Below are 144,179 nucleotides of genomic sequence, written 5' to 3'. Positions count from 1 at the left end.
AATACATTAGATTGTTCAATTAAATTCAAACACATAATTGTGTTGAATTTAATTGTCCTTAAAAATAATAACATTTGTGTGTATTTTATATTAATTAACGATTTAATTGAAAAACTTAGTTTCTCACAATTCACAAACTTGAAGAACATACACAAACATGACGAACATAAACCCAAAAAACTAATACAAATCAAATCAAGCAATACCATCAAAGTACAAACCACAGATCTATCAAAATACAACCCCAAAACCTAGGCATATATTTGATGAACTTAAGAACAAATGAATTCAAACCCAAACATATATTTGAAACCCCAATTTCAAATCCAGACATATATTTTAGGGATTTCTCAAACCCAAAAAAATTAAACTCAAATCAACCACTCCACAGATCTCAAACTTTATAAACTTTTTTTTTTTTTTTTGATAAGTAAAATTTATAAACTACCATGGCAATAGCTCACAGTTTTCCTCCACACATGAATATGGGTTTGTAACATTAGCATTACCAGTAAGTAAAAGGAAATGAAGTAATTCAATTCCATGAGAATGAAAACACATATCAAAATTATATTAATTGCAGTATTTACAAACAAACTTATTACGTTACAATATTTAACATCCTGGCCTCATGTTCTAGAATAAGTAAATAGTTTCTTCAAGTTCCCAAACACATATTACCCAAGATTCAAAATCGCTAATATATTCAAGTCACATTATCTTTTTTCTCAACCAGAACAATGTGAAAAATTCATCTTTTACCAATACTATAGCACAAGAAAAAAGAGCACAAATTATCTTAAAACAGTATCTCCACGATACAACAAGCTAAAACACTGGGTAATAGCCATTGCATTAAAACAACCCTTCTCTATATCTTAATTTAAAACAAACCCAACAAAGAAATATCCACATTAACACATAGAAATCAATAATCAATAATGATGGCCAAACTTATCGATGAGCTTGTCGTAGTCGACCTTGCCTCCGCCTTTGTCCAACACTATGCTCCTATCTCCGCCGCTTTTCTATCCATCAATCCCAAGACCCACGACGAGCTGCTACCCACGGCCCCATGAACCCAGGTCCACCCACAGCACCATGACCTCATGCTGATGTCCATCGTAACAACCCAAAATCTCAGATCAACCACCACCAAAACCCAAATCGCAACCTACATGTCACACTTCTCAAAACCTAGACCCAAATCAGTCATGCTCCTCCTCCACAAATCAAAACCCAAACCCATATAGCCACCTTTGTCTCCTCCATTGTCGCAACCGTGACCCAAAGCCCTATCTAAACCAAAGTGTGTGAGAGAGAGAGAGAGAGAGAGAGAGAGAGAGAGAGAGAGAGAGAGAGAGAGAGAGAGAGAGAGAGAGAGAGAAATAAAATCAAATAAAAAGTAATGGAAAAAGTAGTAAGTGATTTTTGCCTTTAATGATGATTCTCGGACTAATAAATCAAGTGGGTGCCATCGTAGCATCTAGGATCTCAGGTGGGTGAGCAAGCGTGAGAGAGCGCGTGGAAGAGGAGTGTTTGATCTGATTTCTTGTTTGATTTTTTGATGAAACTTGTTAGAGTAACGGAAAAATTAGAGGTGGGTTACAGAGCATAAACGGAATGAACCACGGGTGGGCAATGTCAAAAATGAAACCATGGATAGGTAAGTAAAATTCGGACTAAACCACAGGTGGTTAATTTGTAATTATCCCTTTATACTTATAATTTAAAAAAAAAAATCAATTACTATATCATAAAAAATATTAAAATTTTAATTTTTTGTAATATAAAATTTTGTATAAAAAATAAATTTATTAATTAAATACTAAATACCATTCGATTTAAACCAAATTTAATATGCAGGTTAAAAACATTAAAAAAAAAATCAGCTATTAAATTTATATATATATATATATATATATATATAAAAGTTGAAAAGTCAAGCCATAACACATTGACATTTAGACTTGTTGACTTGCGTGGAGTAGACCTCTCATCATAAAAGGCAGAACTGTACATCCTCACCGCTCATCATACCTATCCCCTAAACATCTGAATCCCAAAACATGTGTAGTATGAACACTACAAAAGCTCTTTACATAATACGAATAACATTTGTACCGGCCAGTATTGCCCGAAATTGGTCGGTATGGCTGGTACATGGCTGATACGGCTGATATTTAAACCGGTACGAAACGTTGATGTTTCAATATCGGTATACATACTGGTACAATCGGTACAGGTACGGTATTGACTACCTTGTCACAACAACTAGGATGTGTGGAAATATATATAAAGCCTTCACAAGCGCCAACACAAGGTACATACACACACCAAAAAGCGTTCTTAGTTACTCTGATATTCTATGTTATTCTCTAAGAGCTTCCTTATATTGACTTTGGCATCAGAGACATTATGGCAGACACCACACCGGTGACCACCTTGAGGGAGCCATCTTACCATATTTGCAGAGACAGGAACGAGGACTCAGCTCCATCTGGACGCACCTACAAAGGCTGATGATTTGCACTTCATCACATATCAATTTGTTCACCAGGCCTTCACATTGGATTTTTTGGGAGGGAGGAATTTCAAACTCGACATAGGATTCATTGGCAAAAACACTATAAAAGACCGCGTAGATACGTGTGGATGAAAAAGTGCGTAATATTATTTAAAATGTGTAAAAATGTGTTTAAACTTTCTTGCTAAACACCCTTTACTCTCTTGCAGAACATCTCTGACGAAAAATGCTAAATCCTCAACAACACCACTGATGTCTCTCTCGTACAGTTATTAATAGTTAAGGGTGGCAAGTTGGTGGGTTTGGGTGAGTTTGGGGTGGGTATAATTGGATTGGGTATATAAAACTCATTTACCCAATTAAAACCCATTTAACTAATTCCTTCTAACCCAAATCCAACTTAACCCAATTATTATGGGTAAATCCCAACCTACCCAATTATCCAATTATCAAAATTACCAAAATGCCACTAAAGTAAAAATGACCAAAGTACTCCAAAATCTTCAAAAATGACCAAAATACCCCCAAATTTAGAATTACCAAAATACTTTCAAAACCTAAAAAATGACCAAAATACCCCCAAAAACCTAAAAATGACCAAAATACACTAGAAACCCAAAAAATGACCAAAATATCCCCAAAACCCAAAAAATGACCAAAATACTCCTGAAACCCAAAAAATTACCAAAATACCCCCAAAACCTAAAATTACCCCAAAACACAAAAAATGACCAAAATACCCCCAAAATCCAAAAAATTACCAAAATATCCCCGAAACCCAAAAAATGACCAAAATACTCCCGAAATCCAAAAAATTACTAAAATACCCCCGAAACCCAAAAAATGACTAACGTACTCCTGAAACCTAAAAATTACCAAAATACCCTCAAAACCTAAAAAAAGACCAAAATACACCCAAAACCCATAAAATTACCAAAATACCCCCGAAACCAAAATACCCAAAAAATTATCAAAATACCCCCAAAAACCTTAAAATTACCAAAATACCCCCAGAACCTAAAAAATGACCAAAATACCCCTAAAACCTAAAAATTACCAAAATAATCACAAAACCTACAAAATGACCAAATACCCTCAGGAATCCAAAAAATGACCAAAATACCCCTGAAACCTAAAAATTACCAAAATACCCCCAAAACCCATAAAATGACCAAAATACTAGGGATGACAATTTTTGCCCGACCCGGCCTGGCCCGACCCTAATGGGCCGGATTTTACCCGGTCCGATTAGGAATAGGGTCAGGTATGGGTTTTAAAAACAAAACCCGAAGCGGGTCCAAGTCGGGTCCGGGTTTTATAAAAAAAATCCGAAACTCGACCCGAAACCCGGTTACTGCAAAATTACAAAAAACCCCCTATATATATAGCTATTACTAACCCTAACTAAGTCCCCCATTTTTTTCAGCAACAGCAGCTCATGCCTCCTCAGTCCCTCCCTCACCCTCACACACTTACCCTTTGTCACTCTTACACTCACTCTCATCCCTACATCACTGCCGCCGACCACAGCCCCATTTGTTCCCATGCCTCACTGCCTCAGCCCAGCCACCTCGCTCCCTCCGCATGTCTCCACCGAACCACCTCGTTCTCTCTCTTTTCTTTTCTTTTTGGGGTTCATTTCATCTCAATCATGTAAGTTGTTTTCTCTAATTTTTGGAGGCTTGATTCGGTGGTGGAGGAATGGGTCTCGGCTAGGGTTGGTGGTAATTTGCAACGCTGCTGTTCTGTGATTCAGATGTGGGTGATGTCTTTGGGTATTAATGATGAGAGCAAGGTATTACAATTGTTTTGATTATGGTATTACGGTGATACTAATATTTTTCTATGGGTTTTTTAGTGGGTACAATAAGAACACAACGCAAGGAAGATTTTTTTATTTATTTATTTTAAATATGGGTTTTCTTGTGGGAACTGGGGATGGGTTATTGATTTCATTACTCATTTCCTAATTTTGATTGTAAAAGTTCACAAAATGAGTTGAATTTATATGCAAGTTTCTAGCTGTGATTATTACACCAATTTCGGTTTTTGAAAGTATTATATTTGCATTCATGTAATATAAAAAAAAAAAAATGATATTTTATTGATTCCTTTGAAGAGCTCAGGTAGTTTGAAACAATGATGAATTTGTTAAAAACTCTTTGAATTTCTGTGTTGTATTACTTTGCATACCAAATTCATTGGCAATGGGTCGGCACAGAGGTGATTTTGCAGAGGGAAGAGAGAGGGGGCAAAGAATAAAAGTCCTTTATTCTTCAATTCTTTTTTTGGGCTACAAATTTTTTTTTTTTTTTGGTTGGGCCACGATTTGGGCCTAAATCTGGAAGGGCTTAACGGGGCCCACAGGGCTCGGTTGGGGCGGGTCTGGGCCCCGAAAAAAAATATGTTTAGTAAACGGGCCGGGTCCGAGCCGTGGGTCTTGGCCCGTGGGTTGGGTTCGGGTATGGAAAAACCCGGCCCAAACCCGACCCGTTGCCATTCCTACAAAATACGCTCAAAACCAAAAAATTACCAAAATACCCCCCCCCCGAAACATAGAAAATGACCAAAATACTCCTAAAACCCAAAAAATGACCAAAATACCCCCAAAACCCAAAAAAATGTCCAAAATACCCCCAAAACCTAAAAAATTATCGAAGCCTAAAAATAAACCAAAATAACGCCAAAACCTAAAAATGACCAAAATACCACCGAAACCTTAAAATTGGCCAAAATAACCCCGAAGCCTAAAAATTGACCAAAATAACCTAGAAACCAAAAAATGATCAAAATACCCTCGAAACCTAAAAAATGATTGCAATACCTTGAAACCTAAAAAATGACCAAAGTACCCTTGAAACCTAAATATGACCAAAGTACCCTTGAAACCTAAATATGACCAAAATAACCCCTAAACCTTAAAATGACCAAAATATCCTCGAAATCTAAAAAATGACCAAAATACCCCGAAACCTATAAAATGACAAAAATGCCCCTAAAGCCTATAAGTTGATAAAATTACACCCTAAACCTAAAAAAATTACCCAAATCCCACCTAAAACTAAAAAATGACCAAAATACTCCCTAAACATAAAAAATGACCAAAATACCCCCTAAGCTTAAAAATGACTAAGATAGCTCGGAAACCTAAAGAATGATTGAAATATCCCCATAACCTAAAAAGTTATTAAACGACCTCCAAAACCTATAAAATTACAAAAAAAAATGGCCCCAAAATCTAAAAGTTAACGAAACACCCCTAAAACCTAAAAAATTAGTGACATTCCCTCAAAACCTACAAAATGACTGAAATACTCTTAGAACCTTTAATTTAATGAAAATACCATCGAAACATCCAAAATACCCCAAACCCTTATTTTGGTAATTTTAGAGGCTTCGGGTGTATTTTGTTCATCTTATAGGATTAGTGGTATGTTAGTCATTTTAGATATTTTGAGGGGTATTTTAGTCGTTTTATAGGTTTAGAGGTATTTTGGTCGTTTTAGGGGTTTCAAGGTATTTTTGGTAATTTTAGAGGTTTCAGGTTGTTTGTGGCCATTTTAGAGGTTTTGGGTTCATTTGGGTCATTTCAAAGGTTTAGGGGTATTTTTGTCACTTTATAGGTTTGAGGGTATTTTGGTAATTTTTTAAGTTTCATGGGTATTTTAGTAATTTTTTAGGTTTAGGGAGTATTTTGGTCATTTTATAATTTTAGGGGGGTATTTTGGTCATTTTTAGGTTTCTAGATTATTTTGATCAATTTTTAGGCTTCGGGGTTATTTTGGCAATTTTTAAGGTTTCAAGGATATTTTTGTCATTTTTTAGGTTTCGGGGGTATTTTGTTCATTTTTTAGGTTTTGGGGTTATTTTGGTCATTTTTTAGGCTTTGGGGGTATTTTGCCCATTTTTTAGGTTTCAGAGGGATTTTGGTAATTTTAGGTTTTGGGGGTATTTTGGTCATTTTTAGGTTTTAGGGGTATTTTGGTCATTTTTTCGATTTCAGGGGTATTTTGGTCATTTTTTGGGTTGAGAGGGTATTTTGGTCATTTTTGGATTTCAGGGGTATTTTGGTAATTTTTGGGTGTCGGGGGTATTTTGGTCATTTTCTAGGTTTTGGGATTATTTTGGTAATTTTTAGGTTTTGGGGGTATTTTGGTCATTTTTTGGGGTTCGGGGTATTTTGGTCATTTTTTGGATTTTGAGGGTATTTTGGTAATTTTTAGGTTTTAGAAGTATTTTGATAATTTTCAAGTTTTTGGGGGGGGGGGGGGTATTTTGGTAATTTTCAAGTTTGGGGGTATTTTGGTCAATTCTATGGTTTTGAGGGTATTTTGGTCATTTTGTAGGTTTTGGGGTTATTTTGGTCATTTTTAGGTTTCGAGAGTATTTTGGTCATTTTTTGGGATTCGGGGTTATTTTGGTCATTTTTTGGGTTTTGGGGGATATTTTGGTAATTTTTAGATTTTGGGGTATTTTGGTCATTTTTTAGGTTTTTGGGTTATTTTGGTAATTTTTAGGTTTTGGGAGTATTTTGGTCATTTTTTAAGTTTAAAGGATATTTTGGTCTTTTTATAGGTTTTAGGGGTATTTTGGTCATTTTTAGGTTTAGGTGTTATTTTGGTCATTTTTTAGGTTTAGGTTGTATTTTGGTAATTTTAGTGGTTTTGGGGCATTTTAGAGTTGGGTGATTTGTAGAAATGATAGTTGGATCATAATTGGGTCAATTGGGTACCCAATTAAAACCCAATAAATATTAATGTTAATTGGGTTAATACCCATTTAATTCAATTAATAATTAGGTGAGTTTGAGTCTAACTTAAGTGGGTGGGTTTGGATGGACAAATGAATTTGAGTTGATTTTGCTACCCCTATTAATTGTGTTACATTTCTCTATAATTTTCTTACAGTAATTAATGCCCTTTTAGTTGTCAGAGTCAAAGGTGCGCGTCCCTTCCAGACTGTTTCAAATATAGTTGAATTTCAATTTATTTTGATTTGACCCTTAAGCACTTTTTTAAGATTTATTTAATTTGTTTAGCAAAAAAATATTTATTTTAATTTGTTTTGCCAAAAAAAATATTTATTTTAATTTTTTTAAATTGTAATATAAATGTCAAGAAATGAGTTTTTTTTTTTTTTTTTTTTTTTTTTTTTTTTTTTTTTTTTTAGGGAATGGCAAGAAATGAATTTGCAGCTTGAAACTGCTACTATATTGAAAATTTACCAAAAAAATTTGGTGGGTATATAAAGTAATACATACACCAATAGTTAAAATAGGCCAAATTCCATAATTATACCCTATAAGTTTGGATTAATTGTCATTTTTGTTTATACAATTTAAATTTTGTCATTTTAATAATTAACGTTTAACATTTCTACGAAGATAGTTCTTCCATCCATTGTCATCTACATAATTGCGGTTTGGTCAGACAATAACATAGTATCACATATATGAATAGTTAAACTAAAGGATAAACTTGACATTAGAAATCAACTAAGATGAGATTCTTTTAATAATTGGATCCAACGAATGAAGTTTCTTTAAAACATTTGTTAATAAATTATTTTAAGAAAATTTTGAATTCATTTTTATAGAAAATATTATCAGCCAAGTTATGAACAACGTTTTTTTAAACTAATTTGAAGATAAACTCTTCAAAATTTTGATGTATCTTTATATTGAGTGTCAATTTTAAAAATCTAACCGTTAAATTATATACTCTTATTATATTTTTTATACTTATAAAATAAAAAAATCAATTACCATATCATAAAAAATATTAAAATTTTAATTTTTTGTAATATAAAATTTTATATAAAAAATAAATTTATTAATTAAATAGTAAATAACATTAGATTTAAACCATATTTAATATGCAGGTTAAAAGCATTAAAAAAAAATCAATTATACATTGACATAACACATTGACATTTAGACTTGTTGGCTTGCGTGGAGCAGTGCAGACCTCTCATCATAAAAGGCAGAACTGTACATCCTCACCGCTCATCATACATATCCCCTAAACATCTGAATCCCAGAACATGTAGTACGAACAATACAGAAGCTCTTTACATAATAGCGGAGAGGAAGAGTTTGATTCATCAAAATGACTTCCTTCAATCCTTTCTCTCTTCCGATCATCTTCCTTTCCATGCTTAGCTTCCTCAGCCTTACCGCTCATGCTGCTGACCCTGTTCTTCTCAACACCGTATGTGAAAACTCCACTTACAGCGCCAATAATAGCATCTACCAATCCAATCTAAAGTCCCTCCTTTCTTCTTTCTCCTCCAACGCCAACATCGAATTCTTTTTCACCAACAGTGGCCCAGACACCTCCGACCCCGTCTACGGCCTCTTCGACTGTCGCGGTGATGTCACCCGTCAAGTCTGCCGTGATTGCGTGGAAGCAGGAGTGAAAGAGCTAACCAGCAAGTGCTCAAGAGAAAAAATCGCTATCACATGGTACGATGAGTGCGTTTTACGCTACTCCATCCGGTCTTTCTTTTCCACCGTCGACGAAAGACCGATGTTCGGCTTGTTGAACACGCAGAATGTGACGGATCAGGATAAGTTTAATCAGCTACTGAACGCATCGATGATTGAGTTGTTGATTGAGTTAGCAAAGGAAACCTCGGAAGTTCCAATTGGTATTAAGAAGTTTGGGACCAAGGAAGTGAATATCTCTGCGTTCCAAACACTGTACAGCCTTGTACAGTGCACACCGGACCTGTCCAGCACCGGTTGCAATGATTGTCTTCGGGACGCTATAAAACTTCTTCCTTGGTGTTGTAGTGGAAAGCAAGGGGGCAGAGTTGTTTTTCCCAGTTGCAATATCAGGTATGAATTGTACCCGTTTTACACGATGGCAGCGATAGCACCCATGCCACCTGGACCTCACCCAGCAAAAGGTAAACCGAAGCACGAGCACCCAATTCCAATTTACTGCTTCTCGTTCATTTTTCTTTTTTAAATTAAATTAAATTTATTGTTATTATTATTTTTCTTTGATCAGAGACTGCTTTTCATTCTTGATTATTGCTTATTACTTATTAGACTAGTAGTTCATATTAACTTTATTTATTTATTTATTTTTATGATCAAAGTTTGTAAATTGCTTTTCATTTGGTATTTTTTTTATTAAATCTGAAATTTGATAAATTAAGATTTAAATAGTAATTTCTAATTATATCCTTTATACTTATAGAATTTGAATAAAATTAAAGATCAATAACTATATTATTAATTTAGATATTATCAATTTAGATTTTCGATTTTTATAGTTTTAAATTATGCATAAAATATAGATTTATGGATGAAATGGTAAATAATATTCAATTTGAACAAAATCTGACATGTAGATTAAGAATATAAAAAATATGTAATTTAATAATTAATTTTTAATTGGAGTTTTCTGTTATTATAGTCAAACTTTTTAAGTGATTTCGTGTCTATGAATTTTGTTTTGTCGGCTCCTACCACTTCTCCCTCTTTTACAAAAATCCCGGGGTTTATGCGTTTTTCGGAAACAAAAGTAACTCATCAAGATGCTGGGACCTGGGGTTGAGAGGGCCGAAGAGCACTGAGAGAGACGAAAAGAAGGAGAATCTTTTAGGTTATTTGCCAAGAGAAAATAAAGAGAGAGTGAACAGGAAAATAGTACTAAATGTACTGTTCATTTCAGATAATTACTCACTATTTTTTTTTTAATTTTTTTTATAAAGAAAAAGCCCTCATATCAATCATACAATTATTTATTTTTTTTTTTTATATTTTAAAAATATGTTATTTGAAATATTATATATATATATATATATATTTTTTTTTTACATTATGAGTATGTCAAACACATATTTTCACATCACTTTTTAAATTACAATTTTCATATTATTTTGAACAATAATACTTAAATGCTGCTACCAAATAGACCCTTAACTATTGTGGTATTGTGTGTTTTGTATATGCTGTGCGTCACTTTCACCTTTCTTCGTTAATATTAATTATTTTATTTTATTAAATGTGTTTTTTTAAGGGATATTAAGTGATGTTATGTTTTGGGCTTTCATTGATTTTTCCTTTTCTCTATTATTATTTGCTATTGATATGGGTGTGCATTTAATAATTCAATCCATTAACTCGACAAAAACCAATGCATTACTAAATTTTTTTTAAATAGTTTTTTGCCTTGTGAAAAAAGAAAAAAGAAATAATGATATTAAGTTGACCCATCCCTAAAAAAACCAGGGGTGGGTCATAGATTTTGTAATCAGTTTACGATGATATATTTCTAACCTGAACTTAATTGCTTTGATCCTACTTATGGTACTTCTATTTTCATGGCTTACTTTATAAATCTTTATTTAAGTTTAATTTTTTGTGGCTTACTTTATAAATCTTTATGGCTTACTTTATAAATCTTTATTTAAGTTTAATTTTTTGATGAACAAAAGATATTGTTGGACCGTGAGCTGTGTCATTGTATCTCAAAACTAATTGGTGATAAAAAAGACACTCTCAAATCTTTTATAGTATTTGACATCACGTCTTGCGGGCCTGTTTTTAGAGTGGTTGTAGAAAGTCGAATTGTGGTCTTCCAACAGATATAATTTGATCAAAACTCATTGTACATAACACAGACCACAAAAGACATGTACAACCCAAAACTCAAAATATAAAAAAGGAAAAAACTTATTCCACACAAATTTTTTTACACAGTTTTAAATATAGCTTAAAAAAAAAATTGAAACCATGACTTGAAGTCACGACTTCCAACTTAGAAATCATTTGAGTTATTTTTTGGGTTGTGTGTATTAACAATTTCCAAATGAAATCGTGATTTTGGATTATTGTATTCACCTTTCTAAAGAGTTTAAATTTGCTCGCTGTAGTGATAGCAATTGGGATAGAGATATGGAAGATAAAAAGATTACCATTGGTTTTGTATTCTACATGGGTGATATTGTTTTTACATGGACTATTAAGAAGCAACTGATTGTGACGTTGCACTTGGGAAGCTAAATACATTTATGCTACGAGAAATGCTGGTGCCACACACTTGTGCACAACTTTGTGCCACAACTTGCCACATGGCGAGTTGTGGTTGGTTAGAGTGTGTCCCCACATGGCCCACTAACATACTCTAACCAACCACAACTCGCCATGTAGCGAGTTGTGACACAAAGTTGTGCAAAAGTGTGTGACACCAGCAATGCTCTTATGCTACTTCTAGTTTTTGTCATGCGATTTGCATTAGAAGTTTATTAAAGGAGTTGCATATACCGCAAGCAAAATCTACAAAGATATTTATGCACAACAAGTCAACACTACTTCATGCATAAAATCCATTCTTTCATGATTGAATCACTCACAATGATTCAAGACAATATAATACAAGAAAGGAACTTGAACTTGAGATCATGAATTAATATGATCAGGTTGTAGATATAATGATGTCGGATAGAATATTCAAATTAATTTCTGTAATTTTTATGTATTTTTTGTTATTTTAGGTTTAGGTTATTTATTTCCTTGTTTTAGGTACTTTTAATGTTATTTAGTCAAATTAGGGTTTTATATGCTTTCTTATCCGCCTTAGGGTTTCCTAGCCGCTTTAGGTTTTCTTTTACTATTTAAACGCATTGTAGCCTCCAAAGGCAATTTAGTTTTCAAACTATTATTAATAAACATAGACTTTTTGTCAATTTTCTTCTCTGTTAGATTCTAGTTTTATCACCTTGTGGATTCAAGGAATCTCTCGTAGATTTGAGGTTTATTAGTTTAGTTTCTATCTATCAAAGAGAGCACCGTGTGTTTTTTCTTCAGACTTCCGCAACATCATATAATCACCAAACCAATCATGTTTGATGTATTTTACGATCTACAAACCTTACTAAACTTGACTAGAAAAACAAGTTTAATGGGGGACATTAGATGTTAAACTTGTTTAATTATTTTTTTTTCATTTTTTATTATGATTTTTTTGTATATTAAATAATATTTGAATGAATGCATATGAAAGACTTTCTTGAAGTTATGTGGAAAATTATGAATGTGGGGAGTTTATGAAGTAAACACATCTTGGAGATTTTTGATGTTATGCAATAAATAATGATGGTTAAGAGAGTGCATGGAGGCTATAAAGCCATTCCTTCATCAATTTGCATGCAACAATGAAAGAATTTAAATAAAAGACATGAAGTGTTCTCTACCTCTTTCCTCTTCGTTCTCTTCCACTTTGTGTGCTTTGTGAGTGCGAGTCTCTTTAGTTGAGTAGTGTGTGAGGCTCACTAACTTCGATAAATATTAGAATTAGAAGTGGGTGTGGTGAGGTGGAGTGGGGTGAGTAAGGGCTAGAGTTAAAGTCTCTAAGAGGGAGCTTCATACACATATACACATAGATTAAACTAAAATAAAATTTCTATTTTGTATAAAAAAGAAAAGGAAAAAAAAAAGTGAGTAACTAATCTAAGACTCGAGTATACCAGCCTAGCCAATATGTTCTAATGGTACTTTTAATCTCTTCTATACTGATCAGACGTAATTTATTTATTAGGCAGCACTTCTTGTAACTGACTATTACCTGTTGTGAATAAAACATGATATTGTTTTTCCAGGAGAAGGCAAAATCTCACCGGTAATTATTATCGCCATTGTTGTTACAATTGCTGCCTCTGTGGTGCTAGTCATTCTGGCCTACTGTTTCCTCCGGAGGAGAGCGAGAAAGAAGTCTGATGCTATAAATGAAGAGAGTCCCAAGCAATCTGACGGTTTGCTTAATTGTCATGGTATGCTCATGCAAGTGCTTTTGTGTTCATACGATCATAACACAATCTCCTCATTCTCAATATTATACGTGAAGGAATCCTTTCAATATGGACGTGTTAAGCGGCACTTGAAAAACTATAATACAAATTAGAAATAGCAAATTCCTCTCTATTTGTAGGTTAAACTTCTAGGATGGTTGGTAATTTGTCTGAAAATGATAAAGAATATATTGATTATCTAAAAACTCTCACCTCATCATATCTGCAAACATTGATCTCTGTAATGTTATCTCTCTTATGTTTGTTTATTTTTGGATGTTTAGCTGCAAGTGAAATATCAGCTGATTTAGCTGTAGAATCCTTGCAGTTTGATTTTGTGACAATTGAAGCCGCCACAAACAAATTCTCAGATGAAAACAAGATTGGTGAAGGTGGATTTGGAAAAGTTTACAAGGTATATATAATCGAAACTCATTTCTTGCATTTTTTTTTTTTTTTTTTTTTATATATAACTCAAAATAAGCATACATAGAAAATTTACTGCATATAAATATAATTTTTTTTAGAAAAATTTAAAATCTTTTGAAGTGGTGATTTTACAAATTATACGAAGTAAACTATTCTAGAGCCAGTCTAAGCGTTGGACACATCCTCAATATTAATCTCACCATTTCCTTACTGAAAAATATACTTTAAACACCTAAGTAATTAACAATGCAAGAATAATGAATTTAAACAATTAATCATGCACACAATATTGACAAATAATAAAAATACTGAAGGGAAACCTTTCAAATGAAAAACCACTACTAGGAAAAAATCAATCCTGTCAAAAATAACTATTAGAGGAACAATTACATAGCTAGCAACTTACAAAATCTTTGCCTTGTCTAGACCTATGCAACCTTTGCAAACTTCCAGTTTGCCTTCCTACCATGACAGTCCCACACCGACTAACAACATGGTCCTAAATTTGTCTGTTTGGAGGTTATTTCATTCAGGGTGTGCTACTTGACGGGAAGGAAGTAGCAGTTAAAAGGTTCTCATCAAAGTCATTGCAAGGCTTAGAGGAATTCAAAAATGAGATCATACTTATTGCAAAACTTCAGCACAGAAATCTTGTGAGGTTATTGGGATTTGGCATAGAGGGAGAGGAAAAGCTACTTGTATATGAGTTCATGCCCAACAAAAGCCTTGATATTTTTATTTTTGGTTTGTTTCTTCCTACATTCTGTTTCATAAGCTTGATATTATTTTGGATTGCTTGTAAATTTATACAATTCACACTTATGCATGATGTCATTACTTAACATTAATATTATATTTCAGATTCAAAAAGACGCCCATTACTTGATTGGAAGACTTGCTATAACATTATTAGCGGGATTGCTAGAGGACTTCTATATCTTCATGAGGACTCCCGCCTTAAAATCATTCATAGGGACTTGAAGCCTAGCAATGTGTTGTTGGACCATGACATGGTTGCCAAAATATCAGATTTTGGAATGGCGAGGATCTTTTATGAAAAACAAAATATAGCAAACACCAAAAGAATTGTTGGAACATAGTAAGCCACTTCTTCCTATATCTTTCTCTTATTTTTTGTTTTAATACTAATAATAATGATAATGTTTGTATACAAATAGCGGGTATATGGCTCCAGAATATGCAATGGAAGGAGTGTTCTCTGTGAAGTCAGATGTATTCAGCTTTGGTGTAATCTTACTTGAGATTATTAATGGGAAAAAGAATAGTGGCTTTTACCTTACAAAACATGCCCAAACACTCCTTGCATATGTATGTTAACTTTTGTCTCCTTGAATTAGAATTAGACATTGCAATATGGACTGCATATGTGAAATATAACTCCATTCGAAATCTAAATTGATAGGCATGGAGACTATGGTGTGAAGACAAAGTGTTGGAGTTTGTAGACAACTTCTTGATGGAATCATGTTCGACATTAGAAATTGTAAGTTGCATACATATCGGACTTTTGTGCGTGCAGGAAGATCCACAAGATAGACCCAACATGTCGACTGTGGTAGCATTGCTAGAAAATGAATCAATAGCCCTTCCTAAACCAAGACACCCCGCATTTTCTGTGGCTAAATTCATTCAGATGGATGAATACTCTGTAAATGAGCTTAGTTTTTCTAGTATTGTACCACAATGAACGCGTACAACTGTATAAGATTGGCATTAGGTCTTGCATAATGGTGAACTTAATATTGTAGACTAAAAATTCTATAAAATAGGAATAGGATACGTATTGGGAAGGAGGTCCAGTTAATTGAGCAAATAAAGGTGATTTTTTGGGTTGATTTTCTGAGAAGGGAGTTATGAACTAAGGGACCTTTGGACAAAATAAACATGAGACTTTGGACATATCTTATTGATGGGCCTGCAGGATGATTTGGACAGTCTGGAATTTGGATTTAACAAAAAATACTCAGTACCGTTTCCCACAATAAAGAAATAGATCTCACAGGAATATGCTTCTAGCCCTATTGGCACCAACCATTCTCTTCAGTTTTTGTGTTGTACGATTCCTTCCTTCCAAATTTCAAAAAAAAAAAAAATCATGATTTGTGAGTGCTATTTTCTTCAGTCAAATCCTATATGGGAATCACATGTTGGATTCTTGTATTATTTACGATAAGAGGATAATCAAGAATATAAACCAATTGTTTAAGTGAATTGAAAAATATTTAATTATTTTCACTAATTTACGCTTTTTTTTTTTTGAAACAGAAGCACATCATTCATTTAATCAACAAAATTAGCATCTTGGTACAAAGCTTCTCTAGATATTGAAGGGACATCTTCCATCCAAAACATATCCTTAGTAATATTCCTAGCAAATTGGGCTAATACATGAGCAACTCGATTCCCCCCTCTTCTAACACAATCAATCCTTACCCACAGTAAATTATGAATCAAATGTTGAATATCCCCAACCACATTCCCTAACAAGGATCTTTTATATATAATTTGATTACATGCAAGTAAATTTGATTTAATCTTTTTCCTTGCTCTTATTCAATTGTTGCCAAAACAACTCATTTTAAATAAAAATGTCATATTTCAAAATTAATTGTTTCTTATATAAATCAAAAAAATAAAAAATAAAAAAAAATTCATTTTACATAACTAATAAGTGCACCAACTACAAATAATTAGTACATAAAAACAAATGTATTTACACTATTGTAGGGACGAGGGTCCAAAATAGTATATTGGGCCTTGGACCTTGTCTGAGGACATTAATAGGTCTGAGGAGGAGCAAAGAGTTGTTAATTGTTCCGAATTAAAGTTTCAAAGGTGGGGAACAAGTGAAAGGTTGTCCAAGGAGGAACTCCTCCTTGGATATGATGAATATAGTTCACAATATGTACTCCATCAGTTAGCATAATCCTCTAAGAAGCTCCAATGATAGAAACATGCCTCATGAACATACGAGAAGGAAGGAAACCTATAAATATCTAAGGGAAAGCTGCCACCACCGCATTAAATGCATTGCAGCTACTTTTTTGGCCGCATTTATGTGAAGAAGACCTTTGAGCAGTATTACTTTGGCTACCACAACTCACAAAAAACCAGAAAAACTGTCTGATGGGACAAGTACTCAAGTAAGGGCTTGGATGATCAATAGGTGTATAGTGAAGATGGTGCAAAGGAGGATATATTAGGGTGAAAGACTCTTAATGATAGGAAAATCGGAAAAATAGAAAGGGAATATGGTAACAATCTAAATTGTCTCTGTATCCAAATGTGATTAATATATATATATATATAATTGTGACCTCTTCGGACTGAGAGTCCATTGATATCAATACCTCTTATTTGTGCTTGATTGTCATTTAATTCAATATTAATGTTATTCAACTCATTAGGGCTTAGTTCACTCTCTACAAATTTATTGTATTGGACTCATTGGGCCGAGATCCCATATACTTTGGGTTTGGGCCACAAATCGGGACTCTACAATTGGCGCCGTCTGTGGGAAGAACTTGTGTGATAGTGAAAACAACGGTCAATTATGGTAAATTCAAGCTCACATCAGGCAGATTCCATAGCATCTTAACGTGAAAATCCTTTCGCCAACCTTGAGCATAGGAGAGATCAAGAGGGCAGCGTGCACATTACGCACACAAGCAAAAGCCACTCTCAAGTTGGGAGTCATGTCTCTTAAGAACAACACAATAAAGCCATGCAGAGGGAAATCGACTAGCTTAAGAAGAAGTTATGTCATACACAATGAAAACAAACTCCCACCCCGTCTGATTCCTCCTCTAATGATAAGAAAGATAACGGTTATTGACATAGATCAAGGACTCCCCCAAGCGAATCCTTCTCATATGAAGAGGAGCATTATAGTGAACGCCGATGCAAAAGCCTCATTCACAGAGGATTGGAAAATGATGCGATGAGCAAAGCTTTGAACTAGATTGCTAAGTCACCATTCACGCGTAGGATCGAAAGGGTAGCTCCTCATTAGCGTTTCCATCAGCCAACATTCACCATCTATAATGGGTGAACAGACCCGGTAGAGCATGTGAGTCATTTCAATCAGAGAATGACTGTTTATTCTAAGGACAAAACCTTGACATGCAAAGTGTTCCCATCCAGTTTAGGACCCGTGGCGATGAGATGGTTTGACGACCTGAGGACGGGTTCAATAAATTCCTTCAAGTAGCTCACTCAGGCATTTGGCTCTCGTTTTATCACATGTACCAGGGTCCCTCGGCCCTTAGACTCTTTACTGTCTTTGTCTATGTGAGAAGGGGAAACCCTGAAAACATACTTGGACAGAGGTATTGTGAGATGTACAATGAGATAGAGGGTAACTTTGAGGACGTCGCCATCAGTACCTTCAAGAGTGGCCTCCTAGTCGAGCATAGTTTAAGGAAGTCCTTAACAGGAAAACCAATCACCAGCCTGCGCCAGCTTATGGACCATATTGATAAGTATAAAAGGGTTAAGGAAGATCAACAACTAGGTTAAGGAAAGGCTAAGGTTCTCCATTAGGAAAGGAGGGATTTCAGGTCAGACCGATTCAATAACAACCAGCCTCGGAGAGATTTTGCTGGACAATCAAGATCTACCAACACCTAGACCGTTAATGCAGTATTCCGAGAACCGGTGCATCAGGTTCTAGAGAAGATTAAGAACGAACAATTCTTCAAATAGCCAAACAAGATGGCCGGAAACCCTTTGAAATGCAACCAGAACCTTTATTGCCAATATCATCAGGACCAGGGGCATACTACGGAAGACTGCAGGAATCTGTGGGACCATTTAGCCCAGCTGGTCCGAGAAGGGAAGTTGAAGCAGTTGCTGCACGATTCTAGTGGCCAAGCGGGGCAGACAGGTTTGGATCCTCGGAGAGATTCTTCTTCAAGACCTCCTCTGGGAACAATCAATGTCATCTTCGTTGCCCCCGGTAGGACCGATTCCTGTCCCTCTCGAGTAATGTCTGTGGCTCGGCTATCAACCGAAGACAGCAATTCAGAACCAAAAAGAGCCAGAATAAAGGCTCGATTAGTCCTGGGCTTCTCGGCCAATGATAAGATCGGAACTATCCAATCCTATAACGATGCTTTGGTGGTCACACTCAGGATAGGAGGGTACAATGTGAAAAGACTGTTGGTAGATCAGGGAAGTGCTATCAAAATAATGTACCTCGATCTATACAAGGGACTGAATTTGAAACCCGAGGACCTAACAACGTACGACTCCCCACTAGTAAGTATAGAGGGGAAGACAGTTACTCCAAGAGGTTAGATTAGACTGCCCATACAGACTGGTTCAGATGTTGTGGAAGTAGACTTCATTGTGGTGGATGCTTATTCACCTTATATGGCTATTATGGCCAGGCCTTGGCTTCATGCTTTAGAAGCCGTTTCTTCTACCCTCCACCAGAAGGTGAAGTATCCGTCCAACGGCCAAGTTAAAGAGATTGTAGGGAATCAATCCATGGCTAGGTAGTGCATGGTGGTTGCCATCTTACATAGGCCCAATGCGGAGTCCTCGACCTCTACTAAAAGGAACTTATAACAATCAAGAACTCCAGTATTGCTCGATAATGGATCAATCAAGGAAGCAAAATGCGAAGATCTAGAAAAGGTTGCTGTTGGTGATGATTCGGAGAAGTTCTTTCAGGTCGGCTCCCAACTGCCTCCCTAAGAGAGACAAAAGCTAATCGAATTCCTAAGAAAAAACGTAGATATATTCGCATGGAATGCTTATGAAGCCCTGGGGGTGGACCCAAGTTTCATTTGTCACCATTTGAATATCAATCCATCTGTTACCCCCTAAAAAACAACCTTTTCGGCGCTCATCCAGAGAGCATTCTAATGCTGTCAAAGATGAGGTGACGAAGCTTAAGCTGGCATGAGTAGCTCCCAAATCCTTCATTGCAAACTGTTTTGACAATTGTTTCTTTAGATTATTAATCTCCTCAATGCTAGACCCTGCAATGAGCATATCATCCACAAACAACAGTAAAATGATGTAAGAATTGCCAAAGAACTTAACATAGCAACAGTGATCAGCTTCACATCTCTTGAACCCAATTTTATGCATAAAACTGTCAAATTTCTTGTACCATTGTCTTGGAGTTTGTTTTAGGCCATACAAGATCTTTCTCGATTTGCGGACTAGATTCTCTTGTCCCTAGACAATGAACCCCTTCTAGCAGAATCATGTAAATGTCTTCCTCCGAGCACCATGAAGGAATACCGTCTTCACATCTAACTGCTCAAGATGTAAATTTTCTGCAACCATCATTCCTAGTACTAGTTTGATTGTTGACATCTTCACAACTAGAGAAAATATTTCTGAGTAATCAATGTCCTTCTTCTGTTGGAACCCTTTGACAACTAATCTGGCCTTGTAACGCTTGCTACCATCATGCTCATTCTTTATTCTATATACCCACTTGTTGTGGCCTTCTTTCCTACTGGTAATTCAGTCAATTCCCATGTCTGATTCCCCAATAAGGAATCCATCTCTTCCTTTATTGCTAACTCCCACTTGCTTAAATTTTCATCCTGCAAGGCTTCATCATAACATTTTGGCTCACCACCATCAGTCAATAGGAAATAATTTAGAGCGGGTGAATAACACTGTGGAGGTCTAATGGTCTTGGAAGATCTTCGGACTTTAGCTATAGGTGTACTCTGATCTACCAGTGAATCTACATTCTCCTTATCTTCTTCACCCATTTTCTGGACAATAATTTCAGTCAATTCATTTAAGTTGACAAACTCAAATTTATTTTAATCTGTCTCTATAATGTTTGGCACTACAGTTGACCTATCCTTATACATACCCAGTTCATTAAATATCACATTTCTACTTTTGATGATTTTCCTGTTTTGTTCCTCCTAAAACCTATAGCCAAATTTTTCATCACCATAGCCAATGAAAAAACATATTTTAGACTTTGCATCAGGTTTATTACGAGCATCATAATCAATATGAACATAAGAAACACAACCAAAAACTTCTAAATGGGAAAAATTTACCTCTTTACCGCTCCAAACCACCTCAGGAAGTTTGAACTCCATGGGAACTGATGGTCCTCGGTTTATCAAGTAAGCTGCAGTGATAATAGCATCAGCCTAGAAAGTTTTTGGTAGTCCAACATACAACCTCATACTCCTAGCACGCTTATTGAGAGTTCTGTTCATACATTCAGCCACACCATTCTGTTGTGGTGTCCCAGGAATGGTCTTCTCCATCCTAATTCCTTTTATAGCACAATACTCACTTAACCCTCCATCTATATACTCTCCTTCATTATCTGACCTCAAACATTTTACTTTCAAACCTGTTTCTGTCTCAACCATGGCATTCCATTTCTTAAAAGTTTCAAATACATCAGATTCATTTTTCAGAAATTAAACTCATATCTTTCTGCTTGAGTCATCAATGAAAGTGATGTAATACCTTGAACCTCCATGGGATGCAATTGGAGAAGGCCCCCACAAATCAGTGTGTACTAACTCCAATTTTTTAGCATTCGATGTTCTGCTAGTTTTCAATAAGTTCACATTTTTCTGCTTTCCTAGGATGCAGCTTTCACACATGTCAAAATCAACGGACTTCAATTCTAGTAGTTTCCCTTTTGACAACAGCATCTTCGTTCCTTTCTCACTCATGTAGCCAAGATTGCGGTGCCTTAGACTTGTATCAGTACTTGCTTCAACAATTGCAATTGTGTCTCTTGGACTTGAGGTCATATATAGAGTACCAATCTTTTTTCCACGAGCCAATACTCTGGCTCCCTTTTTAACCTTTCATGTACCACCAACAAATAGGATTGCATGTCCTTTATCATCAAGTTGTCCAACAGAAATCAGATTCCTCCTCAGGTCAGGAATATGTTGAACCTTCTCTAATAACCAAATAGACCCATTGGGCAACAATATCAGGACGTCTTCCATACCCACAACATCCAAGGCTGCACCATTAGCCAAATACACTCTACTAAAATCACTTGCAACATAATTCTGTATGATTTCTCGGTGTGAAGTGGTATGAAATGAAGCTCCTAAGTCGAAAACCAAATCATCAAGTGGACTGTCTACTGCAAGAAGTAATGCATCCAGTCGTTACAGCATTATCATAATCATCTTCATTCTTATTCTTAGGACTTTTGCATTGCCTCCTAAAGTGACCTATTTTCCCACAGTTCCAGCATTGTACTTGTTGGCCTGATCTAGATTTACTTCTGTTCCGATTAAAATTTCTAGATTTTGATCTGCCTCAATTAGAATTTTTATCATTACCTCTGCCTCTTGTCTCAAGGTTTAGGGTAGAACCAGATCCTAAGGTTTCACCTGCATCTCTTCTGCGACTCTCCTCAGCCAGAATTAAATCTCGTATGTCATTGTACTTCAACTTTTCTTTTCCTATAGAATTGCTTACTACTATCCTTAATGCCTCCCAACATTTGGTAAAGAAGCCAAAACGATCAGTGCATGGATCTCATCATCAAAATCAATTTCTACAGATGATAATTGATTTGTGATAGTATTAAATTCATTCAGATGTTGTGCTATTGATGTGTTCTCTGCCATTTTTAGATTGAACAGTTTCTTTATTAGATGCACCTTGTTGTTTGCTGATGGCTTTTCATATATACCAAACAAAGCCTTCATCAGATCTCCTGTGGTCTTCTCCTTTACAACATTGTGTGCAATAGACCTAGACAGAGTTAACCTGATAACTCCTAGTACCTGTTTGTCAAGAAGAGCCCATTCCTCATCCTTCATAGTCGTAGGTTTTTCCCCTAGAAGCGGCAGATGCAACTTCTTCCCATAAAGATAATCCTCGATTTGCATTCTCTAGAATCCAAAGTCTGTGCCGTCAAACTTTTGTATTCCAGATACCTTTCCTGCTTCCTCTTTGCTCTCACTCAAACCTGACCTGGCTTTGATACCAGTTGTAGGGAATTAGCACGAAATTCCCAACCTGTGAGAAACAAAAATAGAGAAAAAACACGCAAAAAAAAAAAAAATACTCGCACAAGAAAGTATTTACGTGGTTCAGCAATTTGCCTACGTCTACGAAGTTACAGGGATTTCACTATTATCAGGGAAAAAATACAACGACAGTACAATTTGTTTTTTCTCTCAAAAACTACATCAAGAAAAACCCTAATCACTAAAACAACAGTTTCTATATCCTGTGCACAGGATTCACAATAGGTTACAAAACGGGCCAAAAATTTTTCCCGAGTGCATCACAAGTGCTACAGCTTAAGCCTGTCGGTCCAAGCCTCCACTCCATGGACTAAGTCTCAGAAAATCTCCCATTAAAAACCACGCAAAATTATTTTGAGTCAAGTCATCATTCGAATTAACACACAACTAGGCTCCACAAAGCCCAACATGTGAGAGAGGTGAGAATCCATTTGGGAGCTATGTTTTGACTTTGGGTTTAGGCCGAGAAAGGTCTGAGATAGAAGCCATCATTGTGGTGGTTGTTAAAATGCTAATTGATGATTTTATTTTAGTCCAAAATTTATAACTCAAAATTTTGAACAAATTTTGCAAGACTCCTCAAAAAAGGAAAAAAAGAAAAAGAAAAAAAAGAAGTTTGCAAGACTAATAGGATCAAACTACAAATGCTAATAGTCTTAGCATCTTCTTTGAAAGTTTGTCAACTAAGTACCCATTTGGATTGCGCGTTTAGCATGTCTGTGTTCAGTGTTTTGGGTTTTTTTTTTTTTTTTTTAGCACATGAATAGTAAAATCACATGAATTTACTGTGTAGGAGACAAAAATTACTGTTCACACATTGTAACAGCATTGTTCACACATTTAAAAATATTAAAAATGGGTCCCACGATACTATTCACACATTTAAAAATTATTTTGCTACAGTGTTTTCAGTTTTCAGTTTCAGTAAAAATAAGTTCAATCCAAACAGACCCTAAGTGTTTGTTTTGCTAACTTATTTTACTATTCAGCTTATTTTGGTACTATTCATGGGTCTTACTGTATTTTTTGGTGCTAGTCATGAGTTTCATTGTACTATTTCAACTACATTTACCTTTATCTACCGTATTTTTAGTAAAAAGTTTTTAGTTTCAGTAAAATAAGCGGATCCCAAACAGACCCTAAATGTAAAAACTTAGGTAGAATCCTAATGAAATCATTTTAATTCAAACTCTAGGGCTTTATTTTATTTTATTTTTTAAATGAAACAATAATTACATTAGCCATACAGATACACAAAATACTTGTACAATAATTTCTAAGGCTTCTAACACATGAGCTGGTCGAGTTACTTAAATTATGTACGAAATCTATATATTGGACCATGAGTATTGTAATCAGTAACATTACCTGATATATATATATATATATATATATATATATATATATATATATATATTCTATTAAGAGAATTAAAGTTATACCTCTTCCTTACTTATAATAACAATTTAATTATTAAAAAAAAGAAAGGAAAATTTATGATAAGACAACCGTTTCAACTAAATTATATTTTTTTTTCCAAAAAAAAAAAATCAAAATGTGGACAAAGAATTCTAGGATCTCTTTAGAAGATTGTTTCAAAAAGCAAAAAGCTATAAACATACATAAACTCATACCCAATTTCACAACTTACTTAAGTGTCATTTTGTAATAGGATTTGAACACTTACACAGGGGACTCACACAAGAACTTAATAATAATAATAATAATATTAATAATAATAATAATAATAAGTGCACCAATCATAGGGTAACACCTAATCATTTTGTGAATTTAGGTGTGTCCTAAACTTTCTCTTCAATAAGCCATTATTCACGATTGGCCTCTCCATACTTCCAAAAACTGGTGAAAAAGTTTGTAGTCGCACTTTCACCAGAGACTTTTCCAATTCAATCCGCAGCCATCGGAGACTTTTTCCTTTCCATCCTATATGTTGTCTCCATTTTCCTCTACAATCCTTATCTGGACGATTTTCTTCACCTTTAGTCGTTTATTTATCAATATTTGTTTATTTTGATAGATAATTTTATTTATTTTATTTATAAAAATGTAGTATTATTTTCCCCGAATGGACCCGGAGCCTTGACCCCTCTAATATAAGGACACAGAAATATTGAAGTTTGTTCGTTTTTAGACCCCTTAAAACACAACCAAATTAACCTAGTTAATTAGCCAAGTGATTACTTAGTCAAATTAATCAGATCTAGGTTAATACACATATATCATATCATTGTAAAGTGCGGAAAATAAAGAACACAACGATATGATAACCCAGGAAAACCAAACCGGTAAAAAATCTGGGGAGGATTTAACCTAGTTATTCTCAAGGTAAAAAGCAAATCCACTATAAAAGAATTGAAATTTACACAATAGTGACTTAGACCACTAACATCCTATTGCTACCTCAAGTAGGAAACTTACTACCACGACCCCATGATAGCTCCGAGTCCATGGACTACTTCTTTCCTTGGCCTTTGCAACAACACAAGCTCACATGCTTGTGACTTTGAGACTCAACTAAAGGTTTTGGATCTCCTTAAACATTGATTTTGTATGCAACAACTTTTACAACACCGAATCTTGAGATTCTTCAAAGAATAACATCGGTAGAAGATATGAGAGAGCTTTTGAGTACAAAACCCTAGATCTACAAAAGAGGCATAAGATGCACTATAATCTTCCTAAAAAACTCTTAAAACCCCTCCTAGGGTTATCTTATAATGTCCTTTAAATACTGGAAAAAACAGCTCACGATTTGGGCTTCAAACGGATAAGTTATGGCCTTTTTACGTTTGCTGATATGCGACTTTCGATCGATCGAGTACCAATCGAGTACCAATCGAACGAAACAGATTGTAACTCATTTTTTTTTCATTCTAAACATAATTTTTTTTTTTTGTCTTGGGCTTCAATGTAGACCATTCTAAACTAATGAGACTTAGTTTTTGTCATGTTTTGTCATGGTTTGCCGACATTACAAACTCAAAACCTAACAAAGTTGATTTCTTGCTTCATGTATACAAAATAGAAATAGTATATCCTGTGTGATGGTTATTATTGGATATTTGAGGAGTACATTTTCTCTCTTGCATAAGAGTGAGTCCCACCTACCATGGGGATCACCCCATGTGAGAGGGAGGAAGTATACTTCTGAACTACCTAATAAATTTCCTTGTGTGATATATTAGTGAAAAATAACAGAAATCTTTGAAATATTAAATCTAATTAAATAAAATAAGTATTTATCTTCTTCTTTTTTTTCTTCTTCTTCTAGAATATATATATATATATATATATATATATACACACACTAGCCTTTAAAATTATCAGAATGTTTTAATATAGAGTAACCAAAAGAAATTTAAAAAAAAAAAAAATCCCTTTTGACATGGAAAGATTGGTTGAGTTGGTCAATTAAATTTGCTTGACTGACTCTATATAGCATGAGTAATATTTAGGTACTCTTGAAGCACAGTGAATGGTGCTCTCTCCTCTCACATTCATGGTGAGATTCACTAACTAAATTTATGGTAGGGTCTACTATGAATGTGAGAAGAGAAAGAACCATTTTATTATACTCAAAGAGTACATATGAATTTTCCCAATAACAAAACCCTTGTCGTACATACAAAGATCATAATGAGTTATGCAATATATATATACATAACAGTTTTCAATTGAGTTATTAGGTTTTATTAGTTTTCACTTAAACCCACTATTAATATCACTTTATCATCGAACATTAAAAAGTTGTCACCTCAACTATTATGAAATATTTTGTTAAAATTGTTGTGAATGAAGACTTAAGGAAGCAGAAAATTTGTATCTTCACCATTCATTTCCTATAAAAAAAAATCTTTAAAATATACCAACTGAAATCTTAATTTTTGATGATTCAATTGATATTATTCTTATTTTTCCTGAGAAATAAACATTTACAACATGAAACAAATTGAAAGGATATCAGTATTGTATTAGTCTAATGTTTCCTGTGCCAAATTTAGAGCAATAAACATTTTCGAGTGTTTAACATGATACCTTTGTTATGCCATGAAATTTTGTCAATATTGAGTTTTGGTGCCATATTATTATGGCTTGTTATGGTAATTGTGGAGTAAAGTAATTATTGCATAATTAAGTGAGAATCTCGTGATAGGCCAAAAACGAATTGACCCTTTGTGATAGATTAATTGATTAATTAGCCAAGTTTATTAATTAATCAAATTAACACGCAAACGTGTGGTAGCACAAATAAATCACCAATAACCTAAGTATGCAGCGGAAAATAAATTGACACGGTGATTTGTTTACGAATGGAGAAAACCAACACGACAAAAACCCCACCGGGTGATTTTAAGGTCACCACTCCCAAAATTCCACTATTATCACAACAAGCAGTTACAAGTAAAGGAATCCCAGTACCTTATACCAACCTACAGTTGAACCCTTATCCCACTACTCAATTGGATTTGTTCTATAGTGACAATTTCTCCTTTTGATGCACGACTCCCAGTACGTGTCTAACCAATTGCGCGGATCCCAGTACACAACTTCAATCACCAACTAGAGAAGGTTGTTGGTTGCAAAGTTCTTCAGTTCATCCCAATGATGAAGATCAAGAAGATGCTTAGTCATAAAATCCTACGGTGCACAAACACAGCAACTTCTTCACAAGAATGATGAACTAGGGCAAATTCTGTCTCTGATCACAATTTGCTTGAACAAACTTTGCTTAACACTTGTGAAACTTGTGAACTCTTTGACGGCCCTTAAAATAATCCTTTTATATGCCTAGGGTTGTGAGAAAAGAAAACCCAAACACATAACCACGGATTAGAGTCAAAACAGAATTGAAATTCTGTTTTTCATAAACCTCGACAAATACCCTATCTGTCGAGCTGTTGTTGAGCCACAAGACTGAATAGCTCTTTTAAGCTCGATAGATGGTTAGCTGTTGAACTTTAATGACAGACACTTTTCAGTTTGAATCTTGGACAAACTTGCATTACTTCAACACTTGATCTTGAAACAAAGTTTCTTGAAGTATTAAACACATCTTAGATCTACCCAAATACAAATAAAGTGTGTTTTGTCAAAGGATTAGCCAATTACATAAAATAGTGACATATGTTCGTAACAAGTGAATCACATATGTCCTAACATCTCGAAACTTGCTAACTAGTGCCCTTTGGTTATTGCCTTAGGGGCAAAAAACCACACTAACCGTTTCAAAACATAATTGTGTTTGGTAAAGTTATCTTCATCTTGCATTTTGGCCAAATGGCGTGATTTTTATACATTTGCACATTGGACCACATGAGAAACAATAACAAAATGCTAATTTTCAAAAGTGAAAAAGTAGTTTCAAAACTTTCTTAAAATGGTTCAATGAGAGATAGGGTCAGGATTTAGAGTCAGGGGGGTAGTTCTGCTGCTGGCTACGTGTGTCAGCTCCAATATTTGGCTTTGTTGTAGGGGCAGCTCCATTTGGAGCCCTGGGGGTTCAAATGAACCCCCTGAATTGGAACCAAAAAAAAAAAATTATCATAATATTTTTTATCTTATTTTTCTTGTTTTGACACTTAAAATAAAATTTTGAACACCCTAACCTTAAGCCCAACTAAAACTTAAATGTGATCATCTTAATTCTTAACAATATCTTAACCTTTTAAACGCAAAGAAAGATCTCAATAACAAACTAAGTTGATCTAAAATCTGGGAAGAAATTTTAATTAGCCCAACAACAAAACTAGAATTTGCTAATCTTGAACCTTAAAAAAGCTCATTTAGATCTTAACAAATTTTAAATAAATAAATCAAATGGGAAATTAGTGAATGAATGATTGCTTGACTATGTACATTGAAACAGTTGTAGCTAATAGGATTGATAATAAAGATATCATGCAACAATTTCAAAATATGAAACAACGTAGAAAACAATTGTAAAACTTTATGTATTAAGTTTTTATTTTTTTATTTTTTTGTGATGTTGATATATTTAATTAATCTTTTGTTTAAAATTTTGTATAATTTATTTTTATTGTTGAACCCCCTAGAAAATAATCCTGGAGCTGCCACTGCTTTGTTGTTGTTTAGCCAATTAAAGTTTTTATTTTTATTTTTTTTATTGGGTAGTCTTTGATGTGTCCGTCTGTAGTTAGGTAAAGACAAAAATTATTTTGTTTAAAATTTTTTAAAGGGTTGGTTGTTTGTTTTGGGTAAAATTGTTTAGTTAGACTTAATTTTTTTTTTTAGCTTTGTTATTTGTAATTTTTGTTGTTGGACTAATTTTTTTTAGGCTTGTATATTTTGTTTTAGATTTTAGATCTATATATATTTTTTATGATTTTTAAATTGACGAAAATGCTAGAAGTACAATTTTTTTTTTTTAACAAATTGCTAATATGGTGGATGGTTATTGGTAAGTAAAAAAATTATATAAGTGGTGGGTCTATATGGAAACTAGTAAGAATCTTTATCTCATCTGTTTGTAAAAATATTATAGATAAGTTTGTGGCTATAGCATTATTTTTAAGGAAAATGTTAACCAATGCCCTATGAAGATTGTTTTAGGAGCTATTTTTAGAAATATTTTATTGGAAGAATGATAAAATAATAAATATTGTTGGCAGTTTTTTATATTTCCCATAAAAGTAGTATCAAATCTTTCTTATTATGGTTTATTAACAATTACCCTAAGGGCATTTGTCAACATAACCCTATTTTTAAAAGAGTTAATAATATTTTTAAGGGGGAAAAGTATAATTTTATAGAACAAAATTATTAAAATTAGTATATATATATATATACCAAAATGGGGAGACCATTTGTTGTAAGAGGCTAAAACTCTCTAATGGGATTTGTTAGGACATATGTGGATCATGTTAAGAACATATGTTATTTAGAATTAGCTAATCCTTTGACAAAACGCACTTTACTTGTAATTGGATAGATCTAGGATGTGTTTAATACTTTAAGGAACAAGGGTTCAAAGTTTAGTATTAAAGCCATGAAGATTGGACCAAGAAATAAGTGAAGAAAAGCTGGACAGATTCTCGACAGCTGCCGACAGATAGCATCTATCGAGATTTAATGAGTCTTAATAGCTATCAACAGATAACCTATCTATCAAAGTCTTGACAGATAGCTCAATAGCTGTATCTATCGAGAATTACAAAATTCAAATTTCCAGATCTAATTTTTGGCCCATGCTTATGTATTTGTGTAGGGTTTCTTTTCTCACAACCCTAGACATATATAAGGCTTGTTTTCGTGCATCATTAGTTAGTCATGTACTGAAATCCGTGCAAAAGGGTGGTGTTCATATATTAAAGAGTTTAATTGTTTTGAAGTGGTAGAATATTTCTACTGTAAGTTCATCTATGGGGATTATAGAGTCTAGGGACAAAGGTTTTGTACTAGATTTGAAACTTCTCTTTATTATAGTGGATTGCTTTTTAGGAAGGTTTCCTCCCAGGTTTTTAACTATGAAACTAGTTTGTTTCATTAGTTTTCCTAAGTCATCATATTTTGTCTTATTTACTATTTTGTTGTGCATGATATTGACATGATATTGATGTTAGTTTGTTTTAACAAGGTTTATTCATAATAAATCTAATTAATAACTTGGGTTTAAAACTTATTAATTCTATCAACTGAGGTCTAAATTTCCCAATAGGATTGAACCCACTTGTACACGGTTAGAAGATGGTGTCTAGTACGTTGTGGGTGTTGGTTGAATACTTGCAGTAGACAAAATGTTTGGTGAAAACAATGGTAAAAAAGGAAAACCACCTAGGCTTAGTCTTGGATATAAAAGGAATAGTACCCATGAATATGGGAAGAGAACAACAACAGTAGCAAGAACAATATAGAAATCAATGAAATACATATTAAGGAAATTTGAATAATGAGTTGAAAGCAAAAGAAGAGAGAAGAGAAAGAAAGTGATATTTGAGAGGAGAGAAAGTAGAGAATATAGGGCAGAATTAGCATGCATCACTAGGAATCTTTTCCCCCCTCAGAAAACACCAAAGCACACTCTCTCTTTGCAATCTCCAAAGGATGACTACTCTGACTCACATTCCAAACTGCATAACTTTATAGCCTTATTTGGTAATAAGGTTATGTGAGTTGGGATTGAGATCTTTTTAGTCAACATCTTGTTGTGAATACTCTTTTCCCATTATTATTTTTGTTGAAGCTTTCATTATTTCTTTGTTATTACGTGCATTAATTTTAATACAAACTAATCATTATTCTGCTTATATATATATATATATATAAGTATGTATTATGTGAATACGTATAAGTATATATATGAATATATGTATGTATATATTTGACAATATACTAATCCTTGTAAACTAACATTTTCTTGATGGGTATTTTCTTTGGGTTTTAGAGTTATTTATGTTCAGGAAGTTGAGAAATATTTATACAGCAAAAAATGGAGAACGGTCACTCACATTGTAGAAAAATGCAGAATACTTTATGGCACAGTTGAAAGTTAAGAAAAAACAATTCTGTGGCAGAAACTGGAGAAATGATCCTTCTGTGGTAGAAATAGAGAATAAGCCTAGTTTATAGTGTCATTCCCTGGACTTTGGACTCAATGTTTGTGCACAAACTAGCAGCGGCAGAATGGGACCTTGAAGCCCATTCCATGAGAGCGTCAGACCCAACTTCCTCCTAGAAAAGTCTAGACTAAATGTTGTCTAATAATATCAAGACACGTGTTTAGGGTACAAGAAGTATATAAACCACCCTCAACAAAGAAAAAAAAAAAAAATATATATATATATATATATATATATATAAACACACATGAGGCAAGGCAAAGGTGAGCAAAACAAATGTATGCCCCATTCACTTTTTCAAATGGGAAAATTTTGGGCAAACAGAGAGTAGGATAGAACAGATCAAGGGAAGAGTGATAAGAAATTTTTTTCATCTCTACTGAAAAACTTAATTAGTTTTTGTCATACTCTAAGGAAAAACTCAATTTCTTTGGGTAAACAAGGATAGATACATATGAGTAAATGTTAATAGCTTACATGAATTTTGCTCTAACTTACAAAAGAGTGAATTTCAAACTTGAAGATCCCCCCCCCCCCCAACCCAAAAAAAAAAAACTCTATTAGTTTTAAAAGGTGAGGAAATATGGATTATGGCCCCTATAAAGAAGAGAAGAAAGGGGAATTTAGAATTTATCTTATGTGGTTTGATCTTATCACAAATTTAATTTATAGATTTTAATTGTTACATTTAACTTTCTGAGATTTGAATTAAAATGAAAATTGCTATTGTTTTGTTCAAATACTAATCAATGATTTTATTTTAGTCCAAAATTTATATCTCAAAATTTTGTACTTGAAAAGTTTGCAAGACTCCTCAAAAAAAAAAAAAAAAAAAAAAAAAAAAAAGAAGTTTGCAAGACTAATAGGATCAAACAACAAATGCTAATAGTCTTTGCATTTTCTTTAGACGTTTCTCAACTAAATGTAAAAACCGTAGAATCCTAACAAATTTGTGGTTGGGGGGGGGGGGGGGTAAGAACACAACTGCCTCATGAATTTCGGGCCAAAGAGATACTACCGAAGTAAGGACTTGGCCTAGATCCAAACATAGAAAAGCCCAAGTTCAAAAGAAAATAGACCATTTGGACTGGTTACCACGATAATCCGAGGAATAGGTTATTATGAGATGTAATAGCCTAATCGAGAAGCAGTCAACTAATTCACCAAGGATTCTGCTTTGGTTTCCATCCTCAAGGAACGCGAAGAAGTCGATGTAGAGCCCACCATAATAGTCACCTCTACATTAATTTGCTATTCCTACCTAATGTCAACCTCATTAAATGTTGAATGACTGGACTGAACAGTAGAGGCACCCCAAAAGTCTATCTTCATAATCAAGAAATGTTAGGGAGGTGTCTGATGGGACAATTATCTCCCCAAATCCAGTTAAGAAATACACAACTGGAAAGGAAGAAGAAGGGAGGATAAAAGGAGGAGATGGCCAACAAAAAAGGGGATCCAAAAAATTAGAATAAGAGAACAAGAGAGAAAAAAAAAGGGAGAGAAAAAATTTGTATTTGTCTTTGAATTACTCATTGTACCTTGGGAACTAGTTTTTTTCTCAATAACAATGTTTATTTTTGTCTTTCCTTGCCTTCGATCACCTGTCCAATCTTCCTATTGTGGAGTTCTGCACCTATTTACTTAGAAACTAATTGTGTTGATCAAGAATCCATTCATAGTTTTTCATAATTTGTGTTTTTGACCGCACAGAATTCATTTGAATTCAAACTTTAGGGCTTTAATTAATTAATTTATTTGTTATTATTTTTTTTAAAGAAAATGAAGCGATAATTAAATTAATAAGCCACAATACAGATACACAAAGTATTGTACAATAATTTCTAAGGCTTCTAACACATGAATTGGTCGAGTTACATAAATTACGAAATCTTTCTATTGGACCATGAGTTGTAATCGGTAACATTACCTGATAATTTTTTTATTAAGAAAATCAATGTTAGAATCCTCTTCCTCACTTATAAGAACAGCTCAATTATAAAATAATTAAAAAAAAAAAAGGAAAAATTATGACAAGATCAAACCATTTTAAGTAAATTATAATATTTTCCAAAAAAAATAAATAAATAAAGAAAGAAAGAAATCAAATCAAAATTTTGACAAAGAATTCGTGGATGTCACGTTTTGAAGATTTTTCCCAAAAAAAAAAGGAAAAAGAAGAAGAGAAATCTACATCCACAATATTTTCCCAATAAATCTTTTGTGGCAGGTTATTACAGGCTATTACTATTTGCAAGAAAGTAATTTCATGGCTAGATTCAAATTAAAAACCTTTAACAACCTGTCACCTAAAATTTATTGTATAAGTATTGTGAAAATATTGTAGATGTAACACTTCTCGAAAAGAGAAACGCCTATGATCATAGTATCATACCCAATCACATACTCAAGCACAACTTATTTTGGTGTCATTTTGTGATTGGATATCAACACTTACATACTTGACCCACGCAAAAACTTGATTAAAAAAAATTAAGTGCAGCAATCACAAGGTGATACTGCATATTATGAATTTGAGTTTGTCCTAAACTTTCTCCTCAGTAAGACATTATTAACAGATAGCCTTTCTATACTTTCAGAAACTGTTGAAAAGTTCATAGTCGCACTCTTCCCTCTCTTTTTCAATTCAGTCCGTAGCCATCAGCGACTTTTTCTTTTCCGTCCTATGGACAAAATGGGCTTCTGCCCTTTTCGGGCAAATTAATTAGCATTTTGCCCTTCTTCCCAAACTAAATAGGAAAATACCCCTCTTTTGAAAATCGAGTTTTTCAAAATCGATTTAAGCCCTATAGTGACGTTTTCAAAGACCTATAGTGACGTTTATAAAGACCTATAGTGGCGTTTTGTAACTTGATATCCATGAAATCGAGTTATAGACAATTTTATTGCCTATAACTCGATTTTATGGATATCAAGTTATAAAACGTCACTATAGGTTCTTAAAATGTCACTATAGGTCCTTAAAAACGTCACTATAGGGCTCTAGAATTTTTTTTTTTTAAACTTGATTTTGAGAAACTCAATTTTCAAAAGAGGGGTATTTCCCTATTTAGTTTGGGAAGAAGGGCAAAAGGCTAATTAATTTGCCCAAAAAGGGCAGAAGCCCATTTTGTCCCCGTCCTATATGTTGTCTCCATTTTCCTCTCCAGTCATTATCTGAACGATTTTCTTCACCTTTATTTATTTTATTTTATTTATATATGTAGTATTATTTTCCCCTGATGCCCCGGGGTCTTGACCCCTCTAATGTAAGGACACAGAAATATTGAAGTTGCTGGATTAACTTGGTTGACTTCTTGCTTCACATGTACGGCATAGTAATAGTATACCGTGTGAAATATTAGCGAAAAATTAATCTAATATAAGTATTAATCTTGGTCTTTAAAAATCTTCGAAATATTAATCTAATATAAGTATTTATATTGGTCTTTTTCTTCTTCCTCTTCTTCTAAAAAAAAAAAAAATTCTTGGTCTTTAAAAATATCGTAATGTTTTAATATAGAGTAATAAAAAATGAAAAAAAAAAAAAATCCCTTTTGACATGGAAAGATTGGTTGGCTAACTCGAGTAGTACTTGGTCTGTTTGGATTAAGGAGTAGAGAGAGTAGAGTTGAGTTGACTGGAAATTAGCCTAATTTTTGGTCAACTCTACTCTACTCTTCCTTACTCCCCCTTCCTTTCCCCTTAATCCAAATAGGTCATTAGGTACTCTTGAAGCACTATGGATGGTGTTCCTTTCTCTTACATTCATGGTAGGATTCATAACTAAATTTGTGGTGAGGTCAATTATGAATATGAAAGGAGAAAACATCATTTCATTATCCTCAAGAGTACATGCGAGTTTTCCCCATAGCAAACCCCTTGTCGTACATACAAAGATCATAACGAGCTATGCACTTATGCTATATATAAATACATAACAGTTTTCAATTGAGTTATTAGGTTTTTATTAGTTTTCAGCTAAATCCACTGTTAATACCACTTTATCATCTAATATTAATAAGATGTCACCTCAACTATTATGAAATACTTTGTGAAGATTGTTGTGAATGAAGAGTTAAGGAAGCAAAAAATTTGCATCTTCACCATTCATTTCCTACGACAAAATCACATAGAATGTTTAAAATATACCAACTGAAATCTTAATTTTTGATGATGCAGTTGATAGTATACTTATTTTGCTTGAGAAATAAACATTTACAGCATGAAAAACAATTGAAAGGATATCGGCGTTGTATTAGTCTAATGTTTCCTGTGCCAAATTTAGAGCAATAAACATTTACTAGTATTCAACACGTCCTTTTTTCAATCAACCTGATGGAATTAGAATAATAGAGAGGCAGTAAAAATAGTTTCTCTGTAGCTAAGAAAGCTTTGTCCACCGAGCTTCTCTTAGGCAGTAGAATTGAGTGTCCCTTCTAGTAAGATGTAAGGTCCCTACGATAACAAGGTTATCTATAGGCTTGGGGGTTGTTTGTTTCTTCTCGGGGGTGGGGAAACAAGAGAGTGAGTGCAGTGAGTTTATGATGGAAAGCCTTACGAAGCATTGGAATAACCTCTCACTGAATGAGAGAGAAGGTGGCGGAGTTCATCTTCGTAAAGATAGGAGCTTGAACGAGTTTATTGCAGCGAAGTTTTTAACAAAACGTGCTCTGAGTATAGACGCAATCATACGCACATACAACCCGTTATGGAGATCAAAACGTGGGTTTGAAGTCCGAAATGTGGGCGATCATGTAATGCTATTTGTTTTCACGGAAAAGGAGGAAGTAGACAGGATTTTTGTGGCGGAACCGTGGAGCTTTGATAGGCACATAGTCCTACTGCAGCGCTACGATAAGAAAATACCTGTTTGGGAGCTAGTGTTCAACTAGGTAGCTATATGGATACAGATTCATGACATTCCAGCACCTTTCATGACGCGAGAAGTTGCAGAAGAATTATGTGGCAATGCAGGAATTGTTGACAAGACGACAGACTTCTCAAATATGATGGGTGGAAGTTTTATGAGAGTACGAGTCATTATTGATGCTTCTCTTCCTCTTTGTAGAGGTAGACTCATATCCTTCGATGAGGGGGAAGAAGGGTGGGTCTCGTTCAGGTATGAGAGGCTGCCTAACATATGTTATTGGTGTGGGTGTTTAAATCACTATGATAAAGACTGTGATCGGTGGATAGAGAGCGATGGAAGCCTCAAGGATGAAGATAAGGAGTACGAGTCGTGGATACGAACCACTGCGGCAGTCCTCACAAAAAAATCAATGGTTCGTGTGCCTGGATTTTATGAAGCAAGGAAAAAGAAGCCACAACCAGTAGGAAAGGGGGGCGGAGCGGTCACTTCACGAACAGCGGTGGAGCATGCTGAACCGTCTGTTTCGGTGGAGACGTCGAAGGTAGTGGCTGAAGCGGATTTTGCGGAGGAATTTAATGTACGCATTAAAATAGATGAAGTTAAATCTGCACCCACTGAAAAGGAAACACCTAAGCCCAATTTGGAAGGTGATAGTTTGGAAAGGAATCAAAAAGAAACTGATGAGGATTTAAGGAGACGAGGGAGTAATGAGGGCGTTATTCCTGGGGATTTAAGTAACCTGATTAAAGCCCAATGTGTAACCTGATTAAGAGGTATGTCTTAGTATTTTTTTTAATAGAATCTTTTTAGTAGATTTAATTGTTCAATTTGATAGTTTGTAATAATATATAATTATAATTTTTTTGGTTAAATTTTTATAACCCCATTGAAGACCTGTTAAAAATGCCCATAGGTAGCCCATTAAACCCACCTCACTAGCCCAGCCTGCTAAAACCCAAATGGGCATTGCCCATGGGTAGGGCCATGGGCTAGGGTTTTCCATCCAGCCCAGCCCGACCCAGCCCATTGACTAGTCAACAACCCGTTAAGCCCAGCCCATTAGACCCATGGGCCAAGTAAAAATGGGTTGGACCAGCCCAGCCCGGCCCATTGACGAGGCCTAAGTAAATGGCTATTGGTAAGTAAAAAAGTTATGTAAGTGGTGAGCCTAGATGTAAACTAGTAAAAATTTGTATCTCAACCATAAACACATTCCTTTTATGCGTTTATGTGGTTGATGGTCTTTTAGACCATTTCCTCTGTTCTGTAGTGCACAACTTGATTTACCTTTAAAAAAAAAAAAAACAAAATGTGTGTGCCCACATGTTACTTAAATAGGAGGGAGGGGATAGGAATATATGCTCCTAGCTGCTCTCATATTGTGATAAACTACCACATATTTTAGAAATTTAAGCTGATAAGAAATTGTGAATCTAGTCACTCAATCATTATTGTGACCATTTATTTCTTATGTAAATTTAACCGAAGAAAGTAGGATTTAAAAAAAAAAAAAAAATGATCACTATGACTCTCAATTATACAGTGATACTTAGGGTCCGTTTGAATACCGCTTATTTTGCTGAAAAGCGAAAATACTGTAGCAAAATAATTTTTAAATGTGTGAATAATGTGGCAGAACTCATTTTTAATGAAAAAGTTAAAGAAAAAAGGGATTTGTGAGTCACGTGAATAGTACACAGGACCCACTGGTATGACATAAAGCCACAAAAACACGCTTCTCAAAAAAAAAGAAAAAAAGAGTTGAAATGCAGACGCAATCTAAACGCGTACTTAATCATTTTCAAGAAAGTGCTTATCATCTCTGACCATTGTATTGTTGAGCATGTCTGAAACATATGGTAATCAACAATGAATTTGAGCTGTACCGAGTGTAATATACGATGTTGTTTATGCAGATAAAAGCAAACTGTCAACATAAAAAATAGTCGCCATCGTTGCTCCAATTTCTGCCTCTGTGGTTCTATTCATTGTGGGCTGCTGTTTCCTAATTAGGAGAGGAAAGAAGTACAATGCTGTAGACGGAGAAAATGGTAATGAATAAGTAAATTGGATATATGCAGTCTTTTATGTCCTCTTGTCCGCATACAATGCTTTTTGGAGTGTAATATCTCACGTATATTCTTTGCATTTGTAGCTGCCAATGACATTACAACTGTAGAGTCCTTGCAATTTGATTTTGTTACAATTGAAAGTGTCACAAACAAATTCTCAGAGGATCACAAGCTTGGTGAAGGATGATTTGGTCAGGTTTACAAGGTATGCAATTAGAATACTTCACTTATTTTATTTTTATTACCATGCTATATTACAGGGCAGTACTAGTTGAGCATAACAAATTAAACACAAAAAAATGTGAGTAATTTAAAGTTCACAAGATTTTGATGTTGGAAATTTTCAAATTATATAATCCAAACTATTCTAAGGATTGGTTAAATTATATTCTCAGGGAACACTTCCTAATGGACAAGAAATAGCTGTGAAGAGGTTATCAAAAAGCTCAGGACAGGGTGCAGAACAATTTAAGAATGAGGTTGTAGTGGTAGCCCAACTTCAACACAGAAATTTAGCAAGGCTATTGGGTTTTTGCTTGCAAGGAGAAGAAAAGATACTTGTTTATGAATATGTGCCCAACAAGAGTCTTGACTATATTCTATATGGTCTGTCCATTTGAACATATGTTTAATAGTCTTATGTCATTATGATAACAAAGTAGTAATCAAGAATCATTTGTTTAAGCTTTTGTTCCTAACATGAAGTAATTTTTGATGAACTTGTAGACCCAAAAAAAGAGGGACTACTGGATTGGTCAAGACGTTACAAGATAATAGGCGGGATTGCTCGAGGAATCCAATATCTACATGAAGATTCTCGACTTCGAATTATACATCACGATCTCAAAGTTAGCAATGTATTGTTGGATGCAGATATGAACCCAAAAATTTTAGATTTTGGCATGGCAAGGATATTTGGAGTTGATCAAACTCAAGGAAACGCAAGTAGAATTGTGGGAACATAGTAAGTTCTGAAATTTTTTGCATTACGTCATTTCTGAAAACCAGTCAGGAGGCAGCTATGAACTCAACTTAAATAATTAGACTTGTGAGAATAAGGTTATTGACTTCTTATTAACTCTGTTATGTTCTTGGTGATGTCTTGTATTGTAGTGGTTATATGTCTCCAGAGTATGCAATGCACGGAGAATTCTCTTTAAAGTCGGATGTGTATAGCTTTGGTGTCTTGGTTCTAGAGATTATCACTAGCAAGAAGAACAGTAATTTCTATGAATCAGAAGTTAGTGAGGACCTCTTGAGTTATGTAAGTGTGAAATTGATGTAAATATTTTCCCATTTAATGTCTATATCATCTTCTCCAAGTTGCTTAGAAGAGAAGTGTGGCATTCTGAACACAACATGATGAATTGATGCAGGTTTGGATACATTGGAGGGATGGTAGGCCTTTGGAATTGTTGGATCCAGCTTTGGGAGATTCCTTTTCTAGAGATGAAGTCATGAGATGCATCCATGTTGGTTTATTATGTGTTCAAGAAGATCCAGCTGACAGACCCACCATGGCAACGATAGGTCTCACACTTACAAGCAGCTCAGTTTCACTGCAAGCACCTCAACAGCCAGCATTTTTCCCAAAACAGACACAAACCACCCAATAAAGGGTGAAAGTTCAAAAACGTGTATAAAACACCCTTGAACGTTTAGACCCCCAAATTACAACTTAACCAATTCAAGCAATATGTCAAACAACTAGTGTGCGGAAACTTAACATATGCTATAATATGAAATTGGTAAAAACTATCTAAGCCGAAACAAAACACAATCCATAGCAGATAATAAAAAGGCAAAGATAAAGAGGAAGGAAGATGCAAACACAAAGACAACACGCGATGTGTTATCGAAGAGGAAACCGAAGCTCTCGGCGTAAAACCTCTTCGCCGCCCTCCAAGTGGTAAACAATCCACTAGAAAATAAAGTTGGGATACATGGACAGCAATAGACCCTCCAAGCCTAATCTACCCGATGTACCTAAGCCCTCCAAGCTTCTTGCTCCAACGAGGTTGCGCTGAATCTTTTTCTTTTCTAGCTTACCGGATTCCGCTACTAGGCCATAGCATCCGCCATCCTTGGCATCTTCCAATGCTTCCCAAAGCTCCAAAAAACACTCAACACTCTAAATGGGTGTGGGTAGTGTTTGGATAGAAATCTCCTTTCAATAGGTATGACAATGAGAGAGGGAATGAGAAGAGACTACAAAGGTTTCTCTCTAAGAATGAGTAGCTCTCTCTAATTGGGTGGGTGTTTTAAAGAAACCTCTCTTAGGGTTTTTTTTTCTAATAGGCCCACATATTTTGTGGGAATGAGGGGTATTTATATTGGTGTGATAATGGAATGCGAAGAGTCAGTTTTTCCCAAAACAGGGTTGGCTGGCGACTTGACCTCGCGACTTGACTGAGTCGCGAGTTCAAGCCGCGAGATAGCTGAATGGCCAGTCTAGATTTTTGTCCTGTAGTGCTCCAGCTGGCATGACTGTTCAGCTCCCCTGCATGCTCTGCACGTGTGCGACTTTTGGCGGCTTGCAAGTCGCGAGTCCTAGCTGGGAGTTTCTGCTTCACTGCACTTTCTTGAGCATTTCTTCACACTCTCTCACACACTACCCTTACATGATTCCCACCTAAATACAGGGTTTCTAAGTGCTATATTACAAGCAAATTTGTCACGGAATAAAGCCAACACATGGTTGATTAAATTCAACCTTACAATCTCCCCCTTTGGCTATTCCGTGACAAAACACCCTAAAACAGACTCTAGGCTTAAACGTGAGTTTAGGAACAATGGCAAAACTCACTCACACCTAAATCTAGAAACTGTGAAGCTCTTGAATCATATGACCATAAATTTCCTGAAACACAACAATACACCATAATCATTGTATGTAGAAAAGCATGAAATGCATATGAAACAGGCAATATGTGATCAAGCAAAGATGGAGTTAAGAAACAAACCATGGCTAGATCAACAAAGTAATCACTACAAGGTAGTGACCACAATGCTCATTCACACTTGGAATGAACACTTGAACAAACAAGTAAACAAGCTCAATGCAAGTCACTTGCATGTTTTACACTCAACCAATGCACAATACACTAAGTATATGCATCTAGGAACAATCCTACAAGGGCACAAGAGTGACAGTACTTAACCAGAAAATGCATGACATTTGGATAGAGGTACTGATTTAACAAAAACATAGAGGCTGCATAAAGTATGGTACAAACCATAAAGCCTACAAGAAATAAACCCTAAAAGCTTACAAAAGCAACATGGGTACAAAGCACAAAATACTGAATATAAACTTAAACAATATAAATTAAAAGTGCTTAAAGTTTCTCCCCTTCAAAGTGATGAGAGGCTGTGATGCACTTGGAACATATATACTTGTAACCTGAAATACTTGCACAAAACACATTAGACCCTCAAGGTAAAGCAAGTAATAAAAGGACAAGTATAATGTAACAAGTAAATAGTGATCAAAAGTAAACATGATGTAAAACATGTGAGCAACTTGATCATACACCAAAACAGTCATATATAAATGACTACAATGATCACATAGCAAAGCAAATGATCATCCGAACATGCATTCAAAAAAGCACAATAGCATAGAGATATATGCATGTCCAAAGCACAAACATGATGCAATGAGAACAACAAAGCATAACTCAAAGCACCATAAAGTCAACAAGAAAACAAGCAGAACAAAGTTTTCTAGTTAACACAATGTCTTCTCCCCCTTGGTATATGCATCTCCACTATGGAAAATCTCTCCCCCTAAGGATGTGCACAAGAGTCATAACAAGAGTCATATAGAAATGACAAAAACACTCCGGAATACTCTCTAGAGTATACTCTCCCCCTTTTTGTCAGGAATAGACAAAGGGTCAAGGAGAAAAGAGGGCAAGAGATGAATGAACGAACAATGATAATGATGCATGAGGGGTGCAAGATGAATGAGAAAATGAAGCTCAAACCTAAGACAAAGTAACATGCTACAAAGCATAAGGTAAATATGACATGCTAGGATGAAGAAATAAGGTAAAGACCAATGCATGACAAGGGTAGCAAAGGTGTGTGCAAGAGGTGGCTAAGAGCATGCATGACTAATGCATAAAAAATGCACATGTGGGGCAAAGTGTGTTAAAATACACAACCAATGAATCAAACATGTTCCTAATGAGGGAACATGAGAAACCCCAAAGTTTGGTACTCATCGGAGTCCAAACAAGCGAGAAAATGTCTAAGAGGCATTTTATCAAACACCTAGAATGCACACTATGAACAAAAGTGTGAAACAATGCATGAACATCATGAAATCCACCCTTAATACATGTTCTTTCTGCCACAAGGGGCCAACATCTAATGCATATCAACAAAAGAAACCAATCCCATGAAGAAAATTGACAAAAAAATAAGTTTTCCCAACCCCTATGATGAAAATCCCAACCAAGAGCACAAAACTCTCCAAAACATAATCTAAGGATCAAAATCAATGAAAAGAGTTTATAATTACCTTAGAGATGTTAATGGATTAAAAAACCATTCAAATTGGTTGGGTTTTGATGTAAAAATATTGAAAGAGGGGTTTTAGAGAGGATGGGAGAGGTTTAAAACAAGTTTCCCACAAAAAGCCCTTTAAAAAGCTGTTTCTGGGCGATTCGCGACTGGGCGAGTCGCGAGGTTCAGTCGCGAAAATTTTCGCGAGTCGCGAGTGAGTTGCAAGCAAGCTGCGAGCCGCGAGTTTCAGCCGCGAAAATTTTCGCGAGTCGCGAGTGAGCTGCGAGCAAGCCACGAGTGAGTCGCCAAAAGCTTCTGGATGAGCTCGCGACTGGGGTTTCGTGATTGGCGAGTCGCCAGCTGAGCCGCGAAAAACTCTGACACCTGTTTTTCAAAACAAAACATGTTTAAACAATGAAAAACATAGTAAACACTAAACATGAACTCAAAGAGTGATAAAAATCACTTCCAAAAACATATAAAATGATCAAAAATCTTTTTGGATTGAACCATATATGATTGAGCACACATACATCACATTTAGACAAGTACAATCTAACAAATGAATAAGACATTCATTGAACATTAGGCAAGTGTGTTGTGTGTGTGTATCAAATGTGGAATAGTCCTTAGTCTAGAGTGAAGCTTCAATGATCAATTCAATCAAGTCATACACAACTAGTGCTAAGTCAAGTGGTCTATCTCAATTATAAAAATGAACATATATGACCTCCCACAAGAAAATGATTATATATGATGAAGCTTTTCATTTGGCTTCTTTACAATTCATAACATTTGATCATTTTGAATCAAAACATCTCATTTTGAGATCGATGCCTAAAATTTGTGATATTTCAATTTGATGAACAAGCCTTTGGCTTTTTGGGCATCATACAATTTCATTTAAGTCGCTTTCCCTTTTTCCTAGTCGAATACTAGTATGTGTGACGGCTTTTGCAGCTCATTATCTCTTTTCATTTTGAGATTTACATTTATTGAGCTCTTTAAGCAATAAAAATAAAAGATTGGGAAGAGATATAAGCACAAGTCTACGCATGTATCAAAACCAACATGACTATTGACTAATCATTCATGACAAGCTTGAAGATCGATTTACAACAATCACACAAAGATGTCAAGATTTTTTCCCACAAAGATATAAGTACAAAAACTAACAAGCTAAGCTCGTAAATGCACAAAGCCATTTGTACAAAGGTACAAGGCCAAACTCACATGTGATATGTGCTCAAACATATACGATCAAACTTTTTGAATTTTTCACTTTTTATGTGGTTTTGAATTTTTTTTTTTTTTTACTCACACAAAGCAGAAACATAAAAGTAAGATCAAGAACAAAACAATGCATACAAATAAATGCAAGATGCACAAAATGCATGATGATATGACATTTAATGCAAGAAGGGTCCTACAAAGATCGAAAGAATTAGATCAAGGACCAAAAAGAGCACAAGCTCAACCATATGAACCCTTCCTCATCCAAACGGAACGATTGTTTGGAATGAGTGTCTCAAGAGAAGTGAGACGAGGGTTGAAAGAATGAGAACCGGAGATGCACATAGTCAAAGAGTTAAGAACATTAAACATTTTCTTTAACAACATGTTATTTTCACTCAAAACCGGTTTACTCTTTTTATCACAACTTCCAAAAAGCTCAAGTTTTTCTTTTCTTTTGATTCTTTTAAAAGTATGAAACTTAGAGCATTGAGGTCTTAGATGACCAAAGGCACCACAATGGTGACAGACAATGTGTTTAGGTCCACCAGGCTTTTTGGGAAGAGATCTAGCAACATGGTTTTGTTCCCTCTTCAACTTATGACATTGAGGTCTTATATGACCAATCACACCGCAATGGTGGCAAGTTGGAACAAACTTAGATCCATTCAAAACCTTAGGTTGAGACCTAAACGAAAGCTTTGACTTAACAGCCTTTCTCCTTCACCTTTTGATTTCTTTTATGTGGAGGAATGTACACCGATTTGTCCTTTAAGGTAGAACACACACTAGGCACAAAATCGGGTACCACAACATGATTGCAACAAATATTTTCATCCTTTTTAACAATAGGTTCAGCAATCAAATACTTGATATGCATCTTAAGAGATTCATTTTCACATTTAAGATTATCAACAAGTTTGTTAGACAAAACAAGTTTAGCATCCAAGTCTATATTCAAACGTTCAAACTCTTTCAGCTTTTCAAGAGAAATTTCAGCAAGTTTTTTATATTTCTCAATCAATTTGTTGGATTTATTGAGCTTAGCAATCAAATCATCATTTTCACAAAATAACTTGCTCAAATTCTTTTGAAACTTCTTAGCATTTTTCTTCAAGAGTTTGTCAACAACACCCATTGATTCAAATAACATGTCATCACACTTATGAGGATTAACACTCATAGAGGCATTATCACAAACATGTGGCATGTTACATTCATCACCAACCAAATCATGCAAAGAGTCATATAAAGCACAATCCATGGCAAATAAACACAAGGGGTCAAGGATCACACTTAGGTATTTAAACCACAACAAGTGTACCCGCTCTGATACCAATTGAAAGTTCAAAAACGTGTATAAAACACCCTTGAACGTTTAGACCCCCAAATTACAACTTAACCAATTCAAGTAATATGTCAAACAACTAGTGTGCGGAAACTTAACATATGCTATAATATGAAATTGGTAAAAACTATCTAAGCCGAAACAAAACACAATTCACAGCAGATAATAAAAAGGCAAAGATAGAGATGAAGGAAGATGCAAACACAAAGACAACACGCGATGTGTTATCAAAGAGGAATCCGAATCCCTCGGCGTAAAACCTCTCCGCCGCCCTCCAAGCGGTAAACAATCCACTAGAAAATAAAGTTGGGATACATGGACAGCAATAGACCCTCCAAGCCTAATCTACCCGATGTACCTAAGCCCTCTAAGCTTCTTACTTCAACGAGGTTGCGCCGAACCTTTTTCTTTTCTAGCTTACCGGATTCCGCTACTAGACCATAGCATCCGCCATCCTTGGCATCTTCCAATGCTTCCCAAAACTCCAAAAGCCACTCAACACTCTAAATGGGTGTGGGTAGTGTTTGGATAGAAATCTCCTCTCAATAGGTATGACAATGAGAGAGGGAATGAGAAGAGACTACAAAGGTTTCTCTCTAAGAATGAGTAGCTCTCTCTAATTGGGTGGGTGTTTTGAAGAAACCTCTCTTAGGGTTTTTCTTTCTAATAGGTCCACATATTTTGTGGGAATGAGGGGTATTTATACTGGTGTGATAATGGAATGCGAAGAGTCAGTTTTTCCCAAAACAGGGTTGGCTGACGACTTGACCTCGCGACTTGACTGAGTCGCGAGTTCAAGCTGCGAGATAGCTGAATGGCCAGTCTGGATTTTTGTCCTGTAGTGCTCCAGTTGGCATGACTGTTCAGCTCCCCTGCATGCTCTACACGTGTGCGACTTTTGGCGGCTTGCAAGTCGCGAGTCCTAGCCGCGAGTCTCTGCTTCACTGCACTGTCTTGAGCATTTCTTCACACTCTCTCACACACTACCCTTACATGATTTCCACCTAAATACAGGGTTTCTAAGTGCTATATTACAAGCAAATTTGTCACGGAATAAAGCCAACACATGGTTGATTAAATTCAACCTTACAAAGGGCCTGGAATCATCAGATCAATCTACAAGCAAGTCAATGCCATGGTCTGTTAATGAAGCATCCATTACTGAATTAGACCCTCGATAGTTATATTTCCAACTTAAGTCTCTGTTTATCAAGTGATGAAGTCTTAAAAAATTGAGTTATGGTTGCATATGACATTTGCTTATGGAATAGAAATTCAATATGTTTAGAGTGCCCAGTAGTTCATTCAGTTCGAACCTCTATCCAAATCCGCTGTATGTTTGGTGTATCTTATAGTTTTGCTATGAAGATGAATAAATGGGATGGGCTTCAATTATTTAAGAATGTTGCAATTAAAGTCAATGGTTTCCAAAACTATTTCATTTTGAATCAGTTAAAAACCAACGAGGCTCTTGTAACCTGCAGTCCCATTCTGTTTGGCAAATAAAATAACAGCAAATAAATGTACTGAAATGAAATAAATTCCAAAGATCTTGGGTTACGTTTGGATTGAACTTATTGTTACTGAAACTGAAAACTGAAAATTGAAAATACTGTAGTAAAATAATTTTTAAATATGTAAATAATACCGTGAGATTCATTTTTAAATACATGAATAGTACATGCACAATATAAAAAAAAAGTATATACACAGTTTATAAACGGTAAATTTTGTCTCTCGAAAGCCAATAACTATGACTTTAAAAAAAAAAAAAAAAAACAACGCGCGTGCCAATCCAAACCCCACCCTTAATGACCAAAATACTTTATAATTATACGCCTGATGGAAGCACTCGTGTGCAACAACCTTCCGTCAAATACATTATCACCCGGTAGACCGAACTACCCTTATTACCTAGTTGGAATAACGAGACTGCCTCTCTGTCTCTGTCCGTACCTGAATCTTCAGAGTTCAGAAGCAGACAACCCGAGGCACCTTCTTTCCCATTTCCCAAACGGAAATTCAACTTTCAAGTTTCAACTCACATTACATATTTTACATAACACAAGTACATAAAACAACGTAATTAGACCCATTCTTCTCTCAGCCATGGCACTCACTGTTAAAAAATTAGCAATGTCTCACCTCGTGTCCTTGAACAAAATGGACTGTATCCGTGCTTTATCTCCGTGGACTAATGGCACTAGTCGTTGCAGCTTCTCTGTTGGCGCTGGCCAAACTGGGTCTGGTGATTCCTCTGATACTTCTGGTGCGTCTTGTTGAACCATGAGGTTGAAGTGTTTTATTTATTTTTTTTGCACTAGAACTGTTTGTGAAAATATCTGTGAGAGTAAACCCGGTTAGAGACTAGTACATGTCTTGCTATATACCACGTAGATGCTTGATATGTGTTTTTGTTGACTGAGCTTATAATGAATGCGTGTATGAATTGTATAAAGAAAAAAAAAAGGAAATACTCATGGTGAAGGCTTGTTGAGAAGTGAGCTTAGGCATTGTCCAAAGACATTAAGCACAGTGCGTAGTCTAATATTTCTGAGTGCATTACAGTTACTATGAGATCATTGAGATGCTAGGTGCTGACCACATTTTATTTTGTGTTAAAAACCTCCCCAGTAAATGCAAATGTTTTATATATTGTAATGTAATAATAGTTTAGCTTGAGGTCCTTTTAATGAATGATGATTGATTTTTACTGAAATTCAAAAGACTATGTTGCTTTGTTGACATGGGTTATGAAGTTTATTTGCAATGTTTTCATTTCAGTATGATGTCAACTGTCCTTATTAAATTTTCTTTGTTTTTTGGGCTTAGAGTTATTTTGATTTTTAAAAAGAATTTTATAAGCATACATTATTGAAGTTCATGTGGTTTTACTTCAATGACTTACATTTGTCACTGTGTCACATACTCACATGCCTTGAATTCTAAGATTAGAGGATGGTGCTGGAGTACGTTACCAAGAGTTTCAAAGATGGCATAATGGAGGTGGAACTTTCCACAAGTCAGCTTGCATTGACCCAACAGCACTAATAGAGATGGGTGCCATAGTTCATCCAAAATCTGTTGTTGGTGCATATGTTCATATTGGATCAGGAACTGTTATTGGACCTTCTGTTACAATCGGCCAATTGACAAAAATAGGGTGAAGTTTCTTCTTTATGCAGCAACAGAGATAGTGCAACTAATATGGTATAATTCCAATGTGGTGTTACTGTGATCTTTATATCGTATGGTAGTCTTCACTGCTCATTTGTCTTTTCAGTTTCACTGAAGCCTATGTGCACAAAGAATAAAGTTAAAAATAAAATAAAAAATTCCTAAGGGATTTATTATGTAGTGACACACTATGGATAAGCAGAGTAAAATGTGTTGATTAGTCGTTCCCTCACCCCTTTTCTTGTATTTAATTAATGGATTTGGTTTCTTGATTAAGGTTAAGTTCCTTAAAAGCCCTGAATTTTTTGAAATATCATGAAAGTTCCTGTAGGTTTATTGCCTTTTCCTAGAAAATACAGAACAACAAGAACATTTTAACATGTTACTTATCAAACAAAAAAAGGAGGACATTTTAAAATGTTTGATTCTTTAAATTATAATCTGGAAATATTGGGCAGCAACTTTTGTGCTCCAACATTTTTTTTTTTTTTTTTGTTGGTGCCCTTCTCATCTGTAAAATATTGGAAAATAATAAAATTGGTCTTACACATGAACAGAGTGAAGAATACTTGTAAAAAAAAAGGTGAAGAATGAAGCAACTTAACTTGCTGGTTAGGTGCTTATGCTTGTTTGAGTGGTGACTATTAATTTGTGTATGATGGTAGACTGGTAGCTTAAATGTCAGATTTGTTTTCAGCAATCCTGAATGTGATATGCTAGGTTGTTTGGATTTGATTAAATTGCATGATAATATGCGTTGCACGGATGTGTGTTGAGTCCCAAATTGTAAGTGTGCTACATTAATGTAGGCTATATAAACGATTAGTAGATCCTCCAATTGTAACTTGACTAGTCTTCTTGGGGTATAACACAAATGTAGCTATGAGTGGTTTTCCTTGGTTGTGACACTAAGCCTGATCATTGTTATTCCTGCACTCTTTAGGTGTGTGCATGTGTGAATGCAAGAGCATACACGTGTATCATGTATACATACGGCTCAATTTATCAAATTTAAGTTCATAAATCATTTACATTTATACTAATATGGCTTCTACTTATAAAAAAAAACATTTATCCTAATAGGCATTTAACAAAACTACTGTGTTTTTTCCAGGTATAATGTTGTACTCACTAATTGCACTGTAGGTGATTTGTGTGTAATCCACAATGGAGTTTGCATTGGTCAAGATGGTAAGGCTTGATAACTATCAGCTTGGTTCATTAGTCATCTTTGTATTAACTGATATCAAATTTTCTCCCTTGCATATTACTGACTGTGATATGTATCAAGTGATTGACTTTTCAGACTTTTTTTTTTTTTGATAAATGACTTTTCAGACTTGGTACTGAACCATTGATATGTATCATGGTACAGGTGGTTACTGAGGAATAGTGTAGAATATCTTAATTTTTCATCTGTTCTGCTAGGTGCTACCTGTTATTCAATTCTTGCCACCTATGCTGCTTGTAATGCTCCTTGCTTGAAGTCCCTAATCTTAAATTTTAAATAATGGCCCAACACTAAACCTTCAACATACCAATATTTTTTCCTCACCTTTATACTTCTTTAATTATAGGAGTTATTTATTGTGGTAACAACACTATTTTCAATGTGAAATTGAGCTTTTATTATAAATCCATTTCTATATTCTGATAGTAAGTGCCACATTGTTGACCTGCAGGGTTTGGGTTTTTTGTGGATGAGAATGGGAACATGTTGAAGAAGCCTCAGGTTGGTGGTACTAAAGTTTTTTTATAACCTAACTTGTTATATTGTCTTCTTTGGGTATTCTTGTTCCTTCTTGGATCAGCAATAAAGTACCCTATTTTAGATATCATGTTTTTTCTTCTCAGATGCTGAATGCTAGGATAGGGAACAATGTGGAGATTGGTGCAAATACATGCATTGACAGGGGGAGGTGAGACATGTAATGGCTTTTGAGTGTCATTTGTAGTGTGTTCATGTGCATATACATATTTTCTGTATCAGTTTGAACTTGAAGCTGTAGGCTGGAGTAATAATTCCACCGCCTATTTGGTTATGCAGTTGGAGAGATACAGTAATTGGGGATCACTCAAAGATAGATAATTTAGTTCAGGTTGGTTTTTTGCCTTCTTGATTGGTATTCAATTAATTCTGGAATTTGTGATTTGTAGTCTTGTTGGCATTGCAGATTGGTCATAATGTAGTTATTGGGAGAAGTTGTATGCTTTGTGGACAAGTTGGGATTGCGGGTTCAGTGACGTAGGTTACTTTTAATCAATATTTTTCAATTGTTCATTTATTTATCAAGTTCCTAGTATAATAGCTTCAACCAACTTTCCCTTTATAAGTACTTGGAGAAGTTAATTTTCCAAGAATTAAGATTTACAACTTTGTCTTGTATGTTCTTTTCAGGATAGGAGACTACGTAACTTTGGGGGGAAGGGTAGCTGTTCGGGATCATGTTTCCATTGTATCAAAGGTATAAACTTTTTTTTGGCTAGATAGTATAAAAGGAATCAATTTTGTAATTAAAAGAAGGCTGTCTTTGTAGCATAATGTAGTGATAATGTATAAACCATTTAAAATATTTTCACATCTGATTTTATTGGAAATATTGTCAGGAGAGGAGACTATTTAACTTTGATCTGGCTTTAGAACTTTCACATCCAAGCTGTGGTTTACTAGTTTTTTACTCCCTTTTCTGCACTCGTTTGAACTCTGAAGTGAATTCATAAAACCCTGAAACATTCATCTTTCGCCCGCATACTTAAAATGTGCTTCTGTGCTCTTACAATTTGTTCATATGGAGTGCACATGGCTTCAACCATAATATATTTAGAATTACTATGGGGCTGCATTTCATCAACTAGAGAGTAAAAATATTGGGTTGAAAACAAGATATCCATTCACATGGAGTTGCAGGTCCGGCTTGCTGCTATTAGCTGTGTCACCAAGGATATCAAAGAACCTGGAGATTATGGTGGCTTCCCAGCTGTAAGGATTGTATTATTATGTTCTTTAATTTGTTTGTTATTTTGATGTGTTCCGTGAAGGTTGTGTTTATTATACACGAACTGTTACACTTTTTTACACAGTTCTAAAATAGGGTGTGTAAAACTGTATAACAGCCTGTATGCAACAAGTATTACCCATTCCGCGATTGGATGACTGAGCATGTCAGCCAAACTTGTTGGTGCTGACTGACTGGAAATTTGGAGCTACAATATATGGATTTGTTTTACATTTCTTTTGGTTGCTATGCAGGTTCCAATTCGTGAGTGGCGAAGACAAGTTGCTACCCAATTCCAGACTTCAAAGAAAAGGGTTCCTTAAGTAGGACGTCTAATGATATGCTGTTCTGGATTCGGTCTGAGACCCAACTGGATGCCACAAAGGTTGTCCGACTCCTAATAGATGTCTAGCTTGTTAGGCACTTCCTTGCTTAGTGGTAAAGAACTGTACTTGGCATTGAATCTAGATCTGTGGCAAATTTTATAGTAACTTTGAGTTTATGGAAACTACAACTTGAATGGATCCCCCGGCATCATAAAGTCTAGGGTTTATGGTAGGTTCAGGACTCAAACTTCTTCATTGAGTTGGGGAGCAAGCTAGTTTTGAATTTGGGCTTGGGACAAGCACAAGGCAGCTGCTAGAAAAATTCAATGGGTGCCTGCAGAAAAGGATCCATATTAGGGGTAGAAAATCTGTTTGTGTTAAGCCTCCAAATGATTGACAATAAAAGGAAAAGAAAAACTTCACTGTTTTTCAAAATTTTCTATTCCTTTGGTTAGCAAGAAAAAGTGTGGAACAAACCATTAACTACGTTCTTGCAAGGAATGGTTTTCTTCAAATCTTCCGCATTTGTAAACAAAATTGTGCATCAAGAAAAAGTTAAAAATATTTCCTACAAACTTTTCTTGCTAACCAAATACCTAAGAGAAAAGTAGAGGGAAAAAATAGTCTCTCTGCTACTATGACGAAAAAGAATTGCATGCAGAATAGGATTGCTCCCGGCCTTACCTTATTAATTGGTGTAGCTTAAAAGGAAAAAAGAAAAAAGAAAAAAAAGAAAAAAAAGATCTTTTGCTTGTTCTTTAGTTTGCTTTTATTGCCTCTTCTTCTTCCTTTCAACTTATCCTTTCCTAAGCAAATGGATGCCAAATAGTTCTTTCTTTAGCTCATAATTTTCATGTAAAATCGAATCTCCCAATTGAATATGAATTTATTGCTTCCCCTGCCACTTAATAGTACATTCGAATCCCAATTTGCAAGAACAAATTTCATGTACTTTGTGCTTATTATAACTTTAAAGCCGAGTTTTGACTCCCAATATGGGATCTTTTGACGTGTATTTATTATTTAACCAATTTGCAGAATAAGCATTTGTTTTTTTGAAAAAAATTGGAATGCTTTGTTGCTATGCAAGATTGGATTCACACTATTGCTCTGTAGTTTCGCATGCTACAACTAACTTTCTAACATTTGAGCAAATCCTTTGCTTACTTTACAAGGATAGTTGAGCTTAATGGCTGTCTTACCTCCTAATTACCTTAAAGAAAATTTTGAGTAAAGATGTTATAGAATGGTCGAAATCTAATCAAATATTTTGCATTTGGATTTCGGAAAGCTTAAGATTGGTATTGCTCGAGCTTGGCTACCTCTAATTGACGTAAAAGAAGCCTGTTACCAGAAGAAAGAATTCATAATCAATTATGGTAAAACCTTCGAAACATTTTCACCTGGAAAAGATAATTAAATAAAGCCTTTCATGTTCCAAGCAATTGTATTAACATATAGAGTTTTTTTTTTTGGTGCTACACAAGTATTACTTTGTAAAACACTACACAGATATAAGACAACAAATTGTAGATTAAACTAGAAACAAAGTAATTCCACAACCCTTCTTTCTGTGTATAATGATACAAAAACATCTAATCATGTAGTAATTACCAACCATAATGACTCAAGCTTTATACTTTCTCCATTTCTTGGAAGAATGGCGTAGCTTAATCTTTTTCTTCTTACCTGAAATCTTCCCATCCGAGCCAATTGGTAGTTTACCTACCAAATCTAATTTATGATGCTTACTCCTCTGTCCCCAAGTCTTATATCGAACTTTAGTTAATAAGCTCGCCTTCAACTCGGCTTTTCCATTTGATATTGCATTGTGAAAAGATTTCCAAACACTCGGTTTGACCTCCAAATAATCAACTACTTGACGAGTTTTACTTCTTCCCTGATGGAAAGAAGGTATTGTTTTCTGTCCTACTGTATCCTGACCATAAAAAAAAGTGAACAAAATGTCATCATAATATACGCTTGAGTCTTTGTTTGGATTTTCAATTTCAAGGTCATAGTAGATGGTGGCATTTTGACCCTCACTACTGGCTAATGAGCCTGGTGGGATGGTGATGTCAACAATGGTATAGTTGGGAGCTTTGGGACGTAAGATTAGCCATAGACACAAGGCTAGGATACCCAAGAGTGCTAGAATTTGGAGCAGCCATATATAGAAGTTCTTGGCTTCACACATCTTTTTGTTGTAGAGAAAGATGATCAGAAGGAGGTTTCAGCTGGAATTACATATCATTTCAGAATTAAATATGGTAGGAGAAGCACTGATTTTTATGAGGATAAGGGAGATAGGCTTGAGACTTTCATTTGAAGGTTGTTAATCAAAGGGAAAGGGGAATATTAGAGGTGGGCGCATGTTGTTCAGGTTATATGGACAAGAAGAATCATTCTTTTCTTCAGGGGTGCTTTTATGCTTTTTCTCACGCGTAATAACCTTAATTAAGCCTCATAGTTGGCACATGAAAGAAGCTATGTGGAAGCTCATATGTTTGTGCTTGGAATGTATAAAGGAATTTAAGAATCTTGAAGGAACGAAAACCTATATGTCAAGCTTCTTATCTGTACTAGTAGCACATGCAGTCATTGCAATAAACCAGTTATTACATGACAAAATATAAATAAACATCATGTTCTAGTCTAAGAGAGACTATTTATGAAACATAACATTATAACAAGGACCGAGGGGAACTGAGAAAATGCATGTTCAATTGTGTGAATTTATAGGAAGTACGGCCATCCTCGAATAGGTGGGACAAAGGCTTTGTTGATATAAAGCCACAGGCTTCCAGTACTTAAAACTAAAATCATATGCTTGGCGCTATATTTCTAGGCTAGCTTGCAGAGATGCCAAACCAACTTCAGCAAATAAAAAACAAGAATGGCAATGGAATAAATTATACTACATGATGGAAAAATAAACAATTCAAACTTAAGTCCTATGAAACAGATCTTAATTTCAATTTTTTATCTGATTGGATATGTGGTGTAGCTTTATATTCTTCTTTCCTAACATCCTCCCATTTGAACCAACTGGCACATAAGCTTCAGTATATATCTGATAATGCTTTGTCTTGGACACGAATATCTTGTATTTTACAGCATTTTCCACGCAAACTCTCAAATCTATTGTCCCATTTGTAATTTCTTTCCAGAACTGTTTGTTAGCTTCCACTAGCACTTCATATGTCGTCGCATTCTTGTAGCCTTGGTAGAAGCCAGGCAATAACTTGGAGCCAATATGAGCATCACAATGAAATAAGGTAATGTAGATGTCCTTGTAGTAGATGCCCACCCTTTTGTTGGGGTTTGAGAATATCAAATCCAAGAGAATAGAGGGATCCCTTGTGTGATTTAAAGTAGAATTCATGGCAACCGAGGAAACGTAGACATGTGATGTGGAATTCCTACCATGCAAGGCCGGAATGTGGACATTGGTGATTATGTAAATGGGACTCTTTGGAGCTAGAATCAGCCATATTACCACCGCGATCGATGTTAACAAGATTACAACCTCAAGTAGAAATAGAAATATAGAAACTTGACTGTTAGAGGTTTGTGGGAGAATAGGTTGAGATTCCGAAGTTTCTTCGAGATCAGACATATTGGAAAAAAGCTATTTTTCGAGGGATTGATCATTGAACATGCTGGGGTACGTGTTTCTTCGAATTATATAGAGGTTGCTTTAGGACTTAATTAGTTTGGTGAATCAACTTTTGTGAGAAAAGAGGGTTGAAATTTTGTGTTTTTCAGTGTCCAAAGGCTCTTTTAGATGGTCATATACATAACTAAGTTTTGGTAACAAAAATATTCTTATTCCAAAAGTACACTGGACCAAATATTAGTGATTTTTTTTTTTTTTTTGAGAAGAAAGAAGTAGTGATTGAAACTCTTTTTTAAACAATGGTTTGCTGACTAGTTGTCCATTAATCATACAGACTCAAAGAATGCTTCTTTACACTTTTCTAAAACACTTTGGCGGTGGCTCTTTGGTGGAAAACCATACACTTTTTAAGACAATACAGTATAGCTCATAGATCGGCACGAAGAAATGTAGAAGATTTCTTAGCACTGAAGTCCTCTTGATACCAATACCATTCCAGGATTCTTACAATAAGTTACAAACAAAATGCCATGCTTTTTTTATTAGTGCATAGTCGAGAAAGATGAAAAGGTATATATGAAAGGGATTACCAGTTGCTTTTAGTTCTTTTTAAGAAGCTGTGTAGTTAAGAAATGTAAAGCCATTAGGCATCACCGATCAGATCAGTACATGTAACCTAGGGGCTGTCTTTCTTCTCAAGCAAACCTTGACCTTGCACAAAAGCTAGCTAGAACGTTGATGTATGAATGGCTCTTTCTAAGATACGTCTTTCCCATGATGTTGGTACTTCCACAGCTTAACATCTTTTCAATAAGACAACTATTTAACTATTATCTTCTTTATCTACTTGTATATTGCAAAAAAAAAAGTCTTGGGGCGCACAAATTTCAAAAATTTAGTTGGATTCTTTATTTATTTTTATTTTTAAAGAAAAAGGAAAAGACCAAAACTTATCGTGAACCGAAAGTATTAATTGAATAAAATTTAAATTTAAAAGATGCAATTGAACGAAAGCAAAATTAAAAAATTGAATTCAATTTTGGTCAAAGTGAGAAGAAATTATTTGCAATTTAGCCTTTTATTTTTCTATATCAAATCAATAGGCCACTTTCTCCTCAATATTCTTATTATTTTATTAAATTTTGGAACTTTTAAGAGTAGTATTTTATTTCCTTGTTCTATAGCTTTTTGATCATTTTAGTCAAAATTAAGTTGCTATATGATAGGATATTCATGAAGATCTATGTTCTGAATATTTTTGCTTAGGAATTAAGTTTGCCGCTAAAGTTTGCAAAACCTAGAAACTGAAATCAATAATTTTCATTCTTTAGTTTTTAATTTTTCTAGTGGATTCAAAAGATGTCTTAGGCTCTATCTAGTCACCATGCATATTGCATACGCTTTCACGCTTTCATGCATGTTACATCAAGTGATATACTATTCTCCTTAAGAGCTAACTAGTGAATTACTGCACGGCATGTTTGTGTGGAGTTTGTGATGTGTCATTATATTAGAATCATTTTTCCTCTCCCTTATTTGCATGTGTTTGTTTCTAAAAAAAAAAAAGAAAAAAAGAAAAAAGAAAAGAAAGAGGTGATAAAGCCTTAACTATCTTAGTTTGGTGGCCAAATGAGGAAACTAATGGCAGCCATCCTATTTATGATAATCAATGGATGAGGGCCATATGGGCTACTATGAAAGTTTAGGACATAGAATTACGATCCTGTAAACAATAATTGCATGTTAATCCAATAGCTAGGTAGGGTCTCTTTTATACATATAAATAATGTTATCTTAAAATTATTTGGTAAAGTAACACTATTTTAACTTTTATTTATAGGACTCTTCTTTTGAAAAGATGAGTTCAAAAAAAGTCTATTTTGTAAAATAATTTTACTAACATTGCTATTTACCAAAGCAAAGGGCAAAAAGCATATATATATATATATATATATATATATATAAAAGATTTCATTGAAGGAAAGCTTGGACTTGTGTCCAGTGGCTAGTTCCACTTGACACGTTGAGATGCGAACACATATTTGCATTCTAGCGTGTCTAATAGAATTGGCCACTAGACACAAGATTCACTCTTAAATGAATTATATTAATTTGAAGAAAAAAATACGTTTATTATTGAGAGATTTGTGAAGGGGGAGAAGTAAAAATTATGTCAAATAAATTGGAGATTGAATTTGAAGCTAGAGAATCAGAATGGTGGAATGAGGTACCAAATGGCAGAGTATACCAAGATAAGCATTAAATAAATTCTTAAGCTGAAAATGAAAAAGATTTTCGTTGATTTCTTTTCTCCTCAATAATGATATTACAAATCAAATAATTTGAAACCAATCCTCAAAGAATGTACACCAAGTTAAGCAATCGTTCACTTTAGGCTACCAAGCAAACCCAATCCCAATAACCAAAACCAAAAGAAACATAAAAAGAATTGCAAAGAGGAAAATAACAAAGAAGAAGAATGAAAATGCATGATACCCCTCTTAATGAAAATACATCAAGTGAAATAAACAGGGCATCTCTTGTCTTTATAAATGGGCAACATCACACCATCTGGGCCCACCGAAACTTCACAGCTGGCATGCATCCGATGGGGCCTGCTATGCCACTTGGAGATCTGAAATCGGATGATCGAGATTATTTCTAGACGAAACACAACCGCTCCAGCCATACGACGTTCATTCATTATCTCCGTCCAACGTTGACTGTTCTCTTTTAACGTTGTCACAGTGATTGTGTCTCCCACTGCTGTTGTATTCTTCGGCCCCTGATAAAACGGAAAAAGTAACGGTTTTGACCCGATACTCTGATCCTTGTACAAAACCGACCCGTCCATTGAATCATAATGGACCCCAATGTTATGGTTTGCATTTCGGGCCGATGCATTAAATTGAATCTGTGTAATGTCAGAACCTTGGCCCAAGCCCACAACTCCAAATTCATGGATATGAAACCTTGGACGGTGTGGACGTAAACTAAGCCATAGTATGAAAAAGATCAAACCAACAACTAGCACAAGTGTCAAGAAAATGGCACATATCAACTTGCACAGTCGGGAGGTGAAGCTATCATGGACCCGGTGGGCGATTTGCCGTACAGAGTGGTGGCGTTTTATGGGCCGGGGCACCGGGCTGGACCGGGTTGGTAATCCGCCGGGGGAGTACATTTTTTTGGGAGCAAGAAATTGGAGGGGAATTCAGGGAAATGTTGATGAACAGATGTCTTGGTTAGGGTATTTATGTAGAAAGGTGGTGAGGAAAAGAAAGGAATGTAGGAGAATTTTGGTTCTTTTGCATGGAGAAAGGAAGGAATAAGGTCCTTGTTTTAACCATGGGTCAGCTCAACGTTTGCCATATGATCCTTTGCCTTTTAAAAGTGCACTTGAGAGAACTACACTTAATGGGCTGTCGTCATTAGCTTTATCTTGTGTTGTGTAGCACAAGGTAGCATAAATTGAGCTAAAAATTAATATGTGGGATAAATATATTTCATCCATATATGCTTTGGGTCGAATCCATTGAAACCTTTCTCAAAAAAAAAAAAAGAATCCATTGAAACCTTTCTCAATTGTTAGGCTTTATCCAGATGAGATTTAATTATTTGAGAAAGACCAACTTTAAATTGCTTTATTCACTAAGAAAAAACATCTCAAAAAAAAAAAAAAACTATGAAAAGTAGATATAGAAACAAAGTAGCAATCATATCACAATCTTAATATATTAAATTCTTCAATTACAGATATAATTAAACCTTTCCATCAATATATATATTTATATATAAAATTAAATCTCATAAGGATACCCATCAAAAAAAATTTTTAGATCACAAATTGAATCGACTTCAGGCCATGTTATAGCCCACATGTGGGTAAAGTATAATTAATCTTCATCTTAAGATTAAGCGTCTGTTTGCCTTCAAATTTTTTCTTAAGTTTTTAGCACATTTTCAAAAAAAAAAAGAAAAAGCTGATATTAATGGTACACTTATACTACGTGCTTAGAAATAAGTTGCATTATTCTATTATAAGTTATCACACTTTTGAATGATAAATTTTGTAAAGGAAGAACGTTAAGCAATATTAGCCTTGTCTTTTTCAAAAATAATGCAGCCTTTATAAAGGTTTCCTACAGCGTGTGGAAAGTATATATACGAATACTAACGGAAATATGTTTCGTGAACTTGAGTCCATTCTCCAATGTTATGTGTACTTTAAAATATTCCGATTTATAATGTTTTATTTATACATTTTCTCGTTGCTTTTGCATATACCCCTGAAAAATGCTTCTACTTATTTTTTAAGGCTAAGAAACTGGTTTTGAAAAATGCAATATATCACAAAGAAGTTTGGTATCAAATGTCACCAACGTAGGTGACTTGAGTAAAAGAATTTTAAAAAGAATGAAAAGATCTATATACTATCTATAAGAGAATTCTCTTCTTTCCACTTGACTTTTATATGGTTTAAAAATACCTCTAAACCCTACGTTTAATAGGATAAAACTTGAGGATAATCTAGTAAAAATATATCTACAATTCCACATGCCTACAAAATAGAACATTCTCCTACTAATCTGTCTTCAAAGCAAACTTATCCAAAAAAAAAAAAAAAAAAAAACTTCTCTATCCACTTAGATATTTCCACCACATTCCAACTTTTTTATTTTATTTTTTACTTTACCAAGAATATATCAGCCATTTCTTTTATTTAATTTCCAGTTTTCTTAATTTCTAATCTCATGTACACTGACCACCCCCCCCCCCCAAAAAAAAAGAAAAGAAAAGAAAAGGAGAAATGATAAAGATGATAAAAAAAGTCTCTTTGAAAGTCTTAAAAAAGTAAGTAGGCAAAAATGAAAAAATAATTTTACTCTCCCACTTAGGTGAGAAAATTCCTACACTAATGGAGAAGTGAGTGCCAAGAAACTTGTGGTAGTTTTATTTTGATATCATGAATCCACAGTCTTCACGTGCCTAGATCTAGTACACCTTTCAATACTATCCTACTCGTTTCACCATGTTGTGCTTAACAAAAAAGACTTATTTCAATTCGATCAAGAACAAGAGTTCACTGAAATACTTGATCCAAAAATAGCGGCAGATATAAATGTAAATCAGCCTAAATGTGCGAGTGTGTATGTTTTTTTAGTACCCAAAAAAAAAAAAAAAAAAAAATGGTTAGAAGAGGGTGACCAATGTAGCTCCCTTACCTAGTTAGGCATAGTCATAGCAACTCCTAACTGCTCTTAGGCCAAGATCTCATTTTGATAAAATATAAAGAATGCTAACATGTCGCTAGTATGAGAGAGGTGATTTGAACCCAAGATTCTCCCTATATTAGAGTCTTAGGGTGTGTTTAGATATCACTTATTTGCTAAAAACTTATTGCTAAAATATTGTTGCAAAATAATCTTAAAATGACAAAACACTGTTGCTGAAACCTGTTTCTGTCTTTTCACTTTATGCCTGGTCTATGAACAGTACCCCTCCCAAACGCAAAACGCGCAAACCGCAACTCCCAAACACACGCTCACTGGCCCAAGGCTCGAGCCGCTAATCGTATGTGTTGGTAGACTAAATGTTTTATGTTGATACTGGACCATGTCCATATAGAGAGGCCCAGTTAGAGATAACAGTTAGAGATAACCATAACTCTAAGGTTTAGTTAGTACAAGAGAGGCTTTGCACATTCTAAAGCTTACTTGGGAACTAGTTTGCGTGTTTAAAAAGAGTCTTAGATTAGGGGATCCTGTTAGGTATTTAGTCTTAAACTATTCCACAAGTACCAAATTTGTTGAGGGTGTTCTGGATCAAGTGACCTTGAAAAACAAACAAATAAATGAATGATAATAAAATCGGCTGGCCGTTGATAATAGATATTGTTCTCTTTATCATTATTTTGCTTTGCCAGCAATTAACTGAATCAGAATCAGCCATGCATGTGCTTTGCCAATGAAACATGTAGAAGACTAAACAATCTAAAAAAGTAGCTATAAATATACAATTTTATCAATGCGTTATTGACATTAGTTAAGCCTAGCTAATCATGTATAATAAAATATTTTGAGTAATAAGTAGGTACGAAGTTTTGTATTTAAAATAATAATTAATTAATCATGTTGAAGCAGAGTCGGTATAAATATATATACAAACCCAAGGAATAATTTTTAGCTTGTGAACTTATTATGTGCTTATGACTTCATTTTCCTGTGATTCCGTGAGACATTTTTTTAGGACAAAATTATAGAAACCAGTTTTCATTAATTTTTTTTTAAAGAAATTTAAATCATTATATATAAAATTGGGATTAAGACAGTCACATGCATGGATCTAAAATTGGACCGGAAGGCTGTTCTGATTTAGCGCCAGAATATCATGCAGCTATCATGATTCATGAACTAACAATTAATACTTCATTCTATATATATATATATATATATATACACATATATTTTTTTTGACCTAATTCATTAAAAAAAATTATTCGCTTACTTCAGCCTAAAGAGACTGTCAGAGCTTATCTGGTTGGATTTTCTTATTTGGTGAAATGGAATAATTCAATATGAGGTGGCACTATGTACATCGCTGAAAATTAATTCCTAGCTATAAATGGATGCAGTTTAATTCTTATGAAATGGAGAGGTCTTCTCTAATGAAATTTCTTATTCGACAAAAATGTTAAATTCTAGAGAAATTTCTTCCCTAGATGTAAGAAATGTGTGTGGGGGAGTCATGGACTAGAACATTAGGACCTTGCTGTTCCTAAGTCGTGTGAGGAAACTTATTCAGCTTATTTTCGCAAATTAAGTACACATTTGGAATACTGGATGGAGCCTGTAATAAGAATAATAATTTTTATTACTAAAAATGAAAGATATTGTAATGAAATAAGTAATACCTATTCATATGCATAAGTTTAGTTATAGAATTTTTATATCTACTAATATAGTGCACATGAAAAGTTTGTATTTTCAAAAATAATAATTTTAAAAATTGTTTCAATTACAAAAAAATAACTATATATTATACTATTTTTAGAAATAAATAATTTATACATCAAAATATTATAAGGTTAATCAAAATTAAAATATTTTCATTTCATATGTATATATATTACTAGTCGCCGACCCGTGCATGTATATATATTACTAGTCGCCAATGACTTTTAGAAAGAAAAAAAAACCATTATTTTTTATTTTAAGTAGTAAGCAAAAATGTACAATTTTTTTTTTTAAATGATATTGAAAGAAATAGTATAAATTTATTTGCTTTTTTCAGTTAGGCTAAAGAAAGCAATGTTATTTTATTTATTAGTTTTTTATAGTAAATAATAATAGATAAAATGTTGAAATGTCATAATCCTTCAAATTAGATATATTAAAAGATGTCTATTGAAAAATCAAAACCCTTCAAATTAGATACATTAAAAGGCACCTATTGAAAAGTCACAATCCTTCAAATTAAATATATATTAAAAAATGGCTATTGAAAGGTTACAATCTTTCATATTGGATATACCAAAAGATGCCTATTGAAATGTTATAACTCTTCATGTTTGCTTTCTTCAGTTAGGTTGAAGAAAGCAATGTTATTTTATTTATTAGTTTTTTATAGTAAATAATAATAGATAAAATGTTGAAATGTCATAATCCTTCAAATTAGATATATTAAAAGGTGTCTATTGAAAAATCAAAACGCTTCAAATTAGATATATTAAAAGGTGCCTATTAAAAAGTCACAATCCTTCAAATTAAATATATATTAAAAAATGCCTATTGAAAGGGTACAACCTTTCATATTGGATATACCAAAAGATGCCTATTGAAATGTTATAACTCTTCATATTGGATATACCAAAAGGTACATATTGAAATGTTATAATCCTTTATTTGGAATATATATTAAAGATAGTTATTGACCGAAAATGTGCTTATTAACTGAAAAATGTGTTTATTACATGAAAATATTCCTATTGACTGAAAAGGTACTTATTGAATGAAAAAAGGATTATTGGCTGAAAATTTGCATATTGAATGAAAACATGTCTATTGAAGGGTCATAATCCTTTGGGTATAAATAGTTGTTGATATTCATTTGATAACTTCTTCTCAAATTCTTCTCTTTCATCTTTCATAGAAACACAAAAAACCTGTGTCTTCTCTAAAATTCCTATTTGTAAAACCTAATAAACTTTGTTTTGTGTTTCTACAAATAAGGAGTGGTCATCAATATCTCCAACCAAGATAATCTATATTGATTCATTCATAAACTCAACAGGTATATAATAGCCATTTGTAATACACGAGTATTTAAGCACTTGAATAAAATATAAAATATAATATAACCATGGCCAAGAAACTCATCTATTCCTGAACATGTTAAAAAAAAATATAATATACAATAATCGAAAGACAATCTACCTGTATATTCATAACAATAATAAAAAAAAAAACCAATTAGTTCTAAAAGTTATTAATGGTTACTAACCAAGGAAATCTTCGAAGCAGTGCAAATTTCCAAAGCAAATCATCGTCGCAAATGGATATCATACACAAGAGCCAAACTGAAATCATAATACCATGCATAATTCACAAATCCTCTCACAGAATCAAACGCAAGCACCAACGATTGATTCAAATGATTTAAAACACACGCAAATTTTTTTCCAATCATCACAAAATTAAATTATGAACAGATGATATATATAAATCTTATGTCAAATGGTAAATAGATATTGAAACTTAGTGGACAAAATGAAAAGGTATAATTGTTTGGTATTTTTAAATATATACGTGGCATTTGAAACTAAATAAGCAAACTACCAAAAAGTTACAATTGTTTAGTGTTTTAAAAAGAACGTGGCAGTAAATTATGTAACCAAGTGGCATAATGAAGAATGGTCAACAAAAAAGTCAAATGTTTCGGTTATTAGTTATTACATAGATATATAACCATTTCATTACAGGATGTGTTACACCATATCAAATATGACCTAAAAATATTTGTAGTCAGTACAAATGCAGAGATATCAAATGAAAATGGATAAGTTCACGTCTCATTCCCCTAAAAGACGCTCAAAATAATTAACATTCACCAAACAATCTATTAATTAATAAAGCTCATATGACATTGACCAACCATGTTTATTCAAAAGTACATGACGGTCCTAGCTAGGTGTTTTCATGTTCTTGATATATATATATATATATATATATATTCATTAAGACAATTTTAACCGCTAATTTATGTCTAAAGAAACAGCGGTAGTGGTTATCTGGTTGGGCTTTTTTATTTACTTGAATGGAATTTTAAACTATATATATCACAAATTATAAACCCTTAGATGCCTGAGAACTAAACCATGATTATAAAATGGATACGAGTCCATTTCTATTGTAATTGAAAGGGTTCTAATCGACAACTTGTATCTTTATCTTCTCTAAAGAAAGTACTTATTGATCACCAAATAAATAAATAAACTTTTTAGCTCAACCACGCAGATTAAACATATTTGTTGTCAGTTCAAATGCAGTTAATCAGACACAAGTTGATAAATTTACGTCCCCACTCCCCTTCTTCAAATTAAATTTATTATCCAAAAATAAATAAAATTGGGCAGTTAGATTCAAAGAGTTCTTATTATACAGTTGAATTTATTTAGACATAAAATTGGTAAATAATGCATGAAGAATCTTGTGACTTTTTGTGCCCACAAGCAATGGCCTAGTTGAAAAACCCACATGAGAAAAAAGGCTATACACAAATTTGAAGACTTCAATAACCAATCAAAAAAGAAATTTTATTCTGAAATTTAATTTTGGAATGACCAAACAATAATAATAAAGCTCATATAACATTGAGCAACCCAAGTTTATTTAAAATTACAACCGTGACAATGCAGGAAACTTCTTGCAATTCTGCTCCTAGCTAGGTTTAATTTCCTAGTCCTTAATTAGTTCACCCTGCTGCATTGTTTCCTGATTTCACCAGCATTTCCTGTGAGAACTCCAATCCGACCCATATTCACCATTGATACTCCAAAGTCTTTGAAGAAAGTAGATCCATGAGTAGTGGCTTGAAGTTTGACATATGCTTTTGTCTCAGGATCATTAAGAAGAGCTGAATCTGATTGGAAGAGACCCCTTCTCTTAGTCACAAGAGTGTAGTAATCATCATCAAATGTCTTGAAGCTTCCTGGATCCATTTCTACGAGTGTGTTCACATCGTTTGGCTTGCATCTGCTCTTCAATCTCAAAACATAGTTGGGATCCAATGTAGGATCGGCATCGCCCACGATGCCCTTTCCGGTGAAGTTGTAAAGACGGTTAGTGAAGGAAGAGCAGTGAGAAGTCCCAATTGTGTGTCCACCTGAATTAATAACAAAACAACTAATTAAATTAGTCGCATTTCTAAGTAAATATACACTTTTTTTTTTTTTACTAAAAACTATAATTTTTCACAATAAAATTAACAATAATAATATTGCTTGGTGTTTAAGTACCTGATAACACTACTAGGTCTTTTACACTTAGACCCTTTTGTAGGAAATCATTTTTCAATGTAGTAATGTTAGTAAATGGCGGAATTAGATTTAGCAGGGCCTCTGTCAAGTTTGAGATTCTTCCATCTCTTCTTCCAGTTTCAACTTCCCAGGATGGTCCCTTACTCTGAAAGAATTATAAATTCCATATAATTATATATTATGTTACAAGAAACACTAAATTTATTATCAAATTAATTGGAAGGATAATTTTTTTTTATTACCGCGGCAACCACATCCCTAGCTACTAAAGCCACGATGTCTGCACATGAAACTACACCAGGGCATGCCTTTTCTATTGCAGACTTGACTTTATCGATAATTTGAAATCCCCGAAGGCTAAGATTTGGAACTGCGTCTTTTTCAGCTTGTTTTGTTGAAGAATTCAAAAGCACAGAGCCTTCACAACCCTATAGACAAAGCCATTAGTGTTAAAATAAAATAAAATTCTGCGGGGGCAAACAAAATGCTACAAAATAAATATGAGACATTCAGTAACGTACCCTAACGAAACAATCGTGGAAGTGCATTCTCAGCAAAGGGCCAGCAAGTGAAGGTGCTTCTGATATAGTTTGAGTTATAACCTTTTTAACAATGATCTCGGCTTCTGGGCATGTCTTTGCATAAAAACCTACTTTTAGTCCCTGCGCATTTGCGGTGTCTAGGATAAAAAATACAAACACGAAACAGAGAAAGAAAGAAGTGAAAAGATTTGATGTAGCCATATCGTGAAGAGAAAGCTGATAATGTTTAGTTTTGGTTCAGAGATACTGTGCAACGTATGTGCGATTTTATATCGAACCTAAACCAGTAGATTTCGAGGAAATGCTGTCATCACATGGCAATTTGCTGACTGAATTTAAAAAACGAAGGAATAAGTCTATGATTCAATAATTTTATGATTTCTTTTTCATTGAGCTATAGCTGTTGAGGTGGCTGCACTCAATAACCAATTGTTGAAGTCATAAAAAATTATGATCGGTGTGTTAAGTGTGATAGCTCAATAATGTAAAACACTATAACTTAATTGGACCCCCAATTTTAAACTTATGGTTCAATTGTTTTTGCTCTACTTAATTAAGCGTGGAATAATAGTAAATGAAGCGTGAAAGCTCAAATAATGTAAAACACTATAACTTGTTTAAACCCCAAATTTTAAATTACGGCTTTATTGCTTTTACTTTAACTTATTTAAGTGCGGAACAAGAATAAATGATACACAATAATTGGAACTACTCTCTAAGCCACAACCATAAGCAAGCAATAATAAAAATATAAAGCTTAAAGAGTAAGGGAAGAGAGATGCAAACACAAGATAACACCGAAACGTGCTATTGAAATGATAACCGAAGTACTTGACAAAAAACCTCTCCCCGGCCTTTCAAGCAGAAATCAATTCACCAATGAATAAAGTTGGACTACACGAATATCAAAAAGACCTTCCAAACCTAATTTACCCAATGTACTTAAACCCTCTAAGTTCCCACTACCAACGGGCTTCACCAAGCTATATCTTCACTAGTTATTTGGATCCCGCAGTTAGCTCCAAATTGCATCCACCAATCGATGTCTTCTTCCAATACTTCCCACACGCACCAAAACTTCTCTCAACACTCAGATTGGGTGAGGTAAGTGTTTGGACTATGAACCTCTCAATGATGTGTAATTGGAAAGATAGGAGTAGAGGAAAACTTAAGAGAAATAGTGTAAATGATTGTGAGTTTACAATCTCTAACTCTTAAGTGTATTGCTAAGGTTTTTTCTCTCAAAAGTTCCTTGGAAAAACTCCTTACCATTTCATGGGTAATATGGGCTTATATAGTGTTGGTAAAGAAATGAGGAAAACACACTTTAAAATTTTCAGGTAGTGAGTTTTGCGGGTCACTCACGACTTGGCCTGAGTCGTGAAGTAACTCGCGAAATCCAGCCTGGCATGAGACTGTTTAGATTTTAGCATGTGCTTCTCACGTGGCCTTTCGCGGGTTGTCCACTCGCGAGCTAGCTACAAATTCACCTTCTTCACAAATCTTTACCAAACTCTCACAGTTAAACCTTACATCAAATCCCACAAAAAATATAAGGAAATGATTGAACAAAAATACAATCAAATTTGCCATGAAATTAAAACCAACAAAAAACATAGTTGTAAATCACAATTTTATAAAAAACAATAAACTGAAATGACTCTATATTGCATAATCATAAACAATAAACAATAAATGTAAAGTATAAAAAGTAAGGGAAGAGAGATGCAAAAATAAGATACCACAAAAATGAGTTATCGAAAAGGAAACTAAAGGCCCTCCAAGCCAAAATGATTAACTAGTGAATAAATTTGGAGTATAAGGATATCAAAAAGACCCTCCAAGCCTAATCTACCCAATGTACTCGAGCCCTTCGAATTCCAGCTCCCAACGAACTTCATCGAGTCCTGTCTTCACTAATTACTTAGATCCCACAATTAGCTCCAAATTGCATCTGCTAATCAGTAGTTTCTTCTAGTGCTTCCCACATGCACCAAAACAATTCTCAACATTTAGATTGGGTGAGGTAAGTATTTGGACTAACAAGCTCTCAAGGATTTGTAATTTGAGAAGTAGGAGTAGATGAAAACTAAGAGAAATTTTGTAAATGATTGTAGGTTTACAATCTCTAACTCTCAAGTGTATTTCTAAGGTTTTCTCTCCAAAAGTCTTCTTATAATTTCGTGGGTAATGTGGGCTTATATAGTGTAGGTAAAGAAAATAGGAAAGCACATTTAAAAACATCTAAGAAGTGAGTTTCACAAGTCATCTCATAAGTTGGTCCACTCGCGAAATGACTCGCGAAATTCCTCCTAGCACTTGACTATTCAGCTTCCAACATGTGCTTCTCATGTAACCTTTCGCGGGTTGTCCACTTACGAGCCAATCACGAGCAAGTCGCAAACTTCACTGCTCTTCACAAATTTTCACTAAACTCTCACACTCCACCCTTACATTAAATCCCACAAACATACAGGGAAATAATTGACTAATTACAATCAAATTTGACACAGAATTAATACCAACAAAACATAGTTGAAAATCACAACTTTACAATGAGAATATGGATCAACATTGGAGAGAATAAAATTGGTGTTAAATGACCAAATAAAACTTCTTCTTCTAGTAAATTGTAAAGCAATATGGAAAATAATAAAAGCATGCAAAATACAGTTAAACACTAAGAACTGTTTAGGAAGAGAAAAACCCAAAACTTGGGCGGAAAAACTTTTCTTCTAACCACACCGTTGAAAAACTCCACTTGACAAGACAATTGCAGTACAGTAGAATATTATATATCCTCCAAGCCCATAAGCTTAAATATACTTGAGCTCTCCAAGCTCCAGCTAGCAATTGGATTCTCCGCCCTTTCTCCTTTTAGCTTACTGGAAACCTTCCATTGAAGTACCAATGGAAACACTACCAAATAGATTGGATTTTGAATTTGGCTTTTGAAATTTTCAAGAACCTTCACCACAACTCACAAGGATTGTGAATAGGTGAGATGGAAGGAATTCACATCTCAATCAAGGATTGAAAGAGATGGAAAAGAGATGTGGAGTGTTTTTACTCAATAACCAACAATTCTCTCTTCTCTTATGAGAGGTGGCTGTTGAGAAAATACATGAAAATACAGTTTTGTATCTCATACAAAAAACATGCAGCGGAAATAAATGGATCTACTTCATTCATGTGAGATAATATGCAACATCTGAATTTTAGAAACAAAGAATAAGAAGGCGTATCTTGATGCAGCAAAATTCAAAACAAATGAAGATTGAACTTGGGAAGACTTTCAATCTTCACTCCAATTTCAAATTGTACCCAAGATATGTGGTCTCTCGATCAGTTCTATACATATTTGTTCAAGAAAATCACCAAATTTCTTGAGAAAAAACTAAATATATCTCTTTTTAATCAAACATATATTTTTTGCACACGGCACATACTTTATTCAATTACTCTTATTAAATAAATAATTAATTATCTAATTGGGTTAGCCTTTTGGGCCAGCCCAATTGGGCTTTAGTGTGTGGCTTGGAATGTGACCAAAAATGGACAAATAAAACTCTAACTCTAATGGGTTTTGGATTTATCTGTCAACTCTTGACAATCTTAAAATTACCATTAATAATATTTAATACTACTATATAATATAATTGCACTCTAGACCTTATTAATAAATTATATCCCAAGACTTCATTAAACATTTAGCCCCTTCATGAAAATATTCGTAATAATACGAAGTCATAATGTGTAACTGTCACTTTGAAAATTACTACCTCTTGATCCTTGAGTATTTGCTTTAATCCTTTAAGTTATTCATATATATTTTATGAAATCTAATTTTGTAAAATATAAACTTTAATAACTCTTTACTAAAGTGGTTAGGCTTAACACTCTAAATAACCAAACCCATTAAACTTATCTCAAGGAAATATTTTATATCTCTATAAAGAGACTATGAATTTCATCTTGAGAATATGTATTCCTTCAATATTAGGTGTGGTTGCCCAACATACTGAGATTTTGACCATTTGTATAGATCTCACTCCTGATATATTAAAGCAACCTAAATTTCATAATCAGGTTTACTATTCCCTTATGATCGAAAGTTTATGTAAATGAAAGTTGTAAGATTTATTATTCATTTGACAGTTGTTAATAGAATAATAAATCTCACAGTAATCAAATTCAATATGTCTTATACACTTAAAACATATTAACATATCAACTAGAAGTCTTCACTTACATGATCAAAACAAATCATCTTAATTGACATGTTAGAGTCTTCGCATATGAAATGCCCAATTTCATTACTGACTACGAACTAAGATTTTGAGTTTACAAAGAACTTGTGATTTATATCTTCTATGACTAAATCACATAAATCACATACTATGCATCTCAAAGACTATATGATAATATCTAAATATTCATATTACTATTATTTTAGATAACAATAAAACAACTTTATTACATATGACATAATGTCATATATAACATATAATAGGATTTTAGAGCACTAATCCTAACAGTGGCCTCTTGGATATCCAACTTTTGTTCTAGAGTTTGCAATAACCCTTATCTAAAGACCTAGCCATGTACAATAGCTATGAGGGTGTGTGCTAGCATCATCATAATGGCCAAATATTGTCAGAAAACAAAGTACACTAATCGTGCAACTCACGACCTTGTCATGACCTAGCTAGTCACGAAATGGTTGCAACTTGCCTAGATAGCACTCTGATCTGGTAGTTTACCAGATGTCACTTGTGGGTAAAGCAACTAGCTTGAGATCACTTAAAGTTGAAAGTAAATTCTATTAGGTTCTAAGAATTTAGGGACTAATGTATTAGAACTTCAATATGTATTATGTTGGCAAATCATGATCAAAACATAAAGTCTAAGCTTACTCAAAGTGTTATTTAATGTAAAATTGGAATTGAGTAATTGCAAGATTTATTGGACAAAATTTGCAAGGCTTGATCGATCAAAACTCATGTAGATTTAATTTTCTGCATAAATTCCAATTCAACCCAAGCCCATATGAAGTGTAGGGTTTTGTATTTCACTTCAAGTATAAATGGAAAAATCCTAGCTACATTTTAGAAGTCTTTTTGAGAGTTGTGTGTTGAATCTTCTGTGAGATCTAGAGGTGTTTACCTTCATACACACACATAGAGTTATCAATATCAAGATTTGCATCAAAAATTTGATGATCTCTTCAGTTGCTGCATAAAGAACATTAAAGAAGATCTAAAACCTTTGAGTGGAGTCTCAAAGTCACAAGTAGGAGAACTTGTGGTTGCTACAGGTCAAAGAAAGAAGTAGTCCATGGACTCAGAACTGTCACGTGGTCGTGGCAGTAAGTTTTCTACTCAAGGTAAAAATAGGATGTTAGTAGTCTAAGTTCTATTATAAATACTTCAATTTTTTCATAGTAGATTTGTTTTTACCTTGAGGATAGTTAGGTTAAATCCTCCCTAGGTTTTTTACTAGTTAGGTTTTCCTAGGTCATCATATCATGGTGTACTTTATATTTCCACTTTATTTGCATGATATGATATTATTGTGTTAACCTAGAATTGAATAATTTATCTAAGTAATCACTTGGCTAAATAACTAGGTTAAATGACTTGTCTTAAGGGGTCTAAAAATGTACAAATAGTATCAAAGCAAGTTAGCTCTTGTGTTTAGATCTTTTGATATAAGAGTTAATCCTTAACCCCTGTTGTTATAGAACGCAATCACTCTCTTTTGATCTCTCCTCACTTTGATGGAAACAACTATGCCTACTAGAAAGTAAGGATGAAAGTTTTCCTGAAATTTATTGATGAGAGAGTGTGAAACTTCGTTGAATACAGATGGGAAAAACTGACTACTCTTGTTAGTGAGTGGTTAACAACTCAAAAAGAGGCAGTCACTTTTAATAGCAAAGCCATGAATGCTATTTCTAATGCTGTTTCTATGGAGGAATTCAAGAGAATATTAAATGTTGAGATTGCTCATACTGCATGGAATATTCTCCAAACTGGGCATGAAGACACAAAGGCAGTTAAGATTAATAAGTTGCAGCAGTTAACAACTAGATTTGAAAGCATTAGGATGTTTGACGAATTCTATGCTAAGCTTAATGATATTGTTAATTCTACTTATAATTTTGGTGAAATTTATAATTAACCTAAGATTGTTAGGAAGATTCTTAGATCCTTAACTGAGGACTTTAGACCTAAAGTGACTGTCATTACTGAAAGCAAGGATGTGGATGTTATGATATATGTGAATCATGTTAAGAACATTTGTCAATATAGAATTGGCTAATTAATCCTTTGACAAAACACAATTTACTTGTAATTGGGTAGATTTAGGATATGTTTAATGTTTCAAGGAATAAGCTTTCAAGTTCATGTGTTAAAACTATGTAAGTCTGTCCAAGAATCAAGTGAAGAAGTGTTGGATTTTAAAACTCGACAACTAGTATCTATCGAGGTTTAAAGGGCTGTTTAAGTTCGATGCTCAACAGCTGCTCGATAGATAAGGTATCTATCGAGATTTAAGAAAATCAGATTTTCAGTTCTGATTTTCATCCAATCTGTGTATAGATGTTTAAGCTTTCTTTTCTCACAACTCTATATATATATATATATATATATATATATATATATAAGGATTGTTTTAAGAGCCGTCACAACTGATGCAAGTGAGTTCAATTTGATGCAAAGGTTTTTCACAAGCATATTATGAACTGGAGATATATGCCCTAATTCATCTTTCTCTTCAAGAAACTGTTGTGTTTGTATACCATAGGGTTTTGTAACCCAAGAGTCTTGTGAACTTCATTATGTTGATGAACTGAAGAACTTTGCAGCCAACATCTTTCTCAAGTTAGTGTGTAAGCCTCGTACTAGGATCCGCACATCAAATTGGTTAGTCACATATTGGGTGTCATGCATTGAAAGGAGAGATTGTCACTACAGAACAAGTCCAATTGGGTATTAGGGTATGGGTTCAATTGTAAGTTGGTATAAGGTACTGAGATTCATTTACTTGTAACTGTTTGTTATGATAATAGTGAATTCTCGGGAGTGGTGATCTTAAAATCACCCGATGGGGGGTTTTTGTCGTGTAGGTTTCCCCCATTCGTAAACAAATCACCGAGTCAATTTATTTTTCATTGCATATTAACTTAGTTGGTAATTTATTTGTGGTACCACGTTTATTGCATGCAAATTGAATTAATTAATTAACTTGGCTAATTAATTGGTTAATTCATCACAAAGGGTCAATACATTTTTGGTCTATCAAGTGGTATCAGAGCAGGCACACTCTGATTAGGGTTAATCTTTGTTGTATGATGCATTGACCCCTTTTTGTCATGGATAGAGAATAGTCTCTTATTATACCTCCTTTATTTTATAGCACTAACTATATTTACTGGAAAATATGCATGAGAGTTTTCTTGTAGTCTTTAGTTGAGAAAGTATAACAAGCTGTGGAGATAGGCTTGACCAAGCCAAAGGAAGCGCCAGCCGATTGGGATTATGCTAAGATCAAGGTGGAAAACTTCAACAATAGGGCATTGAATGCTTTATATAGTGCAGTCGCGAATGAGGAGTTCAAAAAGATATCCTCTACTAAAATTGCATAGGAAGCATGGACCATCTTCTAGAAAACCTATGAAAAAACCAAGATTGTTAAGGACTCAAAGCTTCAAAGGCTTAACACAAGCTTTAAAAAGATTAAGATGAAGGTGGATGAGTCATTTGATAAGTTCTATGCCAAGCTCAAGGACATAGTGAACTCAACCTTTAATCTTGGCGAAATCATTCTCGAACCCAAGATTATTAGAAAGGTGCCTAGATCTCTACCTGAAAGATTTCATGCCAAGATCACCGCGTTTGAGGAATTGAAGGATATTGACAAAATTCCTTTAATAGAGCTGGTTGGCAATCTGCAAACCTATGAGTTGGGTTTGATAAGGATTGGGAAATTTAGTAAGGGCAAGAGCATGGCATTGAAGGCTAAGAGCAGTGACACTAATGAGTCTTCAGATGATGAAAATTCTAAGATGAAATCCTATATCACCTGGCAATTCAAAAAGTTTATGAAGAATTCCAATGCTAAAGGATTTGACAAAGACCGCAAGCAGTCTAGCTTGTCTTAGTTCAAGAACCAAGACAAAGGAAAGAAGGATGTTAAGGATGGCAATCAGTATACTATTCCCTCAGGACCAAAATGCTTTAGGTGTCAAGGCTTTGATCACATGAAACAAGAGTGCCCTACGTATCTTAAGACCATTGGGAACAGTAAGGCACTTATTACTACTTTGAGTGACACCGAGCTTAAGGATGATTCTGATAATGAGGATGATGGAATCCTAAATGCTTTCACTACCACTGTAAATCCTACTGAGGGGATTGTTGAAGATGTGGATGATGAAGAGAACTTGGTGGATTCTAAGTTCGAGAAAATGGATTATCAAGATGATATTCATACAGCTTATGAAAAATTGTATAAGGTGTCTGAGAAGCATGAAAAACTATATAGGCTAGCCACCAAGAAGCTGAGTGATTTGAAACTTGATTGAGAAGAGCTTTCCACAAAGTTTGATGAAACCAATCAGACCATTAAAGTACTGCAATTTGAGAAGAATTTCTTGGCTGAAAAGACCAAGAAGCTTGAGGCAAAGTTGTTCCAAATTAGAGCTCAGATGGAAAGGACTTTAAGTGCAAAGCTTGACAAGATACTCATCATTCAGAAATCTGCTTCTAATCGAAGCAGTTTAGGGTGTGATTTCTCTTCTCCTAGTATTGCTTCTACTAGTATTACTTTTTTGTTTCTCCTACTAATAATGTTGAATCTGAAAAAAAAAAATTATGTGAAAAATGTGTTAGCTAGTGAGAACATAGATAAGGATAAATCTATCTTAGGAGCACCTCCTAAGCTAGATAAGAAAAAGACTAAAAACCCTAGGGCTAAGAGGGAAAACACTCAAAAACCTAAACGAAAGAAGCAGTATCTCTGTCATCACAGTGGAGTAGCTATACATACTCGACCTAATTGCTATAAGTGGTTAGCCAATCAATAGAGCAACAGTATGATCTCATCAGAAAACCAGAATTGGTTTCCATCCTTTTTTGCTCCTCTTGGAGATCTACTCAAAGCCCTCATGTTCTTCCAAACTTGAACGGTTTCAATTCTCTTCCCCCTTACCTGTGACACCCCAATTTGATTGATTATGTGATGTGTGTGGGTTGTGATAAGTCCCACATTGGGTATTTACTGGGTTGAATTGGACTTTATTAACAACTACAAGGAGTCTCTATCGTGACTAGTCCTTTTGAGGTATACCGCAGATGTGGCTAGCGCTTTTCCTTGGGTTGTTACATATGGTATCAGAGTCAGGTTGGTAATCTCGTGTGGGATTAGAGACACTACCCCACAAAGTGGGCCCTAACGAGGATGTTAGGGATTTAAGTGGGGGAGATTGTAATACCCCAATTTGATTGATTATGTGATATGTGTGGGTGTGTGATGAGTTCCACGTCGGATATTTACTGAGTAGATATGGGTTTTATTAACAACTACAAGAAGCCTCAATTGTGACTAGTCATTTTGAGGTATAGCACAAATGTGGCTAGTACTTTTCCTTGAATCGTTACATAAGAGCCAGGTTTCGATCCTGGGACCTGTGAGTTATGGGCCCACAGGAAAAGCGCGAGATTGTGATGCCCCAATTTGATTGATTGTGTGATGTGTGTAGATGTGTGATGAGTCTCACATCAAGTATTTACTGGGTTGAACTATTATGACACCCCAATTTAATCGATTGTGTGATATGTGTGGGTATGTGATGAGTCCCGCATTGGATATTTATTGGGTTGAATTGGGCTTTATTAATAACTACAAGGAGTCTCAATCATAACTAGTTCTTTTAAAGTATAGCGCAGATGTGGTTAGCACTTTTCTTTGAGTCGTTACATATGGTATCAGAGTCGGCCCGGTAATCCCATGTGGGCTTAGAGACACTAACCCACAAAGTAGACCCTAACGAGGACGTTAGGGATTTAAGTGGAGGAGATTGTGATGCCCCAATTTGATTGATTGTGTGATGTGTGTGGGTGTGTGATGAGTCCCATATCGGGTATTTACTGGGTTGAACTGGGTTTTATTAACAATTACAAGGAGTCTCAATTGTGACTAGTCCTTTTGAGGTACAGCGCAGATGTGGCTAGTGCTTTTCCTTGGGTCGGTACATTACCGCCGGATCAAGGGTTTGCTAAATGTAAAGGTTCTTCCATGGTATGGAAGGAAAAAGGCTCCAAGTGATTTAGTCACTTTTCTCTCTCTCCCCTTCTTGCTTTTGATTTTGCATTACTTATGTGTTATGCTTTCTTGTTGTAAGTCAATCTAGTTTTATGCATTGCTTTGTTTACCATGTTGTTGTTTGTTTATTTTTTCAGTTTTGCTTTATTTTGTTTTTCATAAAAAAAAAAAAATTGAAAAATCAGAAAAATACAAAAGCAGTGTGTGTTTATATATATTGATATTTGTGTACCTTGAATGACCATTGAAACAAAATTTTCTAAATTTTGTATTTTAGATGAGCATCTTTATACACAACTAAGCAAGTGAGTTTTGTGGCTCATGTTTGTGATGAGTAAGATTAAGTAATCTCTTGTACTTCACACTTGTATCACTCTTTTTGATGGGAAAGACTAGAAAATCCTAAAAGAAAGGCATAAATAATCATCACACCATTGTTTCCCGCCAATCATGAAACGACATCTATATGCTTCAGTATAGCAAAAGTGCAATATCAAAGCTTAATATCATTGGGTATTCTTTTCTCTCTCTTATATGTCCATGCATGGTTTGCTTAAAAGAAAACATGCAAAGAAAAATAAAAGCAAAAAGAATCAAAGTGCTTTATATATGATTGCAAGCGTGTCTCTTTGGAGATGTGAGAGTTATAGGATGTACCTTGAAGGTGATAGTCCCCATCAAATAGTTATAATTGTGTGTGAATTAAAGCGATTTTCTCATATCTCAAATCTTCATAATATGTAAACACTTATGCAATCTTGTGATATTTTTCACACACAATACACAATATTCTTTACTAACCTTGATACATGTATAGGTACAATGTGATTTAGCCATCACAAGGAATACATGTGTTAATGTATACTCGCTAAACTATCTTGTTTTTTAAATATAAAATTAGTTAAACTTGTTTAGTATGTGTGTGTGTTTTGGATCTAAATGCTTGACATTTTTTCTGTTGAAAGATGATTTTGGGTGCTCAAAATGTTTTTTGGATCTTTGGTTGAGTAGCATGTTTGATTGCATTCATGTCTGTGTTTTTCTCTTCCTTGAAAAACTGTTTTTAAGCAATCTCAACAGCTGCTCGATACCTCTCGATAGCTACGCTATCTATCGAGCCTCTTGAGCTTCTTTTCTCGATAGTTGTTATCGCAATCTCGATCCATCAAGATTCTTGAGATTCAATCTCGATCCATTGATATTCTTGAGATTCAAAATTGATAGCTTCTTGATCCATCGAAGAAGTTTCTGTATGCTCGATAAATGCTTGACAGCTTCTCAATCCATTGAGCCCCTTTTGCCGTGGACACCTCTCAATAGCCTCTCGATAACTGCTTGATTGCTCATTCTGGCAAATTTTAATTCTCAACACCCGCCAATCTATCGAGCTGCAAATATGTCTATATATAGTGACAACACGATTTTTCTTCATTTCTCCCCGATCTCTCTTGATAGTTTTTGTCTCTTCACCTCCCTAAACTTTTCTCTCTCACTCTAAGCCTCAAACCCAGAAGTTTTTCGGCCTCAAGATCATTTCTTCATCTAGTATGATCTTATTCTCTCTATTCTTATCAAGCATTTCATGTTTTTTTTACCTAACTTATGGGATTTTTTTGAAAAATTTGGGGTTTTCCAAAATTAATGAGTTCTTCACAAATTTTTAGGTTGGTTTTTGTGTAAATGATTTTTAAATCATTGTGCATTGCATCACATGTGCATTTTGAACAATGTTCATGCATTTTATATGTGTAATTACTATGTTAAAATGTTGTATGCTAGTAGGTTTGGATAGGGCTAAGCTCATGATGTTTTTACTTTTGCATGTCACATGTGCATGCATTTTTCATGCATATGTACCGGTTTTGTTTCTATCACATTGATATTTAATTGTTGGTGCTTTTTTGCGTTGGTACTTTTTTGCGTCTCTCTCTCTCTCTCTCTCTCTCTCTCTCGGTTAGTTGCTCTACGGCACATAAACGAAAATCCACTCCATCTTGGAACCCTCTTCATTCCGAGGCATCTTCTTCTTCTTCCCCCTCTGATTCTACTCCTTTTCACATCCGGTTCCGTGATGATAAAGCCCGTAAGGACTTTTCAGAGAACTTCTCATGACGAGGCATTCATTCAGAATGCCAAGTCGTTCTATCGGATTTTTCGAATACTGATCTTCCCACTGTCATCTACAGTAGGGGTTAAGAGTCACTATATGGCATCCCGGTCACTTGTCCCTCCATGATCATACAGGAGTTTTACTCCAATATACATGGATTTGATTATTCAGTACCTCATTTTGTCACTCGCGTTCGAGGTACACGCATCGTAGCCATTTTGGATATTGTATCCAAGGTGCTACATGTTCCTAGGGTAATGCATCCTGACTACCCTAGCTAGGATTGTTTGAGGACTGTGTCCAAAGATGAACTATCGTCTTTTTTCTGTGAGACACCTTCTTATTGGGGTGATTGTCAAAACACCCTCTACTCAGGCTTTGCAAAAGGTTCGAGGTTCCTTAATATAGTGATGACATTCGTTCTTCATCCTTTGTCTCACTATAACTCTATCACAGAGCCTCGTGCTTGATTTTTGTTATCCCTCCTTGAGAGGCTTACCGTAGATTTTCCCTCTCACTTTATTCTTTCCCACATAGATGTCTATGGGGATACGGTGACTCGTGATAAACTCATTTTTCCTTCAGCTATCACGAGGCTTCTTCATCATTTTTCTGTCTCCTATCCTGAGTCTCCTCATTTTATGGTTATGTGTGCCATAGATGTTGCTACCGTTAGATGAAATGAGGCCCAACTTCGACTAAAGTAACCACGGACAGAGACAGCGACTCCTCCAGCTTCTTTCACTCCTTCCACATCCACACCTTCTTCATTGATGGGTGGTGTGACCCTCGAGGCGGTTATAGCGCAACTGTAGTGCATGGATGCTCTCCTTGACACACTCAGTGATAAGTTGTGTCAGGTGAATACTCGTGTCAGCCATATTGCTCGACGACAAGCTCGCCTTGGTGGCTTCGTAGAGTCTCCCTCTCCTTCTCCAAAGGTATCTGAAGACAAGGACAATGATGGTGACTCCAACAACAATGATGATGATAAGGATGAGGATGAGGATGCTAGCTCACCCAGTGATGATGAGATGATTGATTGAGTTACATACATTTTGTCATTCGTGACAAAAAGGGAGAGATTAGTTTTGGATATGAGAGTAGTCATGTACATAGGGGGAGAGTTAGCATAGGAGATTTTTGTTAGGGGGAGTGTGTTTTTTTCTTTCTGAGGGATGTAATGAGGACTTATATATTTTTTTTCTTTTTGTCTTTTATAGATATATTGTTCTTACTTTGTGATAGCAAACCTTGTACTTATGATGTTATCTATATATGATGAGGTTGTTATTACAATTCTTTCACCTATCTCTACATGTGTTGTTTCTTTTATCTCTTTATGCACATACTTCTTATTTATTTTATACAATTTTTTATTTTCATTTCACACTAAGATGCCTTGATGAGTTTTGTTTAAAGTGTTTCAGAAATATAGGTCGTTAAAGTCTTCTTGCCATAAACTCTCTTCTTGCAAAGTTTTTCAAGAGTTTGTGTTAGGATAGATTTTATTGTATTCAACAAGTGAGTATGAGTCGAGCGATTTATGACTTCTCTCATATATTCATTTGTTTGTTGTGGTTTTGTCACAGATAGCCAAAGGGGGAAATTGTTAGGACATATGTGAATCATGTTAGGAACATATGTCAATATAGAATCGGCTAATCCTTTGACAAAACACAATTTACTTGTAATTAGGTAGATCTAGGATGTGTTTAATGCTTCAAGGAACAAGGTTTCAAATTCAAGTGTTAAAGCCATGTAAGTCTATCCAAGAATCAAGTGAAGAAGTCCTGGATTTTAAATCTCGACAGCTAGTATCTATCAAGGTTTAAAAGGTTGTTTAAGCTTGATGCTTAACAGCTACTCGATAGATAGGATATCCATTGAGATTTAAGAAAATCATATTTTCAGTTTTGATTTTCATCCAATCCGTATATAAATGTTTGGGCTTTCTTTTCACACAACCTTAAATATATATAAGAATTGTTTTAAAGACCGTCACAGCTGATGCAAGTGAGTGCAACTTAATACAAAGGTTTTTCACAAGCATATTATGAACCGAAGAAATATGCCCTAATTCATCTTTCTCTTCAAGAAGTTGCTGTGTTTATACACCGTAAGGATTTGTAACTAATGAGTTTCGTGATCTTCATCATGTTGATGAACTGAAGAACTTTGCAGCCAACATCCTTCTCAAGTTGGTGTGTAAGCTGCGTACTGGGATTCGCACATCAAATTGGTTAGTCGCGTACTAGAAGCCGTGCATTAAAAGGATAGATTGTCACTACAAAACAAGTCCAATTGGATTTGGGGTAAGAGTTTAACTGTAGGTTGGTATAAAGTACTAAGATTCCTTTACTTATAACCGCTTGTTATAATAATAGTGAATTCTAGGGAGTGGTGATTTTAAAATCACTCGGTGAGATTTTTACCGTGTAGGTTTTCCTCATTCGTAAACAAATCATCTTGTCAATTTAATTTTAGTTGCATATTAACTTAGTTAGTGATTTGTTTGTGCTACCACACTTATTGCATGCAAATTGAATTAATTAATTAACTTGGCTAATTAATTGGTTAATTCATCACAAGAGGTTAATACATTTTTGGCCTATCAGTGGACTCCATCCTTGTTGATGAGCATATAGGATCTCTCTAGTCCTATGAGCTAGACCTACCCAAAATAAGCAAATCCAAATCAATGGCTCTTAAGTCAGTTGATGATGTTCATAGCAATGGATTTGATGATGAACTCTCTTCTACAAAGATTGTTTATCTTGCCAAGAACTTTAGAAACTTTCTTAGGAATAACAACAAAAGGGCAAGAGGTAAAAACAATGCTGAACTTAGGAATTTTAAGAAAAATGAACCAACTAAAGTTAATAGTGCTGATAAATCAAAAGAAAAAGTTGGTCAAACTTCTAGTAATTCACTAGGTCAACAATGTTTTGGTTGCCAACGATATGGTCATGTAAAATCTGAATGTCCTACATTCTTGAAGTCAAAGGGTAAAGTTATGGCTATAACTCTTAATGATGAAGAAGTTTCTAATCAAGAGTTTGGTAGTGATAAAGATGGAAATTTCTTTGCTTTCACAACTACTGCTGTAGTTGTTGAAAGTGTTTTGGTTAAAGAAAACCCTTCTGATGGGGAACTCTCTGAGTGTGCTGATTTGCAAAAAGCTTATAATATGCTGTGCAAGGTTGCTACAAAGGATGCAATGAGTGTAGACTTATGACAAAAGAAAATTGCTACTCTTGAACTTGAAAAGAAAAACTTGTTGCTGAATTTTCTTGATACTAATGAATTGGTTAATAAGGTGAAGACTGAAAACATGATGTTGCTTGATAAGATTAAGAACTTAGAACTAGAATTATCTGTTGTTAGAGAACAAACAAATAGGTCTACTAGTTCTAAACTTAATCACATGTTGAGTGTTCAGAAGTCTCCCTTAGACAAAGCGGGTTTAGGTTCTATTGATAGCATCTCTATGTCTGAAATTCATTCCGCAAATTTTGTTTCTTCTTCTGAGACACCCAAGATTGTGATTGTGAAACCAGTAGAAGTTACTCCTGCTCCTAAGAAGATTAGGGTTGATCTTAAAGAGTCTAAGCCTAAGACTCCTAACCTCCCTAAGGACAAGAAGCATGATAGACCTTTGTGGGTTTGTCATTTTTGTGAAAAGGCTAGGCATACTTGCCCAAACTGTTTTAAGTTGCAAGCTGCAAAGCGAGCAAATAAGCCAAAAGTACCTATGCCTCAAGCACAAGATCCTATTGTACTTATTGTGAATTGGTAAAGGTTTTAAACCTTTATACCAATCCTAAAGTTGCTCATCATTCTAATATGAATTATAACTCCAAAGCCAGAGTTGCATCTAAGAAGTTTTGGATGCAAAAGGCTCAATCTAATTGAGTCTTTTTGACTTAGTCCTTGTGTTTCACCTCAACATCCTTTATGACCGTTCTTTTTTTGAATTTTTATTTCTTTTTGTTTTTAGGATTTCATTGCATTACATTCATGCATTCCATATTAGGTTGCTCTTGTTTGTTTCTTTAAAAAAAAAAAAATGGAAAGAGGGATATGGAAGGATGTGTTTTGTATTACATATTATGAATGTGTAGTTAAGGTTGGTCATATTATCTTTACATAACATGCTTGTGTATCTTGTTTAGCTTGGATGAGCTTATATTTTTCTGCATTTTACTAGTTTTAGCTATGTAGTACATGTTGTGTGGGAGTTGTTTATAGTTTTTGATCACATAATCTTGATTTTGAAGTCACGTGCTTTTGATTGTAAGGGCTAAAAAATCCTAAAAGAAAGGCATAAATAACCATCTCACCATGGTTTACTAGCCAATCATGAACACCTTAGTGCATATTATAAGATTTTATGCTTGAGAAAGTGTAGCACATGCACAAAAAGAAAATATGAGTAGCCTTAGAATAATTAAATAAATAAATAAATAAATATATATATATATATATATATATATATATATATAATAAAAATGGTATGTACATTATAAGACTAAAATAAAAAAATAAAAAAAAAAAAAAATTTACATGATTGCAAGCTTGTTTTCTAAGAGATGTGGAAGTTATAAGATGTAACTCTTTAGATGATAGTCACTTTTAAACTTACGTGATGAATAATGTAGAAATTGTGATTGATTACTATCTACATATCACCTCACATGTATCTTGTGTTATTACTAGTTGCATACACTACACAAGTTATTCTTTGCTAAACTTTGTACATGAAATTGTGTGTAATTTTGGTTTGGCCATCTAAGATTATATGTTCTTTGATTTTGATACAAAATATGTTCATTGATTGAATTTTGGGGATAAAAAGTGTCATAATCTTGTTTTGGAAGATCTGGATTGAAATAAAGTGTTTTTGAAAAAATTTTAAACTCATACTCATGCATTTCATTCATGAAATAAGTTATTTTGAGTGTTTTTTGCATTAAATTCCTGTTGTCTTTCAAAAATTTAATTTTTCTAGATTTTTGGTCGATCGAATGTGTTCTTCTATTGATAGAAAATGCCTTATTTTTTAAAGCTTGAATCTGCCTGGTTCGATTGATGCTCGATTAGTGCTCAATCAATCTAATATGTTTTTTGATTAATCGAATCCAATTTTCGACCGATCAAAATTTTAAAATTTCTGAGGAATAGCTTCTATCTGGCTCAATTGGTACTCGATTGGTACTCAACTGATCGAATTTTGAAAGAAAAGAACAAAAAGGTCCTTGTCTATCATGTGTTCTTCACTTTTCAAAAGTTTCTTTCTACCTTTTTCTCCTTTCTTTTTCCTGACCGATCCAATCCGAGCTCTTTTATCATTTTGTTCCACAAAATTTTTTAAAGTTTTTTGTCCTCAAGCATTGGTAAGACCTAAATACCCTCTCTTTTTCATTTTAATTACATTTTTCATGCATTTTTTTTTTTTTTTTTTAAATTTCGAACAAAAGAAAATTAGGATTTTTTATTTTTCAGTTGTTTTTAACCATTTTTGTTCATTGGGTTTTTGTTCTTAGATGTTATAAATATGATTCCCATGCATTAATTTGATTAATTTGGTGGTTTGAGAACAACTGGAAATTCTAGGGTTTGGTGTTTTGTGAAAATTGTGAATTTTGTTCAATTGGGCTTAATTTGTTGGAAATGACTTGTGAAATTGATGAATTATATCATTATATGATGTTTCCTAACTAGTGTAATGGTTAATTGATCAATTTGATTTGATTTTGAAATTGGGTTTTTCAAAATTTAGGGTTTTTAAACTAAAACTCTTTGCTCAAGTCAATTGTTGGTAAATGTTGAGAAATTGAAATTTTTTATGCATTAGAGCATGCATCATATATGCATTCATTACATGCATCATATAGATTGTTATTTGATGATAAATTTTGTGCTCTAACCCTCTCTAATGCAATCTGCCCTTAGTTTTTGTTTTGTTTTCTATTTTCCTTTTCTTCTATACTCTTAGAATCATGGTTAGGAAGACTAAAGCAAAGCAAAACCTCTACCCCATCCTCTTCTGATTACCAGAGTGATAGGTTTAGGTTTAGGAAAAATGAAGAAGCTTATGAGAAGCTAATTGTGTTTAGACTTGTTTGGGCTAAGCTTAGGGTTATCCTAGATAAGGTAGATCCCAAGATTCATAGGAATTTTGAGCGTAGAGGTTGGTTACCACCCTTAGAGGTTGAGCATTCTCCTCTGGTTGCTTTGATTAGAGAGTTCTATTTGAACCTCTCTATCCCCTCCAATGATTCCAACATTCAATTTGTGAATAGTTGGATAAGGGGTGAAGAGTATGTCATTACTCCTGAGGTAGTGGCATTTGTTCTTGGTGTACCTTTGGTACAGTAGCCTGTGTATCCTTACACACACTACAACAAAATTTAACTATAGTGACGAATTTTAGTGAGGAAAATTTTTTCGTCACAAAAAAGTACCATTTAGTGACGAAATTTATATTTCATCACTATATATATATATATATATATATAAAGTAACATTTAGTGATGAAATTCAGATTTCGTCACTATAGGGTATGATAAATTCAAGGTGCCAAACAAAAGTGGAGGCTGGAAACCAAATTGATCTACAGTGATGAATTTTTTCATCGCTAAAAGTTTAAGTTTTTTGTGATGAATAATTTCGTCACTAAAAGGTGCTGGTCATGCTATTAGTGACGAAACCTATTTCGTCACTGAATGTCACATTCAATGACGAAAATAAATTGTTGCTGAATGGAAAACGATGGCCATTAGTTTTATTTTTTGCGACGAACCTAACTTTGTCGATAAAGGCATAGAACAGTGACGAAATCAAATGTCACTAAAGGTGAGGTATATATATAACACTTCAGCTCCTTTCTTTTTCTTTTTCTTTTTTTTTTTCCACACATCAGGCCCTTAATCTGAAACTCTCTTAAGCTCTCCCTCACACTCTCTTAAGCCAGCCGACGCTGACACCAACCAAGCTCAACGGTGCAAACCTAGGCTTCTACCGACCTTAAACCCATTAAACCCATCCAATGCTTCAGCTCCGATTTCTCCGTTTTGCGACGATTCAGACGCTTCACCTGATCTCAGTCGTGCCGCCGTAGGCACTGATCGCAATGCTTAAGCATCACCGTTGGCAATCGACGCCGATTGCAAAGTTTAAGCATCGTCGTTGGCGCCATGGAGACGCTTAAGCATCGCCATTGGCGATTGACTTTAAAGACTCTATCTAGTTAGTTTTTGTTTTCAAAATCCAATCTTTATATTTTATTGTTTTTTGGGTATTTTTGGAGTGGGATTTGATGTGTTGGGTGTTGAAGTAGATCTTTGTATAGATTTGGAGGAGGAGATTGAAGGTGATGATGAGTCAAAAACAAAATATCCATGGCCATTTTGTATAGAGGATTTTGATTTGGTTGGGTTGTGCTACCATATTGATGAGGAGCATCCTATAGAAGCAAAGTCTGGGATATGTATTTCCCATCTTATCTGATTGTGTTACTGTAATTATTTCTAGAATCTTTAATTTGCTTTGGTTCTTTCTTTTTTTCTTCTTCTAATGCTATGCTTTTGCTGTTTTAAAGAGTTGATGAATTATATTGTTGATGTTACTCTTGTTCGTATTATGTGTGTTTGCTAATGTGATTGAACTATAGATTAAGGAAGAAGCAATGTGTAGCGACTAGTATTAAACTAATTCAGCAAATCGTTACATCTCAATTCTATGGAGTCTGGCGCTCTGGCTGCATGAATCTAGATTTTGTGGTTTTAGGTTTTCAATATTGTGCCAAAGTGCCTTGTCATTTTTTATTTTCTCATGTGTGTTTTGGCTTGCGCCCTATGCTTGCGGACACTATCGAGTTAAACCAGCATAGACAAGGCGTGGGGAACCTTAGACATAGCCAACCCCCAAATGTTTTGGACTAAGTCTTGGTTGTTGTTGTTGAATGTTTCTTCATGTTGACCTTTAGTGTAACCTAAAGCTCGCATAAAGACATTTTTTCTCAAAATCCTCATTTGGGTTTGGTGTGTGCCACACCACCCAACTTTGCTTCCATGAAGTGTGGACAGCCTATAGCTATCTCATCATAGTCTAGAAGTTTTTATCATCAAATCGTAGTCTAGAAGTTCTGCCTGACATTGTGAGTCATGTTGACCTCAATCACTTGCTCAACATGGATGAATGATTTTAGAGACTATAGCATGGACAGTTCGCCAAACTTTATTAGTTTGAGTTGTTGTGCCCTATCTAGAAATGTTGATTGATTAAAGATTTGTTGCTGAGATACCTTTCAAGAACATTGAATTTTGTGAGGAAAAAAGAAACATAGGGTCAATTATAGATTATCCTCTAAATAGCAACCATGGTTTGTAACTCATAATTTAGTGAAACTTCTCCCATCAAGATGGTTGGAGAGAAAGTTGTAGACTTCTATCAAATTTTTCTTCAACATATATCTTTCATAGTACTTGGAGGGGTAGACTTCTAGTGTACTCCTTTTTTTTATTATAAATGATGTCATAATGTTGCGTCTTGCCAAATTTTCATGACAATATACCCCCTTGTCGGTAACACCCCCACCCCTGCCTTTTTTTTTTAAATTTATTTGTTAAGGTACACACATGCACCCAGCAGTTGAATGGTTGATTTTTTAATCTGATTTTTCCATTATAGTACAATAGTGTTGTTTCTAGATTGTGGCTTTTATTTGCAAGTTTTCATGTGGGGTAGTGATTTTGAAGAATTAAATATTTGTGCTGACATTTGGTTGCTTACAAGCTTTTCATTCCCTTGAAATATCTTACTTCATTGGTAGTTCTAATTATTGTCTGATCTACTTGTTTAACTTTTCTTTAACTTTTGTACTTATAAATTTAACTTTTCTTTTGCAGACTAAATACACATTGTTTGCAGTAATTTTGGATTTTTTCTGAAAGTAGTAAACTTAGCTTGAGCAAAGTAAGTAAATTCTAGTTAAAAACTTATAAAACTCTATACTTGTGATGTTGGAAATTGGATTTGTGGTGGTATGTTGTGTTGGAGCAAGTGGGTGGCTTGCATGATGTTATAAGGTGGTTTAAATTTATATTGGGAGTGTTTTTAATTTCTTACAAATGTGAATGAACCTTGTTGATTAGATGTGATGAATAGTACTTTAATTTATTTCAATACTTGTAAACACTCTATATTTGTGATGTTTGTGATTTGTTTTGTGGTGGGTTATTGTGTTGGAGAAGGCGGGTGGCTTGCATGGTATTATAAGGTGGGTTGTGTTGGATTTTTGAGATTAGTGAAAATTATATGAACCTTTTGAGGAGGGTTAAAGTGTGATGAGTAGATTAGGTACTACTTCATTCATTTCAATTAGTTTGTATGTATATGATATGGGAAGTGGATTTTTGAGATTGGTGAAAATTGTATAAACTTTTTGAGGAGGGTTAAAGTGTGATGAGTAGATTTTCACAAATAGGGTATTGGGTTTTACTTAGACTTTGATGTTTTGGCATTTGGGTATTTGTTTCAAAGTGTGGTTCAATATTTACTTATAATTGTTTGGTTGTTGCTTTCAAGAATTAAGGTTCAAAAATTAATTAGTTGTTTATGGGGGATTCTTTGGTTTCACATTATTTCAAGGTGATCTAATGTAAGGGCTATATACATAAAACTTGGATAGAAAAGGGTAAAATGAGTAGGTAAAGAGGCATGTTCTTGTTAACTATTTTTTTTTTTTTTTTTTACAGGAAAAGGGTCCTCTTCATTTGCCTTTGAAATGGAAAATGTCCATTTAATGGTGTGCATGGTGTCTTGTCCTCTAAAATAAGTATTCATTCCTTGGTGTAGTAAGAATAGAATATTAAATGATGTGCTGCCATGTACACCTTTACATCTGAACACTGAAATGGAAAGTATAAGGGAGTCCTATAATTTGAATGTATATGTCACCAAGAGCCTTGCACTTAGCGGCATTGGCATTGGCACATTGTCCAGTTCTCTATAGAGGCAGGAGAACTTGAGTTTGAATCTCCCTCTCCCACTTAATGTTAGCAAAAAAAAAAAAAAAACTTGAATGTGTATGTCAGAAATGTTAAACAATGTTAGTTTTGAGAATCTAGTTTCATATTTGATGGTAGATACTAAGATTTTGTTTGTGGTAATATGTAGGTTTTTGGTCCCTTAGCTCAACAAAGAGATCTTTATGATCAAGTAGTGATTCCAATAGTACATGAAGTTTTAGAAGGTTTCAATTGTACCAATAGGAGCGATCTAAGGACCAAGAGGCACGAGCTAAGCAAGAGGCATGAGGACATCTTCTGTTAGTTCTATTTATATTATGCTATACTTTTTGTATTGTCATAAAACATCTTGAGTTATTGTATGTATTGCAAACAATTATTGTATACTTGTATGGAAGGAGTTTGAATTGGATACTTGTTTTATTTTTTACTTATGGAATGTATGGATCTTTTTTTATAAATATGTTGTTGAAATAAATGTGTTATTCAGATATGAAGTTTTAATAATGTAATGATAGGTTATAGGTTAATATCAAAGCCATGAAAAAAATAAAAACAGAAAATAAGTTTTAGTGACGAAAATTTTCGTCACTATATGTGCCTGGATTTTCTTAAAAATAGTTTTAGTGACGAATTTTTTTGTCACTATATGTACTTGAACATAGTTTTAGTGACGAAATTATTCGTCACTAAATATGATTTAGTAAACTATAGTGTTTTTAGTGACGAAATATTTTCGTCACTAAATAGTATTTTTAGTGAGGAAAACATTTAGTGACGAAACATTTTTGTCACTAAAAGTTTTTTTTTTTTTAAATCAAATCGGACTTTTAGTGACAAAATTTTTTGTCACCAGGACTTTTAGTGACGGGGTTACAGCGAAGAAATGAGTTTCGTCACTAAAAGTCCAATTTCGTCACTAAAGGTCCTTAATGATGAAAAACTAGACTTTTAGTGACGAAAAAAAAACTGAAAATACATTTTGTTGTAGTGACAGAATCTCCTCCTCTCGATGATATTATGTCCCTCATCACCGGTACTTCCATTAGTTGGGGTACTAATCCTCGAGTCACCTCTTCTGAGCTTACTGAGCTCAATTATTTGTTTTTTAGGATATCCTGTTGTAGTATTTGGCACATTTCACATACACATACTATTCCTATTGAGAGATGTGAGTTCCTATACGCTCTCATCACTGATGCTTCTATAAGTTTTCCTACTTTTTTCATTCGTTCTCTTGTTGAGGTTCATAGAAGTAGTGCAAAATCCCATGGTTTGTTCTTTCCTATTTTTATTCATAGGATTCTTTTAAATTTAGGTTTAGATGACTTCCCCACATCCAAGCCTGTACATATCATTGCTCCCATAAGTGCCACCTTCCTTAGGTAAAAGGCTGCTCAGTTGAAAGCAAGCTCTAAACACCCCCGTGTCGAGTCTTCTACAGGTGATGCATCTCGAGCCCCTCCTTTTGGTGATCCTTCTGCTGAGGCTTATGTGGACTCCACAGCTGCTGTGGATCCTCCATTATCTACATCTAGTGACTCTTCCTTGCGTGCTATGCTGGATACGGTTCTCACCATTCAAGCTGTGCATGGACAGCTCTTATTGGATGTGCTTAATGAGGTTGCAGCCTTATGAGCAGATTTGGCGGTTGCTAGAGGTTCTACTCCACTGGCTCCACCCTTTGATGAGTCATGATTGCCCTTTAGCAATATGTCACAAAAATGGGGAGTACATAGAGATAGGGGGAGAGATTTTCTTGGCTAGATTGTATCTAGGAGACACGCATGATATGTTTTTTGGTTTTTTTGGCTTTGATGTTTTTATTTTTCTTATGGGTTGTATATGTTAGGGGGAGACATTGTTGTTTTTGCTTTTGTGTTTTATTTATGTTTCTTGTTTCACATATGGTACATTGATTTTGATTTATATTATTAGGTTATTCATGATATATGTCTTTTTATTTTAGGTTTTTTGAAATCAAGAAGTCTATTATGTTTTACTTGTATTTTCCATAAATGCGTTTATGTGTTTGTTTAGTGTTTCAAGAATTTACAAGTTAATTCAGTCGTGATTGCTGTCTACTTTTCCAACTAATAGATAGTGGTTAGGTTGAATTGTAATTAGGGCTTTTTAATTGATTGGACTATTTTACTTTGAGCATTTTACTTTTTGTAATATGATTTGTCACGGATTACCAAATGGGGAGTTTGTTAGGTTCTAATACTTTAGGAACTAATGTATTAGAACTTCAATATATATTATGTTGGCAAACCATGATCAAAACATAGAGTCTAGGTCTAGGCTTTCTTGAAGTGTGATTTAATGTAAAATTGGAATCGAGTGATTGCAGGATTTATTGGACAAAATCTACAAGGCTTGATCGATCGAAAATTAGACTCAATCGATTAAAACTCATGCAGATTTAATTTTCTGTAGAAATTTCAATTCAGCCCAAGCCCATATGACATGTAGGGTTTTGTATTTCACTCCAAGTATAAATGGAAAAACCCTAGCTACGTTTTAGAGGTCTTTTGAGAGTTATGTGTTGAATCTTCTATGAGATCTAAAGGTGTTTACCTTCATACACACACAGAGTTATCAAAATTAAGATTTGCGTCAAGAACTTGATGATCTCTTCAGTTGCTGCATAAAGAACATTAAAGAAGATCTAAAACCTTTGAGTGGAGTCTCAAAGTCACAAGTAAGAGAACTTGTGGTTGCTGTAGGTCAAAAAAAGAAATAGTCCATGGACTTGAAGCTATTACGTGGTCGTGATAGTAAGTTTTCTACTCAAAGTAGCAAGCTTTCTACTCGAGGTAATAATAGGATATTAGTAGTCTAAGTTCTATTATAAAAACTTCAATTCTTTTTTAGTGAATTTGTTTTTACCTTGAAGATAGATAAGTTAAATTCTCCTCTAATTTTTTACTAGTTAAGTTTTCCTGAGTCATCATATCGTGGTGTACTTTATATTTCTGCTTTATTTGCATGATATGATATTATTGTGTTAACCTAAAACTGAATAATTTATCTAAGTAATCATTTGACTAAATAACTAAGTTAAACAACTTGTGTTAAGGGGTCTAACAACGTACAGATTCTAAAGGCAACTTTCCAAATAGTAAATGAGGCTCAAATACATCCATTCTTATTACAATTAAGTTCTGGAAAAATATATTAAAATAAAAATAAAATATGTACAAATTTGACACTGAATTAAGCTAATTAACATAGACTCTACATAGTCAATTAAAATAAATTTGATAAGTTCACGTCCCCACTCGCCAACTTCGGACGTGCAAATTAAATTTATTATCCAAAAAAACAAAATAAATGGCCCGTTAGATTTAAAGAGTTCCTATTATACAGTTGAATTTATTTAGCTGTTTTCAATCTCTAAATAGTGAATCATAAGTTTAGACCCATATGAAATTGTTAAATAATGCATAAAGAATCTTGTGACTCTTTATGCCACCAAGCAATGGTAAGTCTAGTTGGAAAACCCCACATGAGAAAAAGACTACACAAATTGAAGACTTCAAAAGCCAATCAAACAAAAATTTTATTTCTGAAATTTAATTTTGGAATGACCAAACAATATTAATAAAGCTCATATAACATTGAAAAACCCAGTTTATTTAAGAGCACAACCGTGACAATGTAAGAAACTTCTTGCATTTCTGTTCTTAGCTAGGTTTAATCACCTAGTTCTTAATTAGTTAACCCTGCTGCATTGTTTCCTGATTTCACCACCATTTCCTGTGAGAACTCCAATCCGACCCATATTCACCATTGATACTCCAAAGTCTTTAAAGAAAGTAGATCCATGAGTAGAGGCTTGAAGTTTGACATACGCTTTCGTCTCAGGATCATTAAGAAGAGCTGAATCTGATTGGAAGAGACCCCTTCTTTTAGCCACAAGAGTGTAGTAATCTTCATCAAATGTCTTGAAGCTTCCTGGATCCATTTCTACGAGTGTAGTCACATCATTTGGCTTGCATCTGCTCTTCAATCTTAAAACATAGTTGGGATCCAATGTAGAATCGGCATCGCCCACGATGCCCTTTCCGGTGAAGTTGTAAAGACGGTTAGTGAAGGAAGAGCAGTGAGAAGTCCCAATTGTGTGTCCACCTGAATTAATAACAAAACAACTAATTAAATTAGTGACATTTCTAAGTAAATATACACCTTTTTTTTTTTTTTACTAAAAACTATAATTCTACACAATAAATTAATAATAATAATAATAATATTGCTTGTTGTTTAAGTACCTGACAACACTACTAGGTCTTTTACACTTAGACCCTTTTGTAGGAAATCATTTTTCAATATAGTAATGTTAGCAAACGGCGGAATTAGATTTAGCAGGGCCTCTATCAAGTTTGATATTCTTCCATCTCTTCTTCCAGTTTCAACTTCCCAGGATGGTCCCTTACTCTGAAAGAATTATAATTTCCATATAATTATATATTATGTTACAAGAAACACTAAATTTATTAACAAATTAATTGGAGGGAAATAGGTGTTTTTTTTACCGCGGCAACCACATCCCTAGCTACTAAAGCCACGATGTCTGCACATGAAACTACACCAGGACACGCTTTTTCAAGTGCAGACTTGACATTATCGATAATTTGAAATCCCCGAAGGCTAAGATTCGGAACTGCGTCTTTTTCAGCTTGTTTTGTTGAAGAATTCAAAAGCACAGAGCCATCACAACCCTATTTAGACAAAGCCATATGTGTTAAAAAAAAGAGACAAAGAAAATAGTACAAAACAAACACGAGACATTCAGTTACGTACCCTAACGAAGCAATCGTGGAAGTGCATTCTCAGCAAAGGGCCAGCAAGTGAAGGTGCTACTGACATAGTTCGAGTTATAACCTTTTTAACTATGAACTCGGCTTCTGGGCATGTCTTTGCATAAAACCCGACTTTTAGTCCCTGTGCATTTGCGGGGTCTAGGACAAAAAGAACAAACATGAAACAGAGAAAGAAAGAAGAGAAAAGCTTTGACGTAGACATATCGTAAAGAGAAAGCTGATAATGCTTTGGTTTTTGGTTCTGAGATACTGTGCAACGTATGTGCGATTTTATATTGAACCAAGAGTAGCAGATTTCAAGGAAATTCTGTCATCACATGGCTATTGGCTGACTGAAATTAAAAAACGAAGGAATAAGTCCATGATTAAATAATTTTCTGGTTTCTTTTCATTGAGCTATAGCTGTTGATGTGAGGGAACATTTTAACCAATTGTTGAACTCAAAAAATTATGATTGCTGTACATGTTAAGAGAATGAGGGTCAATAGTAGTGGGGAGTAAAAAATTGATGTTAAGCGACCAAATACAACTTGTTCTTCTAGTAATTGTGAAAATTTGTGTACAGGTATATTGTATTAATTGTTAGTTCTTAATAGGCACAATTTTTCATGATGCTTCTCTATCATCTATGGAACTGAAACGAGCTCTTAAAATAAAAAGGTGTAATATTAGCAAACAACTTGTGGAAGTGCTCTATCATATTGCATGATATTGCACTTACTGATGTTAAGAGCACTTGTACATGTGCTTGTATAATTTTTTTTTTTTTTTAAATTGACTACATTTTACATTTTAGCCAATTATGCCGAAAATTTATCCACGTTAAATTAAAAAAAAAAATTGTGTAAAAATATATAGTTGTTATAACTTTCAATGATTATGTAAATTTACACTAATATTATTCATTTTGTATTTAATTTTTTATTCTTTTTTTATCTATTTGGAGAATAATGGAAGAGAATGAATGTTGGTAGTTGTGTGTGAAGAAAGAGAAATAATTTTTAAAAATTAAGAAAAATTGATATTTTAATGAAATGTAGTGTAAAATAGATATTTTGATGTGGCATATTTTAAAAAGTATGTAAAAAAAAAAAAAAAAAGTAAGATATCTAAAAAATAGACAAATTTTTACATGAGTTGATGCGAATGGCCTAACAAGTTGTGAAGTAGTGTAGTTCCATTTTGTTTTTATTATGTAATAATTAATTTAAGTCAATTGGATAGTTGTGAAAATTACAAAACTTGCTAATTGATAATTGATGGATTTTTTAATGAATACACTAAGAAGAATGGTTAAGATACATTAATTTAACGTTTGTATACATATTTCAAAAAATTAAAGTAAATTGTATACATATACCCAAAAGAAGCACACACAACCACAATGAACTTGTATACGTAAGCTAATGAATCATTAACATAGGTATATATATATATATATATATTTTTTTTTTTTTTTTACTTTTTGAAAAGTATTCATTACATCTCATAATTGAGTATTTATTTGTTTTTAACTTGTGCCCTTTAAGTTTTGCTCGTTGAAGAACCAATATTTATTATTATTATTATTGTTGTTATTATTATTATTATTTGAGAAAGAACCAATATTTAATTTAAGCCACCTTTTAAAGAAAAATTATATAGTAAAATATATAATTTTTTTTTGAAAGAAAAAAAATTGAATCTGTACAATCATGTAAACTAACTAACTCTAAGATGTGAGAGGACAGTTGACCATGCTATATAGATATACAGAGCATCACCGGCCTACGCCCAAAGGATGATTGCGTGTGTTAGCTAAAGTCATTTTCTAATTTAGAGAGCCGAAGTACAACTGGCACTTGACATTCTCATGGCTCATGGCTCATGCTCCTGCTTTCAAAGTCAAACATCAACTCTAAGATCAGATTCTTATAGTTATCTAAGGTGCTTTGATGATTTATCATCAATCATTACTCGAATATCAAGATTTTATGGATATATAACCCTAATTAACCCTAGGGTTTTGAAGTACTTATCTTCTATTCCATAGCACCTTCAAGGCATCTTAGATAAACATGCATTGTGTTAGGAGTTTTGCTCAAGAATTTGATTTTCCCTGCTGAAGATAATAACTGTTGCAATTATTGTGATCCTTTAAATACGATTGTCCAAACACTTTTTTTTTTTTTTTTTTTTTTTTTTTGGTTGAGAATCTCGAATGTCAAAACTCTAGATGTCAATGAACTCATGGACTTTTTTTGGGGTTCAATTCCTCACAACTTTACTAAAAAATAATAATAAGTAAATAAATAATTTGTATATTCATAAATCTTCTTTTTATAATATTCAACTAGTAGTTAATAATCACGTATAATGTGTAATGGGCAAATCGTGCCTAAATAAATATTTTTGCTCAAGAATTTGATTTGTCCTTCTTAAAATTAATAATATATAGTTGTTGCAATTATTAATTGTGATCTTTCAAATACGTCATGGTTATTGATCTCACTTCATGACCTAGCGGAATTAGTTTTTGGGCTCGATTAATTCCTCACAACTTCCATTAAAAAAATAAAATATGTTAGGACATATGTGGAACTTGTTAGAACATATGTTATATAAAATTGGCTAATCCTTTAACAAAATGCATTTTACTTGTAAGTGGGTAGATATAAGATGGGTTTAGTACTTTAAGAAACAAGAGTTCAAGTCTAGTATTGAAGCCATGCAAGTTTGTCCAAGAAACAAGTAAAGAAATATTGTTCATTAAAATTTGACAGATATCTTGATAGATAAAATTTATCGAGATTTAATGCTTGTGCTCGACAGTTGCTTGACAAAAACAGTATCTATCGATAATTACAAAATTCAGATTTTCAGATCTGTTTTTCACACATATCCAAGTTATTTGTATATGGTTTCTTTTCTCACAACCCTAAACATATATAAGGATTATTTTAAGGGTCGTTATAGAGTCGTTGCACTTGTTGTTACATGCATATTGTGACCAGAGACAATTTGCCTTAGTTCATCATATTCTTGTAGAAACTGCTATGTCTTTGTGCCAAGGGTTTTGTAACCAATGAGCTTCTTGATCTTTATCGTTTGGGTAAACTGAAGAACTTTGTAGTCAACATCTTTCTCAAGTTGGTGTGTTAGTCACATACTTAAATCCGTGCATCGTCACATACTAAGAGTTGTGCATTGAAAGGAGAGATTGTCACTACATCACAAGTCCAATTGGGTATTGGGGTAAGGGTTCAACTGTAAGTTGGTATTAGGTACTAGGATTTCTTTTACATGTAACCACTTGTTTTGATAATAGTGGATTCTCAGGAGTGGTGACCTTAAATTCACCCGATAGTGTTTTGCCTTAGTGGTTTTCCCCATTCATAAACAAATCACCCGTGTCAAATTTAATTTTCGTTGCATTTAGTAATTTAGTAATTTGTTTGTACTACCACTCTTATTGCATGTAATTGGACCTAATTAATTTCACTTGGCTAATTAATTGATTAAATTACCAAATAGGTCAATACATTCTTGGATTAAATTACCAAATGGGTCAATACATTCTTGGCCTATCAAAATAAAACCTAGTCTGGACATAAATCTTCTTTTATTGTATCCAACTATTGATTAATAATCAAGTTTTGAAATATGATGGGTAAATTATGCAAAAATATATACTATTATAGTACGTAACAAAAAAGATATTAAAAAAAAATAAAATTATGCAATATTTTAGTAGATAACCTAATGCCCTAGGTGGAAAAAGGATCGTCATATGCCCCGGAAGATAGATACCATCTGCGCGACAAGAGCCCTTGTAGCTGGTTTTGTGATTGACCTACTGAATGTGCTCATGGCCTATAACTTCTCTCAAAATTCTTTTGTCAAGCTACATGAAACAAATTTCTAAAAGTCCTCACAAGTAGCTTAGACTTGGGTTATAGATTAACCTCAGTTACTTAACCAATTATCCAAGTTGATTAATTAATCCAAATTACATGCAAATCCAATTAAGATAACTAAATTACCAAACTATATTAAGTGTAGTGGAAATTAAGTTTGACACAGTAATTTGATCACAATGCAAAAAACCCTTACAAGCAAAACTGCACCAGATGAATTTAAGGTCAATTAACACTCCCAAAGAATCCACTAACCAAAATAGAGGTTAAAAGTATAAGGAATCTCAGCTCCAATCCCCAATTGGACTACTTCTTGCAAAAGGCTTCTCCTCCTTTGCACAAATCTCCTATTTGTGACTAATAGCACATTAGCCTTTTTGATTGTTATAGCTTTGCAGTGTTCTTCAAATCACAGTTTGATGAATTGGTAGCAGCTTAATACAAAAACCTAAGAGTACAAACATTGCAACAATTCCTGTTATGTGTGTGTCTATTTGTGCCTATGATGATGGTAACAAGATATTTATTTTATATGTTCTGGAACCCCGGTGCACAAATTCCTAGAAAGGCCAATCATCATTGGATGAAACAGAAAATTAATGTTTAGTTTTCCCAAGGCTCAATAGATCGAGAGGTGTCGAGTCAGGTATTGAGATTCATTTTTTTCTCAATAAATCAATAAGTATCAAGCCAAATATTGAGACCTACAGTTTTAACTTTTCTTGAGCAATATTGTTTCTTCAATTTATATCAGCTGTTGATAAAATGCAACATGTAGGGAATTTAACCAAAAATTCCTAACTTGTGAGAAACAAAACAAATAGAAAACACACGTCAAAGAAAAGAATCACACGCACAAGACAATATTTACGTGGTTCGGCAATTTGCCTATGTCCACGGAGTTGCAGGGATTTCACTATTATCAGGAAAAAATACAATAGTGCACAAGAACACTCTCAAGAAACCCAAATCCCAATTACACCCTAGCACTCTCTCACAGAAAAAATAAGAATAGAAACTGACTACCTCTCTTTTCTCTATTTTCTCTCATGCGGCTGCTCACTAGGTTAATTGGAATTACTCCTTTTATTTAATCTCACGGCTGCACTACTTGTCAAACCTAATATATATATATATATATATATATATATATATATATATGTCAAAGTCGGCTAAAGAGGTGGGTTACTATTCCAAATAGGATTTGGTCAAATAGGTGGACGTGGGCTTGTGGCAATTCAAGCCACACACGGCCCACTTCAACAAATCTCCACCTTGGCTTGAATTGATCAAGCTACACGAGCAAACTCCTCCATCAGCTCCACTTTAGCCCTTAAGGGCTCACAAGCTGCAAACATTAGCCACAATCCTCCATAACACAGTCCCTCATCCCTGCAACTCATCCTCTTGTCCTCAAGCTAGAAGACCAATTGAAGCTGCGCACAGCTTCAACTTTTCAATAGTGACACCCTTAGTCAACATGTCTGCCGGGTTCTTAGATCCACAAATCTTCTCAAGCATTAGCAGCTTATCTTCAACAAGGTAACGGATAAAGTGGTATTTTGTCTGTATGTGCTTCGACTTTGAATGAAAAGCCGAATTCTTGGCAAGAAAGATTGCACTCTGACTGTCACTGTGTAGAATGCCCATCTCCTGCTTCTTACCCAATTCATCTAAGAAACCATGTAGCCAAATCATCTCCTCTCCAGCTTCAGTTGCTGCAACATACTCAGCTTCTGTACTAGACAAAGTAACAATCTTCTGTAGATTTGAAGCCCATGATATTGCTGTACCACCCAGAGTAAAAACAAACCCTGTAGTACTCTTTCTACTGTCAATATCACCAGCAAAATTAGCATCTACATAACCCTGCAGTTTCAAACTTGCACCTGTGAAGCAAAGACATGTATCTGATGAACCCTTCAAATATCTCAGAATCCACTTGACTGCCTCCCAATGCTGCTTTCCAGGTCTACTCATGAATCTGCTCACAACTCCCACTGCATGTGCAATGTCTGGCCTTGTACACACCATAGCATACATCAAGTTGCCAATAGCTGAGACATAAGGCACCTTACTCATATGGTCCCTTTTTACTTCTGTCTTCGGTGACTGTTCTTTGCTTAGTTTGAAATGACTACCCAAGGGTGTGCTCACTGGTTTAGCTTCATTCATGTTGAACCTGCTGAGAACTTTCTTCACATATTCTGACTGTGAAAGCTTCAATGTACCATTAGCCTTGTCTCTAATGATTCTCATACCAAGGATTTGCTTTGCAGCTCCCAAATCCTTCATTGCAAATTGTTTGGACAATTGCTTCTTCAGATTTTTAATCTCCTCAATTTTAGTCCCTACAATAAGCATATCATCCACATACAACAGTAATATGATGTAAAAATTGTCAAAAAACTTAACATAGCAACAGTGATCAGCTTCACATCTCTTGAACCCAATTCTGTGCATAAAACTGTCAAATTTCTTGTACCACTGTCTAGGAGCTTGTTTTAGGCCATACAAGCTCTTTCTTAGTTTGCAGACTAAATTCTCTTGTCCTTGAGCAATGAACCCTTCTGGCTGAATCATGTAAAGGTCTTCCTCCAAGTCACCATGAAGGAATGCTGTCTTCATATCTAACTGCTCAAGATGTAAGTTTTCTGCAGCCACCATTTCCAGTACTAGTCTGATTGTTGACATCTTCACAACTGGAGAAAATATATCTGTGTAGTCAATGCCTTCCTTCTGCTGGAACCCTTTAACAACTAATCTGGCATTGTAACGTTTGCTACCATCATGCTCATTCTTTATTCTGTATACCCACTTGTTGTGCAAAGCCTTCTTTCCTACTGGCAATTCAGTCAGTTCCCATGTTTGATTCCCTAACAAGGAATCCATCTCATCCTTCATGGCTAACTCCCACTTGCTTGAATTCTCATCTTGCAAGGCTTCATCATAACACTCTAGCTCACCACCATCAGTCAACAGGAGATAATTTAAAGTGGATGAATAACTCTGTGGAGGTCTAATGTTCCTGGAAGATATGCGGACTTCAGCTACAGGTGTACTCAGATCTACCTGTGAATTTATATTCTCCTTATCTTCTTCACTCCTTTTCTGGACAGTACCTTCAGTTAATTCATCTAAGTTGACAAACTCAGATTTCTTTTGGTCTATCTCCGTAAGATCTGACACTACAGTTGACCTGTCTTTGTACATAAGCTGTTCATTAAATATCACATTTCTACTTCTAATGATTTTCCTGTTTTGTTCATCCCAAAACCTATAGCCAAATTTCTCATCACCATAGCCAATGAAAAAACATATTTTAGACTTTGCATCAAGTTTACTACGAGCATCAGAATCAATATGAACATAGGAAACACAACCAAAAACTTTTAAGTGTGAAAACTTTACCTCTTTACCGCTCCAAACCTCCTCAGGAAGTCTGAACTCTATGGGAACTGAAGGTCCTCGGTTTATCAGGTAAGCTGCAGTGCTAACAGCATCAGCCCAAAAAGTTTTTGGTAGTCCAGCATGCAACCTCATACTCCTAGCACGCTCATTGAGAGTTCTATTCATGCGCTCAGCCACACCATTCTATTGTGGTGTCCCAGGAATGGCCTTCTCCATCCTAATTCCCTGTGCAGCACAATACTCACTGAACCCTCCATCTATGTACTCTCCTCCATTATCTGACCTCAAACATTTTACTTTTAAACCTGTTTCTGTCTCAACCATGGCCTTCCACTTCTTAAAGGTTTCAAATACATCAGATTTATTTTTCAAAAAATAAACCCATACCTTTCTGCTTGAGTCATCAATAAAAGTGATGTAGTACCTTGAACCTCCAAGGGATGCAACCGGAGAAGGCCCCCACAAATCAGTATGTACTTGTAACATCCCGTGAGTTTAAAAAAAAAAAAAAAAAAAGTAAGTCAGAATTTTGTGGACCACATGTGCCCCCACCTAACCCCACTACCCATCATTCTCATCCACTCAATTTCACCCACATCTCTTCTCTCTTTGGCCGGCTCTCTCCTTTCTTTCTTTCTTTCATTTTCTCTCTTTTCTTTTCATTTTGCTGAAACACACACACACTCACCCGCCAGCCTCCACTCCAAAATACACTATCTCACCATCATTTTTCCGGCAAGATCACCGGAAAAATACTTAGGAACTCCAAAGCATCTTCATTATTTTATTTGAGGTAAAAGTTCAAATCTTTTTTGATGAGTATTATGTTCTTGTTTGAGGTTATTTTACTCAAGCTTTAATAATGTTATTCATGTGATTTAAGAGCTTTGGAAATGATATTCATGTGTTTATATGTATGGATTTTGGTCTTGGTGGATGTATTTGATGAGTGAGTTCATGATTTTTACAATGATGGTTATCTAAGGCTTGTTGTGGTGAAAATTTAGAGGTTTTGAGTTATAATATGTGATAGATGATGAATATAATTTTTATTGATTATTTGGAGCTAGTTAAAGATTTAAATTGTTTGTCTTGGAGAAAATTATGATTTTGGTGTCATGGGTCACTTGATGATGTTATAAAAATCTTGTGGGAAGCACTTGTAAAGTGTGGAGGTTTTGATGTTAGATATGACACCTTGAAAGATTTATGAGTATAAATGGGAGTCTATGCCTTGCAAATTAAAGTGTTTTGAGAAATTTTGGAAGTAGAATACATTACATGTGAGGTTGAATACTAGGCTTGCCTAATTGAGTTCTTACTTGGCAATTCCTAATTTGTAGTTAGATACAATTTCAAGCTTTGTGCTCATTGTGATAGATTTGCTTGACATTGTTTAGGTTCTAGCTAATCTCCCCTTGGAGCTTGGAGAATTAGGATTTTGCGGTTGCGAGGTAAGTAGCTTTTTAATGGGTATTTTTGAAAAATAACCATATCTTATAAATATTGTTTTTGAGTCAAACACATTTGGAAAATGATATATATGGATATATGCTTTCTTAAAAGTATTGTGTTGTGACCCTTACTATATATGAAAAATGCATCATATTTGATATTACATTTGGGGAAATGCATGAATTGTTATATGGAAAAATGAGCATCTTTTAATTAATCTTTGATAAGAAAATCATTGATTTTATGGTGTATTGAAAAGTTAAAGATGCTTATCTTGTCTTGTATTATTTGAGAAATTGTTAGAAAATCTTTTGACAAGAATGAAGTTTGTAAACCTTACAAACTTTGTAGAAGTTAGATTATTTAAGGTTTTCTGAAACTATTTGGATATGAACTATGTGTTTCAAAGTAAGGTAACCTGTGAGTTTATGTGATTTTAGCCCTATGCCATGTGTGATTTCCCAGTGATCACCCGATTTGATTTCCGTAGTCTTTGTGACAATGGAATCAAATTTAGGTCAGTGCCTTTTCAATTTGGATGACGCGTTCTTCCCTGCTGTCCATGGGAGGAAGAGGTTCCTTGATTGTGTGTGGGTGAGTCTGCTGTCCATGGGGCCAAGAGACCACATGCAAAAGAGGTCCTATTTGACGCGCTCTCTCTGCTGCCCATGGGGGGAGAGAAAAACCTTAAGGGTATGGGTGAGGCTGCTGTCCATGGGGCCAAGAGTCTGCATACCAGAGAGGATAATATCATGCCAGTTGTGAATAGGTGGATCCCCTGACCGGTCTATGTGGTAGGGTGGTAGATTTGTGATAATTTATCTTATGTTAGATATTATGGTTTTAGAAATTATACTGTTGATACTCACAGATTATGGTATATAGTTTCAAGATATTTACTTTGAGAAACTTTGTGCTTCATTATGTAATCATTCTTGTCATATTATTATTATTGAAGATGAAACTTACATTTCCCCTACCCCCATTATTGTGCTACTTACTGGGCTTTGTCTCATTCTATTATTTTTATAACTTTTCAGAGTAGGCAACAATCTTTTGAGACAGCTTTTTGGTGGCTAATAGTAGTTAGACTAACTACTGATGGAGGCTGAATTTTTGTGTAATGGATATATTAGATGGTGTACATCTTAGACTAGGCTTAACTCATTCTTTTGTATATTATAGTGGTTATGACTGTATTTCCACTGATGGGACAAGCTGTTGTTATGTAATTGTTGTTTTTAGACCTCTATTCTTTTGTGGCCTATGGTCCTTGTAATTAATGCTTAGAGCTCTGACTTACTCTGAAAGTATATTCTATGGGATGATTATGATAATTCTTGTTGTTGGCACTTGATAATAATTATGTGGATTGAATTGGCAAAAAGAAAAAAAAAAAAAATTTACAGGTACTTAAGACGTCTCTCTCATACTTTAGACCCTTTGGGGTTTGGGGCGTGACAGTTATGGTATCAGAGCTTAGGTTATGATTCTGTAGACTTTGAAAATAGGAATTAATTTTGATTTAAGTCAGAGCATTAGGGGTTTGATGAATTCTTTATTTTGTTCTTTTGTTTCAGCTTCCACCTGCTATTCTTTTTCCTTACCTACCTTTTCTATGTTAACCTTCCATGTTGCCTTGTGATTTACTTGCTTGTTTCTTGGGTATAGGTATAAGTACCTTGGTACATTATGCCTCCTAAAAAGAAAGCACGTAAAGTAAGGCATGTGGATGAGGTTACAGCTCCAGAGCATGGCCATAGGCAACGCCAAGAGCGTGAGAGATCTGTCACTCCTGATGGTGGCGAGATTGATGAGGTGGCAGACAGGATTTATGCTAGGATTGCTAGAGCAGTCCAAGGTGGTGAACGTAGGAGGGGGGGGTTGCCTTTTTGCGGAGTTTCGTAAGCAAAACCCTCCAATTTTTGATGGGGGACCTGATCCTATGGCAGCAGAGAATTGGCTGCTAAAGATGGAAAAATTACTGAGAGCCCTTAAATGTACTGATGCTCAGAAGGTGTTGTATGCCACTTATGCTCTTCAGGGTTCTGCTGATAGATGGTGGTCAAGCACTGAGCCATTGTTGAGTATGGAGTTGGGAAGGGGCACTCCCATTACTTGGGAGAAGTTTAAGGAAGTTTTCAATAGGACATACTTCCCCGATGTAGTGAGGGACCGTAAGGCAAGAGAATTTTCTGATTTGGTTCAGGGGGCTATGACAGTGGAGGAGTATGTTGCTAAGTTTATTAAGCTCTCTCGCTTTGCTCCTTACTTGATTCCGGATGAGTCTAAGAAAGTGAAAAAGTTTCATGAGGGCCTTGATGGTAGGATTTGCCCTCTCATTATAGCCTCTGGAGTGGATACTTTTACGGAGGCTATGAAACGGGCAATGAGTCTTGAAGAAGACTTTAAGTACAACCCCAGTTCCAAGAAGAGTGAAAAGAAGCAAGGGCCCTTTCATTCTCAACACAGTAAGGGTCAAGGGCATAAGAAAGGATTCTTTAAATACTCGGGTAATAGAGGACAATCTTCTAGGCATAGCAAGAATGCCTACCCTCAGTCTGGTGATAAGAAATCTTGCTCTCGTTGTGGTAAACTTCATGATGGACAAAATTGTGATGGGGTCAAGATTTGCTTTACTTGTAAGCAACCCGGACACTTTGCTAGAGATTGCCCAAGTTCTAAGGGCTCGGGTTCCACTTCCTCATCTCAAGTTGCAAAGGGTAATGACATTGGGAAGAAGGTGCAAGGTAGAGTGTATGCCTTGACTACTCAGGATGCTCAAGCCACGGATACAGTGGTGGCAGGTATACTTCCTTTGTTCTCTGCACATGCTAAAGTTCTTTTTTATCCTGGTTCTACGCATTCTTTTGTTTCTTGTGCATTTGCTAAAAATCATGACAAGAGCCCTGAACTACTTGATTTTGAGTTATCGGTTTCTACCCCTGTTGGTGATACTTTAATGACTAATCTTGTGCTTAAGTCTTGTATTATTTGTATTAAGGGTAGAGAGTTATTGGCTGATTTGGTGTTGTTAGATATGCATGATTTTGATGTCATTTTGGGCATGGATTGGTTGGCTTCTTACCATGCTAGTGTGCATTGTTTTGAGAAAGAGGTGGTGTTTAGGCCTCCAGGTGAATCAGAATTTCTATTTAAGGCTTCATGTTTGCCTTTTATGCCTCGTGTGATATCATGCATACAAGCAAACCGCTTGCTTAGAAAGGGATGCCAAGGATTCCTTGCTAGTGTAGTGGAGTTACAAAGTGGAGAATCGGAGATAGGAGACATTCCCATTGTGAGGGAGTTTTCAGATGTTTTTCCTGATGATCTACCTGGGTTGCCCCCGGATCGTGAGATTGAGTTCTCTATTGATCTCCTTCCTGGCACTGCACCTATTTCTAAGGCACCATATAGAATGGCACCCTTAGAGTTGAAAGAACTTAAGGAGCAATTGGTAGAATTGTTGGACAAAGGGTTTATTCGCCCTAGTGCCTCGACTTGGGGAGCTCCAGTTTTATTTGTCAAGAAAAAGGATGGGTCTATGAGATTATGTATTGATTATCGTGAGCTTAATAGAGTCACCATAAGGAATAAATATCCTTTGCCTCGTATTGATGACCTATTTGATCAGTTGCAAGGAGCACAAGTCTTTTCTAAGATTGATATTCGTTCTAGTTACCACCAGTTGAAGATTAAGGGTGAGGATATACCAAAGACGGCCTTTCGGACTAGATATGGTCATTATGAATTTTTGGTGATGCCGTTTGGATTAACTAATGCCCTTGCTGCTTTTATGGATTTGATGAATAGGGTATTTCATGAGTACCTGGACCGATTTGTCATTGTGTTCATTGATGATATTTTGATTTATTCTAAGAGTCAAGAAGAGCATGAAGAACACTTGAGGATTGTTTTACAGATTCTAAGAGAAAGGAAGTTGTATGCTAAGCTGAAGAAGTGTGAATTCTGGTTGAATCAAGTAATGTTCTTGGGTCATGTGATATCTAAGGATGGAATTACAGTGGATCCTAATAAGATAGAAGCGGTGGTTAGTTGGGATAGGCCTACAAATGTGAGTGAGGTTAGAAGTTTCTTGGGCCTTGCTGGTTACTACAGAAGATTTGTAGAGGGATTTTCCTGCATTGCAGCTCCTTTGACACAATTAACTCGAAAGAATGTTAAATTTGAGTGGACAGAAGAATGTGAGAAAAGCTTCCAAGAGCTAAAGCGGAGATTGGTCACTGCTCCAGTGTTAACTATCCCTTCAGGTACAGGAGGTTTTGTCATTTACAGTGATGCTTCTCATAAGGGACTTGGTTGTGTGTTGATGCAAAATGGGAAGGTTGTGGCTTATGCCTCTCGTCAGTTGAAAAATTATGAGAAAAATTACCCCACTCATGACTTGGAGTTGCCTGCAGTTGTTTTTGCTTTGAAAATTTGGAGACATTATTTGTATGGGGAAAGATGCGAGATTTTCACTGATCATAAAAGTTTAAAGTATTTCTTTACCCAAAAGGAGTTAAATATGAGGCAACGGAGATGGTTGGAATTGGTTAAGGATTATGATTGCTTTATTAACTATCATCCTGGTAAGGCAAATGTTGTAGCTAATGCTCTTAGTAGAAAGCCTTCAAGTTTTTCAGCTGCTTTGCTAACCACTCAAGAGGAAATTATTTGGGATCTTGGAAGGATGGAGATTGAGGTTGTTATGGGCCATTCTGAGGCCTACCTGGCTAGTTTGAGTGTTCAACCAACCTTGGTGGAAAGAATTAAATTTTCATAGGCCGATGACCCACATTTAAAGAAAATCATGGATGAGGTGCATAGTGGAAAGAAATCTGAATTTTCTATCTCTGAGGATGGTGCTTTGAGATTTGGGAGTAGACTTTGTGTGCCAAATGATCCATTGATTAAAAAGGAGATTCTAGAGGAGGCTCACTATTCACCATATATAATACATCCGGGTAGTACAAAGATGTATCGTGATCTTCGTGAAAACTTTTGGTGGAATAATATGAAAAGGGAGATTGCTCAATTTGTAGAGCAATGTTTGACTTGTCAGCAAGTTAAGGTGTTGCACCAACGACCCTCGGGTTTGTTGCAACCACTTCCTATTCCCCAATGGAAGTGAGAGGAAATCACTATGGATTTTTTTTCAGGATTCCCGAGATCTCCTAAGGGTCACAACGCTATTTGGGTGATTGTTGATAGAATGACAAAATCAGCTCATTTTCTCCCTATTCGGATGAACTACTCTCTTGATCGGTTAGCTCAGCTCTATGTTGATGAGATTGTGAGACTTCATGGAGTACCTGCAACTATTGTTTCAGATAGAGATCCAAGGTTTACTTCTCATTTTTGGGGTGGTGTGCAAAAGGCCTTGGGTACTAGATTGAACTTTAGCACAGCTTTCCACCCTCAGACAGATGGATAGTCTGAAAGGACTATTCAAACTCTGGAAGATATGTTGAGAGCATGTGCATTGGATCTTAAAGGGAATTGGGCTAGTCACTTACCTTTGGTGGAGTTTGCTTACAATAATAGTTACCATTCGAGTATTGAAGCAGCACCTTATGAGGCTTTGTATGGGAGGAAGTGTAGATCCCCAATTTGTTGGGATGAGGTTGGAGAACGAAAACTCTTGGGGCTAGAGATTATCCAGAGGACTTGTGAAAGGGTAAATATGATCCGTGATCGACTACGAGCAGCCCAAAGTAGACAAAAGAGCTATTTTGACATTAAAAGGAAGGCTTTGGAACTTGAAATTGGAGATAAAGTTTTCCTACGGGTTGCACCTATGAAAGGGGTAATGAGATTTGGCAAAAAGGGTAAGTTAAGCCCTAGGTTTGTAGGGCCTTTTGAGGTCTTGGAAAGAGTGGGCGAGGTTGCATATAGAATTGCCTTACCACCAGCCTTGTCAGGAATTCATAATGTTTTCCATGAGTCTATGTTGAGGAAATACATTCCTGACCCTTCACATGTTTTGAGCTATGAGCCTCTTCAGATTAGAGATGATTTATCATATGAAGAAGTTCCGGTAGACATTTTGGACCGTAAGGAGCAAGTGTTACGCAATAGAACAATACCTTGGGTAAAGATGCTTTGGAAGAATCATTCGGCAAAAGAGGCATCTTGGGAGCGTGAGGATGATATGTTGTCAAGATACCCAAGCCTTTTTCAAGATCAAGGTACGTAAAATTTCGAGGACGAAATTTTTTAAGAGGGGAAGATTGTAACATCCCGTGAGTTAAAAAAAAAAAAAAAAAAAAAAAAAAGTAAGTCAGCATTTTGTGGACACGTGTGCCCCCACCTAACCCCACTACCTCCGACTAAGAGGTCGGACAGTAGGATTTTGAGGGGCTATTGTGGGGCCCAAGAATTTGTGGTCCTAGCCCATTTTTACATTGGGGCCCAAGGCCCAAGCCGAGGAGGGGTATAGCCGAGGACGTGTAATAAAAATCTAACTAGTCTTGAGACATAGCCGAGGATAATTCTGTCATCGGCATATTCGAGGTCCCCCTGAAAGAAAGGGCAAGAACGGTATAGGAACAATTTTGAAAAAAATCTAAAATATCTATGTCAATAGAGAAGGAGACACTAGATAGTATAACGACCAAGGACAAAACGAAAACTGCCATTACAGCCATTGAATACTCTGCACCTGACAGAGCCATGCTCTTCAGCTTTTACAACCACCTCCAACCACTTTGGGTATGGGCTGATGGGACAAGTATCAATCCTGGAAAGTCGATCCTACACATGGACGTAGGATAAGGGATACAGGTTAATATAAAAGGAGAAGCAAGCAATCCGAAAAAAGGGGCTGGGAAAAAAGGCCAAGAATCAGAGCCTCCCAGACCGCCTAAAGGAGAAAGACTCCTTGAGCGAACACGGTTTAATTCTGTATGAATACCACGACTAACCACCGTCCGGTGACCAACGCCTAGCTTTTCAAACCCACGCTCTACAAATGATATTGTTTAGGCTTTTTTTACGTGCGAACCCAGTATCATTTTGGGTCGTTACAAATCAAGTCCCTACACAATTCTTTAGTGGACAATGAATATTTTTTATTAGTAGACAATGAATATTTTTTTTCATGAATAAGGAGTTTGTTTTCCTTAGTGGATAAGGAATTTTTTTTTCTTACTAAGAAAATCCAAACCAAATTAAATTTGGAATTTGACACAATTTCTAACAAATCTTCACCTTGACTCAAATTGCACTGATCAATCTTCCAACCAAGTCAAATTAGGAATTTGAAATAATTTATAACAAAACCCACATGAGTTAAGGCCTATAAACAAAATTGAAAGACTTCAAAAACAAATCATACAAAATTTACGTCCCGGAATGAAAAAGAAAGAAATTAATGAAGTGGGAACAGAATAGTAATCAAACAATATTAATAATGATAGGCCAAGAATGTATTGACCCCTTGTAATGAATTAATTGATTAATTAGCCAAGTTTATTAATTAATCAAATTAACATGCAAAATGTGTGGTAGTACAAACAAATCACTAATTAAACTAAATGCAACAGAAATTAAATTGACACGGTGATTTGTTTACGAATGGGAAAAACCTACACAGCAAAAACTCCAACGGATGATTTTAAGGTCACCACTCCCGAAAATCCACTATTATCAAAACAAGCAGTTACAAGTAAAGGAATCTTAATACCTTATACCAACATACAGTTGAACCCTTGCTCCAATACCCAATTGAACTTGTTCTGTAGTAACAATATTTCATTTTCAATGCATTGGTCCTAGTACATGACTAATTAATAGATGCATGGATCCCAATATACAACTTAATCACCAACTTGAGAAGGATGTTTGCTGCAAAGTTTTTCAGTTCATCATATGATGAAGATTAAGAAGCTCTTTGGTCACAAAATCTTACGGTGTATAAACACAGCAACTTCTTCAAAAAAACAGATGAACTAGAGCATATGTCTCCATTTCACAATATGCTTATGAAAAACTTTTGCATTGAGTTTCAGCAGCTGTGATGGCCCTCAAAACAATCCTTATATATGTTTAGGGTTATGAGAAAAGAAGGCCTAAATACATACTCAAGGATTGGATGAAAATCAACTCTGAAAAACTAAGTTTCATAAACCTCGATAAATAGCCATCTATCGAGCTAGCTATCGAGCCATCAGTTTCAGCAACTTTTAAATCTCGATAGATGCTAACTATCAAGAATTAAAATCCAGCACTTCTCCCTTAATTCTTGGACAGACTTGCATGGTTTTAATACTTGAACTTGAAACCTTGTTTCTTGAAATATTAAACACATCCTAGATCTACCTAATTATAAATAATTATGCGTTTTGTCAAAAGATTAGCCAATTACATAGAATAATGACATATGTTCCTAACATTGAATCATATTTATCCTAACAAATAATATTAATAAAGCTGGTGTAATAAGTAATAACATTGACCAACCAAAGTTTGATCAAAAGTACAACCGCGACAATATATGCAAAAAACTTCCTGCATTTCTCCAACTATATAGCTAGCTAGGTTTCCTAGTCCTTAATTAGTTGACCCGGCTGCATTGTTTCCTGATTTCACCAATATTGCCCGTCAGAACTCCAATTCGACCCATATTCACCATATCCATGAGTAGTGGCTTGAAGTTTGACATATGCTTTTGTATCATCAAGAAGAGCTGCATCTGACTGGAAGAGACCCGTCTCTTAGCCACAAGAGTGTAGTAGTCTTCATCAAATGTCTTGAAGCTTCCTGGATCCATTTCTACGATTGTGTTCAAATCACCAGGCTTGCATTTGCCCTTCAATCTTATTATATAGTTGGGATCCAATGTGGGATCAGTATCGCCCTTTCCGGTGAAGTTGTAAAGAGTAAAGATAGATATTGAAGGAAGAGCAGTGAGAAATTCCAATGATGTGTCCACCCAAATTAATAACAATACAGCACTATAAGATAATGTACATTTTTTTAAGGTATTACATTTTTTTAAAAAAATACAACTGTATTTTTACACGATAAATAAAATAAGATGATGAAAATATGCTCATCCAAACACAGACCAAATATTGCATGGTGTTTGAGTACCTGATAGAACTATTAGGTCTTTTACACTTAGTCCCCTTTGTTGAAAATCTTCTTTCAATGTGCTAATGTTAGCATTTGGCGGTATTATATTTAGCAAGGCCTCTGTTATGTATGAGATTCTTCCATCTCTTCGTCCAGTTTCAACTTCCCAAGATAGTCCCTTAATCTGAGATGATAACAAAATCCATCTAATTAAATTTTATGTTAAGAAACACTAACTATATAAGAAATGACTCGTAAATTCTAGGGATATATTTTTACCGTGGCAACCACATCCCTAGCCACCAAAGCCAAGATGTCCGCACATGAAACTACATCAGGACATGCCTTTTCTAGTGCAGACTTGGCTATATCGATAATTTGAAATCCCCAAAGGCTTAGATTTGGAAATGCATTTTTTTCAGTTTGATTTTAAAAGTCCAAATAATGTGTAAAACACCTATAAACGTTTAGACCCCCAAATATAAAATTACCAACATAAGCTTATACACAAACAATATATGTGCGGAAAGATGAACATAAGCTAAAACAGAATTGGTAAAACACTCTAAACCAAAATTAATCACAACCACATCAGTAAGTAAAAGGTAAAGAGTAAGAGAAGAAAGATGCAAACACAAAAATAGCACGGCGATGTGTTATTGAAGAGGAAACCGAAGTACTCAATGAAAAACCTCTCTGCCACCCTCCAAGCGGTCAATAATCCACTAGAGAATAAAGTTGGGATACATGAATAGCAGAAGACCCTGCAAGCCTAATCTATCTAGTGCACCTAAGCCCTCTAAGCTTCTTGCTTTAACAGAGTTACGCCGAACCTTGTCTTCTCTAGTTTAACTAATCCTACAATAGCCCATTGCATCTACCATCCTTGGCATCTTTCAATGCTTTCCAAAACTCCAAAAACACTCAATACTTTAAATGGGTGTGGGTAGTATTTGGGTACAAATCTCCTCTCAATAGGTATAATAATGAGAGAGGAAATGAGAAGAGACTACAATGATTCCTCTCTAATAATGAGTAGTTCTCTCTCTCTAATGAGGTGGGTGTGTTGTAGAAACCCCTCTTAGGGTTTTTCTCTCTAAATAGTCACCCTTACATTTCATGGGAATAAGGACATTTATAGTAGAGTATGTGAGAAATGTGAAAAGTCAGTTTTCATCCAAACAAGGTATTCTGGTGACTTGGCCTCGCGATTGGAACGAATCACAAGTTTGAGTCACGAGATAACTTCCAGGTCAAACTTTACTTTTTGTCCTGTAGTGCTCCAGCTGTCGTGACCCTTCAACTCCCTACATGCTTCACACATGTGCCACTTACTTGCCAGTCACGAGACTCCTTTGAGTGCACACATCTTGAATTTTCTTCACACTCTCTCGCACACTACCCTTACATAATTCTCACCTAAATACAGGGTTTCTACATGCTGAAATACAAACAAATTTAGCATGGAATAAAGCCAACATATGGTTGATTAAATTCAACCTTACAGATTTGTTGAAGAATTCAAAAGCACAGAGCCATCACAACCCTATAGAGTGTAGACAATGTCAGTGAGTTAATATATATATATATATATATATATAAGATCATCCACATTGGTAAAGCTAAAAATTTTATATTTAACACCTCAAAATATTATTTTATCTATTTTAACACACAATTTCACAACACACCCTGTATCAATAGTCTTTTTTTTACCATCAACCAAACACTATTTATTTTCTTATTAATTTCTTTTTCACTTCCTCTCTCTTCCTCTCTACCACAAAACCCAATTAAGTGATAAAATAAATTTTTTTTAAAATAAAAAATTTGCCTTTGTCTCCGCGTTGTTGGGCACTAAATTGGAGTTTGATACCACCACCAATGGTAATGCTCTTAGGGCAAAGAGAAGAAAACAGTAACTATTTTCTCAGACTCATACTCATAATTTCTACTAATGCAAGTGCTATTGTACACATTTTAAAACCCAGAAAAGTGATGGTCACATTTAGACGTGAAAAGTGGATATATACAGAATATATAAAATAAGTTGTGTGAGAAAATCATTATTCAAAGAAATTGCTACAAATATAAACGTGGGAAATAGACATTCAGTATACGTACCCTAACGAAACATTAATCGTGGAAGTGCATTCTCAGAAAAGGGGCAGCAAGTGTAGGTGCTTTTGACAAGGTTTGAACTATAACCTTCTTAGCTATAGTCTCGGCTTGTGGGCATGTCTTTGCATAAAAACCTACTTTTAGTTTCTGTGCATTTGGAGGCCTAGGACAAAAGGTACAAATATGTACCAGAGAAATAAAAATGAGAAAAGCTTTGAAGTATCTATGTCATAAAGATAAGCTGATAAAAGTTTGATTTTGGCACTGAGATTTTGTGCAACGTATGTGCGATTTTATACTGGACGTCTGGACCTAATCCATCAGATTTTCATGGATAGGCTATCATCACATATATGGCACTTTGCTTTGATTTTAAGTATAATTTTTTAGGTACCACTATGCTGCGGTTGTCACTCCACAAGTATAAATGTTTGTAGGGTATGGGGGTAAAGGCCGACGTTCAAGTCTCTAGGAAGGAGTTTCACACACATATACACTTAGATTAGGCTAGAATAGAAATTCTATCTTGTATAAAAATAAAAAATAAAAAATAAAAGTATAATTTTTTAGATCAATAGCTTTTAAGCATATTTATTAACGTAAATAACAAGTGGACTGAAATTTTTTAAACACCTTAATCGAGTCCATTATATGATTAGGAAAAATATTTTTACACACTCATTTTGTTACAGTGGTTGAAAGTTGAAACTTGCAACACCACAATGGCTTACACCAATTTGTTGAAATTATAAGTTGAGATTAGTGTGGAAGTGATGAACCATATAAAAATGATATTAGACTAATCATAACTTATCTATCATTCCAGGAAATCTAATAAATTTTGAGGAATTATGCGTACCAGAACTTTAATAGGCACAAAACCATATTATACTTCTCCATTGAAGTCAACTTCAAGAAAAACAATAAGTCTATTAGCGTTGGGTTTTTCGCCAAAATATTCACACCCTCTTTTTTCTTTTTGTGTTATATATGTTGGGCACAAGTAACGTGAGTGACAAGTATATGTGAGAGTGTATAATTTTAGTGCATCTAGCTCGCAGAACTGCAAGAAATTAAACTCATCTAATCATCTGTCTAATTATTTAAAGCATGTCTACGACGTGAAAGGACAGTTGACCCTGCTATATATATTGCAAGTTGCAACAAATACGTCTTACAAGAACAAGAGAAGATTGCATACATCATGCATGTGTTATCTCAAAATAATTCTTATAAAGATTAGTATTTGTTACACACATCATGTTACACACCTATTTTTTAAACTAAAATTGTAAGTTGAAAACATGATTTTAAAACACAATTTCAGTTTTCAAATCATATCTTTAACGCACAATTTCTGTTTAAAAAATGAGTGTATAATAGTGTGTTTTTATAACAATTTTTATCCCTTTTAAAATACATTTTAAATTGGATATAGCCCAAAATACAACTAATACTTATCATATATGCTCCTGGCCGATGCTCCTGCTTGATAGTTAATTAACCCTAATAGCTTCTTTGTAAGTTTAAATTAGAAAGCAATTATACATATGGTAAGTAGTGATTGGTGATATTGCTGATACTTATCATATATGCTCCTAACTGATGCTCTAGCTTGATAGTTAATCAACCCTAATAGCTTCCTTGTAAGTTTAAAATTGAAAGCAATTATACACATGGTAAGTAGTGATTGGTGGAATATAGAGTAACACACAAAAAGTGGTATAGAGAATTTGCATTCTTTAATTTGTATCTTAAATTTATATGCTAAACCGATTATCAAATTTATTTAAAGAGTTTATACCACATCAGTAATATTTAATTTACGTTTGAAACCTATTTTAATATTTACTTTTGACACCAAGATCAGAAATCCGAATAATTAAATCGCCCTGCAGCTTTTATGCATAATCAATTTAAAAGTCTATCCTCCATATGTGATGCAAACAGTTTTGATAAAAAATAAATAAATAAATAAATAAATTCTTGTTTCCCGTTGAACTAAGATTTTATTTTATGCTTCCCCCCCCCCCCCCCCTCTAATTGAAAAAGAAATATGACGTTGTTATTTGTTTTCCTAATTGAGTATCAGAAAATCTCTTCATAAAAATAGCTATTTAATTACTCTTTTAAAGGTGGTGGTGATACTAAAGTAATGTCAAAAAAGGTTTTCTCTATTGTTTTTCCTACTAGCATATAATTCAAGTATGTAGAACTTAAATTTTGTGAAAAAGTTATAATTATTGTGTGTTGCAAGGTTCAGGTTTCAATAGATCATGAAAGATTGCCACCAAAACTCAAGGACAAGTTTTTCTCAACTTAGAGAGAATTATATATGTGCTATCAAAGCATCTCACCATTTTAACCATTTTTAATTGGCCTCAAAACTCCCATCCAAATCTGTGCTAAGTGGGGGAGAAGGAGGAGGAATATGACCTTAAAGAGTAGAATAAACACATCAAAAGAGTTTCATTAGTGCTCCAACCCATACTTTCATTAGTGTTTAATAATTTTCAATTGAAGGGTTTGAAGGAACACATTTGAAAGTATGGGGTTTAATTGTTCACAAGGATAAAATCATAATTTTTAGGGAGTCCCCCAACACCCCCCCCCCCCCTCCCTGGTTTTGTCTTGCTAATGACCGGCCTAAAAATATAAGTTAAGGAATAATTATATTCAAAAATGAAAAACATATTTTTCAATAATATATTGGTTTGTATGCATACATAGTTTTCAATAATATATTGGTTTGTCACAATTTGAATTCAACTTTTAAAAAATATTGTAAAAACATATTAACAAGTCATTTATTTTTAGAATAAAACTTAGGTATAGTTACTTATAGGATGCCATATATTAGGTTCTTTAATTACATTCAAACACATAGTTTTACTGACCAATAAAATGCAAATAATATTATCTTTCTAAAAATAATTAAATTAAATTCAAATTTGATTAGAGAACTTACTGTATTGCACATTAAAAAAAAAAAAAAAAAAAAACTATACCATAATTTTACTTTTTTTTTAACATATTATTTTATATAGAGTTAATGAAACTCAAGGTTCTTGAATAGATATCCTTGTCTCCTGTACAACTTCATCCTATCTTGAATGGGAATACATTTGTCGACCCAATTTTTCTTTTAGAAAGGGCTAATTTCTTGATGATTACTGGGATTTGGGCTTGGCCCCAATTTTCATCATCTAAGCCAGCCATAAAGAATGTGGCAAGGTCCACTCCCAAACAAACCCTGTCGTATCATATGATGTATTTCAAACCTTTAGATGTTTCTTTTTATTTGTACTCGGCTTGGGTTTTTATTTTTAGCTTATATTTCAAAGCTTTAGGTGATTCAAGGCACCCATATACATGCCAGGTCAAGCCCAAATAAAAATGGAATAATGTTGGGCTATCTGCCCATTGGCTGTCAGCCCACTCTTATTACAAAAACAAAGGCCCTGCTGAAATTGCTTCTACAGTTCAGCTTAGCAGGTCCATTACTAATGTCTTAGAGAAAGTTGAGATAACCATCTCATAGACTATTGATAGTGAGGGACACATTCATATTGTCAGCAGGAAGGGGAAATTAAGACACGGTTTTCCCAACAAACGGCTTGTGTGCTATATAACAACGTTCCTATCAGTACAGTTCAAGGAAGGCTCGTAAGTTTCAGCGAAAAAAAAAGGAAGGCTCGTAAGCAATCACAAAAGGCCCCACTTTATGCCCTTTCATTTTCGCTAACTCAATGTCTTTGTCCCATATACTCTTGTACTTCTACTTTCTTTTATTTTCTTTTTTTTGGCTGGGTAATTGCAGGGATAGAACTCAAGTTAATGGTTACATACGGAACCGGTACCACTAGGCTACAAAGCCCGATGGTTCTCTTGTACTTATACTAATTCACTCGGATATTGTCACAATGTATTAAATGTTGTTCACTTAAAAAATAGGATATTTTGAACTGGATTAACAAAATGAGAGAAGGTGTGTATAAAAGAATTTGAGGATACTTATGATTGGATTTTTCAAGCCTTTTTATTTTTCTACTGAAGTCAAATCGTGCACAAATATTAAGAACAACACACAAGCACAATAAATTTGTGCTTACAAATGAATGAATTATTAATAAGTGTGCATTGCATCTCATAATTTTTTTTTTTTTTTTTTTTTTTGAGAAAGGCATTGCATCTCATAATTAAATACTACCTTAAACCCCATTTTGTTAGTCTAGTACAAAAATAAAAAATAAAAAAAACCAACATTTAATAGAACATCTCTTAATCTGATGTATTTAACTTCAAATGTAGTACAAATTTTAAATAGCAAGTTGTTATTGATGGGCAAAAATGTAAATTAGTGATTGACCCAAATTAGAAATAATAACAACTTTCCAACTAAGATTTGTTATGGAAATGTTGAAGACATAGTATTACTCTCAATTTAAATTCTAGTAAAAGGATGATATCAAGTTTTTTTTTTTTTTTTTTAATTACACCATCTGTCCCAAATTATTGGTCATGTATTTCATTTTGTGATATCCTAAAATGTAATCCTCTTTAATAAGTCTAACTTATTCTTTATTTTATTTAAAAGTTCAATATCATTCTTTCGCCAAAGTTTAAATTTAAAGAGAGTAAATTATTGCTGAAAACTGAAAACACTATAGCAAAATATTTTTTAAATGTGTGAATATTGTCATGCATGGGACCCAGTTTCAAAGAAAAATTTGTTGAAATCCGTAAGAAAAAATGCAAAAGCACAAAATTTTCCTTTTGAATGCAATCCAAACCCATCCTTACTTAAAAATATGTGATCGATTTGATAAAGAATGTCTATTGTGTACCATTTAAATAGTTGAACTTTATTTAGTTTGTTTTCAATCTATAAATCACGAATCATAAGTGTGGGGCTAGAGAATTCGTGGCCCAGGCCCACTCTACGTTAGGGCCCAAGGCCTAAGCCGAGGAGAGCTATTGCCAAGGACGCATAATGAAGGCACAAGGATATGGCCGAGGACAATCTTATGCTCAGCGCTTCACAAAACGCCCAACGAAAAGGACAAACTCCGTACAGGAACAGGACAAGAGAGAAAGCTGCCAACATCGTAATACATAATCTAGCATCTGACAGGCTCATACCCCAAACCATGTTATTTAACTTTTCCAACCGCCCCCAACCACTCTAGGTATGGGTTAACGGGACAAATCTGCACCCCAGGAAGTAAAACTTACACGTGGACACTAAAAGGGAAAAGGAACACTAGTATAAAAGGAAAAGAAAGCGAAGGAGAAAGGATCTCCCAGGGGGAGGAGGAGAGGGGGGGGGGAAATCCTACAAAAAGGGAGAAGGGGAGGGATACTATGCTCCTCGGACATCGTCCGAGGACTTAAATCCTACAACCCATACTAATGGAAGGCTTAACTAGTTAAGCCAAGCCCACCCGTAAATAAGCTTCTTTCAAAACCACGACTAAACCGCTAAACTGTGACCAAGGTCCTACCTTTCAAGCCTACTCTCTACAAATCATATTGTTAGGGCCCTTTACTTACGAGCCCAATGTCATTCTTGGGCCGCTAAATAATCGTGTCCCTACAATTGGTGTCGTCTGTGGGGAAGGCTTGTGCGTTGGCATAGGTGGCGGTGGAGTTAAGCCTCTATCAAGCAAAGGTCTGCGAAGGTTCCTCCATTTCCAGCGACATGCTGTTGTTTCTCCGACATAAATTTTCGCTAGGGGCTACGCCTTGCAGTGCCCATGGCACGGGCGACTCTAGGGGCTTCCAACATCAAGCTAACTCTCCCCACCTTGGTCGAGGGGCTAATCTTCAAAAATAAATAAATGAATAGATAAATACAAATTTTGGACAGGATCAAGGCCTTGTATGGTCCTCGAACTCAAGCCTCTAGGGAAATCAACTACTTAGAAGAAACAATACAAGTTTTGGACAGAACCAAGGCCATGTATGGTCCTCGGACTCAAGCCTCTGGGGAAACCAACTACTTAAAAGAAAAATACAAGTTTTGGACAGAACCAAGGCCTTGTATCGTCCTCAGACTCAAGCCTCTGGCGAAACCAACTACTTAGAAGAAACAATACAAGTTTTGGACCGAACCAAGGCCTTGTATGGTCCTCGGACTCAAGCCTCTGGGGAAACCTGGACAGAACCAACGCCTTGTATGGTCCTCGGACTCAAGCCTCTGGGGAAACCAACTACTTAAAAGAAAAATACAAGTTTTGAACAGAACCAAGGCCTTGTATGGTCCTCGGACTCAAGTCTCTGGGGAAACCAACTATTTAGAAGAAACAATACAAGTTTTGGACAGAACCAAGACCTTGTATGGTCTTAGGACTCAAGCCTCTGGGGAAACCAACTACTTAGAAGAAAAATACAAGTTTTGGACAAAACCAAGGCCTTGTATGGTCCTCAAACTCAAGCCTCTGGGGAAACCAATTACTTAAAAGAAAAATACAAGTTTTTGACAGAACCAAGACCTTGTATAGTCCTCGGACTCACGCCTCTAGGGAAACCAACTACTTAGAAGAAACAATACTAGTTTTGGACAGAATCAAGGCCTTGTATGGTCCTCGGACTCAAGCCTCTGGGGAAACCAACTACTTAGAAGAAACAATACAAGTTTTGGACAGAACCAAGGCCTCGTATGGTCCTCGGACTCAAGCCTCTGGGCAAACTAACTACTTAGAAGAAACAATACCAGTTTTGGAAAGAACCAAGACCTTGTATGGTCTTCGGACTTAAACCTCTGGGGAAACCAACTACTTAGAAGAAACAATACAAGTTTTGGACAGAACCAAGGCCTTGTATGGTCCTCGGACTCAAGCCTCTGGGGAAACCAACTACTTAGAAGAAACAATACAAGTTTTGGACAGAACCAAGGCCTTGTATGGTCCTCGGACTCAAGCCTCTGGGGAAACCAACTACTTAAAAGAAAAATACAAGTTTTTGACAGAACCAAAACCTTGTATGGTCCTCGAACTCAAGTCTCTGGGGAAACCAACTACTTAGAAGAAAAATACAAGTTTTGGACAGAATCAAGGCCTTGTATGGTTCTCGGACTCAAGCCTCTGGGGAAACCAACTACTTAAAAGAAAAATACAAGTTTTGGACAGAACTAAGGCCTTGTATGGTCCTCGGACTCAAGCCTCTGGGGAAACCAACTACTTAGAAGAAACAATACAAGTTTTGAACAGAACCAAGGCCTTGTATGGTCCTCGGACTCAAGCCTCTGGGGAAACCAACTACTTAAAAGAAACAATACAAGTTTTGGACACAACCTGGGTGTTATATGGTCTTCGGACTCAAGCCTCTGGAGAAACCAACTACTTAGAAGAAACAATACAAGTTTTGGACACAACCTGGGCGTTATATGGCCCTTAGAATTTACCCCGTAGAGGAGTTACCCATTAAATTTGGGTTGGTCCTAGACTGAATGGAATCCCCAGTTTACCCTCGGATCCTCAATACCATAGGAACTGATGCGGTCGTGATAGGGTCAGATGTTATCAAAGACACGGCCGAAGTCCCTCACTGCTCGGCAACCCTCTCGGATGGTTTACTTTGAGTTTATCATGCTCGGACGGCTGCCTCACACGCATTACGGAGCATTCAGCTGTTATCTAGGTTCCCTGCCCTAAGTATCGTTAAAGGAAAATACACATGTAGTACACCCATTCATAAAGTAATTGCTGTAGAATAGAAAAATACATAGAAGGAAACAGATTCATCTTTTATTAAGATAAAGAAAAGAGTACAACGTACAATGAAAGAGCTTGAATAAGCTTATGCTAGAAACTAACTACATAAGCAAAAAGAAAAGATACAAGGGAGTGAACAGAAAACAGAAGAGAGATGCAGCAGTTCTAAAACGGCGTCCACGAAAACCATTCCTCAATACTTTTACATGCCCAAAACTCGGGCAGCAAAAGAACCCAACTTAGGGCTAGCACCGTTAAAGAAAAGGTGCAGGGGGCCGGAAGTTGATGAGCCTCCATGTTAACCACGCCTGCGATAGAGCAGACAGCGCTAATGGCGGAAAACCTTACTTCTGACAAACCAAGAATCTAATGCGACTAGTACCTGCTTCGGATTTTGACTGAAAGAGGCAGAGATACCATCCCCACTTTATCAAAACGGAAGATCATCTTGAGTCCGTGTCTCCCCTGTCTAGACCGCACCACCTTGAGTCGCGGAAGGTCCGGTGCCTCTGTGGCGGGTGTAGTCCTTTCACCCCCACCCGTGCCTCAAACATATTGCACTAAGGGTGGATAGCACTAGGTATGGAGATTGTGATTATGGCTGAAGGATTATGATTTTGAAGGGAGCCGAAGGGTTTATGTGTAAGGGGAATAACCTTCTATCCTGCTTATATAAAGGGCAAGGTGGTGGCATTTATTTTATGCAGGTTTCCAAGGAACGATACGGACAAGACGATTTTGGCTCGATTTCCAACACCATCCTTAACCACCAGATTTAAAGATCCTCGTGAAGGCGCGCCTCGAACACTGAAACATTAGAGGACACAGCGTGAGTAAAAACTAAAGGGATGCCTCTTAGTTCAGCACATCTCACTTACAAATGGAAAAACACAAACATCAGTAAAGTACAGAATTTGAGCGGGCCATGATGTGGGCCTAACATCACCAAAAACTCTCATCCCCAACTAAAAAGTTGGGCAGCAGAATTTTGAGGGGCTATTGTGGGGCCAGAGAATTCGTGGCCCATGCCTACTCTACGTTAGGGCCCAAGGCCTAAGCCGAGGAGAGCTATTACCGAGGACGCATAATGAAGGCACAAGAATATGGCCGAGGACAATCTTATGCTCAGAGCCTCACAAAACGCCCGACGAAAAGGACAAACTCCGTACAGGGACAAGACAAGGGAGAAAGCTGTCAACATCGTAATACATAATCCAGCATCTGACAGACCCATACCCCAAACCATGTTATTTAACTTTTCCAACTGCCCCCAACCACTCTAGGTATGGGTTGACGGGACAGATCTGCACCCCAGGAAGTAAAACTTACACGTGGACACTAAAAGGGAAAAGGAACACTAGTATAAAAGGAAAAGAAAGCGAAGGAGAACGGATCTCCCAGGGGGAGGAGGAGAGGGGGGGAAAATCCTACAAAAAGGGAGAAGGGGAGGGATACTATGCTCCTCGGACGATGTCCGAGAACATAAATCCTACAACCCGCACTAATGGAAGGCTTAGCTAGTCAAGCCAAGCCCACCCGTAAATAAGCTTCTTTCAAAACCACGACTAAACCGCTGAACTGTGACCAAGGTCCTGCCTTTCAAGCCCACTCTCTACAAATCATATTGTTAGGGCCCTTTACTTACGAGCTCAATGTCATTCTTGGGCCGCTAAATAATCGTGTCCCTACAATAAGTAAAAAACAATATAAATTATATATATATATATATATATAGAGAGAGAGAGAGAGAGAGAGAGAGAGAGAGAGAGAGAGAGAGAGAGTACAATCAAAATCTAAATTAGTTTCTAATTGCTATTTAATTTTGTATCACATGTCCAACTTCTTTTTCTTAATATTGGTGTCAAATGACCCATTCATAATATTTAGCTCAAAAGCTAAGATAATCACCTCTTTCACCTTGGTAAGACCATTACATCATTACCACTACTGAATATTTATGCGTCTTTAAAAGAGATTATGGATTCAATTTTTAAGAATCAGCATTCCCACAATACTATATACATGTAATTACCCAAGATACTAAGGTATTGATCATACAAGATCTTACTCCAGCAAACATCGAAACAATAAACAATTCATGTTTAACGTTACCATTATTTCAGAATTAAGAGTTGATGCATATAGTAGTCATGAAATTGTTTGTTTAAATAATAGTAGTTTGTAGAAAAACATCTCACAATAATCCAGATTATTATATTCCAAATATACCAAAACTGAAATTAGACATCTCAAATTTTGTGATCGAAGAAGATCATCATAATTTATATATTATAGATTTATAGTCTTATTAGACAAGATGCCCAATATTATTATAGACTATGAACTAAAATTCTAAGTTTGCAAGGATTTGTGATTTAGACCCTTTGTATATGAATTCTCATTCTCATACCTAAATAATATATATAGCATTTTACAGGCTACAACATATAATTTCTTAATGTCTACACCATGGTTGTCAAAATCATGAACTGGATCGTAGAATCGTACGATTTTACGATCTCACCTCACCAAAACGTTTAGGATCGCACCAAGATTGCAAAAATGGTAGGATCGTATGCAAAATCTTGTAAGATTGTATAGGATCGTATGGGATTCTACCAATCCTACCAAAACATAAATTTTTGGGTTTTTTTTATGGGATAAATTTTTGGTTTGATGAAACTTTAAGGGTTTTTATTTTTCCATGTTATGATTGTATAATTTTTTTATTTTTATAAAATTATGTTAACCTACACAAATATTTTCTAGTTTCTAGTTTACTTGTAATCAAAAAGAAGGAATGCTTAATCATTTCTAAATGAAGAATTTGATGTTGGCTTTGCTGCTTTTAAAGCTATAATATTGTCAAATTTGTTTGATCAATATACTAATTTGTGTTCGAATATTACTAAAATATTTTTTTATATATAATTTTATTAGTTATGCTTGTATTTGTATATTGATAAATTGATATTTTTTAGCATGCTCTGTAATTGTTATTGAGTGGTATAACTTAAATAGTTGAGTGTAAAGTTGTATCTTGATGTCTTATGAAGCTCTAATATATAAATATACAATATCTACATAGATGATTAAATGGATGATGATTATTAAGATGGTGGTTAAAACTTATAAAAATCTTAGAATGAGAATAATTAAATGTTCACTTCACCTTAATATTCATCTTACTTTTGGATTTCATATTGTAGTTAGTTAGTTTCCATTTACGTGATTATTCAACATACAAAGTCATTATCGATGTTTTTTTAGCTTTAAATCTAAAAATATGTAGGATCTTACAATCTACAATCCGATCCTATGATCCACGATCTCACCTACCTCCCATGATCCTACTTAAGATCCTGATTTTGACAACCTTGGTTTACATATATACAATCTTAGAATTTAAAAAAAATTTATTGATAAGATGGAGTCATACAATTGGATTTTATGACATCATCCTAACATGTATGATATTCACAAAAATTTCCATCAATAACTTTTATATTAAAAAATAAATGAGAAAGAGGTGAAAACTACCTTATGAATTCGCTAGTTGATATAAAAATTTTCATATTTTCGTTTTTAAATTTGAATAATCAAAAATATCATACAAGCTCATGTTAATGCTTATGTTTATGTTTATTATCCTTGTATTAAAAATGTTATATTGATATGTAATAATTATTAGTTTACTGAATTTGTGGCTCTTTCATAATTAATAATGTTTTAGTATACACATAATGAACATGTAATGTTGATCTTGTGAAGCACATAGTCAAGAGAAGCATTTAACTTGAAGGAACTTTTGAATAAAAAAAACCCACAAGAACCCTAGCCCACAAATCTATGATCATTTAATAATATTGAAGTGAATTTTTTTTTTCCTTTTACACATGTGCATTATAAAAACACTTATAAATGAAACTAATTTTTACACATGTGCATTATGAAAATAGTTATAAATGAAATTGTAAGTGTGGTTCTTAATAGTATCATGAAGTGCTCTACTACTTTAGGAGCCATATATGATATGAGCTTGTATCTCACAAGATATTGACTAATTTGGACTATGTTTGCCACTAATATAATTAAATGATTTATCTTTTATTTGTAAATCCAAAAGTGAAAGGTATGCTCACGCTAGCATATCCTTGGACCAACAAAGACTCATATGTTGTAAGAATGTCACAACTTTTAATGACAAAAGTTAAGAAGGACGCAAAGTAAATTTCAAATCTACCATCAAAAACAAAATCATTCTTCCTATAATATTGGTCTATATGAATAGAAGTACACCAATTATCATGTCAATTGAGCAACAAACAATTTGGTTTTGAATTAAAACTTCATGTTTAACAACAAAAAGTAAAAACCATTGGAATAAATATGATAATTATAATCAATGAAACTACTAATTAGTGAAAAATGTCACACGAAAACATGGTCAAATTATCTTTAAATACTGAAACTTTTTTAGTGCTTAGAAATCTTAAAACTTAAACTTCTCTTGTTTAAATAGTCAAAAATATATTTGTACATTAAAAATGGAGAAAAGGGTATGAATATCCTTAAAAATTCAAATGTTCACATTCAACTTTCCACATTCTATAATGTTTCTATTTGAATAAAGAATAACATATATTTGTTGATTTAAATTTTTTTTTTTTTTTAAATTATTTTCATGTTTAGGTTTATGTTTATTGTTATGATTTTTTTTAAATGTTATTTATTTTTATTTTTATTTTTGAAAAAATCTTGTTCAATTAAGGAAAAATTTAACATATACCCTAAGGGCATTATTTTGGAAAATATTTTAAAAAATTTAAGGAAAAAGAAAAAATTAATTGGTATTTTGACAACTTTTTGTATTTGCCATAAAATTGATATAAAAATTTTCTTAAAATGATCCATTAATAAATTTCCTAAAGGCATCCATTAACTGAACCTTTTAATTAATATATTTGTAACCCTTTTAGATTTTTTAAATTATGCACAAAAAAATAAACAAGGAAGCTGGCATTTATCAAGCAATTTATACAAATAAAAGCAATATTAAGCAAACTCATATTGGGTGTGTAAATTATTTTAAGTCTTATTTTTTGGTGTCTTCAGGCTTTAAACACTTTTTTGAGTTTAAAATTATCCATCTTCATCCTTGTATGCCTCTTTCTTAAAAGAACTTTTGTTGATCATGATTTAGAGTTAGCCAAATGAGTAAAAGTGTTCTAATTACAAATTCTTAAACACTATAATTTTAGTTATGATAAATTTTAATTTAATGTAATATTAATTTAAGCACTTAGTGGTTTTTTAAAATTATTGGTTATTAGTTAGTATAAAATTCAACAAATACACATAGGTTATAATCTATTTTTTAGATAATGTATGAAGCCTACTTAATATTATAATATTGCCCTCTTAAAACAAGTAAATCTCACATAATTGTGGAGGAATGATATATATATATATATATATATAAGAGTATAAGAGGATTTCTTTTTTTGAACTAGACTTTTATGTAGTCCAAAAATACTCTCATTGATAAATGGTAACTTCTCTAAAAAAGAGGAGTCATAAATGTCAAACAAATAACCAATCTATTTATACTTTCTATAACACCTTCAGCTATTATCTTTTTGAATTCAAAAGCGAACTCTTAAAATTTAGGCTTTTTTTCCTTTATATTTATAACTTTTTTCCTGTAAAATTTAGCAATTCTTTTTATATTCATTTTTCATTCAAATAAAATACATTCAATTGTTTTTATTTTTTTTCTTAACTAAGCGAACTCCTAAATTTAAGCCTTCTTTCCCCTTACGTTCATCTTATTTTCCCCACCCAATCTTTTCTCTATATTACTACACCATTTTCGAACACATATTTTAAAAAGAAATTACAGTTATTGTTTAAAAAGTTTTAGGAAAAAAAAAATAAAAGAAAAGCCTCTGAGCATGTGCAATGGATGTGCATAGAGGCTTGTGTGTGTGTGTATTTATTACACAATCTCTACGTTATGATAATTACACTACGGAAAAAATGTCAAAAAAACATAATCTTGTTATTATCAAAAGATAGTTGTATGTATGAAGAAAAAAATATAAAGAAAGAAAAATAAACCACTTTTAAGTTTTAGTTACACATCCTAGAATCTTGTGACTCTTATGCCACTAATCAATGGATTGAAAGGCTACTTGAAAATATATCTTGTGGGCCTTACAAAGATCTTCAATACAAAAAATAGGGGACAAATTCACTAATAAATTGAGAGAATAAAACGATTGTGTAGAGGCACTCTCACATAACCCAAAACTCTGATATATTGAAATGGTTTTTTCTCACAAATACAAAGATTATGAACTGCACCTAATACAAAGAGAAAATTTCCTTCACATTACACAATCCCCTCAAAGAGATTTCTCTCTAACTCAAACCAAAGAACTCAAAATTCACAAATACTGAACCACAACACCACATATAAAACAAGAGGCAATGCTCCATCCAAGATAGGACTGCACAATCCAAACAAAATAAAAAATTTTCGCACCACCAAGAGAGAACTTCTCACAAACTAATTTACAACACAACACAAAAAAAAAAAAAAGTGGCTCTCACAAACAAAACAAAGCAAACCTCATAACTAGGGGTGTTCACCAAACTGCATAAACCGCACAAACCGCAAAAACCGCACCAAAACCGCTGGCAAAATAGCATAACTGCACCGCACCGCACCACAAGTAATAATGCACTGCATCGCACCGCACCGCACCGCACCCTCTTTATATATTAATATATTTAATTATTTTAAATATTAAATACATTATTAATAATTTAATAACCCTAGTTTTCAAAAAAAAAAAAAGCTTGATAATCTTAGCAAGTGTTGATTAAGAAAGTTAACCCAAAATAAAGAAAACTAGCTCAATAGTTTAAAACTTAGACCAAAATAAAGGGAAAAATTAATTTTGGGCTGGGTAGAAAAAGCCCAAATTTTGAAATATATACCAATTTCAAATCATTCAAACCGTATCTTATACAACGCACTGCATATGTGACTGCAAAAATGAGGTGCGGTATGGTTATGGTTTTGGCTAAACTTTAAACCGCACCGCACCGCACTACACCGCACCACACATGTGACCGCAAAAATAAGGTGCGGTGCAGTTATGGTTTTAGCTAAACCACACAACAAAGTGCGGTGCTAAAAATCACACAAAATCGCACCGCACTGCACCGCGAACACCCCTACTCATAACCAGGGGAAAATACTCTCTAAACCAAAAATAAATTACCAATTGTATAACCAACTTGCAAATACAAATTGCCAAACAGATCACTCAAGAAAATTTTTCCAATCCTAGAGAGAATGAGACGCTATCAAAGCATCTTTTGTTAATTGACCACAAAACCCCCACCCAAACATGTGCTATATGGGGGAAAAGGAGGAAGAATTCAATATTGAAGAGTAAAATGAACACATCAAAAGAGTAACATTAGTGCTCCAACCCATACTTTCATTGTTGTACCAAACAAAACTCCACTTATGGTCTTAAGTGTTTCATATTTTCAATTGTGGCACAATAATGAAATTGTGGGGTTTGAAGTAACACAATTGAAAGTATGGAGTTTATTATATCAAAGGATAAAACTATAAGGTTTTTTCAGACCCCCCCCCCCCCCCCCCCCCCCCTTTTTTGTCTTGCTAATGAGTGCCCTAAAAATAAATCAATGCAACTTTTCAATAATATATTTGTTTGTTTGTACATACGAATTCATTATAAATGTCAATTTTTTTTTTTTTTTTTCATGATTTTGTACACAATTTGAATTCAACTTTTAAAAATATTGTAAAAACACATTAACAAGTTATTTATTTTTGGGTAAAATACTATTTTGGTCCCTAAATTTTACCTTTTTTTTTTTTTTTTTGCCCATAAACTTTAAAAAGTTCTTTTTTCATCCCTATACTTTGTAAAGAGTTTTTTCAATAATTTAGAGACAAAAATAGGGATGAAAATAGAACTTTTTCAATAGTTTAGGGATAAAAACCAACCTTTTTTTTAAAGTTTAAGGACATAAATAAAATATCTTCAATACTTTAGGGACAAAAGATAAACTTTTCAATAGTTTAAGGACGAAAAATGAACTTCCTAAAGTTTAGGAATGAAAAAAAACTTTTGGTAAAATTTTGATACCAAAATAGTATTTTACCCTTTATTTTAGATTCTTAAATGCAATATATTAAGATCTCCAATTAGATTCAAACACATAATTGTATTGACCACTAAAATACAAACAGTATCATCTTTTCAAATGATAATTATATTTAATTCAAATTTAATTAGAGAACTTAATGTATTGCACATGAAGAATTGTACCACAGTTTAACTCTTTTTTTTTTTTTTTTTTTTTTGGTTACATGTTATTTTTATATATAGCTAATGCTACTTGAAAAATAGTAATAACAACCTAACACAATCTTTATACTCCCAAAATCAAACTTTACAGCTTAATCACTTTTAGTCCTAAACTAGCAAGTAGTCCAAATGTAAGTGATTAGCCAAATTTTATAATGTATGCATATACAAGATTAGAGTAAAGCATATAATTAAGGAGCAATATGAAAATGTGGAAAATAAATCAAACCACACGTAAACACCAGGACATGTTTACAAAAAGGAAAACCTAAGCACTTGGGTGGAAAAACCTCTCTATCGACACCACCATCTAGAAAACTCCAACTAGCAACCAACTTCAACCAAAACCTTTCTTCTAATAGCTCCTCGGGAGCACCACCATTGAGCTACCAACGCAAAGTCACCAAACTTGTAGGATTTGGACTTTGAGGCTCTAATGGTTTCCACTCCTTCAAAAACTCATAACACTTGTTTCTTTTGTAATTGAGATAAAGATTACAAATTTCTCTCAAGAGTGTGTCATTTGTGATAGCAATGGAAGAGGGAATATGTAGAAATTTTGATTCAAGAGTCAAGACTAAGGCTCTCTCACTCTCAACAATGTCAAGTTGGCCGAGATGAACAAAATGAACTCTCACAAGGTTTACAATCTCAGCACGCACTTATTTTCCATGTCCTACATGCATAGAGTATGTTATTTGGCATATGTGATAAATTTGGAAAAATAGAACATAACAGATCAAGAGGTTCTGTCTACATGCTGACCACAATCTAGCTAGGTCTCGAGAAGGTTGCGATTAGCGTTTTAACAAAGCTCCTAGCTTTGGCTACCACATGTCACTCGCAAGCTATGCATGTTGCCAGGAGGATGCATAATGCAGCTTTGACTAAGATAATGAGAGAATTGAATACATAAAATTTGTTACAGAATTAAACCAATAAAAACATAGATTTAACACTACTCACGGTGCTTGAATGGATGGCCTTATTATCTTTGTCTCCTATATAATTTTGTCCCACCTTGAATGTGTATACATTTGTCAACGCCTCTCTTTTTCTTTCTTTTTAGTATGGGCCAAAGTTGTTGATGATTACTGGGATTTGGGCTTGGGCCGAATTTTCATAATTTTAAGCCAGCCTTAAAGAATGTGGCAAGGTCTAGTCCCAATCAAACCCTCTTGTATAGTATATTTCAAAACTTTGGGTGTTTCCTTTTATTTGTGCTTGGCTTGGGGTATATTTTTAGCGTTTTTTTTTTTTTTTCTTATTTTTAATTATTTTTTTGCCTAAAAATTTCTAAATTTTCACATTTTTCTACATATAATTACATTTTCTAGACACAATTATATTTTTGCCCAATTTGTTTTAAAACAAAATAAACCAATAAAAATAGGTCACAACAGCAAACCATCCTAATTGATTCAGGAACCCATATCCATGCCCTAGTCAAACCCATGGACAAGAAATACACATAAGAATGGAATGAAGTTGGGCTGTCAGCCCACTCTTAGATGCGTATTTGTCGCCAACAATGTGAACCATGGGCCATGGCTAGGCTACAAAAACAAAGCCCATGTTACAGCATTTATACTTGTGAGCAGGGGATACCTTCCTGCAGCACATGCTGAAAGAGCATATTGACACCTTTAGAACTTTTTAATTCGAATATATAGCATGCTCAAATTGCTTCTCAAAATCGACACAGAAATGCACATGACATTACAAGAAGTTATGCTGTATGCAGGTTAAGTTCATCTCTAATGGCTTGGCCACATTAATGGCTAGAGAAATTTGAGATAATCATTATGGATATATATAATTGATGCAATGCATAAGATTCAAGTTCAAAGGGTGAATACACAGACACAGTTTTTCCAACAAACGGTTTGTGTGCCATACAACAACATTCCTATCAGTACAGATCAAGTGAAAGCTCGTAAGCAAACAAAAAATACCCCACTTTATACCCTTTCGTTTTCGCTATGTATTGGAATTTTGTCCCATTCTTGGTATCTTTGTCCTATATACTGTTGTACTTGTATACTATTTCGATCACTCTGAATTTTTTGGCTCTGATAATGATGCTGGCGTAGATAAGCTATGGCTGGTTCAAGCTTTCTTTCGAGGACATAAGATTCTATTATCTTCTTATTTGTACTATACCATTTAAGAATTTGGACTTTCTGGGTGGGTTAACGTTAAAACTCGAAAGAGCCAAGCTTAGTGTTCTTCTCAAGCATTATTGATTTGATGTTACTTCATGTCCAGGGCAAGACCTGACCACATCCTATCCCTTCCATGCTCTTTTAGGTAGACCATGCTCGCAGAATTCTATATATACATAGCCCTTTATAACTACAAATTGAAAATAGAAGGATGTACTTAACAAAAGTTACATAATGCAAATTTCGGACAAATAATTATATACACTTCTCTTTGAAGAAAGTTCAATAAGTGTGACCATGCTAACTCTTCTCGTTTCATCATTGTCATTATTATTGAGTTCATACTTCACGCTAATAATGAGAGGAATGTTCTTTATTTTGACTTAGATCTCAAACAAAAAATATATATATTTCAAACCAGTTTACATTAATTATGTAAGAATAATTGTTAAATAATTAAATTCATTATTTATTAACAGCTTAAAATTTTGATATTGGTGATAGTTAATTATTGTACCAAAACAGGTGGTTCTTTTTTTTTTTTTTTTTTTTTGAGAAACCCAAAACAGGTGGTTCTAAATTAGATATATATCTCCACTTCAGCTCCTATTTCAATTAAAAGAAAAATTAAGACCCACATGTTGAACCCACTTCATAACCTCTCATTTTTTTTCCCCATTTGTTGTACCCACTTATTAAGAAAGAATTTGGATTCATATGTGAACGGATGTATTAAAATAATAGTTATGTAAGTAATTAAATAATGTACTCTTTCATATGAATCTAGACATAATTTAGTCAAACTTCGCACTTAATGAATTTAAGAATTGTAACAGGCTAACAAAAGTACATAACAGCTATCATAATATTATTACACCAAACTTAGTTCATAAGCCATCATGGTATCATCTTACCAGCATCTTGGTGTCATCCTCAATGAATTGCTCCCTGTAGTTACAAGGTGTGTGTGGGATGGAAAGACTATAACTGTAACTCACAAGGAATCGAAGAAAACTAGTATAATATTGATGATTTCCTTCCCCTCCCAATCCTAACTAGATATACCTAACAAGAAATACAATCATTTCGAATTAGAAATCCCAGTTTTCAATCTATTCAGCAAGATATGATAAACAAACTTAAAAGAGACAAATGTCTGTTTTGGTGGATGATTGTAATGGTACATTACCATTTTTCATATTGTACCCCACTTTTTCATAATTACTTCTTGATTATACAACTTATATAGCTCCCCATTACCCAACCAACAATGGCATTTGGATAGAGTAAATTTGACACTTTCTATCTCCACCATCCACATAATTTGCTGTTTGGAAGACTCATAATATATACCTACCATAACATCCATGCCATAATAGTTTTGTTTTAGTGAGGTGGTAATAATACCCCAATTTCTCTCCCTCTTAATTTTTTTTTTTTTCCCCTTTATCTGACACGTGTCATGGAATAAACTTTAAAATAAAGAAATAATTCTCATGTGTCAACAGGTGATTGGTTTAGCAAATCACCTCGAAGCAAGGTTGTGGTAGTATTTGCACCAACCAATATTGTTTAAGATTACATTATATGATCATATACGGTCGGCCTTATTTTTTTGTGAACAATATAGTAGGTTATAAATCTGGTTAGGAGATGAAGACACAGAAAATTTGGATGATTAAACAATATAGTAAGTTTGTCAATTGCATCCAATGATTAAGCTGAAGCTTTAACTTCATAAACCCACGTTGGCTCTTTAATGGTGGAGAATATCCAAGTGAACTTTCTTTTCTTTTCTTTCCCTTCATTTCTAAGATTAAAAAGAAGTCAATCTTAGATAATTTTGTTCTGTTTCGAAAAGAAAGCTAATTTACTTTGTGGGGAATGTTTTTATATTGCACAATGATTGCATCAGCAAAAGGCAAAAGCCTAAGATAAGGAATTTAATTGTACAAAGACGATTTTTTCCATTTGCATTCAAAGAGAACCACCCAAATTTTCAAACTGATTTTATCATCAATTCGTGAAGGAGAAGCAAACATAAACCAGAAAGATGGCGAGTTAGAGCCTTCCCAATAAACCACCTTCTTTGACTTGGAAAGGACAACGCTATCGCGTAACGCATTTTCTTTGCTTTCAATTCTCTCTCTTTCCCTTTCACTTTCTCTCTCTTTCTCTTTCTCTTTTTCTTTTTCTTTTTCTTTTGCCCCACTAGATATGAGGGAGAACATTATTAAGAGGAATTGCCGAATTTCTACAATTGGCTTTTACCATATAATACTATACATTTCTACAATTATATTTCTTTAACATGCAAATTGTACGGAGCTAAGAGTGGTGTAACTCAATTGGTATCTTCTAGTATTTTTAACAGAGATATTCGGGTTCATATTCTATCACACCCTTGATTATTTAATTATTAAAAAAAGTTAAATGCAACTTTTAAGTTTTTAGACGGAAGTTTTGTCTATAATGCAAACAATTTATTATACAATGCTTAAGCTCCATTTAACCCGAGCACAAAAATGAGATCCAAGAACTTTGATGTTTGTAAAGATCTCATCAAAGAAATGACCCAAAAAAATGAGAATGTATGATGCACTTTTCAAACAACAAGTTGAAAATTTACTAATTCAATTTACAAGAAAATAGTTGTCCTCTTTCGACTCATTGAAATCAAGGACATATGCAGCTAAGTTTGTTTGTTTGTTGTCGTTTTTTTTTTTTTTTTTTAATAACATCATTGAGAAGGAAATAGGGGTGTGCAATCAACCCATAAATCTGCCAAAACTGACCTTGTCCAACTAACCCGCCAGATTTGGTCAGTTTTTAAGGGTTGGTGGGTTGGGTTGGATTGTCAAAATAATTTTTACAGTGGGGGTCTGGCTGGATGTGAGTCAATAGATTCACAAATCTACCTAATCCAACCAGACTCATCTATATTTAATATATATTTTAAAATATATTATATGATTTTATTATTTATTCTTTTATTTATTAGTTGAGTTGAGATAAGACTATATAATATCCTACTAACTATAGAATAATAAAACTAGTTCATTTGTATTTGATACACTACCAATATCTATTGTCATTTGTATTGGTTTAAATTTTGAAACACTAATAAAATAGTTTGTGTTGGATTGGTGCTATCCTCAAGTTTATTAGGTTATAAATTTGTCCTTATTTGTGTTGATGCTATACTAATGCTCAATTTATAAATAAATAAATAAGTACAACCCGTTCCATGTGAGTTGGATTGGGTTGGGTTGGGTTGTATTTTTTTCAACCTGACCATAGTGGATTAGATTGAAAAAATTTCTAAACTTGACCTGTGCACACCCCTAAAAGGAAAGTAGGAGACAAGTTGGGATCGCACATAGAAAATGGAGGGAGACTTAGCAAGACAAATGTGCATAATGAATAATAATGATGTTACTGGCACAACAAATTAATGTAACATTACTAACAAATAAAATCATAATTGACATCACTTCTATTGTATATCAATCTCAACTTGTTTTTCGATAGTTATGAAATTTATTGTGATTTTAGATCTAAAGGAAGTGAAAACTTTTTAATCTCAATAGGATATTTAAAGTTAAAAATTAAAGACTTCCTTTATTTCTCTATTCTTTTTCATTTGTTAAGAAATTAAGTTTCTATTTGTTTGATTTTGAAACAAAATGAGATAGGGATATCACTACTAGAGAATAGACACTCCTCCTAACTCCTAAGTCCTATCATTGATGTTACTTTTTAATCTCAATAGGACATTAAAAGTTAAAAATTAAAGACTTCCTTTATTTCTCCATTCTTTTTCATTTGTTAAGAAATTAAGTTTCTATTTGTGTGATTTTGAAACAATATGAGATAGGGATATCACTACTAGAGAGTAGACACTCCTCCTAAGTCCTATCATTGATGTTACTTTTTAATCTTAATAGGATATTAAAAGTTAAAAATTAAGGACTTCCTTTATTTTTCCATTCTTTTTCATTTGTTAAGAAATAAAGTTTCTATTTGTGTGATTTTGAAACAAAATGAGATAGGGATATCACTACTGGAGAGTAGACACTCCTCCTAAGTCCTATCATTGATGTGGTTCCATCCAGATTTCCCAATTAAATTGGTGAGTATCAAAACCGACGTCAATGATATTTACAAGAAAATAAACGGGGACCCAAAAAAGGCAAGGATTTGGAAAATCGCATTTTTTTTGTAGTAATATTTGGATGGTGGTCCTGTTATTGTGAATTGTCCATTTCCCCACAATCAACTTCATCTGCCCCCAAATGCCAAATGTGAAAAATGGCGTTTATCCTATCTTCTGTTTTATTTGACCTTACTAGTCACTGAAAGTTGGAAGTTAATAACTAAAATTCTTGATTGTCCATTTCAATTGTTGCAAGTTGACATAAAAATCAAAGGAAAGTTAATTTTTACTGACAAGTGTGAGAACGTTGGAAGCTTAACTTGTTTTGAGTTTTAGTGTGCGTTTGGCATAAATTATTTTTGTCAATTTCTTTTACTATTTAACTTATTTTTGCTACTATTTATGGATCTCACTGCACTTTTTAGTACTATTTATGGGTCCTACTATATTATTTCAACTAACTTTTACCTTTCTCTATAGTACATTCAGCAAAAAAATTTCAATTTCAGTAAAAAAATTTCAATTTCAGCAAAATAAACGGACCACACACAAATACTTAGCAAATACCTATGTTGCTTCCTCAAAAGTCAAAAGAGACTAATAGTCGTAGGTAATAACCAGTTTTGCACCAAATTTTTGAAACTGCATAATTTTTCGTAATTATAAGTAATTTCTTGTTATTAACGGCCAGAATGTGTCAATTATTGCGTTTAGAAGCTTAGCTAGAAAGGTACCAACTAACAATTTTAGTGCATTATTATGTATGTTTAACTTAATTTGCTGTAAAGATAATACATTGAGGAGAGTTCAAATCAAATTTTAGTATAACATACTTAGATATTTGAATACCACTTAACTTAAAATTTTAAATTAATAGACGTATGTCCAATATATTACATTAATTTCTCAAATGATTTATTTTTCTCCGTGTGAAACTTTCACTCACATATGTATAATCAACAAGTTCTCCTCTTTATGAGTTGTTGCCTATTTGTAAGCTTTGAGACCGTTAGATCACTTGTTAGGCCACAATTAACTCCTATTAACTCCCTCTTATCTATGTGTTTTTTAATTTATTTTATTTCTTTTGCTTCACCGCATGACATCCATAGTTCCATACTCCATAGGATCTGTAAAGCCACAATTTTCAATTTAAAAAGTCTATTAAATCTGCACTAAAAAAACCTCCAATACAAATAAATTCAATCTCCAAATAAAAACACATGTCTCATCTCCAAAACTATAAAATGACCTAAACTCCATAACATTTAAACATGTAAAATGTATATAAAAAAAATCTCAAACAAATCCTCACAAAATCCATCTTTTGAAATTAAAACTTAAAATTCTAGTTTATCAAAAAAAATAAAAATAAAAATAAAAACTTAAAATTCTAACACATAAGAAACTTCCAAAAACAAGTGCTTGAAATCCCAACAATAGTCTAACTGCAACATCGTGATCACCTTCCAGCACCCACTTGTCACTACAAAATTGAGTAACTGATCTAAAAATATATATGAACAACAATATAAAAGTAAAAGCTCGATCAATAAGTAAGAATTGATACTAGGTTAGCATGAAACATAAATGATTGATCGTATTATATGCATAGCAAAGTATTAAGCGGCGCCAAGTGTTACTCAGGTCTCAGGGTGGTCATGTGACCACCCTGACCTGAAATTTTTTTTTTTTAAATATTTTTTAAAAAAAATTGAATTTTAAATTAATGTAAGTCATTGACCACCCTTTAATAAAATAAAAAAACTTGACCACCCTAAATAAAAATGAGCCCATTAAAAATACAATTCAACCTCTTCAAAATTTTAGTTCATTGAATGTTGAACAAAAAAATTGCGAAAAATGTTATATTCATAATATTTTCATAACATTTTCATAATAAATACAAAGTAGCAGGTTGTTACTGGTGAACAAAAAAATAATTTCAATGGTAAATTTAAATTAGAATTAGTAAAAACTTACTATCAAAGCTTTGTTGTAAAAGTATTGCAAAAATGTTATGAATATAGCACTTCTAAAGAATTGCCCAAACAAAAAAAATTAGCCTAAAAGCGCGAATCAAACATTTAATTGTGATTTTTTTTAAATTTATTTTAAAGGACATATTTTAAAATCACTATTTTTTTAAATAAAAATGCACATTTTTCAAATAACTAGTTTGTTAGTGCTTGCTTTGGTTTTTAGTCGAATTTGTTAGATTTATGTGATATACATTTTTTTTTTTTAAAAGCATTTTGTTTATATTGTTACTTCTTTTATTGGTCTTTATATTATTACGTATTTAGGTAATATGTTGGTAATTGAATGGGGAAATCAGTAATTTAATGATTGCTTGTGTTTTTTGTGTGTGCGTTTGTTTGTTTGTTTTATTTTTTAATTTCATTAAATTTAAGTTTTTTAATGATCACCCTTAAAGAAATTCTTGGAGCCACCAAGTATATGCACAACGTCACAAATACAAAATTCAATATGACATGTCCTACCCCCCCCCCCCCCCCCCCCAATGGATAGAGTCACGCCCATGTATTACGCTCATGGGTCAAACTTTCAAAGAACTCAATTTTTATGAAATGTGCATAGCTCCCCAAAGTTTTTGTGTATTTTCTATATAATCTTCTTACATTTATTATTAATTTTTATGCTTTAATCGGTTATTATTTTGGGCCCCTCAATATTTAAGTTCTAGCTCCGCCCTTGTTGCCACTAATCTCTTCCATCTCTGACTTGGTCCTGAGTGTCTTTGAAGGAGATTGAGAGTGTGATTATCTGTTTTTGACCCTCAAAAAATAATCTGCAAGAGAGAGAGAGGTTATACATAGACGACTCTTTTTTTTTGGGTCATATAAATAATCATTAGTTGTTAAACATGTGCCATCACTTCATCTATTTGAAACTAGACTGCTTTATTAATAATTGATTGATCAATCTGATGGAGAAAAGACTTGATGAATCATCAATTGTTTAATTAATTTGATAGAGAAAAAAAAGACATGATGATCACAAAGTCTTTCCACGGCACAGACGAAGAACAGGAATTGGAGGAAGAAAAAGAAAACACTAATTCCAAGAGATGCGCCACTTCATTTGCACTTCATGTGCCTTTCATGTTTATCTAGTACTATTTAATTATATAAGTTGCCTATCATTCTCTTCATGAAGCTGTTCTTGTATTATGTTTATTCATATATAGGCTTTCGGCTGTTTAATTAATTAGTTTTTTTTTTTTTTTTATCCATATTCAATTTTATTTTGTTGGCTTCTTGTTAGTGGAACTTGCAATTCTAATGATTAATCTGCTGCTTATTTATGCCCCTTCTAGGATTCAAATGTTGTAATATTTTATGGTCTATATTTGGAGCATTTTGGCTACAATATTGGCGGTTGCATTGGGTGTGGAAGACTCCATTTTAAGTAAAGTAAATTGATTATAGCTTTCAAGTAGAGTTTGTAATGTGTTTTTATTTTTGTTTCTAAAAATAGAAGTAACACAAACACTCACAACCTATCAATTTTTGGTATAGACAGAAATTAAACTCCAAACTTCTTATTCAACTATCAAAAACTTTATTTATATTATATTCATTATTAATAATTCTCGAGGGCTAAATTCTACTCATTTTTTGGAAAGCGAAGTAATATATTGAGGATAACTCCTTGGTAATTATCGCCGCAAATACTATTATTGTCATTTGCATAAGTCGCTCTTGCCAGGTGTAAGTCTATTCTACATCTAGAATTGTAGGTGCAAGAGGGAATTCTCAATGTTTCAACCAATGGGAAGTAGGGCACAACGTAGACGCGGTGTCTTTCAAACAACACGTTTAGAGTACAGGGTCATTAACTCATTATTGCAGAGTAATATACTAATAGTCATAGACACACGCTAACCCTCTAATCTGAACACCCAATGGGAATGGGAATGGGAATGCCCACACATTTAGTCTATTACACAACCAATCCACGAAATTTGGTTGTCTCTGTCATTCTTTTTGGTACCTGAGACATTGAAAATCTTCCCACATATGTAGAGAACGATACATCATGATTCATGAAATGACTGAATTTATGTTAAAGGTTTGTATTCTTCACTCATATACATCTCCAATATCTTAGTGGGGTATGAAATCCATTCAAATAATTCAAATTTTCTTAACCGCATTTTATATTTTTCTTAAAAAATGTATTAATTTTTATCTAAAATGATTCATTAACAAATCTCCTAAAGTTACCCGTTAATAAGATCCAACAATAAATTCTAATCAACAACCTCATTATAAAAGTTTCTATCTTATACCCCAATATTTTTTCCTAATTTTTTTGTTATCATTATTATTCCCTCTGTCCCACTTTTTTTGTCCTCTATTCCATTTTAAGATATCCCAAAATATTGTCCTATTTCTAAAAATAAAAGTCATTAATTTACTAATATTCCTATTATACCCCTATTAATTTACTAATTTAATTTTTTGATAAATTTTTTTAAGGGTAGTTTTGGAAACTTATACATTTTTAAAATGTAGACAAGAAAATAAATAATGTTCCCTTAAAAAGTTTGACTTTTCAAACATGATAAAAAAAGTGGAACGGAGGGAGTATTTTTTAAGCTAAGCATATAAATCCTTTATTTGTTCTCCAAATCAAATTATCAGTAATCCATATAGCATTGATCCTATCAAATTATTAAATTATTTTATTATAAAATAGTAATTACTAATTACATGTACAAAATGTATATGCAAGTATAAAATCAAAACACGTATAAAAAAATAAATAAAGAAAAACTCATTGTGTTTATGAAATTCTAACCAAAAAATCAATTTCACATTCCAATTTTTTTGCATAATTATTATTTACGTTGTGTAAGATTGCTTTACACCACCTAAGTACTTATTATAGAATTCATATTTTGAAAATCTCACCGTTGAATTACATGTTCTATATGTTCTTAATATTCATGCTAATTTTCATGTCAATTGAATGTTATTTACCATTCGATCAATAAACTCATCTTTTATGAATTATTTTAAACTACAAAAACTTGAATTTTTACATTTGTTTCAGGACATGACTATTAATCTTTAATCACCTTGAAAATTGCAAGCATGGAGAATATACGAAGATAATGTAATCTAATTGTGGATTTGTCAAAATTTATATTCAATTAAAAAATATTAAGTGTTGTAATAATGCTTAAAGTTACACCAAATATAACTTAAACCCAACTCTTGTATATATATATAAAAGAAACACAAAATATATAGGTGACAATATCTGACATGATTTGCGAACATAACACTGACACAATACAAAATTAACAAGTTAGGGTTAAACCTTAGCAGGTTCGTGTCAGATTAAGGTCAACAAGAATCACTTAATAATTGTGTCAATTCAAGTTAAACACATTTCAACTTGTTTGACCCTTTTAATTGAGAGTCATTATATCAATTTGCCATTCAACTTGAACAACTATTAACCAAATGACTTTTGAACTTGTAATTTTATTTTAAGGAATGACAACTATTACCTTTGTTGTTTTTTTTTCTAAATTTATGGTTATAATTATATTTTAAATGTTCAGTATTTTGTTCGGAATCTAGTTGTATTGTATATGTGCTAAAAAATATATGAGAATTGCTTTAAACAAATTATTTATGTTAGATAGGCATGTTAACCGGACTTAATAATTAAATGAGTTATGTCAAGCCATATCAAATATCAACCCTAACACAACATGTTTATTAAATATATTATGTGAGTTTCATCGTTATCTACCTATTTAATAAACATATCATGTTAAAATCAATATATAACTTGTATTAATTTAGGGAATAAATTGAGGACAATTCTCTGCAAATGTGCAATTTATGGCTTTTATTAATTTAGGGGAATGTTAGTTTTGCCCCTAATTTAAAATAAAAATAAAAATAAAAAGCATAAAGAGGCCTAGAAAGCTTACCATGTGCCATCTGTATGTGATCTCCACCCACAAACATCACAATATTAAAATATAAAAAAGAACGTTTTATTATTATTTTATTATTTTTCCTGAGAAAAAAGTTATCGAACGTTACAAAGACGCATAAAAACAAGTAAACAACACATTCATTACCATATAAAAAGCCACAGAAAATTCCGATTCCCAGTGTTTCTATTAGCTCCACCACAACCCACATCAAATCATCATTCTCTCTCACTTTTTATCTTCATCATCAAAAAATCGCAGACTCTTTTTTTCATTTCCTATCTCTCTTCCTCTGCAAAATTCACAACAATCATCTTCCAAATCAGAGAAAAAAAAAAAAAAAAACAGGCTGGTTCACAGGTCAGTTTTATGTACAACGTTTTCTAATGTAAAAATACAAAAACATAATAGACGATTTTGTTTTATTGACCTTGTTTTTTTCTTATTTGTACGACAACAGGTTGATGAACAAGAATAAGAGCTTGTCTTAGCGCTTTTGATCCTTTCTCGGTTTAAAGTTTGAAACTTTCAACCAACCAATCGGATAAGTTGAAGAACAACAACAAGAAGAAGAAGAAGAAAAAAAAAGGTTTATTTTTCTTTTTTGTTTTTTCTTTGTTATGTATTACTATGAATTTGTAAATTTAAGCTTTGACTTGTTGTTAATGGGGTCCTTTTTATTTTTAATCCTCCAATCAAGTAGTAACCATAGCTATTTCCCTATTCGACACGACACGGTAACGCTGTAGAATCGACTTGTTCAACAACTCTATTTGCCTTTTCCTTCTTCCTCGACTTTCTTTTACCAAGAAAGTGACGGATATGGCGGAAAATCCATAGTTGGTGAGCATTAGTTTGTTTTAGAAAATGAAAAATTGTCGTCACCATTTTCTTTGTTGTAACTGTTTCATTGGGTATCGCAAATTATCTTTTTTTTTTTTTATTTATCCATTTCTCTCTCTCTCTCTCTCTCTCTCTCTCTCTCTCTCTCTCTCTCTCTCTCTCTGTGTATATTAATATATTTTCTGGGTTGTTGGGTTTGTTCACAGGAAATGAGTAATTCTTGTGAGGATTGTGGCTTAGAAGAGAAAATGGGTAGCCAGAAAATCTCGGTTTCAGATCATATAAACGGTTTTCAATACACCGCAGATAAATCAGATAACTTTGTTATTGACATGGATAGCTTCTCTCATCCCACCAATAAAGATAATACAGCAAATTCAAGAATCACAGTAAGTTTTTCTTATTCTTCTTTCTTTTTTTTTTTTCTTATGTGGACTAATTTTCATTGTGGTTGACCCGATAGCCCACGTTGCAAATTTTCTTTTGGCTTTCGTGTATTTTAAGTCAAAACCATTTTCTCTCTCTTTTTTATTTTTTTATTTTGGTAATTGTTAATTTCTTAATTGTTATTGAGAATCTTCAAATGTAGGAAACAATCAACATGTCTGAGATAAGACCTATTAGCATTGGACACAATTATAATCGAATGTCTTTCTCAGGTGGTAGTTAGTTATTGGTTACTATCTGCCATCATTTCCAATGTACTTTTTTCAAATATACATGAACAAAAGTAAACAAATAAACTTAGTATCATTATCCTAATTTTTTTAAGGGTAGCTTTATTTACCTTGCTAATCTGCTTGGATAAGGATGATTATCAATGACTTTTCTTTTGTTTTGACATGTTCTTATGGATGATAAAAGTTGCAGAGAAGTCATTCAAGAAAAGGGTCACAGCGTGTTGTTGATAAAAAGATTGGTTCAATTGCTACTTCAAACGATAGAGATAATGGTGTTGCCACATCCTCACCCAGAGGTATCATTTCCTATAACAATACAAAAGTGAACTCAACTCAACACTATTAT

The 144,179-nt window shown here is 34.2% G+C and overlaps 10 protein-coding genes, 1 long non-coding RNA gene and 2 pseudogenes across 18 annotated transcripts in view; 7 read left to right on the top strand and 6 right to left on the bottom strand.

Annotated features, from left to right (window-relative positions):
* The first annotated feature begins 8,570 nt into the window (after positions 1-8,570).
* On the top strand, positions 8,571-15,836 carry LOC115989114 (cysteine-rich receptor-like protein kinase 25). 2 transcript variants are annotated; one of them, XM_031112780.1, is made up of 7 exons: positions 8,571-9,436; positions 13,139-13,309; positions 13,645-13,742; positions 14,290-14,500; positions 14,618-14,855; positions 14,935-15,085; positions 15,180-15,836. In XM_031112780.1, the coding sequence occupies exons 1-7, from the start codon at positions 8,635-8,637 to the stop codon at positions 15,462-15,464; spliced, it is 1,956 nt and encodes a 651-aa protein (XP_030968640.1). In that variant the 5' UTR covers positions 8,571-8,634; the 3' UTR covers positions 15,465-15,836. The 2 variants fall into 2 exon arrangements, with proteins under 2 accessions (XP_030968640.1, XP_030968639.1); XM_031112779.1 differs by having other exon boundaries at positions 13,612-13,742.
* A 2,654-nt stretch (positions 15,837-18,490) lies between these two features.
* On the top strand, positions 18,491-19,279 carry LOC115991132. Its single transcript, XM_031114874.1, has 2 exons — positions 18,491-19,036; positions 19,094-19,279. Exons 1-2 carry the CDS (start codon positions 18,491-18,493, stop codon positions 19,277-19,279), a joined length of 732 nt encoding a protein of 243 aa, XP_030970734.1.
* An 18,101-nt stretch (positions 19,280-37,380) lies between these two features.
* On the top strand, positions 37,381-39,940 carry LOC115991131 (annotated as a pseudogene). The gene is made up of 6 exons (XR_004092171.1): positions 37,381-37,390; positions 38,408-38,529; positions 38,720-38,930; positions 39,051-39,288; positions 39,438-39,564; positions 39,701-39,940. The product of XR_004092171.1 is annotated as a cysteine-rich receptor-like protein kinase 10 (transcript).
* A 7,356-nt stretch (positions 39,941-47,296) lies between these two features.
* LOC115988508 (probable UDP-3-O-acylglucosamine N-acyltransferase 2, mitochondrial) lies at positions 47,297-52,104 on the top strand. Of its 2 annotated transcripts, XM_031112081.1 has the most exons (10): positions 47,298-47,686; positions 48,373-48,580; positions 49,709-49,785; positions 50,277-50,326; positions 50,449-50,513; positions 50,642-50,693; positions 50,769-50,839; positions 50,993-51,059; positions 51,503-51,574; positions 51,845-52,104. In XM_031112081.1, the coding sequence occupies exons 1-10, from the start codon at positions 47,527-47,529 to the stop codon at positions 51,911-51,913; spliced, it is 891 nt and encodes a 296-aa protein (XP_030967941.1). In that variant the 5' UTR covers positions 47,298-47,526; the 3' UTR covers positions 51,914-52,104. The 2 variants fall into 2 exon arrangements, with proteins under 2 accessions (XP_030967942.1, XP_030967941.1); XM_031112082.1 differs by lacking the exons at positions 51,503-51,574; positions 51,845-52,104 and adding an exon at positions 51,202-51,496 and having other exon boundaries at positions 47,297-47,686.
* A 1,271-nt stretch (positions 52,105-53,375) lies between these two features.
* Positions 53,376-54,255, bottom strand: LOC115993042 (protein NDR1-like). The gene has a single exon (XM_031117312.1). It carries the CDS (start codon positions 54,111-54,113, stop codon positions 53,544-53,546), a length of 570 nt encoding a protein of 189 aa, XP_030973172.1. The 5' UTR covers positions 54,114-54,255; the 3' UTR covers positions 53,376-53,543.
* A 327-nt stretch (positions 54,256-54,582) lies between these two features.
* On the bottom strand, positions 54,583-55,659 carry LOC115988342 (protein NDR1-like). Its single transcript, XM_031111874.1, has one exon. It carries the CDS (start codon positions 55,533-55,535, stop codon positions 54,891-54,893), a length of 645 nt encoding a protein of 214 aa, XP_030967734.1. The 5' UTR covers positions 55,536-55,659; the 3' UTR covers positions 54,583-54,890.
* A 2,159-nt stretch (positions 55,660-57,818) lies between these two features.
* Positions 57,819-58,823, bottom strand: LOC115992743 (NDR1/HIN1-like protein 26). The gene has a single exon (XM_031116966.1). The coding sequence runs from the start codon at positions 58,717-58,719 to the stop codon at positions 58,051-58,053; it is 669 nt and encodes a 222-aa protein (XP_030972826.1). The 5' UTR covers positions 58,720-58,823; the 3' UTR covers positions 57,819-58,050.
* Positions 58,824-65,334: 6,511 nt separating this feature from the next.
* On the bottom strand, positions 65,335-66,847 carry LOC115993050 (peroxidase 27-like). The gene is made up of 4 exons (XM_031117324.1): positions 66,594-66,847; positions 66,315-66,500; positions 66,052-66,217; positions 65,335-65,918 (listed from the first exon to the last, which is right to left on the bottom strand). The coding sequence occupies exons 1-4, from the start codon at positions 66,813-66,815 to the stop codon at positions 65,503-65,505; spliced, it is 990 nt and encodes a 329-aa protein (XP_030973184.1). The 5' UTR covers positions 66,816-66,847; the 3' UTR covers positions 65,335-65,502.
* Positions 66,848-92,441: 25,594 nt separating this feature from the next.
* On the bottom strand, positions 92,442-94,150 carry LOC115993006 (peroxidase 27-like). Its single transcript, XM_031117270.1, has 4 exons — positions 93,894-94,150; positions 93,626-93,811; positions 93,362-93,527; positions 92,442-93,221 (listed from the first exon to the last, which is right to left on the bottom strand). The coding sequence occupies exons 1-4, from the start codon at positions 94,113-94,115 to the stop codon at positions 92,806-92,808; spliced, it is 990 nt and encodes a 329-aa protein (XP_030973130.1). The 5' UTR covers positions 94,116-94,150; the 3' UTR covers positions 92,442-92,805.
* A 7,665-nt stretch (positions 94,151-101,815) lies between these two features.
* LOC115992308 lies at positions 101,816-104,550 on the top strand. Its single transcript, XR_004092473.1, has 3 exons — positions 101,816-102,013; positions 102,621-102,674; positions 104,347-104,550. It is a non-coding gene; the product is annotated as an uncharacterized LOC115992308 (long non-coding RNA).
* A 70-nt stretch (positions 104,551-104,620) lies between these two features.
* LOC115991130 lies at positions 104,621-105,588 on the top strand. The gene is made up of 2 exons (XM_031114873.1): positions 104,621-105,482; positions 105,581-105,588. Exons 1-2 carry the CDS (start codon positions 104,621-104,623, stop codon positions 105,586-105,588), a joined length of 870 nt encoding a protein of 289 aa, XP_030970733.1.
* Positions 105,589-111,232: 5,644 nt separating this feature from the next.
* On the bottom strand, positions 111,233-117,518 carry LOC115991129 (annotated as a pseudogene).
* Positions 117,519-142,450: 24,932 nt separating this feature from the next.
* The window catches only part of LOC115989664, a 4,033-nt gene continuing 2,304 nt past the window's right edge, over positions 142,451-144,179 (top strand). The window contains exons 1-5 of one of the 5 annotated variants that reach the window (XM_031113472.1): positions 142,451-142,670; positions 142,771-142,899; positions 143,014-143,153; positions 143,360-143,542; positions 144,018-144,129. In XM_031113472.1, the coding sequence (XP_030969332.1) occupies positions 143,363-143,542; positions 144,018-144,129 (292 nt within the window). In that variant the 5' untranslated portion in view covers positions 142,451-142,670; positions 142,771-142,899; positions 143,014-143,153; positions 143,360-143,362. Of the gene's footprint in view, positions 142,671-142,770; positions 142,900-142,922; positions 143,154-143,359; positions 143,543-144,017; positions 144,130-144,179 lie in introns of those variants that run through there. The other 4 variants (XM_031113475.1, XM_031113474.1, XM_031113476.1 and 1 more) reach the window with 4 other exon arrangements.

This window comes from Quercus lobata, chromosome 5, assembly GCF_001633185.2.
Source record: "Quercus lobata isolate SW786 chromosome 5, ValleyOak3.0 Primary Assembly, whole genome shotgun sequence".
Taxonomy (NCBI): Eukaryota; Viridiplantae; Streptophyta; class Magnoliopsida; order Fagales; family Fagaceae; genus Quercus; species Quercus lobata.
The sequence above is the reverse complement of the archived record's forward strand: the minus strand, read 5'-3'. Positions and strand labels throughout refer to the sequence as shown.

Coding starts and splice junctions, on each gene's coding strand:
- LOC115988342 (XM_031111874.1), bottom strand. CDS start 55,535: ATGTCTGATCTCGAAGAAACTTCGGAATCTCAACCTATTCTCCCACAA.
- LOC115991130 (XM_031114873.1), top strand. CDS start 104,621: ATGGCAGCAGAGAATTGGCTGCTAAAGATGGAAAAATTACTGAGAGCC.
- LOC115992743 (XM_031116966.1), bottom strand. CDS start 58,719: ATGTACTCCCCCGGCGGATTACCAACCCGGTCCAGCCCGGTGCCCCGG.
- LOC115993006 (XM_031117270.1), bottom strand. CDS start 94,115: ATGTCTACGTCAAAGCTTTTCTCTTCTTTCTTTCTCTGTTTCATGTTT. Junction 93,528..93,625: donor CTAGGGATGTGGTTGCCGCG/GTAAAAAAAACA, acceptor TAATTCTTTCAG/AGTAAGGGACCATCCTGGGA. Junction 93,222..93,361: donor AGACCTAGTAGTGTTGTCAG/GTACTTAAACAA, acceptor TTATTAATTCAG/GTGGACACACAATTGGGACT.
- LOC115988508 (XM_031112081.1), top strand. CDS start 47,527: ATGGCACTCACTGTTAAAAAATTAGCAATGTCTCACCTCGTGTCCTTG. Junction 47,687..48,372: donor TGATTCCTCTGATACTTCTG/GTGCGTCTTGTT, acceptor TTCTAAGATTAG/AGGATGGTGCTGGAGTACGT. Junction 51,575..51,844: donor ATTATGGTGGCTTCCCAGCT/GTAAGGATTGTA, acceptor GTTGCTATGCAG/GTTCCAATTCGTGAGTGGCG.
- LOC115993050 (XM_031117324.1), bottom strand. CDS start 66,815: ATGGCTACATCAAATCTTTTCACTTCTTTCTTTCTCTGTTTCGTGTTT. Junction 66,501..66,593: donor TCCACGATTGTTTCGTTAGG/GTACGTTACTGA, acceptor CTTTGTCTATAG/GGTTGTGAAGGCTCTGTGCT. Junction 66,218..66,314: donor CTAGGGATGTGGTTGCCGCG/GTAATAAAAAAA, acceptor TAATTCTTTCAG/AGTAAGGGACCATCCTGGGA.
- LOC115993042 (XM_031117312.1), bottom strand. CDS start 54,113: ATGTGTGAAGCCAAGAACTTCTATATATGGCTGCTCCAAATTCTAGCA.
- LOC115989114 (XM_031112779.1), top strand. CDS start 8,635: ATGACTTCCTTCAATCCTTTCTCTCTTCCGATCATCTTCCTTTCCATG. Junction 9,437..13,138: donor TGGACCTCACCCAGCAAAAG/GTAAACCGAAGC, acceptor TTGTTTTTCCAG/GAGAAGGCAAAATCTCACCG. Junction 14,501..14,617: donor CCTTGATATTTTTATTTTTG/GTTTGTTTCTTC, acceptor ATTATATTTCAG/ATTCAAAAAGACGCCCATTA.
- LOC115991132 (XM_031114874.1), top strand. CDS start 18,491: ATGGCCGGAAACCCTTTGAAATGCAACCAGAACCTTTATTGCCAATAT. Junction 19,037..19,093: donor CAACGTACGACTCCCCACTA/GTAAGTATAGAG, acceptor CTGCCCATACAG/ACTGGTTCAGATGTTGTGGA.